The sequence below is a fragment of the Perissodus microlepis genome, chromosome 18 (assembly GCF_051167445.1).
Source record: "Perissodus microlepis isolate ML-2025 ecotype Zambia chromosome 18, ASM5116744v1, whole genome shotgun sequence".
Classification (NCBI taxonomy): domain Eukaryota; kingdom Metazoa; phylum Chordata; class Actinopteri; order Cichliformes; family Cichlidae; genus Perissodus; species Perissodus microlepis.
In genome coordinates this window covers 11,092,557-11,206,100 of record NC_140478.1, presented here as the reverse complement: position 1 = coordinate 11,206,100, position 113,544 = coordinate 11,092,557, and the positions used below count along the sequence as shown (strand labels likewise).

Below are 113,544 nucleotides of genomic sequence, written 5' to 3'. Positions count from 1 at the left end.
GATGTTTTAGTATCTGTTTGTCTTTAGTGTAAGTCTGTAAAACAGCTTATCAGGAGATAGGTGGTTAGAGCTTAACACAATCGCAACAGTGAAGCAATTATTACAGCTCATGTGTGATGTAAAATATGATTAACAGGGTTGTGGATCACCCCCAGTGACTACAACTACCAGCTTCTGCTTAATATTATTCATCGAACAGAAACTGACCAACTGCTTTACCTGGTTTAACACAGTCTTAATGCAGTTCTAAACATACATATATAGGCAGTCCCTCTGAAAACATTTATTTTTCCCAATTCAGAGTACAAATCAACCAATCAAACAAAAACAGTCCCACTTAATGAAGCAGATATTCTGTGGAATAACTGTCCAAGTGTGAGAACTAATGAAAAATACAAAACCTGACTGTTTTGGAAAGGGGGGAGGGGACAAGTCTATAACTTCAGCATGTTGGTCCTATGTTATGCATGTCCACTGTATTTAAACTGAAACGATTTTTCTTACAAAAGAGTAACAAATTAGCATCATCACCACCCTCCCCCTTCTCTAAATACTTTTTTTACTCTATTTACATGGAATAAGGAGTAATACAGGGACTTTTATAGTTTTTTTTTAATCAATCCATGATTGAAATATCTGCGCTGACACTTTAATATTTAAATGTGGTCATCTAAGCCTGAGTCTCTAAACGACCTCTTCTTCTTTCTGTGCGCAAACTTTCCCCCTCCTGCCCATGCGTCTTTATGTGTATCCAGTCTGTCACACACTGGAGCTGGGTGAAGCGTACGAGTCCATGCCGCTCTTGGTCATCCCTCCAGGAAAGAGGATATATGCCACCTGGGGTTGTAAACTAGCTGCAGACCAGGCGCCACAGTTACACGGCATCATGTATCCCGGGCCGGAAGGCGATGGGTGAGTGTGGGTGTGCTGTGCGGGGCAGGGCAGACCCCCAAACCCTCCAGTCTGGTATCCAAAGGTGTGCGCGCTGTAGGGCACGGCGCCTGCGGTCAGAGAGTGCGGTATCTCCGCCATCCGCTGGACAGCTCCGGTGCTGAAATGTGCCACCGGCTCCAGGAGAGAGAATGAGGAAGCAGCGGAGGCGGGAGCCAGGAGAGCTCTGGCTTTATCCCCGGGGACGAGAAAAGAGTCGATGGAAAATCCTTTCAAGTGTTCCGCTGCGTCCCCGAGTAAAGACGGCAGCGGGAAAACGAACCGGTCCCTCTTCAGGAGACTCTTAGGTTTGCGCCGGGGTCTGTACTTGTAATCCGGGTGCTCCTTCATGTGCTGAGCCCGCAGTCTCTTGGCCTCGTCGATGTAGGGACGCTTCTCAGAGTCAGAGAGCATTTTCCACTCCGCTCCGAGTCTCTTGCTGATTTCAGAGTTGTGCATCTTCGGGTTTTCCCGGGCCATCTTCCTCCTCTGACCTCTGGACCAAACCATGAAGGCGTTCATAGGTCTCTTGATGTGATCTAAAGGTTTTGCCATCGCAGGGACAGACGCATTAATTAAAACACCTACTGACCGCACTTTAAATTCACCTACTCCTTCAAAAAGCTCATGTTTCTCTAGTGAGTAAAATGGAAAAGTGCGAAGAACTCTCGGGAATAGCCAGAGAAATATTTTAAGCTAACACTAAGTCCAAATTGACTGAAGCGTTTACACAAAGTGGAGCTGAAAACTACATAAAGCCAAAAGCCTGGGCGTATGAATGGAACCAAGAGGAAGCTTGTTATGGAAGATGCTGGGCATGTCATCCTCCTCATCATCACACCACTGTCACGGCGAGCCAAGCCAATGGGAATGAGAGAGCGCACTGTAATCCTCTCACAAAAAAACTGACTGTAAAGGCCTACAACATTTGAGGGGCACCCCCTCTTCTCGCTCTCCAACAGTTTTTAGTCTCTTCAAATCTCAACTGAGAGAAGCAGGGATGAAAACCAGCGAAGAAGCTGGACTGCAGAAAACTAGAAGCTAAAAGGATTTGTATGAGGGGGTTGAAAGGTGCGGCTGCTTGTGGCCCTGAATGCCTCATTTGCACAATAATAATCCTCATTTCAAAGGAAGTCAGCTACCCTTATCCTATTTTTATTTTATTTTATTTTATTTTATTTTATTTTATTTTATTTTATTTTATTTTATTTTATTTTATTTTATTTTATTTTGACAGGTTTTCTGAAACTGTGCCACAGTTAGCACCACAGTTGTTCTTGGCCGAGCATCCATGTAAATTCTGTGAAATGGCTACAGTGTTTTCTTTTTCTACTCTCAGTTCTGTTCTAAATTTTGTGCTGTCCATTCAAAGTATTCTTGCATACCTCTTTTGTTAATCCACGTTGAACCAGCTCCTATTGTTTTTAAATGCATGGTGGAAAAAACACAGTGTCTAAAACCAATGTAATCAGCCCAAAAAATCCAACTGCAACTAGTTAATTCCCCTCAAACTGCAAAAACTTCCAGATTCCCCTCCAACACGGATGACACTGCTCTTGAAATATGGCCCTGCGTTAAACTAAATTAAATGGGAATGCCTGCAGGTCTTGGCTGGTGGGCCAAACCCCAACAAGCCCTTGCATAATAAGCTGACACCTTTAAAACGCTTCCACTGGCTTTAGTGAGGAAGTACTAGTACATTTCCAAACAGGTGATGAATAGCCTGAGATGACTCGAGAAAAATAAGTGCTATTTCATTAGTATGCCTTAAAGATTTTCCCATATTCAGCTTGGCTGACTGTCTTTAGAAAGAAACTTGTCAGCAAGGGTCTTTGCCTCAAAATCTTACTTTTGCATGCCATGGTTGTAAAACTGACAATGATTCAGACCTCAGTCCGATCTTAACAAAACACTCCCAAACTCTCACCCTCCCTTTTTCCTGCAGTTTTCCCACTTTGCGATGCCACCCACCGTGGCCCGATCTCTGTTCTCTCCAAACTCGCTTCCACATGTGCCGCAAAATCAGTTTTTACTCTTACTTTTTACATCGCTCATTTGAATTCTGTCCAATGACACAATGCAGGTTTATTATATATCAATATGTGCGTGAGTGGCTCACCCCTCCCTCCTTCGTACTCTGTGGGATCAATATTAATCAGAGCTGTAATTCACAGGTCCTGGGTGACTCCATTGATTGTTACAGGTTTTATCATTAATACCTTATCTGATCAAATGTATGCTTCAGCTTTCTCATCTGTTATTGAAATGACATTGTTAGAAACTGAGCAGCAACTTAACTATGAATTATATGTAGTTTATGTGCATATAATTTATTATTGCCTAATATAAAAGGTAACACTAATGGTTTAATGTATAGAATACATGTACTGTAGAGGCTCAACATATAACAGGGTTTCCAGGCCCAAAAATGACTTCTGCAAAACGGATTATACCCACGACAGAAGCAGGATGTGTTTGTCTGTGAGCAGACCTGCGGTGGTCAGCTGAAGCTCAGGGTTTAGGTTTCAGTTGCAGCGATGAATTCAGATATCAGGGTACCAGCTAGAAGGGGGGGCTTTATTTCATTTACCTCCCACAATCACAGGCACCGCAGGCATCTTCAAAGGCAAAATAAATGGACATAAAAGATCCGGTAGGGCACAATGCGTCAGTGGTGGAGATGATAAGACGTTTTCGGGGAGTGTTTTTTTCCCCTGTGGGTTCCCTCGCAGCAGACGGGCTGGAGGGATAAAGTGATTGGCAGCAGGGGTCAGACAGCTGATCTGTCTCCTCATAGCTGTGCTGTTATCTCCCGTGCGGTAGGTTCAGACGGGCCTCGCACGCAGGAGGCACCCGCTGCCACACAGAGACAATTATTGCTTCTGCAGAGGGACCATGTTTTAGAGAGTTTGCCACTGTTTGAGAACAACAACGTGCAAGGTAGACTGCACAAAGGGCAGCGCGGGGAAACTATCTTTGTCACTGGTATATGTCTTTTTTCTTTATCCTGCAGAAAGCTCTCTCTGTTGTTTTAGTTGGGGGGGAAATAAAAATAAATAAAAGAAAAATGTGTATTGTGTCTGTGTTTGGAGTGACTTCTAAGAAAGGGCAGTGTTTCAACTCTGGAGAGATGATGGGGGGGAAATGGGTAATAAGAAAAACTGCCAGCAGCACAAAATGGCTGTCGTAATCCGGTTATCCCCAAGGCTCTAAAGATACCGGTCCTCTCCTTAGGAGTCTATCTTTTCTTCTTATGTCAAAACTGTCCTCTATGCACTCAGGTGGATTAAGGAGTCACACTGTAGAAAGAAATTGACAGGTACAAAAAGACCTGGGGGTGAAAAGGAAATGAAAGACGACATGGAGAGGCAGGCCAGGCACTCGAGCCGGGGAGTGTGCTGGCGTCTGACAAGAAAAGAATCCATCAAGTCAACTTAATGTTGAGGGAAGAGCAGTTTCCTGCTTATTTACCACATTAATTGATTGCATATTTATTGGCAGAGCTGATTAGTAATCACATAAGTCTTTAATCTTATGAAATAGCTTTTTAAAAAGATGAAACACTCATGGGTTTGACAGGTATATTGTTCACTGATGTTCCAGCATAGTTTGTGTTGGGCTTAATAGAAGCTCCTCCAGGCTGTCCCTAAGAGAAGATTACATCCCGGATAGGTCACGTCACGGTGCATTGTTAAAATAAAGGCCCCACTTCGAATTCACTGTTTTAACTGGGAGTCAGTTGGCTAAAATCAGCCTGTTTTAATTGTTTAATCATGGTTCAGAGGAACCTTCTTACAGTCATTGTTGGGATGTTCTGGTGATTTTTCCTTTGGGGAAAAGGGTTTATTGGAAAATTGCATGAATGGCTTTAAAATCCTTACTACAATCTGCCCAACCTTGTCTGCTGGGAGGTGGATCAAAGCTGCTGTAAAGGCTTATTAATAGGAGAGTTTGGGCTGCTCTGACAAGGCTTGGAACTACAGCACGGCCTGATTTTACTGACTGGGTAAAGCTCGTGACGTGTAAACAACGGCTCCTTTTGAGCTCATGAGAGCAAATGAAAAGTTGAGCTGGGGATCATTTTCTTAATGATATGAAAGGTAGTTACAGGAGCCTAAAATATGAAGGGAGAAACATTGTTACTTGAATTTATCCATCATCCCCTCCAATCAGCCAATCAGACGGCAGCCCCTCGATGCATTTAGGCATGTAGACATTGTCAAGATGACCTGGTAAAGTTCAAACTGAGTATCAGAATGTGGAAGAAAGGTGATTTAAATCTCAATCTCTGCCATGACATTCAGATGGTAGTGTCATAATTTGGTGTAAACAACATGAATGCATGGAGTATCAACAGCTCAGGCTGGTGGTGGTGTAATGGTGCGGGGAATGTTTTCTTGGCACATTTTGGCTTCCTGTAGTACAAACAGAGTATTGTTAAAACGCCACAGCCTACCTAAGTATTGCTGTTGACCATGTCCATTCTTTTATGACCACTGTGTAACCATTTTCTGATGGCTCCTTCTATCAGTGCACCATGTCACAAAGTTCAAATCATCTCAGTCTGGCTTCTTGAACAAGACAGCGAGTTCACTGCACTTAAATGTCCTCCACAGTCACCACATCTCCTTTGGGGTTTGGTAGAAAAGGAGATTAATGTCATGGATGTGCAGTCCAGCCTAGTACTAGTGTAGCCAGTAAAGTGACTAGTACATGCATTTGGGCAGATGTATGTTTTTCAGGACTCTCAGCCCAAATCCACAAATGAATTAAATAGATTAAGCTGTGTGAACTCCCCACCCCCGACCTAATTACTTAAATAGTTTGAGTTTCAGTGACATTTCTACCCTTTCTCTCTCTCTTTTTTTTTTTTTTTTTTTTTTTTTTTTGCTGATGAACAATTTTAATCGATTTTTTGTCAGTTAATGTTGTAGCTTTCTAAGTGCATGCACCAGGGAAGTACCATTGTTCTCTGTTTGTTGAATTGATTTACAGGTCAGTTCCTCAGCCTGTGATTTTTTTTAAAAATACATTAATGTAATGAAAGCTGAGACACCATAAGTGCAGTGGGTTGCTGGGTTAATGTGTATCATTGTGTCAGTATAGATGGGTCTGTCTAATGTAATGTTATGTTCACTGTAAACAGATAAGAAGACATCTTAAAGTGATTTACCAATGCTGTTAATACTAATGCAGCCTAAAGAGTTTATGCATGAGAAGTAATGAGCAATGGTGTCATTTCAGTAGTGGAAATAATTATTTCTGCCTAACATGGTGGAATTACAGCACTCCACTTTGATGTAATAACTATTTCAAAACCAAAATAAATCTTGGATCAATATCTTAATATTTATGAACATCTACCACAGATATTCTACTTTATGCCCAAGATACAGTAATCGTGGCATCAAATGGATTCAGACTGCAAAACAAATCAAATAAACCTGTCATGAACTTTTCTCTTTTCTATAGACCAAACAATGAATAAACTCAAAAATACATTAGCAGTTTAATTGATGGTCAAAATGAAATTCTTGGTTGTACGCCAGTATAAAAATGGGGAAAGTTTGCATAATAAATCAAAATGCTGAGCTTGTAATCTCAGTCATCACTTCTATCAACGAACAAACTCAGCAGAGAAGAGTGGGAAAATTACTGATTTATTGACAAAAAAGTCCCCTGTTTACTTATTTATTTTTAAGGTCTCAGTGAAGGGTCGAAGAAGCAGATAAAGATCATCATATGGAGAAACTGCTCGGGTGCTTTACCACACTGATCTGCCGTGCTTTGCTGCACATCAGTGTGCGTGATCTGAGTGTGCACTGATGGTGTTTGAGAAAAGGTAAGCTGAGTTTATCTAAGGTTCTGTTTTTTTTTCTGCTGGTGAATTTGTTTCCATCTGATGATGTGGAAAGCTCTGACGCGCTCAGACTTAAAAATTTGTCATTTCAGCTGCAAATAAATACACTGAAATCCCGAAACATTCAAGTCTAACAAGAGTTTCTGACACTTCTGAGTGGCCCATTAGGAAACGTTTCAGCGGGAAAATCCCCAAGATTTTCAGTGCTCCAGGGAGGATTTCACTAAATCTTGTGCTTATTCTCATGATACTTAGGAAAAGTAAAGCGGTTTTAATAGCTTTCCCCTGACACATTGATGGTAGAATATGCTTTGGCTCTGTGGCAGATAGCTTCAATCCGAGGTCGACGGAGAGGGGGGTGGGGGATTGGCTCGTGTCTGCCTGCCAGTACGCTCTCATAAGGCCCCATCTAAACCAAATTAATACACTTCCTCCAACATCTGAGGATAAACCTGAAGGCCACATTACTGTGGCAGCTCCTATCAGCCAGCTTGTAATACAACCGAGTCAGCAGTCAATGAGATACATTTGCAACCAGGCATTTGTCAGCGACTCAGTGCCATGGAGGCAAGAGATTTAAAATGTCCTCCAGTAAATTAAGTGCTGCTTGAAAAGTGAAAGGTGCCGGCTAAGCAGGCAGCTGCTTACTTTAAATAACACTCTGGTTAAAGGGCTGTGGCGACGGTGGAGAGAGGAGAGGAGTGCTTGCCTGGGTTAATATTGTTGACAGAAAATGTTAAACATCTGTAAAATATCTACATATCTGCTACTGTAAATGTGACCAAAAACCAGTGAAGAATTTGTTTCCCTGTTTGTCTCAGATTCTGCTATGAAGTTTGTTTTCCACTGAAAAAACATGATGCTGAGAAAAGAGAAGTTGTGGCTCTTTACATGGATCTCTCTTGTTTGCAATCTCTCACAGGAACTTTTATTCTTATCCAAAGCAGAACTTTAGCTTTTTGCCATGTTGTCGAGTCGAGGAAACAAGCACATGCAATATATTTTTTTAAAAACTTCATAAGACGCCTCATCTTATGAAGCCAATACATATGACAGACTGAGCTGCCACTAAGGAGCTTATAGAAATAATGGAAATAGTGTAGTTTCTGTAGCGATGATGTGAGTGCTGTTACAGAAAGGGAAACAGGCTGGTATTTCCCAAGATGTCTTCTGGACTCAGCCTAAGCAGAGGAGTGGCTTTCTTGGATTACATTAAAACGGGGAGAGCAGAGGTGTTGGCAAGATGTAAGGTTTGATAAGCTACTACTGGCTGAAGACAGAAAGACAGCCTTCAATCCACATGAATGTTTTCGAAACTACCTTTATTTATTTATTTATTTTAACCAGGAAGGCATTTAAAATATGTTTTATCTAAATTTGGTTCAAATGTGTATTCATGACATTAAATTTTCTAAATGATGTTTGAGAAATGTTTTCAAAAACAGTATTCGGCACACCTACCTGCAGTACTCGCAGTAATCCACAAGAGATCAGTATATCGCTGAGTGATAGGAGACTCAGGAACGTACACACACATAGCCCAAGTCTTTTGAGAAAAAGCCTTATTACTAATATCAGTTACTTTAGAACATTATTAAAAACCAAAAGTTAAACGTAATACACGTCTGTAAGAAACTGTGGAATGGTGCGTCAAAAATAATTGTGATTTACGGCACAAAAACAGTGGGCTCGTCCGGGATTTGAACCCGGGACCTCTCGCACCCAAAGCGAGAATCATACCCCTAGACCAACGAGCCGCATGTGAAAGACGGAAGAAGTATAATTTATAAACTTGAAACTTGGTTTTTACCAAACGTTCTATAAATTCACTATCTAGCATATAACATGTAACCTTTGCTTAACATTCATGTAAGAACTAGTTCCTGTTAGGTAACGTTACTTTAGCTCGGTGACCCACAAGCATTTGATGTCCAGCTACCAAAGTCATAATTAATTGGATTTGACACATCATTGATTAGGTATGACTTAATTGAACTTCATTATGGAAGCCATCAGTGCATTTTTATTCTACATTTAACATGAACTGGTGTAGCTGTAGCTGTGTGCTGGAATGGGCAATATGACTTTGACATGATCCTGGACATTTGCAGAAATGTGCAATTAGAGCTATCACATCATTTTCATCAAATCATGATCTCTCTTTTTTCTTTTTCTCAAAGGTTCCATAAATGAGATGTAATATTGAGTCATCCATTAAAGATATCAGTGTGTAACTGCATCAGGCTGTAAAATTCTGTCAAAAAAATGTAACAAATCCCCATTTGTAAGCAGGATATGCAGGATATGATTCTCGCATATTTCATGATAGCCTTACATGTGCTGCAAAGACTTTATGTTGTGACTAGTGAGAAGCCGCCTTTTAAAGCAAACTGACACAAGATAATCAGCGATGTTTTCCTCTTGAACCTATGATCGGTGTGCTTCACTGTTTATAGGTGTCATGGTCCGGGTGAGTACGGGGTTTTTCCACTCCGCTGGGCTCCACCTTCAGGCAGAGACTCCAATCAGCTTCCACACCTTGTTCCAATCAAGTCACCAGCATATAAGACCAGCATTCACAACAGACCTCTGGCAGATCTTCTGCTAACCCATGTTAGTGCTAGGCCGCCAAGCCCTTGTGTGAACCCTTAACTACTGCTTTTCTCCTCACCGTGTTTTCTTTGTCACAGGACCCACCTGGCAGTCGCGATTCCCAACCTAGACTACTTACATCTCCGCCTGGACGCTGGTTCTGTCATCTGGTTGCTTCCTTTCCATCGTCGGACTACACCTGCCTGCCTCCCTGCCAAGCCCCTCACTCCAAGCATATCCTGGATCCTCTCTGGACACTCCTCACCCGGAACCCCCTGGACACCCCCTCCTCGCATGACACTTTAAACCTGCAACGCTGACTGCGCACCTCCATCCAAGCCGCTGCCCCCTTTTCCCATTTCCCCGGATCCATCCGTGAAATCTAGCACTCAGAGTTTCATGTTCACAGTTTTGCCTCACAGTTCTCTGTTCATAGCTTCCATAGTTCATAGCATTCATAGTTTATAGCATTCTTAGTTTCCTGCTCTGTAAGTCCACTAGGCTCTGTAATTAAAGCACTGTGTTCACGTCCGTTTTGCCTCCCTCTGTGTCTGCATTTGAGTCCACACCCACAGCCTGGCCCTCTCGGCCGTAACAATAGGAACAGTTTAGGAATCATCGGTATAGAAATGTGACCCTTCCCCCTGAGATATGTCTTCCCCCTGAGAGTGCACCCAGGCTTTACCCAAACACCCAAAGTGCTATCAGATCCTCTCAGCCTGTAACCGTAGATAGAGAAGTTAGACAACTCAGATAGATAAATAATAATAATAATAATGGATTGGATTTATATAGCGCTTTTCAAGGCACCCAAAGCGCTTTACAATGCCACTATTCATTCACTCTCGCATTCACACACTGGTGGAGGCAGCTACAGTTGTAGCCACAGCTGCAGACTGACAGAAGCGAGGCTGCCATATCGCGCCATCGGCCCCTCTGGCCAACACCAGTAGGCGGTAGGGTAAAGTGTCTTGCCCAAGGACACAACGACCAGGACAGAGAGCCCGGGGATTGAACCGGTGACCTTCCGGTTACAGATACACTTCCCAACCCCCTGAGCCATGGTCGCCCCAAATCAGACAACAGTTAGTTATGTGAAAGCCATTTTGTTCAGAAGAAAAAAATCAGGATTGCCCCAGCCTGACTGTGATTGTTTACATTTTTAAGCTACATTCCAGTGTTATTCAGACAGCTCTGCAAGCAGGGACTGGTATTAATGAGTAATAGATTCTAGTGCCATATCAAGTCTGCTTATAACTTACATTATTTACTGATTCCCTTACAAGGACAATCAGCATTGTTTAACATGATCTCCCTCAACACTATCTAATAACAGGAGTTTCTGACTCAGTTGTGCAACAGCTGCATTGCATTAGTTTGGCATCATTGAGGAAAACATACCAGCAATGACAAGTATCTGAAACAGGCTGACACATGGAAATGTTTCTCAGTTTACACCCCTATCTTCAATATAACCTACATTACCCAGTCTCCTCAGTCTAGAGGGTCTGCTGTTAGGTAACATAACTGAGATAAGGAGATGGGCAGACAATAGCGGCATATTAATTCCATTATTAACATCGGTGGGAATAACTAGAAGTTATGCTAATTCCTTGAAGCTGCTCCCCATTAAGGGAGAACTAGAGTGTGAAAGAATAAATATCTGAAAACATCACAAAAATATATCTTGCTACAAAGCCTGTCTCTCACAAGATCTTCCACCTTCATGAAACCTCAGCTAATGAAATTGTAGATGTTTCACAAAATGTAAAATATTTTATAATTTATTTATGTTGGCTTTGTTAACTTTGGATGGTTTGGACAAGTGGAGAGGAGGAATAGTAGGTATAGCGGACAAAAGGCCTCAGTTCATGAGTGTAGTGAAGGAGGACCTGCAGACATTGGTGTGACATAAGTGAAGTCTAGAGATAGGGTGAGCTGGAGGCAGATGATCAGCTGTGGTGACACCCAATATGTGCAGGTGGAAGAAGAAAAAGACTTCCCTATGTTGAACTTCCCATAAAGGCTCAATCTGAGCTGCATCACAGACTGGACTATATTAATAATTCAGGGTAGCTCCTACTTATTATATCCCCTTTGGGAGTCTAGCCTGTTAATAACCCCCATGCTCTGTCTGATGGGCTTTTATCTTTTATAATGCACTTCTAATGGCCGATCTTGTACATGACACAGGCTCCTGCTGACTCACAGGGGCAAAGTCTTTTTTTTCTTTTTTTGTCAGTTTCAGGCTTCAGTGTTTTCGGTTCAATTAAGTTTTCGTTAGAATCTGTTTGTTTTTTCCAGTTTAGTTTCTATAAGTCTGAACATGTTAAACATTCACCTTACTTTTCATTGATACGAATGTTAGTTTAATCCTGTTATTATATCATAGAGGACATTTTTCAAGGGCAAAATTAAAATTTTTTAGATCAGGTATTACAGCTAAGTCTTTTATTAACCTATTCTTACTGAACATCTGCAGCAATGACTTAACTATATTGACAAACACAAAATAATCTTCCTCTCTGTTTTTATTATTTTTATTTATCTATATTTTCTAAAGTCTAGTTTTTATTTGATTTACCTTTTTGGCACCCAGTTTTAGTTAGTTAGCAGTTTCAGTGGCTCGGCTGAGGGCTGAGCCTGCTGCGCTCCTCTCGCCCAGTGCATTGTGGTCTGTGTGCTAAAGGAAGCTGCTGCAGCGGAATCTGAAGAATTTGAGGTGTCCGCCAAGTCTGCTGCTCATCGCTCCCTGTACTTCCATCTATTCTGCAAGGTAACCGTGTACTTTTCAGCATTTAACCAGTTATTTATCACCGAGTGTGTCGGCGCCGTCGCTGTTAAAACGACGATGCTAACATTAGCTTGTTTGATTTCCTGCCCGGCTAGTTAATAGTAATTAAAGCTTAGCTTAACAGTGTACTGAGCTGCTAGCTCGGGCTGCTAGCTTGTTAAACAGCGTTCAATTGACCGTTGATAACCCGGAGGTTTGTTACCGCTATAGCAAAATTTTAAAATACCCGAAGCTGGTTTATTAAGTAATATCAGTCACATTTAGAAAATCTGAAAATCAGCTGACTTGTAATGCTAACTCAACTAAACTACCTCGGAAACATATTTAGTTAATTAACCGGAAAAGAAATGCTCGGTTATATGCAGAGAAAACGTCTTCTCCCTCGTACTGTGGGTGTGTTTCTCACAGTTTCAGTTCATTCAGGGGGTTTCGAATAAGATACAACAGCCTACAACACAACTAGCAAAAGAGACCGATATGATGGTAATTACAGAAAGGTTGGGTTTGAAGGCTTAAGCTTCATCTCTTCCCTCAGATCATAGAGCTGTAGTGGGATGCAGCTGTAATGCAGACACCTAGAGCAGGAAAGCAGTTTTTTCTGTGGTGAGACACATCACTCTCACAAGCCACTCCGAGCAAAAAACAGACTTCCTGTCTCTCATACTCTGATGCCTCTGAGTATGTGACTGCATGAGTCCAACCCCCATTTTAGAAGAAGGGTGAGAAAAGATTTTTTGTGTTGGTTGGTTTATATCTCTCTGTTTTTGTCTTCTCTTTCAGCCTAAACAAGGAGGAAAACATGTCTCAAGCTGACAAAATGAAGGTAAATCATATCAAACAAACAAACCAACCAGTTTTTCTATCTGAACCAATAGGCATGCTGTAATACTAGATTCCTGCCTGTACTTCAGTGACTGCCTACTCCATTGCAGTAGCTTTAATGGTAGTGAAAAGGAAACACAATATGCCCACTGAGTTGAAACTTCTTGTGTTTAGGCATTGATATTACCGTCTTGTTAATGGGTACATTGTCTGCGTGCTGCTCATTATCCTCATGACTCACTCATGCAGTTTTCTTTGTACTGAAAGGGCTAAGGGCAGTGTAAAAACACACTGCTTATCAAGCTCAATCATCTTGACCTTCTTCCTGAAAGGACAAGGAATGGAGGCTTTGTCCACCTTATAAACTGAATAAAGAAGGTGCTGCTTTGTATTACATTTGAATTTTATGGTATACAGCCTGGCTAGCTGCAGGGATTGGTAAATGGCTTCCTTTTAATGAGCTGCGTGTAGAAAATGCTGGATGAATGGGGTGGTGCGAGGTCTTTTGGAAATAGCCTCTTAAATAACCCTGTCACACTCAAGCCTGCTCAGTGATTTAAGCTCGCTGCATATAATTAGCTGTCGCCTCACATTTATCCTGCTCAGTTTAATCGGAAGTAATAATCATTTTACACTCCTTCCTTTTTATTTTTCCTCCCTTTTCTCCTCTACAGCAGGGGCAGTTCTCAAACCCCGAGACCCCGGGGTATGTTGGATTCGCCAACCTGCCTAATCAGGTTCATCGGAAATCTGTAAAAAAGGGGTTTGAGTTCACCCTTATGGTTGTAGGTGAGTGCGCTAATGCTTTTCCCACCACATTTTTCTTCTTGCTGTGACGTGACGCTGTTTTTTATTTAGTCTGGAAAATGATAATGTATCTCAGTGATAAGAATGTTAAAGCTAGAGTAAACACGGCCACTTTGAGGAATGTATTTTGTCTTTTTTCGCTCATGTTATTGGGTTAAATTCATGTTGGGATCTTGGATGCTCGCTTGAACAATATGCAGTTTTTGCAGTCTGAGCTCTTTTTGACTTCCGTAGATTTTTTTCGTTTGTGTGTCGCGAGCACACCGGTTGTTTTGTGTTCTATAATTCGTAGGCGTGCACTTGACTGTCTTACTGTGCATGAAGTTTTTTTTTATGCGCAGACATAGTCATCAGTAAAGCTGCTCAGCTGATGTTGGCAGCAGTGTAAACTCTTGCTCTGGTTCCTGTGACTGGGTGAACCCCTGTGCTTGCTGGGAATGGGGGAGGGTCGAAGCTCCCCTCAACACTGCTCATCCTTCTTCTTTAAAATAAACCAGAGAGGAATGTAGCCTGTGTGCCTCCAGGGACCCATTCAAACAGTGGACAGCGAGGCCTGCTGGTTCTTGTAATGCAATAATATACCCTCTGTTTAACCCCTCCGTTATTAAATTAAATCAGTGTTTACCTGGGTGAGCGGCTAGATGCTGCTCTTCTCCACGTATAGAAATAATAATGTTGCAATGAAAATTAAAAGCATTGATCTCTGTAGTCTCTTCCTTTCCCACATGCACTTGAACTTGCAGTGTGCATAATAAATATGTCAGTTTGCTCCCTTACAAGACCTCCTGGCAAATTGCCACTAAAGAAGACCTCAGTAAATCTTTTGTCACAGCCTGGCGGGAGCAGCAGTAGCAGCTGTTTAAGACTCTGTGTCTGTGCTCGACTTCTGCTTTTAGCTGGATGTAACCAAGAAACTAAACAGTAGTTTCTTGTCTTTACGGTTGCTTTGAATCTTTTTTCCAGACAGCAGGCAGAGTGTTAGACTGAAGCGATGCGGCAGATCAGATCAGATGTTTGTGTGGTGTGCAGGAGTTTTTCTTGGCCTGATTATCAGACTGAGTTACTATTGTCTTTCACTTGAGGAACACCTACTATTGGTATTTGGATGCATGGTTAAAATTTTGTCCTGTAAAGACATTGATACTGATGTGTAGTTCATTCATAAATTATATCGACTGAAGCATTCAAATAACGTCATTCTCATTAAATACAGTTTGTTTACCCTTTGTTTATTTTATTAAAGAGCTGGAGTAATATAGTTTTAGAATCACATCAGTCCTTTCCCCTGTGATAGACTGGATACCTGTCCAGGGTATACCTTGCCTGTTCCCCATAACAGCTGGGATAGGCTCCAGCTTCCACCTGACCCTGAATTTGAAAAGTCATAAAGAAAATGGAAAAAAGGAAATTTCACCACACAATTGGTGTTATGTTTCCTGTTTAACCTGCTAAATTTGGAATTCTGTAGATTTCTATTTGGCTTTTGAATGTCAGGTCTCTTTTGTGTAACCTCTCTGGTCAAATTAAGGTTCTTACCCTTAACTCATGAACAAACTCGTATCCTTCCCAGCTTCTGACAAGGTTTCAGCCACCTGACGGCTGGGGAAAGATTAATGCTGAAGTCAGATTTAGAGTTTGGTTGATGTGTATTTTCTTGTGTGAGATGCAGTGTGTGTTACACACTGCGTTTCCTGCGGTGCACTGAGGACGTCTTCGTTCTTTTGGTTGAAACTGAGCTCTGCAGTAGAAGAGCCCTTGCACTAACCAGAGCCTGACTGTGCATTTGTAATTATTAGCATTGTGTTAATGCTAATAATTACGGGTGGTCAGAGGGCCGGTGGCGCCAGTGTCCGGCAGCCTCGCCTCTGTCAGTGCGTCCCAGGGTGGCTGTGGCTACAATGTAGCTTGCCATCACCAGTGTGTGAATGTGTGTGTGAATGGGTGGATGACTGGTTGTGTAAAGCGCTTTGGGGTCCTTAGGGACTAGTAAAGCGCTATACAAATACAGGCCATTAACCATTTAACCATTATGCAGCCCTCATTTACTTGTGACAACTTTACCTTTCTGTTATCTAAAGGTGAATCTGGACTTGGAAAATCCACCTTGATCAACAGCCTCTTCCTCACTGACCTGTACCCTGAGAGAGTCATTCCTGGAGCAGCAGGTAAAACACACACACATTTACACGCTGAAAACACAGATGATTCATTTTTTGTGAAGCAGTTTGAGAAACCTGCATTTGATCTTTCCTCCTTATAGAAAAAATAGAAAGGACAGTTCAGATTGAGGCATCCACTGTAGAAATCGAGGAGCGAGGAGTGAAGCTCCGCCTCACTGTGGTTGATACACCAGGATACGGAGACGCCATCAACAGCCAAGACTGGTGAGAAATCATTGTAGGGTGGAGGCTGATGACTAGATGAGGTATTTTTGGATTTGAATTGCTATCTTATTCTTGTGATCTGTGAGTGGTGATGACCCACTAACGTTGGATGGCTCAAAATAACACTTAAGGATAGGGGAGAAGGGGGAGGGGGAGAATCTATTATTAGCCAGGCTTTGTGGTTGCTTTTGTTCAGTATAATTTCTAACTTTTTCTTTTTTTGTCCATCCAGTTTCAGCACCATTATCAGCTACATTGATGACCAGTTTGAGCGCTACCTCCACGACGAGAGCGGCCTAAATCGTAGACACATTGTTGACAATAGAGTTCACTGCTGCTTCTATTTCATCTCCCCACTTGGCCACGGGTGCGTCCTGCTATGCCCACTTGCACAAATACTGTATAGGCCTAAGTCATTACAGTGAAGGTCCTCTGTTCACGCAGATTCTTTGTCTCTCGTTGACCCTCTGTTTCCTTTCCCTCCCAGCCTGAAACCACTTGACGTCCAGTTCATGAAGGCCATTCACAACAAGGTCAATGTGGTTCCTGTCATCGCTAAGGCCGACACACTCACCCTCAGAGAGAGGGAGAGGCTCAAGCGCAGGGTGAGGACACCAGAGTTACCCATTGTTCGGGGACTTTTTCCATTTCCTGACTTGAAGAGTAGTTACAGTATCATGTTATCATACTCACTGCTTTATCCATCGGGTGCATCAGAATATTGCAGGTACTACTGTATCAGCAGATCCTGAGAAATGATTCTGAGGATTGTTATCTCGTGTCTGGAATCAAAAGAAAGCAGAAGATCATCATCAGTTTAACATAACTGCCAATAACTGTTGTTTTACACTCTCGTGTTATCAAGATTCTCGACGAGATCGACGAGCATGGCATCAAGATCTACCATCTTCCCGATGCTGAGTCAGATGAAGATGAAGATTTCAAAGAGCAGACGAGGATCCTCAAGGTACTGACTTCATTATCTGTGCACAATTTCAACCTTGAAAAAAGGTTTCTTTCTGTCTTCTTCCTACACAAATAGCGATGGGAGATTTGAACAAAACACATAGCAAAACACGGTTTCTATCTCAGTGTTTTCTGTGAATCAACTTGTGAGATGGCACGTGTGCTTACAAACAAATGCATCAAAATAAACACTGGGTCAAGGTTCAGTGTGTTACCCGGTGCAGACCACAAAAGCAAAGAGGAAAGCCATCAGGCAGCCCTTTCCAACAAATATAAATTTTTTGTAAAAACAGTAAGTTTATATGTCATAAATGCAGGATTTGCTGGTTTAGTTGGTTGGTTAGTTAGGGTGAGGTGGTAGACAACCCAATCCTACTCTCCTGGTCATCTTGTGAAGCTTTGATTATTCACTTTAGAAGCTTTGGTACTCGTTTGGGACAGCTCTGCTTTTGTTAAACTTCCAACTATCAATTTAGGGATTGGTTTTAAGTATCATAATTATGCATGGTGTGTGGTTGAAACATGACAGCACAAATATGAGCTACTGCTCCTCTTCTCCAGGCTAGCATCCCATTTGCAGTGGTAGGTTCCAACCAGCAGATTGAGGCCAAAGGGAAAAAGGTCAGAGGTCGTCTGTACCCTTGGGGAGTGGTGGAGGTGGAGAACCCGGAGCACAATGATTTCCTCAAACTGCGGATCATGCTGATGTGAGTGTTGAAGTTTGTGAGTTGACAAAACTGTGTACATAAAGTAGTCTCATTTTGAAACTGCTGTAACCAGACGGCCTCCGCCTGCCTGTGGAGGGAGTATGGCGGTGCCTGAGCTCTCTGCAAATCTGTTTATTGTTTGACTTTTCCTCAATCCCACAGAACCCACATGCAGGATCTCCAGGAAGTAACCCAGGACCTGCACTATGAGAACTTCCGTTCGGAGCGCCTCAAACGGGGTGGCAGGTTGTCCTCCCATGGTTACATTCTGCCTATGTCTCCTGCGTACGTACTTCCCTGTCTGCTTGCTTTTCTGCACCTCCCCCTCCTCAAACAGCAAATCTCTGAGCTGTGTGTACATTTACATCCAGTAAAGTATTGTGGAAAAAACACACACACACGAGGTGAAACTTAACAAAACCCAGCTAAACCAACCAGAAAAGGAAAAATAAAGAGTTATTCCTGTTCATTGGGTAGTCCGGTCATTCATTTCCTTTTTTCCAGTATCAGTTCTGTAGTACAGTAGCTCTAACCCGTGATTTTTGCATGTGAACTGTAATAGACTGTAGCAGAGGTAGTTGGAGGTGAATTTAGTGCTGTTTGCTTTAGTGGGTTGTTTTATCTTGTGTGTAGCAAATCTATGCAGGTTAGAAACAAGATTACTGTGTGTGTATAGCATTTAACATAGTGTTGGTAGCTCATTATTTAACCCCTAATGTAGACCCAAAGGACTGCTTTTAGACTTTCTTCTAAAGGCAACACAGAATAAGGGAGTGGTTTTACTGTCTTCATATTTGCCGTGCCATCTGTCCAAAGATGGTGTTTGGTGTTGAATTGCCTTATTCCCAGTGAGTGGACTGATGGAGGTACTGTTTTATTTTTGGATTTTCTTAGTTTGGGGGAGGTCCTGCTCTTCCCCTGACCTTTGCACCCACTGCTTCTCTCTTGAATCTTCATGCTTTCACCTCTGTGTAGTTATTTGTTGTAGCTGTCAACTCTTCTCTGAGAAACCTTGTCCCTGCAAACAAAACTAACCCACTGACCCGCTTTTCTACTTCCTCAGTGTGGCTTTTGTCGTGTTTGCTTAACGCTGCTTAAAATGGCAACATTCTCTCATGCAGAGAAAACACAATTTCTCTGCTGACTAAATAATCATGCTTCAAAAATCACTACAAGAGCATTTATAACCTCTCCAGTTGTGTATTTGCTTTAATGATTATCTTTTTAATTGTGTCCTGCATAATTAAGTCATTGATCTTTGCAGCGCACAGCATTGCAGTAACTATAGTTGTGTCTGTAAAGCAGAAAGGGACCCGAGCCGGAGGAAATGGACAAGGATATGATCCTGCAGGAGAAGGAGGCTGAGGTGAGATATTTTAGACACTAGACTACAAGCGTTGTTTTCAAAGAAATGTGTTGTTTAGGTTTCCTAAAGAAAGTTTTTGGGCCAAGATAAAGATAAGGCACATTTATTGCTTGTGTTTGCGACGGGCAGCCAGTCAGAAGATTTGTTGACTGTTGCAAACAAGGAGGCAGGTTTTAAAGGGAGAGGAGATGAAACGGCATATTTCAGACAGGGGATGGAGTGAGGGTGTGCACCAAGGTCCAGTTTAAAACAAATAAGTAGACAACCTTGCAGAAACAACAAACAATATTATATGATAGACTCTATAGAAAACCCCCCCAAAATGCCTTATGTCACTTCAAAGTCGCAGCCATGAGAGTGTCCTGATTCTCACACCTTTTGATGTTCTGTGTCATTCAGCTGAGGCGAATGCAGGAGATGATTGCCAAGATGCAGGCCCAGATGCAGAAACAAGGAGACGGAGAGGGAGAAGGCCAACATGTGTGAAACTGATGGTAAGAGGCAGACCTGTGGGGAGACCCAAGGCCGATTCTGCTGCAAACGCATCATCAGTTATTTTACAGCGTGCTAGATTTCTGAACTTGGTTATCTTCAGATGTCCAAATATTAATATTCTTACTTTTCTTTTTTTTTCTGGATTAGGTATTTGAGCCACTGCTCGAGTTTGACCAGAGAGATGGAAACGGTGTAAAGCTGCCTGGTCATGACACCTCTTGCTTGCCACTATTTTATTATTATTATTTTTGTAATTTCAGCTCCACATGGGATCTGGAGTCTTTTTTTTTAAATGCATACAGTAAAGTATATTCAACAGTGTTACATTTATATATTCACACACGGTTCCATTTTTTCTTTTTTTAAAAATTGTACCACTTTAGAAGAAATCGTTTACTGAAATGAAGTCATATGACCAATATTTTAAAATGCTTGCATATTTTATATTGGGAGATAGTTAATTTTTTTTCCTTTTGTTTGCTGTTCAGAAAACCAAAGTATTGCTGCTTCTATGCGAAGACTTTAGTGCTGAAGCGTCTGTCGGAGCACATGCTAACACATGCTCTGTGAAGGAGTGTCATTGAGAGAGAGAACTGTAGTAGCAGACGTAGCTGAAAAACCTCTTTTATTCCATTGTTACATGACTGTGTCAATGTTATTCCTGTCAGGAGAAAACATTATTTAACAATTTATGAGTTCACCATACATGCTTGCCATTAAATGGGGCCTGTCCTGCTCAGTATTGATGTTAACCCGCTCATGTGCATGCGATTCTCAACCCATAAAGAAATTACGATAAATTTTAGGGCAGTGTTTCATCCATTTGTGCTTTTCTCAGATCGGTGTCAGTATGTTCAACTGCCTTCGAGTGTGGTTAAGCTCCTTTTGATATGAATTAAACTGTGATCCATAACCTTTTATAGTCTTCCCCATACGCCAGACAAATGAGGCGCGAGGCCTCTTTGGTGCTTTCACTTAACTAAATGCATTTAGTCCTTCACGTGTGTCGTCCTCGGTGTAAAGTGAAGTCACGTGACAGGAGCAGTGAGCGAGTTTATTGGTACAGTGAGATTTAAGAAGTTGAAACTTCTACCTGTCCCTACTGCTGAACGCTTTGTGGTTTTAGCGACCGCAGAGTTTAAAGGCGACCTGATGAGGTCAGTGTAGCCAACGATCCCCTCACCAGCCGAGATGTGAGTTCTGACATTCCTTTGTGCTGTTTGTACCTGACAGATTTTGTTCTTGATACATATATTGTAATAAAAGTTTTATTAAGTATCAAACATTTTTTTTCAGTCTTTTTTTTTTTTTTTTTTTTACATTTCCCCCCTACTTTTTTTTTTGTTTTTTTGTTTTATTTCTAAGGGAGAACTGTTCAAATAATAAGATTTAAATAACAGAAAGAAATGTAGGTGTTTGTATTCACTACGTTTGTGTCTATACGGAAAGACAATGGACACAGTTTCAATCATTTTTGTGCAAGATTTAACGATTTTGCAGTGTCAAAATATGATATTTTGACGCGCTATGGATTTTTCTTGGACACGCGTTGAGGCGCGTATGTGCACGCGTCAAATTAGGGGTGTTTGGGGCGTTTTGTTCGCGTCCATCGCGTTCGGTGTGAACACACCGTTATATATCAATAATTTATCTCAATTACATCGCTGGAAGCCAAACTTGTTGTTTCAATTAAAATTGAAACGCACTAGACTGACGCACGTTTCAGGCGTTTTGGCGTTTTAGCGACGCAAATCTGCTTCTGAATTTTCGCGGGAGCCGCAATCGCGGGTCATCGCGCTTTTCCATTGACTTTACATGTAAACCTGACGCTCTATTCGCGTCCATCGCGTTCGGTGTGAACACACCGTTATTGTCATATTCTCTGTTCAGCACTTCTCTGTCCTGTGGCAGCTCTCGTTCGGTTCACATTGATTCATTTCTTTTAGTTTTGTCGGCTGAATTATGAGTAAAGTTCATAAATACACCATTTTTCCAGATTCTTTGATAAACATGAGCTAAATGTAGCTAAATGTAGCTGAATGTAGTTACATTGTAGCCACATTTAGCTACAATGTAGCCACATTTAGCTACATTTAGCTACAATGTAGCTACAATGTAGCTACACAATGTAGCTACAATGTAGCCACATTTAGCTACATTTAGCTACAATGTAGCTACAATGTAGCTACACAATGTAGCTACAATGTAGCTACACAATGTAGCTACATTTAGCTACACAATGTAGCTACATTTAGCTACACAATGTAGCTACATTTAGCTACACAATGTAGCTATATTGTAGCTAAATGTGGCTACAATGTAACTACATTCAGCTACATTTAGCTACATTTAGCTCATGTTTATCAAAGAATCTGGAAAAATGGTGTATTTATGAACTTTACTCATAATTCAGCCGACAAAACTAAAAGAAATGAATCAATGTGAACCGAACGAGAGCTGCCACAGGACAGAGAAGTGCTGAACAGAGAATATGACAATAACGGTGTGTTCACACCAAACGCGATGGACGCGAATAGAGCGTCAGGTTTACATGTAAAGTCAATGGAAAAGCGCGATGACCCGCGATTGCGGCTCCCGCGAAAATTCGGAAGCAGATTTGCGTCGCCAAAACGCCTGAAACGTGCGTCAGTCTAGTGCGTTTGGAGCGTTTGACTCGCGAAAAAACCACGCGCGTGAGTTTTTGTGTTGCATTTTGTGCATACGCGTGTTACGCGTCTACCGCTCGAGTTGGAAAAATCTGAACTCCAGCGTCAAATCGCGCCGCGACAACCAATCAGGAGCCTGGTGACGTGGCTCTGACCTAGGTCAAAGGGGCAGATCCAGCCAAAGCCCTTCATACTTCAATGGAGGGAAGGCTAATCAACGCCGTAGCAAACAACCCGGAGCTGTACAACACCAGCTGCTTTCTGTACCGAGACAGGAATATAAAGGACGAGCTTGGAGGAAGATATGTAAAAAGATCGGGCAACCTGGTAAGTTCATTCATTTCTCTTTTGAAAGTTTTCGCTGACCCGGGGAAGCCGCACAAAAGCTAGCAAGCCACCGCTATTTTCCCACTGACGTACAAATACCGTTCTGCTTTTATGCATGTTGTCATATAGGAATATATTTTGTTTATTAATAAACAGCACACAGTGGTCCCGCTGTTCATCCGTCACTGCTTCGCTTTTTCGCTGATTTTCTTTTTCTTTTCTTTTTTTTTGCACAGTACAGCATTGCATTCTGCAGCCTGATTGACAAATCTCCTCCGTGTGGTGTCTCCTGCGCTTGCCAAATTTATCATGTTTGGTTTTGATAACCATCACGTCCAATAGAAAAAACAGCACAAAAATAGCCATAACTACGAGCCTCATTCGGAAATAAACACCTGCACCGCGAGGGAAAAAGGCGCACGAAAGTGGCAGGCAGATGAAGACAAACCGCGGCATAATAATACTTTTACGTTTTGCAATCTACAAAGGTTTGCACTTTGAGAATCAATTGTGAGAACTGTGACCAATGTTCATGTGTGTGGGGGAAAACAGTGTATAAAGTGCGTGACCAGGGGCTAGTTATTCTGAGAACCCCTGCTGCAATAAATGAGGGACCACTGTATATACTTTCTCTGATTATATTCAACATGTTAACATTTAATACTGTATTGATAGAGCCAACTGATTCTGCAGCAGAGCATCCCCTGTTGCTTCTCCTGGCTCCCCAGTCCCTGAGCTCCTGCTGCTGCACCCACAGGTATGTACAGCAAGCACTGATACCTTTTTAGTCGGTGGGATTGCCTTGTGATCACCTTTACTAAATATCTACAACCAATCTGATTATATCCTGTTTTTGTTTTGTTTTTTTCAATGTTGAAATTAAAATCTAGCAGCAGCCTTCTCATTTCTTTGTGTTTTGTGCTGTTTTACAGGCCCACAGAGGAGGACGGCTCCGAGGCAGATGAGGGACGGGTCCCAGGACGGTCCATCGGTGGTGGAGCTGGCCATCCTGGTGTCCCTGAAGAGGACACACCAGTCTCCAATGGAGCATTTCCTCCTCAGCCTTGTTCCTGCTCTGGAGAGCAGCTGGGTCATTTTTATTCCTGTCTCTCTGTAAATACTTATATTTTATAGATTTATGTTTAATGTTTTTCTGTTTGAGAATTTTAATATTATTTCAAATAAATTTTTATAATGACTAATGTCTCAGCTCTACTACACAGCAAATGTTGGCACACGACTTGACACATGTAGAATTTATTTCATATTATACTAATGACAAAATATACTAATACAGTGGGATGCAAAAGTTTGGGAAACCTTGTTAATAGACATTATTTTCCTGTATAAATCGTTGGTTGTTACAATAAAAAATGTCAGTTAAATATATCATACAGGAGACACACACTGTGATATTTGAGAAGTGAAAAGAAGTTTACTGGATTTAAAAAAAAAAAAGTGTGCAATAATTGTTTAAACAAAATCAAGCAGGTGCATAAATTTGGGAACCACAAAAAAAAAAATGAAATAAATATGTAGTGTATATCAATGTGTGTGTCTCCTATATGATATATGGGGTGCCTTTGTCTGGACGTGCTTCCCATCCAGAGCTCCACAGCAGAGTGGGAAGTTCCAGCGCTCCTGGAATCCCTCTGTGATGGACCGCCAGTCTCCAGGTGAAGGCACAGCCATGGAGTCGTCCACTACACAGTCCCAGATGGCCGTCGCTACCTGGCGGGTGATCTGGCTCACCGTGGACACACCGACTCTGTAACTGAACGCTTGGTCGTGAAGGAGTCCCCGGTGACAAGGAACCTGGACAAAATTGTTCAAAATTAGTATTATGTGTACTGCAGTTACAAAATACATGATTCAAATTCCAAAATACTTTTGTGATGTCAGATTTAAATCACAAAACATTAATCTTACATAAAAAATTTTGTAATTATAAGGATAATTACAAAATGTATATTAGATAATATCTAAAACAGTTGTGTTTTGTTTTAACTTTAACATATCATAATTTGATTGGTAGCAACTTTTGCCACTACAGTGTGCCAATCACTCATAATTCCTAAACATGTCAATCAGGTAGGAATGAAGTAAGACATTAATAGAAATAAAGAGTTGTATGTTGACATGTAGCCCTTTCCTTGCTTAAATCATTAATATTTTTGAAAAATTAATCTGTGATAAGACATAGCTTATCAAGATAGAACCATGTAACTAAAGATGAACCAAACTGTTCAGTTTTATCTAACTCTGTTTTAATAAAGGCTGGTGACCCCTGTTATAGAGTCTGACAGCTGCAGGGATTATATACAAATATTCAACTATCCCAGAATTAAACCAGGTCTAAATAAAAAGGAGTGAGTATCACTACAAAGGTTAACTCAGTGGTCCTAATGCTACAGTTTGATATCAGCAAACACCGAGCGCATACATTGACGTGACACCACAGCCATGCTATCATTGCAAACACCGATAACAGCATAAATCGAATTAAATCGGGACTTGATGAGACCTTCTGAGTATCACTAGAAATATTATAAACAGTCGTCTCCGTACCACAGTTTGCTATCAGTAAACACCGAGAGCATTCACTGTTAGCATAGCACATCCATGTTAGCAGTGTATAAATGGATGGTTTAGCATATATTAGCACAGGTATCAATAAAGGACTACCGTATTAAATACTTTTACTAACCTCAGGCAGATGGACAGGTGGGATTGAGCGCCTGTAATTGGTGTCTAGGCAGGCGATGCTGGGACCGACGAGAGAAAGCAGGTCCTCAAACTGGCCGGTGATATCGCTGGAATCGGCCGTCATCCAGGCGAAGCTCCTGGAGCAAATGGTGAAACTCACCAAACTGCTCACGCCTCTGGAGGACCTGATGGACCCAGGTACGGCGAGGACGTCTTTTACGCCGCTGCTCTGCTCTCCTCAGTACATAGAGAAGGGAGACTCTCTCTTCAAGCCCTAGCTCGACAGCTGCCATCTTGCAAAGATACCGGTCTGGCACAACTTCCTCCCACATTCCTCCCACATTTCCGGTTCACGCGCGTCAAAATATGATATTTTGACGCACTATGGATTTTTCTTGGACACGCGTTGAGGCGCGAATGTGCACGTGTCAAATTAGGGGCGTTTGGGGCGTTTTGTTCGCGTCCATCGCGTTCGGTGTGAACACACCGTTATATATCAATAATTTATCTCAATTACATCGCTGGAAGCCAAACTTGTTGTTTCAATTAAAATTCTAAACTCAAAGTAACAAAACGTCCAATTTACAGTGAACACCTCATCTGTATCTGACACAGGGCTGAAGATATACCACGGGCCTTGAATGCAGCAGAGCTCTCATCAGGTAAGCACAGGAAGACACCTGGACTGTGTTTAATGTGGCGTCTGTATCGATGCTGCAGGAAGCAGAGAAGAATCTGAAAGGGTCACAACAAACTCAGAAAAGGTTTCAATTTTTTGTTCAACATCAGGAACCAGGAAGAGCAAGTTCTAGTTCTGGGAAGCTCTTCCTCTGAGCAGGAGGCGCTAGTATCAAACAGATGCTCCAAGTTTCTCAGCTCAGTGAACCGACACAGATCTGCTCACCTCACAGGTTAACATGACGTCGACAAACAGATGCTGCGTTTGATGTTATTGATGCTTTTGGACCAACAAAACAGCTTTTTACACCTGCACTCGGAGCGATCTGATTGGTCAGTAGGTGATTTTGTTGATGCCTGGTCTTGAACGCGACCGTCTTCAGCGCAGGTTAGGCCTCGACAGCGAGTCGGCACAACGGTCTCCTGATAGGCGGGACTTCAGGACTTCTCAGCCTCTGTACGCCGCGCTGATGAGCCCACGCTCTGACGGCGGTTTCAGCAGAAACACTGAAACCTTAATAAATAGACTGTACGATGTGATGGCCGACCTGGTGCAGACATGAACTCCACCTGGTTCCTGTGAGCTGCAGGTAAACACGGTGGACAGGTGAGTGTGCTGTGCAGGTGCTAGCACTGATCATTATTAGGGAGCTTCAGCATAATTCAGATAAAAATTCACTCGCTTGTATTTCCTGTTTTTCATCAGCCTTTCCGTTCGTCCTGTTGGGAATAACTGAGGAAACAAGGAGCATGCACACTTTCACTTTCACAGATTGTGGAATGAAATATTTGAATAAAGGCTTTAAAATCTGATCCTAAAGCAGAGCAGCTGTTTGTACTCGCTGACTTACATGGTATTTGTCATGAACTCAGTTACTTTCCTCTCAGAGTTAAAAGCTGCGTCCTGAAATCTGTCAGATCTGATAGTTTAACAGAGTCTCACAGGTGGAGGCAGTTTTTTATACTTTTACATACATTTGAAGAGCTCAGGTGGGTCTCAGGAGTTTTACCAGGATCGCTGATTTGAGAGACTTGACCTGAGAAAATGAGCTTAGCTGATCTGAGCTCAATGAACTATCTGAATAATAAACCAGGGGCGGAGACCTGTCAATCACAGACAGGCCCGCCTACTTCCAAAAGTGGGCGGGCCTGTAGCTAAATGTAGCTACATTGTAGCTACAACAATGTAGCTACATTGTAGCTACAATGTGGCTAAATGTAGTTACATTGTAGCTGAATGTAGTTACAGTGTAGCTGAATGTAGTTTCATTGTAGCTAAATGTAGCTACAATGTAGTTTCATTGTAGCTACATTTAGCTACATTGTTGTAGCTAAATGTAGTTACATTGTAGCTACATTTAGCTACATTGTTGTAGCTACATTCAGCTACATTGTTGTAGCTACATTCAGCTACATTGTTGTAGCTACATTCAGCTACATTGTTGTAGCTACATTTAGCTACATTGTTGTAGCTAAATGTAGCTACATTGTAGCTACAATGAAGCTAAATGTAGCTACAATGTAGCTGAATGTAGTTACATTGTAGCTGAATGTAGTTACATTGTAGCTATATGTAGCTTCATTGTAGCTAAAATGTAGCTAAATGTAGTTACATTGTAGCTAAATGTAGTTACGTTATAGCTAAATGTAGCTACAATGTAGCTAAATGTAGCTACAATGTAGCTAAATGTAGTTACATTGTAACTGAATGTAGTTACATTGTAGCTGAATGTAGTTACATTGTAGCCACAATGAAGCTAAATGTAGCTACATTGTAGCTACATTTTATAGCGCATGAATGTTGCTACATTGTAGCTACAATGTAGCTGAATGTAGCTACAATGTAGCTGAATGTAGCTACATTTAGCTACTTGGAGTAAATGTAGCTACATTTAGCTACAGGCCCGCCCACGTCTGTGATTGACAGGTCTCCGCCCCTGGTTTATTATTCAGACAGTTCACTGAGCTCAGATCAGCTAAGCTCATTTTCTCAGGTCAAGTCTCTCAAATCAGCGATCCTGGTAAAACTCCTGAGACCCACCTGAGCTCTTCAAATGTATGTAAAAGTATAAAAAACTGCCTCCACCTGTGAGACTCTGTTAAACTATCAGATCTGACAGATTTCAGGACGCAGCTTTTAACTCTGAGAGGAAAGTAACTGAGTTCATGACAAATACCATGTAAGTCAGCGAGTACAAACAGCTGCTCTGCTTTAGGATCAGATTTTAAAGCCTTTATTCAAATATTTCATTCCACAATCTGTGAAAGTGAAAGTGTGCATGCTCCTTGTTTCCTCAGTTATTCCCAACAGGACGAACGGAAAGGCTGATGAAAAACAGGAAATACAAGCGAGTGAATTTTTATCTGAATTATGCTGAAGCTCCCTAATAATGATCAGTGCTAGCACCTGCACAGCACACTCACCTGTCCACCGTGTTTACCTGCAGCTCACAGGAACCAGGTGGAGTTCATGTCTGCACCAGGTCGGCCATCACATCGTACAGTCTATTTATTAAGGTTTCAGTGTTTCTGCTGAAACCGCCGTCAGAGCGTGGGCTCATCAGCGCGGCGTACAGAGGCTGAGAAGTCCTGAAGTCCCGCCTATCAGGAGACCGTTGTGCCGACTCGCTGTCGAGGCCTAACCTGCGCTGAAGACGGTCGCGTTCAAGACCAGGCATCAACAAAATCACCTACTGACCAATCAGATCGCTCCGAGTGCAGGTGTAAAAAGCTGTTTTGTTGGTCCAAAAGCATCAATAACATCAAACGCAGCATCTGTTTGTCGACGTCATGTTAACCTGTGAGGTGAGCAGATCTGTGTCGGTTCACTGAGCTGAGAAACTTGGAGCATCTGTTTGATACTAGCTCCTCCTGCTCAGAGGAAGAGCTTCCCAGAACTAGAACTTGCTCTTCCTGGACTTCCTGGTTCCTGATGTTGAACAAAAAATTGAAACCTTTTCTGAGTTTGTTGTGACCCTTTCAGATTCTTCTCTGCTTCCTGCAGCATCGATACAGACGCCACATTAAACACAGTCCAGGTGTCTTCCTGTGCTTACCTGATGAGAGCTCTGCTGCATTCAAGGCCCGTGGTATATCTTCAGCCCTGTGTCAGATACAGATGAGGTGTTCACTGTAAATTGGACGTTTTGTTACTTTGAGTTTAGAATTTTAATTGAAACAACAAGTTTGGCTTCCAGCGATGTAATTGAGATAAATTATTGATATATTAGACGAAAGCAGCCATGAGCCACAGGGCGATTGGTCATGCAACACTTTGTAAAATTAATTTTTCTAAATCCATAAAGAGAGGTATGCCTCAGAAGCAACACAACTCTGCTGATTACTGATTCTGGGTGTATGATACACTGGATCTTAGACAGGCAACACTTCCCACTGTAACCTAATCAGTGCCTGCTGGTGTTCAGTTAGACCATAAACTTTATAAAATTAGAGGAGCCTGAAGCTGCTCGTCATACACATCAGGTGATGCTTTGCTACGTGTTTTATTTCAGTGAGATTAATTACCTCTGAAAGAACCACCATGATTCTGCCCTCGCATTAACAGGGTGTCACTAATTACTGAGATACTGTGAGATATAGAGGTTAATTACCAAACCTCCAAGCTTATATTCCCATGTGCAGCAAGAGGCCTGGAAACGGAATCAAATGATAGTGTAACAACATTTCTTTTTTTAAATAGAAGATTACCTTTTAAAACATTAATGAAGCATCTGCAGCACTGGACTAATGTGAACCTATAGGCTAGGTTAAAGCTGATACTGATACTTGGCAGAAGTCTTGAGCCACCCCTCATTTCTTCATGGTTTTCTAGGAAAACTAGAAAAAGGTGCAACACATTTTTATTAACACAATACGGCAAAAAAAAACCCAAACAGTTCTAGCAAGTCTGAAAGATGAAATGTAATATGTACCTTTATTCTTCTATATGCTTTTTAAATAGGATTACATGTTGGAACAAAATCTGACTTTTCCTGGTTTATAATTCCATCATTTATGACACAATCCCATCGCTGCTGGTTGAAATGCAGCCCTTGAATGGTTCATTGGTGCTGGTCATTAAAAAAAGAAAAAGGAAACGTTCCACTGGAAATGAACAGGTGCAAGGACTGGACTGAAAAAGCAGCCAAGGTCCAAAATATGTTTTTGAAAGACGTCCTTGAGAACTACTGCTCAATAGCACTTTTGAAATTACAAAAGTCTGGCTCCTTGGAAGCAAAATATAAAGAAAAGAGGGGTGACTCAAGACTTTTGCACTGTATTTAAAATTAACCTATTATGTTTCTAGGTCCATACTTTCATCTTAGACCATTATTCCAATATCTTTGGAAATCATTGTTACAAATAATCCTCAACCATCTTGTATTTGTACCCCTTTAGTTAATTGTTCTCTCTGAAACAACCTCTTCGTTTCCTTCACCCTCCCCTAAAACCAGCTTTCCTCTCAATATCGTTCTCATACACAGGCTTGTATGGCGCATGGGTGGGGCTTCTGTGCTGACAGCTAAATGTATGTACCTGAAAAGACCATAATAAGGATATCGCAACGCACCACACAGAATCAAGAGTAGGAAAAAAACGTCTGAAACTGATAGCAGTCTTAAGTCTGGGCTCTTTTTAGCTCACTGACGTAATTACACTGCTCAAAACAATGAAGGTAACCTTTAATGATCCCAGTATAACACAGAATAGTACAGGGATGAAATCCCCAGAGCCACTGTTGGACTTTATGCTGGTGAAGCAGCCAAATACTCAAATACTGCCCAGAAGCTCAGCATCACGCTATCATTTTCATTTCTAAAAGCACACAAAATGAATTCACAGTGGTTTGAGGTTCCAGCCTGGCCAGGTTGATACTCCTGAAGTGAGTTGGTGTTATACTGTGAGGACTAAGTGTTCCTTTTTGAGCAGTAAACTTAAACTTTGCCCAAGTGTAATCTGAGCATCAAGCATGTAACAGCATATACATGACAGAAAATAAAGGAAAGTATTATAGGTCCTCTATAAAAAAAAAACACGAGCCAGTAGTTAAATTAATGACATATGACAGCAAAGATAATGGAACATTTTTCATAGAATTTATTATAGTTGTTTTTTTTTCCACTAACATGGATACACAACGCTCTAACTGTCATGGCTTTTTTGTCTTAAATACTCTCCGCTCATAAAGAAAAACTGTAAAAATATTTAATTATAACTAATTAAAAGATCTCTTCAGGGGCTGGACTTGGAAGGGTGTACAGGTATGAGGGGATGGAAGTGGGTGGGTATTCGTCTGTGGTCCTTATCTGAGAATCTGTGTGGATTTGGGGGGGACTGAAAAAGGGTCAAAGGGTCACGTTACATCCAGCGAGGCTTTCACCGCGAAGATGGGGTGGTGTTGCCATTTAAAGAAAACCTAAAAGAACGACATGAAGCAGCAGGTCAGAATAAGATAAGTGTGTATTTGCTGTTTAATATTAAACAGCCCGGCTGAGACGGCGGTACATCACCTGCACACTCTCTCCATCACATGTGTAACGAGACGGTCAGAGATGCCCGGACAGGACTCCTCTGCCAGGTTGAAGGCATTCTCCAGTTCCTCAATGGCTCCTACTCCGCCGCCACTTGCCCGCCGCTTCTCCTTCAACTGGTGGTAAAGGAAAAATCAAACAGGAACGATTTAGTATGCCGTGCAGTGAGAAACTTAAAAAAAAAAAAAAAAAAATTCCTTCTGTTTAGAGTAAATATAATGAAACAGGTTATGTGGGTGCAAGCTTTTTATTAATATCATAACAAGACCCACTTCACTCTTACCTGTTAATGGTAAAAAACAAGGCAGAGATTCACGGTGTCATGATGTTGGCCCTTTGTCTAAATCAGAAGTCAGCAACCTGTGGCTCACGTTAGCCACAGGTTACAATTACTATATATATATTGATTTATCCTCTCCCAATTTCATCCGCCTGTTTGTGCCCCGTTACCCACGTGTGCTTCTTTTTTTATCCAACTGTTTGCTAGCAGGAGCTAAAATGCCTCTTGATGCTGAAGGTTGCCGACGCCCAGTCTAAATGAATCTAAACGCTGCTGTCGGCTGCTTAATTGCCACAAGGGGTCGCCACACTAGGTAATGCTGCGTGTTTGATTTGGCAGTCTTACATTGGATGCCCTTCTTTTTGGACCCCAGTGACCTTTCAATTGTCAAGCAAATATTCCGACTACTACATTTTGTCTAAATGAATCTGAGATTGTATAAAAAGCAACAGTATGGCCTACCTCTCTGAAGGTGGGTGTTACCAAAGCAGACAAGCACTGTGACTTTGGTTGCCTTTTCACAGAATCTCCTGACTGCAAAGAGAAAACAGAGCGTAAGAAGAAAGGAAAAAAGATTCGACCTGGTGTTTCCGTCTCTCTGCTCAGTCTGCCTTACCTCTGAATCTGTGTGCGTGTAGCCCTTCTGTAACTTGTTCATAGAAGTGGGCCTGACTGTGGGGAAGGTCCACATGGGACACTGATCTACATCACCATCAGCATCCCTGAAAGAAGCGGGGACAGAAAGAGGAAGAAGATTGAAAGGACGAGTTAAACATACCCCTGACGGATACACCCTGATTGTTAATGCAAATAAGTGTGATGTTCTTGAGACTAACATGTCCGAGTCGTCAGAGCTGGACTCCTCCCCGTGCCCCTCTGATTTCCAGCGGCGGTAGCGGTCAATCAGCTCTGTCAGATAAGCTGTCTTCTTGGTATAACGTGTGATAAACTTGTGTTTCAGAAGCTCTTTGGCTGTTGGTCTCTGTGCAGAGAAGAAATTCAGTTCGATTCAATTCCATTTATACAGCGTCAAATCACAACAACTGTTGCCTCAAGGTGCTTTATATTGTAGTGAATAAAAACATGAGGAGCATAAAAATGTACAACCAGGGGTAATATCACTCAGCCCATACAAGTTGGAGTGCTGTTGTCTACAAACACATGCTAAAGCAAGCTTCAGTGTCAAATTACTTGGAAAGGTTTTGGCGCCTTTCAAGAGCGCACTTTGGATCATGTTGGAATATTTGAGAAACAACCAGAACAATCTCTAATTCCTATTAAGGACCGGACATGCTAATCCAAAATACTTGGTAGGATAAAGAATTCATGTTCAGTTTCTCTCTGCAGCAGTTATTACCAGATGTATGATACTGATGTATGTTGGTGTTTTACTCACAAAACGGGGGTCTTTATTTAGACAAGCCTCTACAAATTCTTTAAAGGGTTTGCTGTAAGGGCCTTCCAATGTGGGTGGAGTGTTTTTGGGGATTAGGAAGAGGACTCTCATGGGGTGTAGATCAGAGTTGGGGGGTTCCCCTTTGGCCAACTCAATGGCGGTGATTCCCAGAGACCAGATATCAGCCTGAGTGGGTAAAGACATAAAGAGGTGTTTAAGGCATCAAAATTCAGTTCCCGTTGGTTAACAACAAAATGATGTCTCTTCATGCTCTCAGTGTACACACAGCTTGTTCACAAACGTTTGCCTCACCTTAAAGTCGTAGGCTGACTGCTTAATGACCTCCGGGGCCATCCAGAAAGGCGTGCCGACAAATGTGTTCCTCTTGATCTGAGTGTCTGTCAGCTGCCCCGCCACCCCAAAATCTGCCAGCTTCACATCACCCTGCTCTGACAAGAGCACATTGGCAGCTGGGAGAAAGGCAGAAAAGACAGACCGTTAAAATACAACCTAAAGTATCTGGGTCTGCTTTTTGTATCTGTTACAGCAGTCTGGTTAATATAACGTGCTAAAAATAAGATGAGGCCAGAACATCTGAGATAATGAGTAACAATGTTGTTACAGCTTATTCAGGCCAACTCTCACTTTTGAAATCCAAAATGAATTAATAATTAATTTTGGATTTTGGAGACTGGAGTGCTGCATTTAATTTCACAAGCAACTGTAGATAAAAGGAGCACAAGAACACAAATAATACGGAGAATAAATCCACCCCACCGAGTAATACACCAAAGTTTTAAACTCCTTATTTGTGCGATTACTTAATTACAAAGTGTTACATTCTTTCATAACAAGGAAAGAACAGAGCAGAAAAGGCTCCACACACAAAAATATGTAAAAGTGTATACAAGTCGCACACGCAGCATGTTGTGAGATTTCGAGCTCACAGATGGTGTTAAAAATGTACACAGCTCGTTGGCATATTTCAGTGTGTGCACTTCTTCTCTGCAGCATCTGGTTAAGGCCGGCTGTGCAGCAGCTCTCTTATCACAGCGTTCAGTTGTTGACATAAAACGTTGGATCACAGCATTGAGTCTTGTACTCACAAGAGCGTACGCCACAAAACAGCTCTGAATTATACCCGAGTTTGTACCAGCGCAGAACTTGACAACTATGTTAGCTGTTAGCTGACACCTATGAGACTCTTTGGGTGTGTTCACACCTATAGTTTGTTTTCTCTGGTATAGTTGGTGAGTTTGTAAACTTGGAGTTCTTCCCTATGATTTGGTATCTTTTCACAAAGAGAAAAAAAACACGTCAGGATGTTCAGTCCGCTCACTGGACAGATGTGTAAATATAGAAAGAAGGTGCTGTGTCCTGGACTATTAGAGAATACATAGAATTTACTTTCATTTCACGGATAGCTGCTAGCCCATACAGACCTTTGCACATCTCTAGCACCTTGCTGTATCTCTGAAAACAAAGCATACGTGCCTACAGGAAGGTTTTTTTTTTAAATCTCAAACTTGTAACCTGGTAGTTTAACCTGGGTCAACTACCAGGAACATATTCACATCATAAATAAACTATTCTGGAGTTCATTTAGAACTGCACCAAGACAACCTCTTCCAAAGGGTCTCTGTGTGGCTGTTTTGGTCTGTGCCCGAGTGTGATAACTGGGTTCACATCTGCACAAACAAACAGCACCAAGGGGGAAAATGAACCAGAGTTTGATTTAAAAGGACCGAACACCGTAAAGATTGAAGTGAGTGCTCATTACCTTTGATATCTCTGTGAATCTTCCTTTCAGAGTGCAGATACTCCAGCCCCTTTAGTATTTCCCTCAGTATAGTAGCAATGTAAGTTTCTTCAAGAGTTCCTGGACGGAGCTAGGATGGTGACAGTGCGACAAAAGGATTCGTTTTCCTTCTCGAGTATGAAAAGTGCACTATTGTAGGAGTTGTCTAAAACTTTGTAAGCTGCATAAAAATAGAAATCTACTTACTAGATCCAGAGCAGATCCTCCACCTAAATACTCCATGATAATCCACAGCTTTGTTCCCTGTGGGAGGAGGAAACAATTGAAGGAACAAACCACTGTATGTGTTTGTATATTTAAGCATCTGGGCAAGTGTCACTTCAGTATTTACATTATCTCACCTTCAGATATGAGCCATAATACTTTGTAACATAAGGACTGTCGCACTGGCTCAGCACCGTGATCTCCTGCTGAATGTCCTCTATCTCGTCCTCTGCCTCCTCCAGGTCTATAATTTTAATGGCCACCACCTCCTTTGTGCGGTTGTTGATGCCTTTGTAGACCTCTCCAAACGAACCCTTGCCGATCCGCTCCTGCTTGGTGAAGTACTCCTCAGGGTCCAACCGAGTATTCTGGCCCAGTGAGAGCAAAAGAGGGATTTAAGTACAGATTATATACCACGGTGACAGCCCCCCGTAGTTTAATGTGTGTGCTTATGAGTGGGCGAGTCTCAACACAGAAGGCATGTTCACAGTTGTCCCTTATCTCCATATTATAGTGTTTGCATGCGCTGCCCAAATATAAAATATGATTTATAATTAACCTTCTTATCTATGTCAGTGCCCATCTATTCAGTCACATCCCTATATAATTAACTAGACTCTAGACCGAGCTTTGTGCCAGGATGTAATTTAAGAAGTGTGACTCCTGAAAGTTCAGTGGTTTTGTCTCTCCATAACAGCAGGAAATGAGCAATGATTTGCGAACAAAGACGCCTTCAAAGAAGTCACTAAGTGCAAAAAATATTATCTTAATAAAGACTTAACTCTAAACGCCCAACTCTGAAAAAATAAAATGTTATTACACACTCATACAAGATCAGAGATTATTATTACATATTTGTCATTTGTTGATGGCAGTCAGTTGTACACCTGACTGTGACACCGACAAGAACATTATATATACATAAATTCACATCTGCGCATATTAACACTTGCTTTTATGGCCTAGCCCACCACCCGGGTTATTCATGGAAAGCCTGAAAAGCCATGGGGGTTCGGCTGGTCTTGGATAAGAAGCAGGGAGGTGACAGTTGAAGAAAAGATCATTTCTCTACCTGGTTCTGCATGTCTCGAAGGTGTGCCATCCCCTCGGCTGGTTGGACGGGACAGGGACGGCCACAGTCCTGTCTTTCAAAAGTCAATAAATTGTCCTTTCGGTTTTTTTCTCCCCTCGTAGCTGTCTAGGAAGCTAGCTTGGCTGGCTAGCCAACTAGATAAACACCCAGTCTGCAGGCTTTAACGGGGCTGTCACTCCGCACACTGTTTTCGGCCTCCGGGTAAAACGGAGGACTGAGCAGCCGAGCTACTGACCGAGAGACTCCATGAGTGTCGGTGGTCCGAAATAGAGGGGGGAAATAGCTCTTTCCGTGAATTAATAATTAATTCATTTCAAGGAGCGCTTAGCCCGTTGTTCAATTGAAGCTTGAGGAGGACAAAATAATGGCCCAGATCGAGAACGCATGCGCGTTTTTTTCTTAAATTCGTTGGAATTGTGGGAGTTGTATTTCTACAGGCTTCAGAGACACGCTTCTTCAAACCTTTCAAGTTTTTTTTCTTAACACGGTACACGGAAAAAATTAAAATAAAATAAAACTACATTCACAATTTTAATTTAAAAAAAAACAACAACACGTGATCTCTTGGAAAATGGTTTTACCTACGCTCAGATCTAACCAAAGTCCCATATATATATATGCATATATCTCACATAATACCATACAAGCTGCCAGACAGCATTGGAACACCACTGAGGATTCATTACATACAAAAATAGAAAATGAACAAGTTCAATTCAATTTAAAGCTGAAATAAGTTTAAATTACATTTTATGGAAATGATTGTGTGTGTTTTCTGCGTATGATTGATAGCAGAGGAACTGGAAATTCAAATTAGGGCAAATCAAATTAACCATATGCAGACAAATGATGGTTAGATTTACCCAAAGTGTTATGTGGGAGTAAATCTTTGTGTTTGTCTCTGTGATGAAGATATAATAGTATAAATTTGAGCACAGTGGATAGTGTGGACAAAGACGACAACACACATATTAACAAGACTGAGTAATATCTTTTGAATGGATGAATGTTTATATTTTGTTTTGCTTTTATTTATTTAATCAAACCTTTATGCACGAGCTGTCATACATAGACATCATACCTAAAGACATCATCCAGAAACTGCTGACAATCTACAATATCTATCTACAATACAAAATTTCCAGCTTCATTAAAATGCAAGTTTCATTTCCATCAGACTTTAAACCTGCACTCGAAGTAAACCATCTAGCCACCAAAACACCCCAGTAACAACTGACGGGTGGTGCATTTTTAACCCAGACATTGAAGCAAAGTCCCGCATCTTAATCGGCCCTAGTGTGACCCACACACTTTGTTGGGATGTGGTCACCCTGACCACCCTGTTTTCTTTTTTTCCCGTGACGTTGGCTACTTTTATTTGAAATAAATTTTATTTTTGCAGTTCAGACAAATTAACTTATGTGACAATAAAAATAAATAAGAGACGACCAACTTACGTAAATAAAGCAGGTTAAACTGCTAATTTTAAATGTCCGTTGGTTTTCACCAACTCCTGCGGCTCTCGGTGCACTTCATAGTAACCGCCCCGGCGGTCACGCGGGGTAGCGTTAACAGCTACACCCACACTAACTAGAAGCGTTGAGAGCTTTCGTTGAGTTCGTCTCGGTTGGTCCTTTGAGGAGCCCCTGATGCTATTTGTATGACAGCCCGAACAGCGTGTTGGCGCATGTCAGTTTAAACCCAGGTGGTAAAACCATAACGGTGAGTATTGACAGGACAGACCTCTGGCTAACCAGCATGTCAGTGCAGACAGTCAGCGGCTTACAGCGCACCGTTTAATAAGTTAAAATCGATAGCGTCGTCTGTTAACGCTTTTCAAGCATAGCGACAAGCTAGATTGCTAACATACAAGCTAGACATGGCGTCTTATGTGGATTTTCACTCAGTGACATTGAAGCGACGTGCCAGCAACAGCTTCACCTCATGTCGCTGTTATGTAACGACGTAACATGAAATGCTATTTCTCGTAGTGTACTCATTAGCTTGGACCTAAACCCACTACCTTACACCGTCTGGAGCAGATGCTTTTTGCACGGGCTAATGATCGTGTTTAAAGTTTAGGTAGCACCATTTGCTACTGAGCTAATTGGCTAAATTCAGGGTTAACTGCAGCATGTGTTTTATTGTAAATTGGCATGTAATAAAAAAGTCAGGCAAGATATGAGCCTTGATGTGTTATTTAAAATGGGGCATTAAGTTGAGCTTATATTCTTGAACTCTTAGCTGCAGTCACACTCACACCCACACTTTGTTTGGTTAGTATCTGTATGTGCGTTTCATTTGTTTCTCATTTTGTGGGTCATCAGCTGGATGAGTGGGGCAACTTTCAATACCCCCTCTGCAGAGGTGGCTGAGATGAATCGCATCCATTTTGAGCTGGAGTATACAGAGGGCATCAGCCAGCGCATGCGAATCCCAGAGACCCTCAAAGTGGCCCCAGAGAGCCAAGCGGGATCCATACCACTTCAGCAGCCTTTGCCCACTCACACAGCTCTGATGCAGGTTCCTGAGAGGATTGTTGTTGCAGGTGAGGATGACAGTTGGCAGTCATGTTTGAGGTATTATGTTTAAAACATGTATATGCTGTATAAAAATTTCATGGCCAATTTTTCTGTAGGTGATGAAGGGGATCCTCGATTTGCATGTCCAAGAGACTTGGATCTGATTCAGTCCATTCCTCCTGTGGACCTCCTGAACATGAAGGCCCCTCCACGTGTCCTCACCCTTACCGAGCAGCCTCTGGATTCGCTTGAAACAGACCAAACTGTCAACTCACAGCGCAATCCCAGCCAAGCGGTACGTTTTCTTTCAAAGTAATCTCAGCTTCCTTCTCAGAATATTGAATTTTCTTCTCTCATTATATTGAAAACTTTAAGTGGATCTATAATGTAGTGGTATACTATATTTGCCTTATGCTGAAATTATGGTTCAGCAGTGTTAGTGCATTGGGACTATGCTGGCACTCCATTGGCTTGTCTACTTGCAGAGAGTGTCTGTTGTCGATTGAGGCACTGTACAAAATATGTGGTACAACCGGTCTGCGGGCTACTTTTGCTTGTGCTGTTGTTGGTATGTCAGCCAGCTGCTGAGAAGAGTGAAGTTATAATCTACAAAGAGCTGAAGCGGTACTGAGTGTTAAACAATGTAAAGTATTCACTGCACCCACTGTCTGTACTTCTCATGCGCTATCTTTTGGTCTGTGATTTTTTTTTTTTTTTTTTTTTTTTTTTTCCCTCACAATCCTCCCATTCCTAGTGAACTCCATTGCCGCTCCCTTCCCTGTTCCAGCCCACTTGTCAGTCAATCAGTATTTGACTAATGCAATTGGGATTTTGGAAGACTGCACATAAACATGTTTGCACACTATTTATAGCGTAGGGATAGTCCTGGTAACTAATTTCTTAGTCAAATGAACAGGGGATAAAAATGTGATTAACTGACTCGTCTAAAACTCAGAAACACTCAGATATCAAGTTATATTTGAGAACTGTATAAGATCTAAAACTCTAAACAAAAGAGTTTTAAATCATAAATCCCATTCTTGATTTATGAATCATGCTGCTTAATTGTACGGCACCTCGCATCGTGCATTATCAACATTACATGTTACACTCCAGACTATGAAGAAGGAAAAACACTTAAACCGATGTTAAATATAATATATAAATGCGTTACTACAAAAGCAAGTTCACGTATTATTAAAATGTGACAAATTAACAGCAGAAAAACCAATGAGTTAAACAGAAATGTGGTGCATTTTGTCGACCATTATGAATGATGCACACTGTTCAAAAATTCATGACAACCACTTCAATAAAAGTTAAAATCTAAAATAACAAAACAACAAATAATCCAGCCACCCCCCTCCCAGGCCAGGTGATTAAATATAGTCTGTACAGCAGGTCCTGGTTCTACCCCAGGGCCTCCTCCCATTAGGAAATGACCAGCAGAGCACCTTACCCAGGAGGCGTCCTCCTCAGCTGGATGCTTTTGATGTGGAGGAGCAGCGGCTCTACTCTGAGCCCCTCACAAATGACTGAACTCCTCACTCTATTGCTAAGGAAGTGTCCACTGACCTTTTGGAGAAGGCACATTTCCACTGCTTGTATCAGCAATCTCATTCTTTTGCCTTTAAAAGAACAGTAATACTGTTAACAAAGAGATCAGGCCGAGATGAGCAGATTTATGGCCTTTCTCAACAACGATGCGCCATCTGATGGCAGGTGGCTGCATAGCAATTTACCTGCATTTGGCTTCAATCAAAATTTAAAACAATAGCGGAGATTAGTTGTCTAGTCAAATAGTCCTGCAAATCCTAACTTTAGGGAAATGTTTATGCAAATGGACATGGTTTCAGTACCATATATTACACATCTAAAGTGAAAGATTTATTTATTTTTTAGCTTTAAGGACTGTCTTTGTGCTATGCTGCACTTCTTCCCATTTTGATTTCTCCATGGAGTATGGTTTGTGGTTCTTAAGACACAATAGAAAAATAATGCATTGGTAATTGGTGAAGAGTCATTAATAATCGCACATTCTTCTGTAGGAAAAACGTCAATCAAGTGGCCAAAATCACAGATTTATTTTTCCAGTCAGTTTGGCTGAACTAAGTGTGGTTCATCAATCAGCAATCATGCGTTGCTGCAAACTGAGCTTGATGTTATTTCAAATTTGTATTTAACAACAGGCCAGCTTTCATGGTCGGCCTCGAAGGGAGCGCAGCGCGAGTGAGAACGTATCCGGCCGTCACAGCAGTCAGATCAGCAGAGGCGATGTAAGGTACGGGCACAGCCACGTTTGAAACGCTGCTTCCCCACCGCTGCCTTTCCAATGCAAAGCTTTCTTTCACTCTTGGTTGATTTATAAAAATGTCTTCTTTCTTTTAATGTTTCTCCCCACCTATCTCCCTGCCAGTGTAACCCCTTCCCCTTCTGCCCCCCCAGTCCGTTTGTGTCCTCCCCTCTGTTCCCCCGAGGATGCAAACATCAACCTGTTTACAGCTGCTGGGCTCCTGTCGTACATCCAGTCAACGACGCGCCGTGCTTACCAGCAGGTCCTTGAGGTCCTTGATGACAGCCATCGCAGGTATGTTTTTTCTTTCTTCATTTCTTTTTGGCTGAATTTATTACAAATCTTTGCACTAAGAAAGATTGTTAAAGAAACAGATGATTGTTGTGGGGAAATTTGGGAAAAAGTCATGAGCATGAGTTTCTTATTAAAAGAAGTGACATTTAAAACTCTCATACGTCACAGTCCTGACGTCCTGACTTGTGTACATCCCCTTTGTTCAATGTGTAACTTACACGTTTGACGACTTTAGTTCACAAGAAAGAAATCATAGATTATTTTTCCTTAACGTGACTTCAGCAAATAGCAAATACAAGCCCAATTCCAAAAAAGTTGGGTCACTGCTAAATAAATAAATAAATCGAATGCAATGACTTGAAAATCTCAAACATGTGTGTTTAAGTGTGGCACCAGTATTCAATTCAATTCAATTCAATTTTATTTATATAGCGCCAAATCACAACAAAAGTCGCCTCAAGGCGCTTCATAGATACAGAGAAAAACCCAACAATCATATGACCCCCTATGAGCAAGCACTTTGGCGACAGTGGGAGGAAAAACTTCCTTTTAACAGGAAGAAACCTCCGGCAGAACCAGGCTCAGGGAGGGGCGGCCATCTGCTGCGACCGGTTGGGGTGAGAGAAGGAAGACAGGATAAAAGACATGCTGTGGAAGAGAGACAGAGGTTAATAACAGATATGATTCAATGCAGAGAGGTCTATTAATACATAGTGAGTGAGAAAGGTGACTGGAAAGGAAAAACTCAATGCATCTTGGGAATCCCCCGGCAGCCTACGTCTATTGCAGCATAACTAAGGGAGGATTCAGGGTCACCTGGTCCAGCCCTAACTATATGCTTTAGCAAAAAGGAAAGTTTTAAGCCTAATCTTAAAAGTAGAGATAGTTTCTGTCTCCCGAATCCAAACTGGAAGCTGGTTCCACAGAAGAGGGGCCTGAAAACTGAAGGCTCTGCCTCCCATTCTACTTTTAAATACTCTAGGAACAACAAGTAGGCCTGCAGAGCGAGAGCGAAGTGCTCTAATAGGGTGATATGGTACTACAAGGTCATTAAGATAAGATGGGGCCTGATTATTTAAGACCTTGTATGTGAGGAGCAGGATTTTGAATTCAATTCTGGATTTAACAGGAAGCCAATGAAGGGAAGCCAAAACAGGAGAAATATGCTCTCTCCTTCTAGTCCCTGTCAGTACTCTTGCTGCAGAATTTTGGATTAGCTGAAGGCTTTTCAGTGAGTTTTTTGGACATCCTAATAATAATGAATTACAGTAGTCCAGCCTGGAAGTAATAAATGCATGAACTAGTTTTTCAGCGTCACTCTGAGACAGGATATTTCTAATTTTAGAGATGTTGCGCAAATGGAAGAAAGCAGTCTTACATATTTGTTTAATATGTGCGTTGAAGGACATGTCCTGGTCAAAAATGACTCCAAGGTTCCTCACAGCGTTACTGGAGGCCAAGGTAATGCCATCCAGAGTATGAATCTGGTTAGATACCATATTTCTAAGATTTTCAGGGCCGAGTACAATGACCTCAGTTTTATCTGAATTAAGAAGCAGAAAGTTATCAGAAAGTATCTCAGCACGGTCAGCTTTTCACCTGACCTCACACACGTGTCTCTCCTTCTGGTCTTCGACATCACTATAAAGAAGGGAAGACCTCATTAGATTAATGACCTTTACCTGTCCCTCCAACCTCTCTGGTACTGCCCCTTGAGCTCACTGCACCATGCCTTCCCTGCAGCTGAGGCAGGGGGACCACACCTCCGCCACAATTAGTTCATTTTGAATTTGATGGCAGCAACACGTTAAAAAAAACAAACAGTTGAGACAGGGTCATGTTTATCACTGTGTAGCATCCCCTCTTGTCTTAATAACAGCATGTAAATTTCTGGTGATTGAGGACAGCAGTTACTGCACTTTTGGGAGAGGAAAGTTGTCCCATTCTTGTCTGATAGAGGATTCTAGTTGCTCAGCAATCCTGGGTCTCCTGTGTCATATTTTTCATTTCATGATGCTCCAAATGTTTCCGGTCAGTTCAACACTGGTTTAGAATCGTCTTGCTGAAGTAAACATGGCCTTCTCTGAAAAAGATATTATCTGGATGGGAGCATATGTTGCCCAAATACCTGTATATACCTTTTAGCTGTAACTGTGCCTTTCCACATGTGCAAGCTGCCAGTTCCATAGGCACTGATGCAACTCCATACCATCAGAGATGCAGGCTTGTAAACTGAAAGTTGATAATAAGCCAGTTGGTCCCTCTCCTCTTTAGTCCAGTGGAGGTGGCATCCTTGTTTTCCAAGTGGAATTTCAAGTTTTTCACCTGATCACAGGTTTGCACTTCTGCCTTAAGTTAGTTTTGTGGATGTAATGATGAATTACACACAGTGATTTTAAGTGTTCCTGAGCCCAAGCTGTGATTCCCATGACATGTCTGTTTTTAATGCAATGCTGCCTGAAATTCTGTATTGATTTTTAGCTGTTTGACTTGATTGGAGATTTTTGTCAGAATGTCAGATTTTTTAAAATGATATTATGTATTGGAGATAATGAGTGGTTCCTCCAACGGTTTCTGTTTAGTACCACTTACATTTCCAGCCTTTTGTTGACGCTGTCTCAACTTTATTAGGATGTGTTGCTGCCGTCGAACACAAACTGAGCCAGTTTTTTTTTTTTTAAATGAGTTTGTTGGAACATTTGACATGTTTTCTATGTTCTGTTGTGAATAAAAAATGGTTTTCTGGGATTTGCAAATCATTGCATTTTTCTTTATATTTTACACAGCGTCCCAGCCTTTTGGAATTGGGGTTAAAGTTTTAATACAAGAACATCTTTGTAATGTGTTCAGTTTCTGAGCTGAGAAATATAAATATAAATGTTATTACCAGGGATGAACCAACTTTTAAAAGAACAATTTGATCATAGCTGTTTGTTGTTGTTGTTGTGTGTCATTGTTTCAAAGTCTGTGAGCCCTTTACCACACTGCTTTAAGCACAAATTCAATCATATTAACATATGAAGCTGAGCACATTCACCTATGGCTGAGGCCAGCAGTCATAGGTGAATGTGATCTGCAGGTATATAGTGAGTAGGCATCAAGTTGAATACTGGTCACAAAATCATCGAATCCCTCATTAAGGGCCTGAATGAAGATGTGTTCATCTCCACAGGACACACCTGGATCTGGCCCTGGATTTAAACCCTGATGAGTCCGGCTTAGTGGATGCCTCCTCACTGAGACGACAGGTAATGTCTCATATGCTTGCTTTCTGCATGAATGAAAAGGGGCAGGTGATGCATAATTTATGTATTGTCCCAAAGTATTTATCTTACTTTCAGGTTTATGGTAAACTATGATATGATGTATAGATATGGCTCCTTTTGAAGGATGCAGACAGAGCTGCATGCAGCAAGTGTTCAGTTACAGTTATTAGACACTCAACTCTAAATAAACAAAAATAAGGAACACAAATACTAACTGAAGAAGTAAGAAGGTATACAGAGATTTTATTTGAGAGTGGGAGTATTGTTTAATTGTTAGTGGCTATATTTCTCTGTGCACTGCAATGAAACACAGCCAGATGTGGAGATTTCTCTGCACATGTTTCAGTAAATCTTAGTTAGGCCCAGCACAGGAAGTGTTTCGCCTTTTTTTAAAATGTTTTAAAAAAAATGTTTTTTTCAGATTGTGAAGTTGAATCGGCGTCTGCAGCTGTTGGAAGAAGAAAACAAAGAACGCTCAAAGCGAGAGGTGATCCTGTATTCTGCCACCGTGGCTTTCTGGCTCATTAACACCTGGATCTGGTTCCGTCGCTAGATGGATTCTCCCAAAACACTGGAAACCAAAGCAGTTCCCTGTTAAAGACATGATCACTGATTTATAGCAAATTCTATATGGAGGTTTATCCTAAACAGGTCAGTCTCGGCACTCATGAGGTAAAACATGAGGCAGAAAAACATTGTTTTCTGTTTGTCAAGTCGATGTGACAGGATTTCACAGTAATCGTGGGCCTAGTGTCTCGCAGCACTAAAATTAGAAGTAAATAATTTTTTAGAAACTGGCAAATGACTGGCAAGCCAAAGCACAATGACAATGCAGCTGAATGATTTAGTAGCACCAACAACCACTTCAGTTAAGGTAATGCTATCTCCAGCATGTGTCCTATTTGAGAAGCTTACTCCACTGTCAAACCTATATTTTTGGTTTGGATCAGCCGTAAATGAAATACGGTACAAATTACACAAACAACTGTCAGCTCCTACTGATACAAATAGTTTATGCAAATATTACTGTTTGCACCTCTAAACTTGACAAATCCATTGCACATAACGAACTGGTGTTACGGTTGTGTAAATGAAATCTTTTAACCTGAACAAATTATTAGATGTTACTTAAGTGACAAATGTTTTGGGAACCGTAGTTGCAAAACTGAACCTGACTTTTCTGTTGAAAGCAGGTCATAAACTACCATTCTTCCAGAAGTGTCAAACTGAACCGATTGACTCTAAAGATGCCATAACGCTGACCCTTCGTTACTGGAAAAACTTCTTGTGTACATTACAGCATTTGAAAAGCCTGTCTAATCTGTCTTTAATGTTATTTATTTTAACGTTTTTGTCTAGGGGTTGTGTCATCTTGATTATTTGCTAACCTAAGTAACAAGGGTAGGGTACTGTGAAGTGCTGTTTTTCCATGCTGTTATCTCATCTTTGTTCCCACTAAGTCACCTGCAATATTAAAGCATGGAATATGACATTTTATACATAATTTAGTGTGATACAAAGAGCCAGTGTGTGTATGATTGTCCAATGAGAAGAGGTCGATCTTGTTGAAATTATTTAAAAAAAAAACAACAACATCATTTTATTTTGATAATAATATAAATATGTATTTAACGCAGGTTTATTTATCACATATAGTACTGAGGTGTCAGCAAAGAGTTGCTGTTAGTTTTTCTTTGAAGTCTGTACCTACATGTCTCACTTAAAGCTGGATGTTGGAGTTAAAACTTTAAATTATTTTGTAATATAAGAATACACTTGATGTTTGTAAATATGTTTGCTGTAATAAAAGATGGATGTCAGTTTCAGCCGTGTGTGTGTTCAGCGCTGACTCCGACACTCTCCATTAGGTGGCAGGCATGCAGCACCAGGAAGAAGAAGATGATGATGTGTTTTTAACTTGAAAGGCATAACTTGAGAGACGTCTTCAATTAAAACTTTATCGACAATCTACTATCCAAGGGATCCTGCTCTAATTATCTGGGAAACTCGACTTAAGTCACTTTAAATCACTTTTTCGCTTTTTTCCTGGAACAGTAACACGAAGAGGAAACTGTCGGTGGTGACGGCACAATGGGGATCACTAAACTGGCTGATTTAATACGATCAGATGCTCCTGATGCCATATCGTATAAGGATATCACTGACTACACAGGTACAGACACGATCGGTGATGGTTTCAGCAGCAGGTCTGACTCTGTTAAGGAGGTCAGCTGCAGCTGCTAGCCGCTAATGTTAGCACTCTCCCCCTAGCTACTAGCATCGCTAGCTGTAATTATAGCGCCTGACATTAAAGAAACGTTTTTAAAAAAAAGTATTACCAGTCCACGTACCAGGAATTAAAAGCTACTGCTATAATAATCAGGCTTTCCGAGGTAGTAATTAATAATAACTTACCCGCGTCCGCACTATTTCTCTTATGTTGATCAGCTAACTCGACAGTCCAATCAAAACATCTGTCTCTTAGTATTTATTTTAATTCAATGTAACTTTATTAGTGCCGAAAACACACACACGGCATTGCGTGATAACTGTTATTAATACTATTCGCCTCACACTTTGAGCACCATGACACAAGGAATCAAATGTTATCTGAACTCTATATGAAGTGGTCCACAGTCCAGCTCTGTTTACTGCTGAGAAAAGCCATAAAAGAAAAGGCAAAGCTACCAGCAATTTATACAGTACAAATCAGCGCTGCATGTTATTATTATTATCAATACTGCTATTGCTGGAAATTTTTTTCCATCATAAATTCCTGACAAGTAAATGGAGTACAGTATTTGACTTGGCTTAATGGTGTAGATCATTTCAAGTGCGTTTAGGTGAATTTAATCAAGTGTAATTTGAGTGGATGTTACTGAAAAGTAATTAATGTCTAAGGGCAAATTTAAACTGTTGTGTATTCACGCTGCTGTTGTTGTATTACTATACTCCACAGGAAAAGTAATCGCACTCGATACCTCTATTGTTGTAAATCAGTTCCGTGCAGCAACGCCTTCACTGAGGTAAGCATGTTGTGATGCTGTTCTGTCCTGTTAAACTGAAGTAAACGTTATTTTTTCTATCTCTTTACTGTTTATCATGGTGTATTAATTCCTTATATCAAACCTAGTACACTGGGTGCCTAGAAAAATACAAACACTTGTAGAATAGTAGACATTTGAATTAAAATAATCCTGCAATAACATTTCTAAAGATTTTAATTTTTTTCTTTCATTCATTTCACTTAATTTGTTCTTTTAAAGGTTGCACTGTGTTATCAGTGCATGAGATTAAAAATATTAGAAAGGGCTTACAAAAATCACCACATCCTACAACTATACAGCCAATTAGTGTAAACAAGACCTCACTGACACCAGTAAAATACACTCACTGGTCACATTGTTAGGTACACCTTGCCAGTTTTGGGTTGAACCCATGTTTATCTTCAGAAAAACCTTAATTCTTTGTTGCATAGATTAAAGAAGGGGCTTGAAACATTCCTCAGAGGCTTGCTGACAGGAGCGGCACCTTGTGTGGTCTTCTGCCTATTTGCTTTAAGGTTCAGCGTGTCATATGCTCAGATATGCTCTTCTGCATACCTTGGTTTTAACAAATGATTATTTAAGTTAATGTTGCTTTTCTATCGGCTTGAAGCAGTCTGGCCATCCTTCTCTGACCTCTGGCATAAACAAGGCGTTTTCACCCAGAGAGCTACTGCTTTTTGGATATTTTCTCTTTTTCAGACCATTCTCTATAAACCCTCGAGGTAGCTGTGCAGGAAAAATTCTTTCTATTTTCTTTTTTTGTCTGTGTATATTTGTGAAATGCTCTTGATTTCTCTTCTCCAGCCCCCTCACAGGTCTCTTCTTTCGCACACTCACTTTCCTGGAACATGGCATAAAACCGGTCTTTGTGTTTGATGGAAAGCCTCCTGGGGAAAAGAAGGCTGTTGTAAGACACAACCTGCATGTATAGTTTTTGACTTAACATGATACTAAACATTTCCTGGCATGTTTAAGAACACTTTAGGTCAGAGAGACTAGTCTACAGTAAATATTTTGAACGTGTAGGTAAATTTGATAACTGCCAGATAACAGAGACAGCAGGTTCCTGCAGTACAGACGACTGTGACTGATTGAAAATTGTTGTTTCTGCAGCTTGAGAAGCGAGCCCAGACAGCAGGTAGGAATTACTCAAACTGGACGGGCACAGGTATGTCTGTGCAGAAAATGCACAAAGACTTGAGTTTTCAGTGGTTGTAGAACAGGGGTGATCTACTGGGAATATTATTTTGATGTGTTTTTCCTCTGTGCTCACTGCAGCGTCATTACAGACTAAAGAATGTCTTCAGCTCCTGAAGTATCTTGGTGTACCTGTTATCCAGGTACGACCTGCTAAGTAATGAATATGTTTGTTCTTCCTCCTCTGCAGATTTCTCTTCATGCATGTCACTTTTGTCTCTCAGGCTCCAGGGGACGCTGAGGCACTGTGCGCTCAGCTGGTGAGAGAGGGAACTGTGCACGCTGTGGCGTCAGAGGACATGGACACGCTGCCGTTTGGAGCCAATATTCTTATTCGTCAGCTGAATGCAAAGAAGGACAGGTAGAAACTGTGCAGCTCACTTTACTAAATTTGTTTATATTTAAAAAGAAGAAATATTTCAAATGTTTGCAATGGTTGTTGCATTAATTTAGTGTTCATGATCAGATCCAAAGCTTTATGAGGTTCTCATATGTGTTTTTATGTAAATTATTATGTCAAATGATTAGAATCTCAGGTTATTGTAATAACCTGCTCACTTGCACTGATTTTCTGTATTTATAGTAGATGAGACGGAGCTCCATAATGACTGTACTTTCTGGCAGCAGGTGGTGAACTATTTTAAACCACAGCCACAAGTCTCATAAGAAAAGAAAAGGAAATCTGCTCCTTACTTTTTCTTGCAGACAGCAGTGGACTGTCAGACAGAAAAGGGCTGCTTGCAGCTCATTAGCAGGTAGTTTACACTCAGTTTCTAAACCAAGTTGAGATGTGGTGTAAAATATAAATAAAAATAGAAAGAAAACAATTGAAATTCTTATAAGTATGATATTAATCGTGATATTAATCGTGATATGAATCGCGATCGTGGCTCAAGAGTTGGGTGTTTGTCTTGTAATCGGAAGGTTGCCGGTTCGAGCCCCGGCTCGGACAGTCTCGGTCGTTGTGTCCTTGGGCAAGACACTTCACCTACCGCCTACTGGTGTTGGCCAGAGGGGCCGATGGCGCAATATGGCAGCCTCGCCTCTGTCAGTCTGCCCCAGGGCAGCTGTGGCTACAACTGTAGCTTGCCTTCACCAGTGTATGAATGTGAGAGTGAATGAATAGTGGAATTGTAAAGCGCTTTGAGGGGTCCCGAAAAGCGCTATATAAATGCAATCCATTATTATTATTATTATTATTATTATTAATTTCAAAATGGATAAATATATAATGTTGAAACTTCATGCTAGCAAAATCTTTTAGAAAAATTAGCACTGCTGCAGCAGAAGACTGGTTAAAAACAGCTGGTGTAGATACATAAAACATTATGTAGGAGTAGCCAGTGGATAATGGATTGTTGAAATGACTCCACTCTACACCCCTACAAAGTTTTATTCATTCTAAACATTTTGAGTTATCGTTTTTACAGACAAAATATCGCACACGCAAATGCTATCAAAAACATGACCTTGGCTGAGATAACAAACATTAATCCTCTGAATTTGCTACACAAGAAAGCTGAAAGCTTTATAAATGGATGAACTACTACACGTCTTAAGGTTTTCTGATATCGTTGATCACGCACTTTGCTGATAACATACAAAGCACAAAATAATTTACTTTTAAACTGTACTCAGAGAGATACAGTATCAACTGAGAACAAACGGCATGTTTGATAAAAGCAAATTTTTTTTATTTTTTTTTAAATCTATATATGTCACATGTATGGAATAGTTGTGTTATAGTTGTGTATTTCTTTAAAATGTTTAAAAATATAGGGGTAAAAAAATATAAGAGACGTTTGATTATCGTTGTATTTGAAACATTCATTTTCATGTCTTTTGTTTGGTTACTTATTCTTAATGTATTATTTCTGCTTGTCTTTGTTTTGGTTTTAGATTTTGACATCTAGTTGTGAACTAGTTGATCTAGTTGAACTTAATGTTTTATTTACGCTCTTTTTTTACAGTGAAGTCATTGAATACTCCTTACCTAAACTATTAGAAAAACTCCAAATTGGTCGTAAGGAGGTAAGATTGAAACATTTAGATTTCTCTGAAAGTATGTAATTTATTATAATATATCTGTATTGGACATACTGCTATAGAAATGCACTTTAGCTGTCTTATTCTCTTATTTTGTATTTGTCTGCCAGTTTGTTGACTTGTGTATTTTGCTCGGCTGCGACTACTGTGAAAAGATACCCGGTTTGGGTCCTAAGAGAGCTCTGACCCTCATCCAGAAGCACCGTACCATAGAGGATGTGGTTTTGCATATCAACAGAAAGGTATCAGATGGTCTTTGTAGCTTTGGCTTTACCTCTCTTACAAAAGAACATGTGACGTCTAACAAGCCAGTGATATCTGGCCTTTAGACCCATCCTGTTCCAAATAATTGGAAATACAGAGAAGCAAGGAAGATTTTCTTGGATGGACCACAAAGCTCAGCTCCCGAGCTCATCTGGACCGAGCCAAATGAGGAGGCCTTGGTTGAGTTCCTCTGTCACACCAAACGGATTAAGTACGTTTTTTATTGAGCTTTTCTATTGTGCTTCTTTTAGTGTGTGTATATATATGTATGTGTATGTATATATAGAATGAATGAAACTATACATATGAAAATTGAAAGTCATCTTTGTTTGATTTTAGGGAGGAGAGGATCCGTAATCGAATGGTGAAGTTCCGTATGACGCGGGAAAATAAACGGGAGGAGAGGGAAAAGGAAAAGGCAGAGGGTGGTGGGAAGCAGACTTGCATTAAGGACTTCTTTAGGGTTACCAGAAAGCGAGTGCAGGTGAGCTCAGAAAACAGTGATGCAAATATAAATCAAAACGTGTGCGTTTTTAGGAATAAAATGGTAAAAATAACTTTGATAAAATTAGCTTTTCGTACTTTTCCTCTAGCCTGTGGACAATGCAAGCTCCCCAACCAGCAACAGAAAGAGACCAAAGTCAAAATAAGCATGTGCCAGTTGTCTACGCCACAAGGATGGGAGTGTTCTTCTCTCAGTTCATCTCTGTCTGGACATCTCAAAAAATTATGGACCATTTCAACATGCAGCTTATCTGTCATCCCAATCTTGAATATGCACCATAAGAGAAATGTTATTCTGTTCATTTGATCTTGGGTTACGGTAATATTTTTAAAAATGTAAATATTTTTATAGGAAAAAAATCTTTTTTTTTACAGGATTTATCTGATCAAAGTGCCTTTTACTTTTTAAGAAGAACTCAAAATAGGCATCACACAAGACAGCTCCTCTGACAGTACAGTAAAGTGATCTCATGTGAACAGTATGGTCGACAACAATGGTAATCACTGGGTAGTTCTTCAGTGTGTCCAGCAGTTTCCTGCAAAGCCACCAAGAAAAGCAGAGCAGGAGGTGGATGGCTATGAAAGGGAACAGTGTGATCACTGTCAGGGAGGCCAAAACTGGAGACAGCGGATGTCTCATCTCTAGATATTCAATGAGCACCTGTTGTGTAAAGTGTGCCAAGGCAGGGACCAAAGACTTGAATATTAAAACATGTACAAGCGGTATCATGTCTAAAAGAGACACTGAAGTGTTTAAATAAATGCAAAAATGTGTAGAATTTATGTTCATGCTCTTTATGTTTTGTATTTTTATATCAGTTTCAGTTTGCCTTTTTAAATTAAAGCAATCTTTGACTGTGTTTTGTTGCGCGATGTGCTTATGAGCGGATGGACACTGTAAAAGTGCTGTGTTTTCATAGCACATTATTTTCTGAAGCACTTCCAAAGGCAAGTGTTAATTTTAAACCACAATACGAGGCGTCATTCCAAACCAACAGATGGCGCCGGTGGATGAGGAGCTGCTGGGGCTCACTTTTTTCGCGTGTAGGAGAAGAAGTGTGCCAGTCGGTCCGTAGACCTCTCACAGCAAGGTGTCTCTCAGACCACAGTTACCGCCGTCGTACGCGGCAAGTTTGTCCTGAAGACACCCGTCCTGCCCCGCGTCCCTTGACCACACTCCCCCCACCCCTAGGTAAAACAAGCCGTTTTAGTTTTTCGGTCATGGCGACGAGTGCGAAGCGTAAGCAGGAGGAGACTCATCTGAAGATGCTCCGGGAAATGACTAGCCTGCCCGCGAATAGGAAATGCTTCGACTGCGACCAACGCGGCCCGACCTATGTCAACATGACAGTGGGCTCCTTCGTCTGTACCACCTGCTCCGGGATCTTGTGAGTGTCCTTTTGGGCCAAAGTGTTGTATTTATTCTTTAGTGTCCCGCGGTTGGACGGCGGTGGGGACACCGGCGGTGGGGACACCGGCGCTGACTTGGCGGTACCGTTAGCTAGTTAGCTAGTGTTAAAGTGAGGACAGGTAACGCAGACGTTACCTTCGGTTCAGCCCGGAGCTGTCGGGCTGGGATGGGCGGTGTTAGCAGATTGGATTGTTTACATCGCTGCTTTAGTGTGATAACATGTTATTACAAAACACACAGGGTGAGTGAGGGGGCTGTGTCAGTGGCTTGATTGTCTGTGTGAGTGTGTGTGTGTCTAGGGTAGCACGCCTAACGCTGGGTTCGTAACTTTGGCTGACAGTCAAATATTTGACCACCGGGTTCAAAAACGGCACGTCATGGGGGGGAACCTCCTCTAGTTGAACTTTAGCTGGACCTCTGAGAAGGCTTGTCGCAAGAACACACACACATCCAGATAAGCAGAAGCAGGGTGGGTCTCTGAAGTTGGGAAGTAACTGAAGAGCAGCTGGGCCAGTGGGTCGCCTGCAACTGCGACTGAACCACATCTTCCTCATAATGTCAAATCATTGTGAAATCGCAATTCAGGCAATAAACCGGATCAGCGCAATATGCTGTCCGCCCACACCCATTAAGTTGCTGATACTGAGAAACATTTCTGCGTATCCTGCTATCAGTATACAGCATGGTAATTACTTAAGACAAGGTGTTGCCAGCCACTGCTTACCCTTTAAATTGGACATTATGATAGTTTTTAGCCCTGTATTCAATTCTTAAATTCTATTAGAGTAGCTCTGCATGATTGACAGTTCAGCATAAAGCTTGTCTGTCTTATGCCAGGCTTCAGTTTATAACAAGTCTGTCTAAAGCAAGTTTAAAACTAATTTTCTTCTAATTGGCAGCTCCTCACAAACAGAAGGTTTGGACAGCAGGTGGGTGGGGCTTCTATACTCACAGATGGAACATTGTCCTGACCATATTACCGTATATCTGGTTTCTCTGACATCATATGCAGCCCAAAATGGAAAAAACAAGCAAACAAACAAACAAAATGCGAATGGGATTTTAAATATGTTAAAGTATTAGCACACCAACTAAAAAAAGTGATATCAAAAGACTGGGGACTTGTATAGGGTGTACGGCCACATTTTGCCCTATGGTAGTTGTGTTAGGGTTAGGGTTAAGCAGCTACAGGAAATGTTCGTTGGAAGTTGTTGCTGCTCGTTATAGAGTTTGTCATGTAATTTTTTTTGTACAGTCTGCACTTCAAGTGATGAATCATTGTGTTGAGTAAATGTGTGTTCGTGAGTTAACAGTTTAGTCAGATTGTGAGTGTAGATGATTGTGACTCAGAAGAACACAATTTATGAGGAGTCGCTGCAAGAAATCTTGGTATTCACATTTTTTTTCTGGCAACTGGAAATAATTAGATGAATAATCAGTTTCTCAAAGTGAGCTGTGTTCTATGTGGACAGGTCTGTACAATGATTTGGTATGTGCAGACCAAATACTAACTACTGTACTTTTCCCCATGTTTAGACAAAGTGTTGAAGGTCTGTCAAGTTGCAGTTTACATAAATTTTTACATCAATCCTGGTTTCCAATGACAATGTCTCTTTGTTGACCTGAATTCAGTTTGTTTTAAATGAGTTTTGTTTTTCTTCAGCAATAGTTTGGGTTTGAGGACGTTCTGCTTGAGGCAGATTTGGATGTATTTTTTTTTTAATGTAGCCTTGTTTTACTCCTTTTATGTTGATATTGTGTGTGCATGCATATATTCTCTCTTAGCATTTAAACGTGTGATCTTTGTCCTACATAATCAATCAATAAATCACAACATTTTTTTTGGTCATGTTTACTCTTTATGCTAAAGTTCACAAACCAGTTTGTACAAACTTACATTTGGATTTATATGTGTCGCAATCCCTGAATACTCACTAGTGTTACTACACAGTTATTTTGCACTGATTTTTGCACTTGATTCAGATCAGCTGATCGAGATTTGTTTTAACTTTTTTTTCCATGTGTCCATGGTAAATATGGACAGGGACTTTCTTGTTTCAAAACATTAAACCAAAAGTAAGTTTGGGTTTACAGATTATCCATCCATCAGTTCAACGGGCTGGAGCCAGTTCCAGCTGTCATGGGGCGAAAGGTGTGGTCCAACCTAGACAAGTCACCAGTCTGCAACAGAGCTAATACAGAGAGACAAGCAACCGTTCACACTCACATTCACACCTATGGACGGTGTAACATTGCTGATTAACAAACTCCTGCATCACTTCTGACTGTGGGGGGAAGCTGGAGTGATTTCAGAGAGGGAGAACGTGCCGACTACACACAGATTATTTGTTGATATGTTGATATTATGGCATCTGCTAGAAATCCCTAATAAATATATGTCACATGTAATTAAACTATGTCAGTAATGTTTGGGATATCAGTGAATTTACAATTACAATCCTAATATTTGAACCTAAAACTATACTAAGTGCAAACATACTTTTTTTGTTGTTGTTCTGTATTTTAGAAACATCTGTCCGATGTGCTTGGCAGGTCCCAAACAAAGCTGCTTTCTAAAGTTGTCCTTACATGTACCACACTGCAGGAGAAACTCATTTTCAGATGCGTTGGAAATGCTCTTCTTAGAGACAGGAGACATGATGACCACTCTGTCTCCCTGTGATTTCACCGGACATTTCCGCGCAGCTTTTTTCACGCTGGTGTAAATCAGCACTGTGAGAAATCACACAGACTTTGCACAGGGAGCTGACGGGTTAAAAGGCATTTAATGTCTGGCTCCACGGGACATGTGTGTTCTGCATCTATTAATGATATGAAAAGCTCAGGGCTGCTGTTGTGCATGTGTGAAAATGGCTATAAAGTACTCAAGGGTGCGTTCACTCTGACAAGAAGATGTAATGAGGCATCTGTGGTTTGGGTTTCTGTTTGCTTTTTCTTTGTAAACGAACAGCACTGGTTGGCATCCTGCTTCTTTTGTTCTTTAGCTAACAACATATACCTCCTCCACCCACAGGCGAGGACTGAATCCCCCACACAGAGTGAAGTCCATCTCTATGACCACATTCACACAGCAGGAAATCGAGTTCCTACAGAAACACAGCAACGAGGTATCGCGCACACTTTACAGCAAAGCGCTCAGCACTGTCATTTACACTGTCGAGCATTATTTTGATAATCATGTCCTAATTTAGCAGTAGCCTTCTTTATTTGAGTTATTGGCATTCCTTTCTCCTTTTTATATACTCCCATTTCTCTCCACCCCTTCCCCCCTTTTCCCTTTACTCTCCCTCACCTCGTTCATGGCTGTGCCACCACCCCCACCACTATCCTCTCCTTGCCTCCCACTCCCTTCATTCCTGTGCCCCCCTGTAGGTCTGTAAACACATCTGGTTGGGCCTCTATGACGACAGAACATCAGTCGTTCCAGATTTCAGAGAACCACAGAAAGTAAAAGAGTTCCTCCAGGAAAAATATGAAAAGAAGAGATGGTAACATAACCTTGTTGTTTTATTTGTTTTATCAGGTTTGAGCAGTGATATTTGCATACTTTATTTCACTTTTATATATATCTTTTTTTTTAACTGTGTGCAAACATTGGGTTATGTTATAAAGGTAGTAAATACTTTAGAGTGCTAAGAATTCACAAAGTTCTTGTTCAGTCCTTGCTTGTTACTGTCAGCAAAGAAAATGATTGCTGAGCTTTACCTTTGCCAAAAACCATTTTGTTGCTGTGGACTTGGTTAACCATATGTTTGAGTTTGGCAGCACATTCTTCATTGTCTAAGGCTTTCTTTTTCTGTATCATTTTGCTGCTTCTTCTGCAGAATTTTTGGATTTCAAGCACAACTCTCAAATACTCATGTACAAAGCGCGGGGCCAATTTTATCTTCTTTTGAAATACTGTCCTTCTGCCTTTGTCTCAAACACTTATCCAACTTAGTGTCACAAGGGTCATCAACCCTACCATTTATCCAGCACTATAACTAAGTAAATTAAGGTAACAGAAACCATATATGTGAAAATCTTCAGACCATATGCTTCGTTTGAGACCTAAAATGATATGTTCCAATAGCACTTCAGTATGACCATCATGTTATCAAAGCTGTGTGCTGGGACTAAATATGGCTTTTGTTTCGTGCTGGTGCTCTTCCCTGGATTTTTAGGTATGTTCCTCCTGACCAGGCAAGGGTAGTAGCAAATGTTCAGGCTTCTGTGTCCGGCTCCTCAGCAAGCAGCACTGGCAGCACACCAGAAGTCCAACCCCTCAAAACCCTGCAGCTCAATAAGACCCCTCTGCGCCAGGTGAGACGAATGCACACAGAGCCTCTTTCAACCCATCGGCCACTCTTTTCCTTTCTCATTCAATTTTCAGCTGAAGAAAAGTCTTGTTTTTTTTTTGTGTGTGTGATTTTTTTTTTTTTTTTTTTTTTTTTTACAATTTTTTCCTGACTGCACCACCCAGTCTCCGGGGCTAGCTCGTTCCCAAGCTCAGAGCGCTGCTCAGGAGAAGAAATTTGACTTGCTCTCAGACCTGGGTGACATTTTTGCTGCTCCACCCACTCAAACTGCCACCCCTACCAACTTTGCCAACTTTGCACATTTTCCAAACCAGTCAGGTAAGATGTCTTTCATGATTCTCATAACATGTACTGTTGGTGTTTTTTTTAATTGACATCCAACTAGTAAATACAGATATGCGAACACTGTGTTTTGTCATTGTCCCTTACATTTTTCTCTTACCATTGTTTTTATTCCCACATTCATTGTCTGTTGTTAATTTTCCCTTGTGTATGGCAGCAGCACCTCAGGGTAATTCAAATACCAACTTTGCCAACTTTGATGCATTTGGAAACACTGCAATTCCATCCCATCAGAGCACATCACCTCCCTCAAAGTCCTTTTCATCAGGTACCACCCTCCCTGCCATTTTTCCCCTCCATCTTATCCACATGTATGCACCCTTACTACAGTTTTTCTTTATTCATCTCTCACCTGCTGTGTCCTTTGGCCCAGCCCGCTGTATCCAGGAATGCACTCTGGATGCTCGAGGTTTTTGTTGGTCTTTGTCACTGTTGCTATGGTTATCTCGGATGAGCAGTTGTATTTATTGTACTGCTTGGAGGCCATTTAGAGGATGCGTGCACAGGCAGTGCCCTATAGTGTAACGGTCAGCCTAAACTGGAGGGTACATGACATCTGCACAGAGCTTGCATCCATCCTTTGCTGACAATATTGCACATCGTGTGGACGCTAGCAGACCATTGCCAGTGTGTAAAGTATAACGCTGGGCTCAGACTGCACAATATTTTTCTCTCCTACCATGGCCATCGTTTTAGCTTAGGGAGTTACAAACTCATAAAATCCTACCTTTCCTTAACCCTTTCTCGTGTCGTGCTTGCTGGACACACTTCACCAAGTGTGTGATATCATCAGGAACCAGGCTGCAGGCTGGCGGGATTCAGAGAATGTAAACAGACGGGCGGGTATGTAAAATACCGTCTGTCTGCTCCATGTGAGCGTTCCAGCCAGAAAAACTGGCAACATCACAGCTGAGGGGCAGAAAAAACTAAACAGTTTGTGGAGAGCTTGTGTTGTTTAACCTCACAGAAGACACAGAACTGTTGTTGAAGACCTTCTAACATCTTAGTGGTCAGGTTGGTATAACGCGAGGTGTCCCAGAAACAACCTCAGTTTTTATTCAAGATGACATGTTATTAGACAAGAATATAGCCCGTTTTTCCCCCAGACTTAAAACGATGTCCCTTATTGTCCACTTGGACCAAAGTCTCATATCCCAATATGAGACATTTCTCATCCCGATAATGATATATATCACAAAATAGTGCTTTTTCTGTAAATTCTCTGAATCTCGGGCAACTTGACTTGTGTGAAGTGTTTTCAGCTGAGTGTGGTGTACCTGGAGTCGAGTGTTTTGACTGATGCATGAAACTATATATTTTTAGATATAAGTTGTAACGGACGCCTTTTCTTTGTGAGAATTTATTACATGGTGTGCTGTAGGGCTGTTCGATATATCGGATGACGATATAAAAATGTCTATCGTTTCATTTTACGCTATCGTTTGTTTCATGGTGTTGCAAAATAAACTGTTTACGGCAATATTTTTTCATCGTTTTGATGGTCACTGTAGTGGCTATATTAATTTCTTTAAGTTCTCTCTTTCTCTTATATTTAATATAACCACATTACGGACGGACAAGCGCCTGTTTTTATGCGTTGTCGTTAGCAACAACGATGGTAAAACCATCACGTGTCCGCTTGTTTATTTTCCACATAAACCTTTCACAATAAAGCTCAAGATCCTGTTGAGACTTTTCAAAATAAACTGAATCACGTGAAATAGTATGCAGAGTATTTACCGATGAGAAGCAAAAAAGAGCCGTCAGGTGCTAAAAAATAAACCTTAGACTCAAACGTTAGAACAGGCTTTTCCCTGCAGCACGCCGCAAAGAAAACGGCGGCCGTTACAACCTATGTCTAAAAATGTGTAGTTTCATGCATCGGTAAAACACTGGACTCCAGATACACGACGCCCAGCTGGAAAGACTTCAACTACCCGAGATTCACAGAATTTACAGAAAATGTTAAATTTTTGTCATTTATATCGTTATCGGACATAGATGTTTTATATCGGGAAATGAGATTTTGGTCATATCGCACAGCCCTAGTGTGCTGCGGGGAAAAGGCTGTTCTAACGTTTGAATCTAAGGTTTATTTTGAGCACATGACGGCTCTTTTTTTGCTTCTCATCTGTAAACTCTGTCCATACTCTTTCACGTGATTCTTGCGTAGGTGGTAGTAGGACTGGGCGATATATCGATATATTTTCATACGAGATATAAGATGTGACAATATCGTTTATATCGATATAGTATATGTTACGTTATAATTATACTTGTGGAGCCGCAAGTTTGCCTCTCTTTCGTCCACTTTTGTCTCTATGCAACGTTATTGGGCCTCGCCTCTCCTTCACTGAACACAACTCCCCTTCCTCCCCCATCGCTTCACCTGCAGGCAACGACAAGATGGACACGGCAAATCTCCGTTAACGAGTTACCGCGGATCGCCCCGTGCGTGGGGCTGGACGGCGTCAACGTGTTAACGAGCTAACCGCGCTAACGACATGACGGCCTAAAATCCTTTCATTTTCTCAAAAATCGACAGCGCGCCTTATGTATGAATTCTGGTTGTGTTTACTGACCGCGAACCGATTTTATGTGGAACACGGCGCTCAGCAATCTGTCAAAAATGTTTTAGTTCGACTTTGGTAAGCTACGGAGCTGCACCTTGATGGATTGTCGGAGCATTACGGCTACCGTAGTCCGGAGCCTCGCGGAGTAAAACGTACTGTGCTTCAACGTAATATTACCGTATTGTGTGTGTATAAGGACCATAAATGGCACCTGTTAAGAGACACGGTTACTAAGTGGATTTCAAACTCCAGCCTGTCAGTCACGCAGTAGAACTTGGGAACAGAGCAGCTGTGAAATCTGTCTTTGTTATTATGCTCAGCATCTTTTAGTTTACATTTTGACTGCACAATTGTGAGCTTTTTGTTATGCACAAAAACAACATTGTTTTCTTTTATTTATGGAGCATTATTATTTAATAATATTATTTTTGAGTAATTTCTTCATGTACATCTATGCTGTATGTTAATAAAAGTGCCCGTGTGACATCTGGGACACAGCTTTGACTAAGAACTCTCTTTTTGTTCTTACCTTATGGCTTAAAAAAATATATATCGAGATATATATCGTATATCACCATCCAGCTAAAAAATATCGATATGAATTTTGGGTCATATCGGCCAGCCCTAGGTGGTAGAAGACGTTTGTCATGTTTGAGTCTGTGGTGGGGACCAGTTTGCGGCATAATTTGCATAGTACGGTTTTCTGGTCAGTGTCAGACTTTTCATAACCAAACCAAGGTAGCCCCTCGTTTAGGAATAAGATCCTCGATTTTTTTTGACTGGTCCTTCTGTTTGGAGCTACCTGGTTCTGCCTCATCTTCACAAATATTGCTGTAAACCGTGTATTTTGCAACACCACGAAACAAACGATAGTGTCGTTTCGTCATCAGATATATTTGGTCATATCGCACAGCCCTATTGTCCACGTAAGGCCATTTGACAAGTGTTGTGAATACGCATGCATGTCTTTTTAATTTGTGCTCATTTGAAAAAGACATCCCTAAAGGACAGCGAAGGGAGGTTCCCAGCGAGAGAATTGCTCTTGATCCTTTTAATTATTTGGGTGTGTATATGTGTGTGTGTTTGTGCATGTGGCACTTGATGTTTGACTAGTTCTTTTATTGATGTTAATATTTGTTGAAAGGGGGGGGAGTGCCAATTCCATCAGTGTCTAGTGCTGCCACTGCCCAGTGTCAGACAGGGAGCCAAAGAGAGGACCGCTATGCTGCTCTGGCTGAGTTAGACAACGAGCTCAGCTTCTCTGCCTCCACAAGCAGCAATGTGCAAGGGTGAGAAAGTGACACACACACACACACACACACACACACACACACACACACACACACACACACACACACACACACACACACACACACACACACACACACACAGTGAGGTTTACCAGGAACAGTGAATTTGTTCATGTGGCCTCTCTGCTAAGCTGAAAACAGTATTAGAAGAGTATACATTAATTTGATAAGTGTATTTATCAGTGTGATGAACACTTGATGCGGATGCACAAGTGTATGTTAAAAAGGCTGGTAATGCCTTTCGTATCCCTTATTAAACATTCAGTGGCATCATGTTTTTTACAGGAACATATTTGGACCAGCACTGGGTTCATCGCCAGCTCAAAACCCACCTGTGTTACCCAGTATGCAACCTGGCTTTGGAGGTGCTCATGGTGCTCACTACTACAATGATGCATACAGAAATAAAAAAACATTTACCTCTTGTTCATTTAGCTTAAACACTCATTTTATGGCTGTTTTCCATCTAGCCGTCCCATCCACAAATCCATTCGTTGCTGGAGCCATTCCTCCAGAAATGGCCACCAACCCTTTCCAGACCAATGGCAGAGCTCCAGCTGCAGGTGTGTACGCACTTAGAGTTTAACGTACTTCACTATAAATGTTTCTATTTTACTTAGACATTTGTGTTACTTTGATGTAACTCAGTTACATTGGCAAATCACAAAGCTAATAGGCAAAGTATCTAGAATTTACTCCTTGTGTTTGTGTGTGTTGTGGGTATGTGTGTACACTGACCGTGCACACATGCTGTGTGTGTCTTGTAGCCTCGTTTGGTACTGGCTCTATGAGCATGCCTGCAGGCTTTGGGAATGCGTCTTCCTACTGCCTCCCCACCAGTTTCAGCGGAAACTTCCAGCAGCAATTCCCTGGTCAGGCCCCCATCCCTTACTCTCAGCCAGGGGCCTATCACCCTCAGTCTAATGGTTAGTGGTCTTCCACATCCCTCCGTCCTCTTACCCTAAGTGTCTGTGCAGTGGCGGCCATTAATTTAAATTTTTTTTTTGCATGCTTTTCTTTTTTTGTTCTTATTTACATAACAGCTCTCTGCATTAAGAATTAAGTTGAAGCCTTGCTGCCTCAAATTAAAGTGCAGCCTAGCAGTGGCAGCTACTGCACAGTGATAAAAGATTGCATTTAGTATACAAAGCTTTAAGGTCTGCTGTAGTTCAGAATGATGACAATAAATAAATCTCATAAGGCTCTGTTTACACCTGAATGCAATCCAGCATGCCAGGCCGCGGCTTTCTTTGCAATTTAATTTTTTTAGACTCCCGTAGAATTTTTAAAGGTTTGACTCTTGTCATTAAATCATTGTAAAGTGGTTGTCTTTATGTCTTTATGGCCTTATCTTTATGGCATGATGATATAACTGTTGTAATAAAATAAAAGGAAAATACTGGCTCTGCAGAGTGCTGGACAGAGCAGTCCCAAACACATTTAAACCCCTTTACCTTTTGTCTTCCCCCAGGCCCTGGATACCCAGTCTATGGTCAGAACAAGCCCTCGATCACACCATTTGGGCAGCCCATAGCTGTCCCTGGCATGTCCAATAACCCATTTGTGGTGAGCATGCATTACGTTCTCAAAAAGCTGTCACACTAATTAAAAAATGGACTGATTGGTTTTTCTGAAAGACTCATTTTTCTCAAATCAGCGATGTTTTTGGACTCTCTCTTATTTCAGGCAGGAGCACCAGCCGGGCCATTCCCTTCAGGGGGTTCATCCACCAACCCTTTCCTGTAGCACAGCTCCTGGTCCTCTCCACCAGAGGGCAGCATGCAGCACATATTCAAGGCACCCATTCAGTCACAACAAGTGGCAGTACATTTCTAAAAAAGACTTACATTTTTTTTCTTTCTTTTTTTTTCTTTATAAAAAAAAGTTTACAACACTATGAAGGACTGCAAAGGACTTTATTGAAGACCAAGGGACTGTTATGAGGGCAAATGTACTGTTTGATTATATACATTATATGATTTTATTTTTTTTGTTTATAACTGTACGCTCTGTGCATATCACCATTTGTAATCACAATTAAGTACATGTATATGTATAACAAGGACTGAATTAACAAAGGTGAGTATACAGACACCTTGTGGAAAAAAACAAAAAAAGCCCCACTACACACTATCTATGTAGGGTAAGGGTATACATTTTAAGACTATTAACAGGGTTCCATTTAAGTCCATGATCTGTATTTGATGCAGGTGCTTCTTTTTCAAAAGGGATATCTCTTTATTCTAGCTTACTGCTACTATACTGGCACTAAGGTGTTTCCTTTTAACATGCAGATCCAGAGTGCAGTCCGTAAGAAACAAATGTTGCCTGTATACCCAGAGCAGCAGCATCTTTTTCATTTAAAGTAACATCTCACACAGGTTAATGGGGCACAGCAGTGATCCTACACTATTAGTCAAAAGTATGGCCTAAATTTTAGTTTGAAACTAAGTGCAAGTCTTTAGTTAATTGGGCCGGCAGACAACTCAAGATGTTTACAGCTGAAAGGATAAAAAGACAGGCATGTCTGCTAGAGCACAAAAGGCCTTTAATTAAGTACTTCTTGTTTCTGTTACTTTACCTAATTGATAAAATATTTAGTATACTCTAGCAACCTCACTACCGCCGGTTGAATATGTCAGAGGAGATGCTTCAGATATTATATTTTAGGAATATTGTAAAGAGAAAAGGAAAGACTGTTAATGAAAGCTTCGGCGTGTGATCCAGAATGGTTACCTCAAAAAACAAAACAGAGTTGTTCACATGAACATAGATGACTTGTCCTTTTGACAGGGAATGACAGGTTTACCAGAGCCTGCCTAGGCAAACATATACAATATATAAAGTTAAAAAAAAACCCTGTAAGCTATTCAGCGCACTCCCTCAATATCTGTCCTCTTCTTTGCCTTGTTTTTTGAAAAGCTTTTGGAGAGAAGGACAGAGTAAGGAGAATAATAAGGATATAAATGACCAAGTTTGCTTTGGAATGAGGCAAAAGAAAAGAACATTAAATCAGGGACTACTACATTACTGGATCATTACTGCGACTCTGGAGGGTCTCAGCTGTACTGCTTATGACTAACAATGAATTTGACAATGTGTTTCTTGTCTTTACAAGACTAGGTAAGTATATGTGTACATATATAAATATATGTATAAATAAATTAAAAAGATTTTTAACTAGAAATTGTGTCTTATTTATTTGATACTAAAACATGTAGGACTGTTTTAATAAGTCTCTGAAACCTTTGATGATTTACTAATTTCTTGTTTGTAGAGTGTAATAAAGTCCAGTTTTTAGTTGTTGTTTTGTTTTTGTTTCTTTTGAGCAAAAATGTTTAAGCAGCTAAGTTTATACTAAGGTTTCTTTAAGTCATTTAAATTTTGTTTAACATGCAGCGAAATGCATTTTTGCTCTCGGGAAGACCGTTTGACAAAGTTCCGTTGCCATGCCAACATATAAACTGACATGGCGTCCCTTCTAACAGACCCCTTGTTTGAAGTCTCTGGACGGGGACCTGCACCCATTCAGAGCTTTTATCATTTTTCTGTCACTAAGTCAGATGTAAGTAATGTCAGCTTTGATAAGGGCTAATGCTCATTAAAATTTTTTTATTTTCTAAGAAGCCGTTTGCGCCCATGTAGCGACTTCGTGGCAAGAATAAACGTTCAGTTAAGGTTATAACGACGGTTAGCTAACTTAGCTGTAGCCAATAGCAACTCTATCGGTTTAGCATCCTCACCTGTTTGCTACTTATTAACTGCAAGTTACAACCTACAAGGTAAAACAGGGATGTCAAACATAAGGACCGGAGACCAGAATCGGCCAAGACGAAAACTCAAATTAGGCCCACTGGACAGCTTTGGAATAAGTGAAGGGACACATACATTTTGGACTTTTAACTTAATTTGCATACGTTTACAACTTCTTCTATTTCTCCTGATAAAGCCCTTCTAGTCCAACAGCAATGTTCCCGTTTTTTGTTTTTTTTATAAGTTATTTAATTAATTTCTGAAAAAATCTTGTCTTAACCGAGATGTACTGTTGAAATTGCACTTATTCTTCTTATATTAACGTATCCCAGGGATTAAATATGAAGTTAAATTTATTTACAATGACTGAAAGGGGAGTTTCACTGGTCCGGCCGCTCAAAATCAAAGTGCACTGTATGTGGCTCACAATGTAAAATATGACACTCCTGCATTAAAATGTACAGATGTCTGAATAGGTGTTGTTTTTACTGCATTGCTTTGCTTTTCTACTCAGGACATAATAGTATACAGTACAATAGAAAAAGGATTATCCCTCTTTACAGCAGAACTGGCCCATGGGCCCCTCACCTAACTGTTCAGTATGTGTTTCTGAATTGTTTTACTCAAATGTTCTTTATTATATATAAATACCGTAGAGTTGTATGTCTATAAAAATGGAAAAATGGTGGTTGTAAATATCATGATCATAAGTCATACTTTGACCTGCTATTCCCAGGTGGTATGGAGATGGTGGAAGATATCTCCAAGAATTGTAGACAGGTACTCCAAGCCAGGGGAGCTGAAGCAATCCCATGAGGACTTCTTGGATGACACTTGGCTGCACAGTAAGGCCTGATCACATAAATCATAAAGTACATCACATAAATATAGCTAACCTCTTAGCTTTTTCCTTAAGTAAAGAAAGGTAAACACAATGGAAAATATGCATCTTATGACTGAACTTGGTCATGTTCATTAAAGACTTTTAACAGTGGAAAAAAAAGACACACACACACACACACACACAGGTCTAAAAAAAATTGTTGCCATACTGACAGGTTAGAACTTAAACACAACAGATGGTAATGGTGCTTTTCCTACAGGGAGTTTTTGTAGTTAGGGTTATTAGAGATTTTTTGCGTGTTTGAATTATCATTGCAAGAACAGCACAGGCCAAGCAAATTTGTTAACAATGGCTCAGTCAGTCAGCAACACCAGGATGATGGTGTTGTGCCACAAAAGCGATTGTCTGCCAAAAGAAAAAAAAAGAAAAAAGTCTTGTTTTTTTCAAGAGGGCAGAAGAAATTGCTCATAACAAATAACAGAACAGTTCTAAAAAGATATTTGTGTGAGTGTCCCAAAAGAACTGGATTGATTATAATGTGGAACGCAGAGTAGTTCTAAAAACAGGTAATTTCTCTATTTTATATGTAGCCCTTTTGTAAATCCTGTTGTCTATAGCCTGTTTACCAACATAAGCAAATATATATCATACACTGTATTTACTGTATGTGAAAACAACCTTAATGCTTGTATATGGATGACAAATAGAGGCTTCTTTCTAGGTGAGGTCCGCATGGTTTTCGGCCTTCGAATCTTAGAGTACACCACAGCTTTGTGCCGAGGCCATTATGATTATCTGGAGCACTTGTCTGATTCCTTACTTCTGCGGATAATAAATTATCTGGAGCTTGAGGATGTGGGTCAGCTGGGACGAACATCACGCAGGTTCAGAAAGGTGAGTTTAATAAACATGCAAATAAACTTGCTGCCAAAAATAAAGTGCATCATTGGATATTAAATGTGACATCTGTTTACCCTTGCACATTTTGTCTTCTGCCGTGCCGTAATAAATCATCAGGTCTTAAACTGAAGTTGCATTTTATTCCTATATTCAGGGGTGCACATAAGTGGTCCGCAGGTGCGCATTCGCTGTCAAAATAAAAGACGCGCACCAGATAAGAAGTTGCAACGCGCGTTCGTGTACATATAAAAGGCACTGTTTTTGTCTGCTAGAGTGGGATTTTCACGCCATATTCTGCACCACATCTCTGCGCGTTCATCATTTGTTTGAAGCCAGCTCACCTCCTGCAACCACTTTTCCGAGAATACACGCTTCTTTTCCGGTTCGGACTCCTTCTGACATTTCTTTGGAGGTGGAGGAACACCAAAGTAATTGCTTAAAGGAGCTTGCTTCTTCGACATCTTTAAGAGTTCTAAACAAATGTCTGTCCTCCTCCAGAAAATCTTATGTACGCAAACGCGCGTTGCAACTTCTTATCTGGTGCGCGTCTTTTATTTTGACAGGGAATGCGCACCTGCGGACCACTTATGTGCACCCCTGCCTCTATTGTTTTTACTGTCTCCTATGCTCAACACACATCATATTTTGTTATGCCTGGTCTTCAGCTGTGTGGATCAGAGGAGTTTTGGGAACAGGCGGTGCATCGGCATTGCAACACCGTTTCGGCTGAGGTGGCATCTCTGGCAGTAGAAGTGGGGTGGCGTACTATTTTCTTCACCAACAAGTTACAGTTGCAGAAGTTGATCAGCCGCAGGAGGCTCAAGACCGAGGGGCAGACTCCTGACTCAGACACGAAAGAAGAAGAATCTCCTGGCGAAAGCTTGGAGACAAATCAGGCGTTCTGTTCTGAGGAGTCTGACCTTGACATCTGCAGTCTTAAACTTGGCACTGACACTGGCAGTGGCTTGGATTCCAGCTCTCGCTGTGATGTTGACCCTGATCCTGGTTCTGAACCACAGTTTGGCTCTGATTCAAGCAACTCTGTGACTGACCAGTTCTTGGAGGGCACAAGGTATCAGGTTGAAACCCTTACTCAGAGCAGAGTACTGAGCAGTGGAGTAGGAGACTACAGTACAGATCCAGACAAGATACTGAGTTAATCCTTTTATCAGATGTCCCCTAGTCATGTGGTTTAGGTTTACTGTTAAATTAATATGCTGTTTCTGCATATTCAGCTTCCATAAAATTAGTTGTGTGTAGTTTATCTAAAGATGTTTTCTTTCATTGATAAAATGTAAACTAATTTGTGCTTGTTTTATCTTCTGCAGTTTGTTGTTCCATAACTTTTCTCACTTAGCAATTGAGCATAGTCCAAAATTTCTGTAAAATACATTGTGGGAGTGTGTAGCTAATGTAAAACATTGTAGGTTGAAAATATAAATAAATTTAATCTAAAACATGCAGTTCAATTGTCTGACTGTCATTTAATTTTCAGTCTCAGAATAAACTTGCTGCTTTGTTAGGATAAGGATCAGCTTTGCTCAGAGAGACGTATTAAGTAATGATGAGGTAATTACACGATTATTCATATCCGGTAACAAAGCAATATGAGTTTTAACTTTAACTGGGGTAGATGCTGTCACTGAGAAAAACTAACACCTTATTTTGTACCATTTTGCAGGTGATTCAAACACTTGTTTGACAATGCAGTTAAGTTAGCAATTATCATAGGTTAGCAGTAATCTAGGAAATAAATGAGCCCGATTTTATCAGCTGACATCAACTGGATTCTGTTGTACTTCAGTTTTACTGTGAACATCACATTATATATTAATGTTTATCCTGTCAGTGTTACATTCTTAACAAGGAAGAGTTGCTTCAGCCCCTGTGAGGTCACGTGGTGTTATCCAGCTAACCAGGAGATGTTTACTTGTTGCTCTCCTATAGGTTGGGGCCTACAACACTGTAAAAGGGAGGAGCTATGAAATCCTTGTCAGGTACTCAAATATCTGTCCAATCATGCAAGTCCTTTTTTTCTTTTTTAATTAAAGGGACACAGGCTGCTAAAGCTAATGGTCCTTTTCATTTTGGGCATTGTTTTTCTCTACCTTGTCATGTAAGGTTGACTGGATTAGTCACACGACAAAACAGGATTGTTTCTGCAGCTTTTGGGTCAAGTTGCAAATGAACCAAAAGCAAGAGGGCAATAATTTAGCAACTTTCCCAAATGCATCTGTGCAGATGGATGCCTGTATTTGTAGCTAAAACTTGAATTGTTTTTGGGCAGGGATTAGCCAGAAGGAAGTATCAACCACCTGTGCTTCTGACCTGCAATGTGTCTTCTTAAAGGGACACTACTGTGTCTGTTCTCTTGTCTCTGCTGGTGATTTTCCAAGTCTCTGAGCCCTTTTGACTCTGACTTACAGCTTCTAGAAGTCACGTTCGTCATCTTATGGGGTTTTTCCAAGTGACTCTACTGTCTGATGGATGCGTGATTACAGAAGGGAATCTATAACTCATTTTGCTACAATCAAGGTTTCAGATCATAAAAGTTAGAACTCTTATTTAGTAATCTTCCCATTGAGTCTTGAGTTCATGATGTCATTCAGACAGTTTTGTTTTAAAATTCCTCGGTTTGCAGATGAGCGCTCCTCTGATTGTTTTGCTTTCTTTAGTCTTCCTGATAAAATCATGATAAACAATCAGAATCACAAAGTCACCCGTGTGAGCTGACACGCTGCCACATGGTAATCTGATGGTGAACTCATTTCCTCTCTTCAGCAGCAAATTCAAACCTTTGGTTCACATGAAGTGAGTGTGCCTGAGTAGGCAAAATTCTTTGTTAGCTGGTGACTGCCAGGGTCTTTGCAGATGTTTGCATGGCTGTCTGTTTTTGTGACTGCACAGACTTGTGTCAGAGACACTGCAATTCAATGCACTAAATATGGATGGTGGGCGCAGACATTTAATAGGAAAGACACCTCCTCTGTGATTTTTGCAGCTGTCTATCTGTGTCTTTGTTCACAACTGATGATGCAGTTTATGCTGCATTTTTGATAGGGTAGTTATTTGTTTCAGTCACACACATATATATCTATATATTTTGACTGGATCACAGTTGATGTTTTCAAATTTCTGTGAAATCAAAAGGCTTAAGCAAACTTCACCACCATCATCCAAAGTCAGTTCCCTCTTCTATAAGAAGTGGTCACTCTTCATAGGGGCTTTCATGTGCCATTACCTCTACATCAGGCTGCCTATAGAGTCTCCATCTAAAGCATCTACACCTCAGCTTTTGGTTTTTGGTCTTGAAGCTTTCTAAGAAGGAACAGAGAGGACAATAGACCATGAAGTCTTAATATTTTAGGGTTTTCTATATACTTCATGTGTAAGCTGTCCCAGAAAACCACATGTAACCACATAATTTCTTTAGGGATTAATAAAGTATTCTGATTCTGAAAATAAATTCCCTCCCCCTGTATAACATCTTTGTTTTACGGTATTCCAACCTGCTGCTCTGGGAATATTATCTATCCACTTCCTCTTTTTGTGGAGTGGTTTGAAAAGGCGGTAAGAGGATTGAGTCAGACCACGTAAAGACCACATAATGGACCATGTGGGAAACAGGATGAGAATGCTCTGCCTATCTTAACCTTTACTACCTGAGGCCAGGCTAATCATCCTGAGGTTCAAGGAGCAGGCTGCTCAGAGATTAATTATGTAAACCAGAGAATTTCAAAAGTAGAGCAATGAAAATAGTAAAAATTGTATGTTCAATACAATACAAAACATACAAAATAGAAGAATGTATGTTCTTCTGCTTTATTTTTAATCTCACTTGCATACTTGGTTATGGCTGGTGCCATACATATGTTTGTCTAAATGAGTTCATGAGCGCCGTAACAGTTGGCTGGATCAGGAGAGATCGTTTGTAAAGTAAGTGGGAACCTATAGAGTGGCCGTAGATCTTTCAGCTTACCTTACTCTGACTTCTCTGACCTAGTAAAAGATGAAACCTTTGGTCTCTTTTCATCCCCTCAGGAGGCTTAAAGTACTTCAGTGACACTGATCCATTTACAAGATGATTGACTTTTGACTTGCTGACTACTTTAAAGTTTTCTTCAGCAGGTGGATCCCAATATGATTATTTTTAGTTAGAGTTTAGTGAACAAGGTCTAAGTTTAATTAAGGTCTTTCCTCATTGTAACTGCATACAAATTTAGATGACAAATCTACAGCAAATTGAAATTTCGCTAAGGAAACTACTGTTTTTGCTGTGAGATTTCCTGCCCTGCCACACTGCTTGCTCTTTGTGGTCTTTTTGAAAAACAAAAGTTTAAAGATTGAAGATTTCAAAGACTAAGCAAAGCTCTTGATCTTCTGTGGGGCGCTGAGAGCTTGAGGCCATTTGAGAAAGGATTAGCTAATATTATCCAAGGTTTATTGTACTGAATTAGCCTGCATTATCATAGCTGGATGGTAGGACTCCTGCCAACAGTAACAAAAGGAAAATACAAAACTTTTCTTTAATTTCAAGAAAAAGTTGCAACAATTAAATTAAAATGTTGACTTAATACATTTATTATACCATTTATAACATATGCATATTATTTTATGGTATAAATTATATATTCATCTGTGTTGTATATACATATCTATGTGTGTGCACTGGAATGTACCCTAATATAGCAAATTTATCGCAATTAGAAAAATATCAGCGGTTGGCTAATATACATATTTGGCCTTTCCTTTGTTGTCTCTCTGTTAGGCAGTAGCCAAGTCGCTCACACGATTAAGGTCGTATTTGTCAGGCTTTTATAAATTGATCACTACCGAGCTACTGGAGCCACACTAATCCAATCCTGTATGTTTCTTTGACACATGTACACTTCCAAAGATGGGACCACTGCTGATGTGTGTTTTTCTCTCTGTTGACTTTTACTCATACAGAAAGTAATTTGCATTTTACATTATATATAGCAAATAATGTATATGCTATAATTTTCAAGATTCAAAACTCTAGCCTTCACATGCAACAGATTAATTTATGATGGTCTGCTCCACATGTCTGTTCAACAGCTACTCAGATCAGTGAGCTATACAATCGTATTGTGGATAAATGATAACACCCTAAACATGAACTAAGTAAACATTTGGCTGTTGTCTAAGAAAATAGAGTCTTGTGATAAGCGTTCTCTTGAATGTCCTCAGTAGGTGTCATTGTGACGTGCTGATCAGTGATGAATGAGGTGAATCATGAGAATGAAAGTGTGATGGCAAAAAAAGAAGCAGACAGATTAGCAGCAAGCTCTCTGATGTATCTGCTCTGTTGAGTCTGGATGAGGGGAAGAGAAAAAAGTAGGATGCTGATGAACTACATTGCTTGATCATGACTCACTCTTCCCAGAGTACTTTATGCTTATTTCTGATCTTTTACTACCTCAACATTAAATGCATAGTCAACAGAACTCACTGAACTACTCAAAGACTACTCAACACCATGAATAAATATATAGGGCTACAAAGCCTCTTACGACAGAGCCCGCTTACGATTCCCTTTCCGTGCTCAGCATCCTTGAATAGACCACACAAAGATCCTTAAGCCAAAATCCCTCCCTGGTATTTAATTCTAAATGAGTAATTACTGGGTGTGTCAGTGTGTCTTAGGTTTGCAGGTAGACTGGGTAAGGAAGCTCATTTGCACGGTGGCTTTTGAGCAAATTGCACCGTCACACAGACACACATTCTGAAAGTGTCAGGGTATCCACCGGCACCCACTGAAGAACCCAGTTTCTTAGAGGGGACAGACAACATACAGCTGTCAAGATGTGTGACATGGGGGGACTGGATAACCTGGTGGCCAACACGGCCTACCTAAAAGCTCAGGGTGGCGATGACAAGGAGATGAAAAAGCGGCGTCGCAGCTTGTCTCTCCCCAAGCCTGAGGCGTGCACGTCAGTACGAGCTACCATTGAAAAGGACTTTACATTGCTTTGTGAAAAGCAGCCTATTGGCAAAAAGTTTTTCCGCGATTTCCTTGCAAATAAGAATGAGTTTAAGCTTGCCGCAGAGTTCTTGGATGAGTTGTATGACTGGGATCTGGCTGAAGGAGCAACAAAAGACAAAGCATGCCAAAACATCATGACCAAGTATTGCAAGGCTGACTCCAAGAGCTTTCTGACATTTCTTACTGAAGAGGCTGCTGACAAATGCAAATCTGTCACCAATGCCAATTTCGAGGAGGTGATGAAAGGCAAGGTCCAGGACGGTGTAAGAGAATTTCTGAAAGGAAAACCCTTCACAGATTATCAGGCCAGCCCGTTCTTTGACAAATTCCTCCAGTGGAAGGAGTACGAGAAACAGCCCGTCAGTGACAAATACTTCTATGAGTTCAGAACTCTAGGAAAAGGAGGCTTTGGAGAGGTAAGCATGCAAATACATCTCAATTAATTTATTTGAGTTGCAAGAGTCATCCCATTATGACCATAGAGTATGGATAAAGCTAAACTAAGCTGTAGAGGTGTGCTCTACACAAAATTACACATATAAGTATATCACATAATTATCTTTAAGTTTTAACATGTCTGAGACTGACCATGAAGACTGACCAGGCATTACAGCTTAAATTTTGTCTTGCGTTTCACAAGGTATTACTTTGTTTAATTGGTTTAGGGATTTTGTCTTTTCAAAACACCTGAGGATTAAAGAAGATATGAAAGCTTTCAACCCAGTAACTGAAAGTGCACTTTAATTTAAAATATTATATTTTTAAAGAAAAAAACTGCTGTGTAAGCATATTAACTGAGCAGTAATTATATTAGTGGATTAGTGGAGAGCAGTATGAAATTATGTAAACGGCAAAAATAAAATGTATTGAGAGGCACCAAAAATATATGTGTGTAAAAATGCTTTTATCTCATCATGGCTTAGGCTGACAGTGTCTAATGCACTGATAGAGGACCCACAATTGAACCCTGAGGAACTTTTTTACTGTCAAGTCAAGCTCTGACAAACAGGCTTAAATAAACAAACATATAACAATGCAACTTGCTCAGAAAATTAATACAATAGAAGTCCAAAGAGCAATTTAGTCACCAAAAAATTATACTATATCTGTTTAATGTAAATGTGGAGATTTTGGCGATAACCTGGTGAAGATTTGCTGTGACTGTTATTGCTTTGTGCTAAATCAGCATACACAGTGGTCGAGAGTTAAGCAACGAGTCCAGTCTTTTCATTTAGCTAGTAAAGTAGAAATCACCTTTGAATTATAAACAATGATAAGTGAAGTGACTTTTCAGATAGTGGGCCTTGACTGCAAGAGAGGTTTCAGATTTGTCAAGGCATCACTGGCAAGGGTCAAGCTAGATTATCATCTTAAACATTAAGTCCTGCACCACTCTCTGGATTTTAAAATTATTTATGATCATATTTAGTGTAAAATTCTGAAATAGGAACATTTAAATTTTAAAGGATAAGTCACATCTATTTTCTTGTGTACATTTTGTTAATACTAAAGTAGAGAGTGGGAGCTATCCGATCAGTCAGTAAGCTACCAGGAGACCAGGCTTTTTTTGTAGTAAAATGAATTAAAATGATTTGATTAACATCTAGAAGCTAACATTCCTAACAAGTAACGTGTTTTCCTCCAGGTATGTGCTGTTCAGGTCAAGAACACGGGCCAGATGTATGCCTGCAAGAAGTTGTGTAAAAAGCGTCTGAAGAAGAAGGGAGGTGAGAAGATGGCCCTGTTGGAGAAGAAAATCTTAGAGAAGGTTAACAGCCTGTTCCTGGTCAACTTGGCGTATGCTTATGACAACAAGACCCACCTGTGCCTTGTCATGACCCTGATGAATGGAGGAGACCTCAAGTACCACATTTACAACATAGGCTACGATGGCAAGGGTGTGGACAAGGGCATTGAGATGAAACGCATCATCCACTACACAGCGCAGATCACCACTGGCATTCTGCACCTGCATGAGATGAATATAATATATCGTGACATGAAACCAGAGAACGTGTTGCTTGATAGCCAAGGCCAGTGCCGACTTTCAGATTTGGGTCTGGCCATAGAAATCATTCCAGAGAAGACTGTCACCCAGATGGTGAGTAGATGTCCCACACGACAGTGATGTTATAAATTTAGATGGCAGGGTTTTCTTTTCCACTTTTAACAAGATGCAGAACAACAAGTACACTGAGTTTCACTCTTAAGCTCTTAGAAATCTGTTAGCATTAGAGCCACAGCTATATGATGCCAGGACTGATTATAGGATTTCATATTAGCTCCACAGTGTAGAGGTTTACACATTTCCCTAACAAGCAAAAGACCCCTGGTTTAATTCCAGGAGGACTGCATCAGGAGCGGCATCCGGTGTAAAAACTCAAACATGTGGAACTACCCACTGTGGTGACTCCTTGTGAATGAGTGGGCAGCCAAAGTACGGTAGAAAATATCTACCATAAATGGGCTGTTAGTCAATGCATAAGGCATATTTTGCTGCTCAGAAAATATCCTGTGCTGACTCATGCTCTTATAGACATATTTTTGTCAACTCATCATAAACCACACATATACATACACAAGCTTTGATTTCCACCACGTCTTTTTAAATTATCTGAAGACAGGTGGAGGTAAGATACTGGGCAGATGTCAGTCCTGGTTTGGCGTTTACTTTAAATCCGGACAGGGATTACTGGATTCCTTAAGGATCTGTGCGATGAGAGTCTCTGAATCGATTATATAAATCATTTGATCCTTTAGCGGTCAGATTATAGCTGGGCTATTTATAGGCCACCATTTTGTGCTGTGGTTTTGTTAGAGATCTTGCAGGTGCAGTGCTTTTAAAAGTACTGCTTGCTAAGTGTAAGAAGGTCTCCCTGAAGAATCTGGTCACAGGGATTTGGTTATTTCTGGCACCTTGCCTTAGCTGTGCTGCACTGTCTTTCAACAGCACATACATAGCATATCAGTCTCTTGCTTTACTCCCAAGAAAAGAAAATAGAGATACAATGTTCTCACTGAGTTCACGATGTCACACCAGTAGTTGCATAGTTAATTAAAATGATAATAATAATAATTGTGATTTCCTGACAAAAACATGTTTTTGACAAACGGTAGGTAATGCTAACACTAAATTATACCCCACTGTACACATCTAAGGACCAGGCTTTCTTTAGGACTTACTTGCTGCAGCAAAGAGTAAGCTCTTGGCTACATGAAAGTCCAGTAAGCTCATTATCACGTACTCTGATGCTCCTCAGCCAGCCAAAGTGACTAGGCTAACCTTTACAGGCAAGGCTGGCTTTGGACCCCTAATCCTCTTAGTGGAATTACACAAGTCTGTCCCAGATTAGATTGACAGATCCAGGTAAAACGTACGCTGAATATGTTTAGATGTGCTAGTTTGCAAACACGTCTGGAACGGTTCTTTAAAAACACTAAAAACACACTAAAATCAGATGAACTTTGATTTAAATTTATGACATGAGTGTTCATACATGTTTTTTGTTTGTTTTTTTATAGTTGCACAGGGAGTAAATTGGAAAATGAATGCATTTCACTAGTTTTGCATGCTTGGTGTCTTGTAATATAAAATACATAATTAATGTTTAAACAGTAAAGTCAGTCACAGGGCCGACATGTAACAGGCAATACTTTAGTTTCCATTCACCTAGTCTTTCTATCTTTGGACTGTAGGTGGAGCACCTGGGTATAAATGGAGGACATCCTAGCTCCACACAGAATACTTTCAGTACATAGTAAATGCATTTTTGGTCCTATAGCAGGACAGTGAATCCTGTAGTTCCTACTGTTTGCTTGCAGTAGCTTTTTAAGTTTTATATCAGTTTACTGTATATGTCCATTAGTAATTCATGGCTATGTGCTGTCTGGTATTATTTCTGCTGGTAGCTATAGTATCCAGAAATGGCTGTCCCTTATATAAGAGGCCGGACAGCTCTGTCAGTGCGTAGACATACACAACTCTTGACAGGTAGTAGGCTTAGCAATAGGATTAAGCTCCTGGTCCGAGGCTACATGTGGGGTCATATAGAGAAAGCAAGGATGACATGGGAGCAGAAGGGCAGGAAGAAAGTAGGGAATAGAGTGACAGGTGAAAGTTAAAGAGACAAGATGTGAAGACTTTATAAAGATTTTTAGCTCTCTTCTTCTGTTGAGGGGTATGGCCACATGCTATATAATACTATACCTACTTTTTGCTTGGTGTTAAGTGCTTCCTCCTTAAATGGTCTTACAAGTTTCAAGTTTTGTAATAAATATGAAGCACCTTCATTAGGTCAGAATATCTAATGAAGTGTTTTTTGTATTTGAATCTCATATTCGTCCTTTATCCAGGCTGGTACTGGAGCCTACATGGCCCCTGAGCTCCTGACCAAAACCCCATACAGGACATCAGTGGACTGGTGGGCCCTGGGCTGCAGTATCTATGAGATGGTGGCTGGCTACACACCTTTTAAAGGCCCTGAGAGCAAAAAGGAGAAGGTTGAGAAGGAAGAGGTGCAGAGGCGCATCCAAAATGAGGAGCCAAAGTGGGAGCACAAGTGCTTTGATGCACCAACCAAGGACATCATCCAGCTGTTCCTCAAGAAGAAAATGGATGAGCGTCTGGGCATGAGGTAAGTGGCTCTTTTACTGTAGAAGTTTACTGCCATTTGTGAACTTAATGCTAGTATAATGGATGTCTAAACGCTGCCCTTGAGTTGCCAAATGGATTGGACATTGCAATTCACAAACTCTGATGGAGAAGTGTATTTTTTGTCTTTTCATTAGGAACAACATGGAGGATCCCAGGAAACACGAGTGGTTCAAGACCATCAACTTTCCCCGCCTGGAGGCAGGGCTGGTTGACCCTCCATGGGTCCCCAAGCCCAACGTTGTCTATGCCAAGGACACTGATGACATCGCCGAGTTCTCTGAGATCAAGGGCATCGAGTTCGACGCCAATGACGAGAAATTCTTCAGGGAGTTTAGCACAGGCGCTGTACCCATCCCATGGCAGCAGGAGATGATCGAGACTGGACTATTTGATGAGCTCAATGATCCCAACAGGAAAGAAGGTGGAGGAGGTCTCGATGATGACAAGAAGTCTGGCACGTGTACATTGCTGTGAGCAGCCACATTTGATATGAAACAACAGTGTTAACATTCAGTATTTTGTTTTCTAAACTCATGTAAAAAAGAAAAAAGGTTTTACGAGAGGCGAACACGAGTGTCTCTGTTGAGAAAGACGCACCGTCCCTCTCTTGTAAGGATGTCCATGGCATAGGGAAGCAGTAAAATATGAAGGATTTGACAATGTGTTTCGAGCACTGTCGCTCAGGTTCACAGCTTCTTTTTCTTTTCTAATGTTGTAGCTTTGCAACGACTTTGACCATAAATGACTGCTAGGAGAAAGCGTTACTAAAGTTTTCATTAATGACACACATTAGAGGAGTAAGAGGAGCAAGTTAAAGCAATATGTTTGTGCCAGAACTACCTTATTACTTTATAAAGTTCCTGTCTAAGAGGTTCAGTGAGTGTGGTTTTACCAGCTGAAGCAGTGTTGTGTTACAAGCAAACAGGAACAACCACACATGTAGACGTTCAACAGAATTGGAGGAGGTTCATTTGTAGCGAACTGTAGAATTTCAGAGCACTTTCCTTGCTGTCATCAGATCACGCTGTTTCTACGACGAAAGTGCTTTTTATCTAACACCATGTGGCGGACATAATTGTGTTTTTTTTAGTCACCTGTTGTGATCCTAAATCTGACAATTAGGATTGCATTTACACTGAATGTTTTAGTTTTATAAGACCAACTGTTACAATTGTATGTATTGTATATAAAGAAATATATATATATATATATATATATATCTATGCACAGAGAGAAAGGAAAATATTGTATGTAAGTAATTTATAATATAGAATTAAATGAAAGAACCAAAAACCTCTGCTGTTGGTGCTGTGAGCCTCTGCTTGTAGTGAGAAATGGAGACTCTCGCTCTGGGATTTTGGGGGAGAGATGAGCGCTGAAAAAGCAGCTCATTGCTGCACATAAAAGATTAAAATTTAGACAGATTGAGCAATAAATTCCTGAACCAGGAATGCACAGGTTGCTTTATAACGCTAACTCGGGGCTCCTTTCTTAGTTTGAGATGATGCGGTTTTGGTTGTTGGGCTGAGTCTAGAGACTCTAGAGACTCTAGAGAGTTTTTAAATTTCCAGATCTTGCGCAGAGGTCAGTTTATACAGGTAATTTTAATAAGTACACGATGCATGTAAATATAAAATGAGAGGAATTGCTACACTAGATGAAGTACAGTACAGCAGACATTTCCTTGAATCGTGACTCATTTGAATAAATTTAAATGTCTTTTAAAAAGTGTCTTTCTTCACTCATGAATATTCATGTGTTTGTCATTTGTTGTCACCTTGAAGCTTGAACATTTCCACCACCAGCGTCAGAGAGCGGTCCAAATCGAGTCATGCCGCGCATGTTCTCTGGGCTAAATATAACCACAGGGAAAGTGCTGCGGAGAACTCTGGAGTAAAACCTAAAAATATCAGTCGCATTAATCCCTTTAGGATGCTGACTACATTCAGGCTGTGCTCCAAACTGGCATGTTTAGCTCATAGCTGATAAGGTGATAACCAGTGTTATCCTTGCGCCTTCTTTGCTCAAATCAGCTTCAAATCCCTTCAAGTTCTGTAGCAGCTCAGCTTTACTGCAAAGAATCTGAGCAAAACTCAAAAGTTAAATGTGATGCAGCTGTAAAACATTTCACAGCTTCATCACGTTTGGTCTCTCCTTTTTTAGTGAAATATGAATGAAATTAAAAGTCAACCTTTAAACGTATCCTGGTGGCTGTGATGGCTAGAAGGGGAAAATATGAAATGATCATGGAAGACACTAACAGGTGAAACACTCATTTATGTGTGAGTTCTTCATGTCCGAGCGGTTTATTTTACATGTTTGCCCACCTCCTTCATCCATACAGCTGAAGAAGTGTACTTTCTTTTGTCTCCAGTACCAGTTGTTCAGCCCAACTCAAGGACGGTAAGAGCTTAGCAGAACTTAAGGTGGATTCTTGCTGCAGCTAAACCCCGACAGATTATCTCATGTAGCAGGACTTGGGTTCAAACTGCTGTTGACAACGAAAGGACTGAGCTGCTGCAGCCCAGGGGCGCTGCAGGAGCCGGGCAGATGAAGGTGCTGTGAAATTAGAGTGGACAGGTGTGATCCGAATGCCTCTACTGATGTATTCTGACCTCTACAGCCATTTCAGACTCAGTTACAGGTCTGGCCTTTTGCACAAATACCAGGCTAGACTAGGTTTCTGAGAAATGAGGAAAAGACTGTTGAGGTTATAAAGATGAACAAATCTTTACAGACTAATGATTGTTTAGATTTTATTTAAGCATGTACCTGCTAAGTTCAAATGCCACACCAAGACCTGCTCCCTTGCAGTTCGTCATCCAACAAGCAGCACTGTGTTAGTGCCACGCTCACGCCTAAACTATTCTTGCTTCTGGCTCCCTCGTGTGCCAGCAAATATGTGCTGCAACTGTGGTGAGAGTACTTAGAGGCTGAAGATAAACAATCCCAGGCTTCAATAAACAACTGCGGTCCCTCATTAGCTCTCTTTCCAGTCCCAGAGGTATGAAGCAGAATTGGGAATTTAAACAAGTACAATTATGTAATTTTATGATGCATCCAAAAATACAATTAAACATTCCTTTGTTCAGTCACAGGATGGGCGAAATTAAGATGTGCCCTAAAAATGAATTGATACATGTATGAAAACATGTCCTTGTTAAAGATTAAATAAGTGTTTCGAGGCCAAACCCAGACACTATTACAACAATAGTGTCTGGGTTTGGCTCTGGGCATCAGGTGTCTGAGTTGTTATCAGTTCCTCCAAAGACAGAATGCCCCTCCATCTTTACACATGGCTTCATTTATGTAACTGTCCCTGGACAAAAGAGGTCAGATCATTGTTATTTCACAAGAGGAAGAAAAGCTGCTTCTGTTTTCAAAAATCTCCCGTTTCACCGCATCCCAAAGGTGCTCTGTTGAACTGAGATCTGGTGACTATGGCGGTTTGAGTACAGTGAACTCATTGTCATGTTCAAGAGCCCAGTTTGACATCATTTGTGCTTTGTGACATGGTACACTATCATGCTGGGTGCAGTCACAAACACAAACTGTGGTCAGCAACAATGCTCGGGTAGGCTGCGGTGTTTAAACGATACTCAGCTGGTAATTTTGACGATCAAAGTGTGGCATTAAGTGCAGCAAGAAAATGCGGCAGGTGGCTGAACTGTTGATACAAGGAAGGATGGATCCATGATTTCATCTCATTTAAATTCTGGCCCTACCATCTGAATGTGACTCAGCAGATTGGACAGCGTTTATCCAAATCTTCTGTTTCTCCAGTTTTGGTCACTCTGTGCAAATATTAGCTTCAGTCTCCTGTTCTCAGGTCTTCTGCTTCAAGGTTTGACATGTTGCACATTCAGAGATGGTCTTCTGCATACACTGGTTGTAATGAGTTATTTAAATAGCTGTTACCTTCTTATTACCTTTAGGAATCTGACGATTCTCTTCTGTCCTCTGGCATCAAAAAGGCATTTTCTTCCAAAGAACTGCTGTTCTCTTATATTTTCTCTTTTTCAGACTATTCTCTGTAAAGAGATGATTCAGCGTAATCAGCTCAAACGAGCACATCTGGCACCAACAACCATGCCTTTCTTCTCCATTCTGACGCTCGGTAATCAGAACTTCAGCAGGTCATCCTCCATGTCTGCACAGTGTGTTTACTATATTAGATATTGGTGCAAAAAAGCAAGTTGTTGTAAAGAATCAGAATCAGTGAAGTTTGACTTTGATGCTGACAGAATTTAAGGTAGAATTTGAATGAAGGAAAACAAAACACAACACAGGACTCTATTTTTTCTTCAAAATCACTTATCCCACAATTTATTTCATCAGGTCTTAAGGCACCCTGAAGAGATGTTACAAGTTGTTTGTTCAAATGCGGGTTCCTTTTAAGACTGTGTAAACATAGCTTTGAATAAGATATTTTCCTGTAAATCTTTGTTTAAATTATTTCTTTACAGTGCACAGACATTGTGTTTTTGTGACAAAAATACAGTGTGAATTAAGTAAATATGGTAAGATAGTTTATATATATATACATTGAAGAGTAATAGATCGGCAGACAATCAGATCAACAGGCTGAAGAAGAGAGAAAAACTAACAATCTTTGAGACCCAGATAGATATACAGATCACGTATAGATATACAGTACATAGTTACAGTGAACTTTTGAGTTTTGCAACAACGCTTTTTCCAGCGCCTCTCCGCCTTAAAAGCTAATTTTTACACCGTACCTTCTCGCGAGTGAGTGCGCGCCCGTGTCGACAGTCGACACGACGGCACCCCCCGCCCCCCGCCCCCTGCCCCGCGAGGTGGTCTCAAGTCCCGGAGGGCTCACCCACGTGTTTGCTATTGCAGTGGAGAGGTGAGTAAACAGGAAGACGGGCAGACAGACAGACGGACATGCAGACAGACGGACACACAGCACAAGACTGGGTTGTGGCTACGCGGACCACAAGACAAAGATCTATCTATAATTCCCCTAAATATGATATAGGATCACAATGTATTTATAGTAGAAAGGGACTTTGTAATTGGCATTTCATATACAGGGATACAGTGGCTATACTTGATTATCACGGTATGTTTCCATGAAGTCTTTGTGATGTGCGACGAATAATACTCTGGAGATGTTCTACTTTCTCAGTTATACTATACAGCAAGATAAAAATCCTCTCCACACTGATGATAATACTGAATCCATACAGTTTAAGAGATGAAAGCAACACTCTCTTCCCTGGCAGCGGGAAGCTCTAAAAACAAATTTAAACAAAATTGTTTCATCAACAATTACACAACAGCTCCAAATGGCTTGGTTGCAATGGCTATAAGTTATCGAATCACGTCAATACAAATAAAGAAAAAAAAAACCAAACGTAACTGAGCGGAGGATGAACAGTGCAATAGGTGAATGGGGAAGGGAGGGGAAGAGGGGGAAAGGGGAGGGAGGGCGTGTGGATGGACGGACTCAGGAGCGGAGCCTGTGCTTTGTTATGAGGGTCTTTGAGGAGGTCAGCGAGGAATCGTTAAGAAAAGAAAAGTCAGAAATGTCATGAAAGCAGCATGTGGTACCACTGTCTCGCTGACTGTGTTGTGCCACATCCCAAAATGCCGCCTTTGTGACGTTTTGACGATTCCTTCCTTTTCTTAAAAAAAATAATAAAATAAAGATAAATCCTTAGTGGGCAGCTTCAATTAGATTTCCTTTCACAGGCTGTATATTTGCCTTTTACTCCACCACCTTAACCCTGAACGTTACGCGGCCCAGGAATTTATCCCGCTCGTCGTTGTTGCGCAGGTTGGTGCCCTCTACCCTGCACTCCACGGCCAGCTCCTTGTTGTAGTCCTCCTTGGTGAGCAGCAGCTTCACAGCCACCAGGGGCTGCATGTAGTTCTCCTGCATCAGGACCGAGGCGATCATTTATTAGTAACACATCACTTATTGGGCAGGTTAGTGGACATTGTCCGGCTGTAGTTAAATACTTACATGGGCTTTCTTGCCGTAGTAGGGGAAATACATCTTATCAATGCGGCCCTCACTTGGGAAGTAGTGCATTTGGACCGGGTGGTCTTTCTGCAAGGCAGGACACGTCTCAGAGTAAAGATTTTACAATGAAGGAATTCATTTAATGTCGAATTAATGAGACATATTCCGAGACCACATGAAACGGGACGGAACAAGACAGAAAAGTGAGGACTCTCTGCTGTCAGCGAGGAGGTTTAAATGAAGTGGAAAACACGATGCGTTCCGCTCAATCCAAAAAAGTGACATTTCTGGCAGAAAACTTACACCGATTAGATTAAAATAGACTTTAGAATGGCACTAAGACTGGTTTAGAGTCACCTGCATAACGGCATGTTACATAATGAAAATGTGTTAACACCCCTACTGGCCTTATCCTGTAAAATTTACATGTTTATCTTACCCTAAAGCCATCAGTGACAGCATGCAGGAAGATATCAGACACAACACAAACAAAAAGAAGGAAGAAATGAAAGCGAGATCAACAGAAAGAAAACAGTGAAACTGTTATGTTTTTGTATGAAAGAAATAAAAAATACAAAAAATACACATACAAGCCAGCAGGACAAGTGTAATGTAGAGAAAATGCTTTACTTTGACCGTGCAGTTGATGTAGGGATCCCCAATTGGCTTCAGGCCAATAATCTACGAAAGGAGAGAAACAGGAAGAGAGGTTGAAACTGTGCACGGCTGCTGCTTGCGTGGGTCCAGAATTAGAAATCATTTATTTTTGGGAATTCTCAGCACAGGGACAAATAAGTGGAGAATAGAGGCTGTGCGGAAAACAGGAAAAGGACGCGCGTTTCCCTGGATCTGTGAGAAATAGCGAGTGTTACCCTGTTCATCTTCAGCAGCACACAGGGCTTTCCTTCTTGATATCCAAAGTCGGTGTCGGAAAGGCCAGAGCACAAACTCAGGGAGGTCCTCCTGAAGGGACAAACTTTCTTTGTCATCTCACCGCTGTCCTGCATGTAATACTCTCCCGGAATGCACTCCTCGTTGTTCTCCTGCATCGAATCGTTGTATCCTGATGCAGAGACAGAGATGGATTGAGGTACAGCGTATTCAGATATTTGGCAAGAGTCAGTGGAAAAAGATCGGAGAGAGGGAGAGTGGTATTCACTTTATTACAGCTCGCTTTCAATCTGTTTAATTTATCCGTGCATTAGAGCAAAGTGCACTTACTTTGCAGGAAGGATTCCAGATGGTTGACATAGGTTTTGTAGTTTTTTGAGTCAGATTTGTTGAAAGTAATGTCCAGTGAATTTGGACGAATCACCAACCCTGTAACGAGACATAAGGTAAACGAAGGAAAGAGGTGAACACATACTCACACACGCCCTGAATGCGTTTCAGGTAGGTGGTGCTGTGGGGATGGCACTGTGAGTTGGACAGGCCCTCTCAGCACTTGAGCCAAATAAAAAGCCACTTTCAGCTGCTCCCTTATTCACACGGGGTCGCCACAGCGGGTAGCTCCGCTTATTTGATTTGGCAGATTTTTTACGCTTGATGCCCTTCCTGACACAACCCCAAAGGGATTTGTGTCCCTCCCGGGATCAAGCTGGGAAGCTTTCACTCGTTAGGCCAATGTGTAAACCACCATACTACGGAGCACTGAAGCCAAAACGAAAATAATATTTGCTGCAAAATTGAGATCATTTATGAATGTTTTATAATCTAATATGATTGTGAGCTTTTAAATAAAGAATAATGTTGGTCTCTGAAAGCTCTGTTAACTCCTCCAATCCAAGATGAATCACCAGAATACAATCAATCATCTAATAAAAATGACTGGAAACACAAACCAGACACAGCCATCAACTCAGAGGAAGCCAGATTTACACATTGAACATCAACACAAAAATCGCAACTATCAACAGCAATCAGCATTGATTACTGTCAGAGATGACACCAAAAACACGGCGCCTGCACCTCGATTTTTATCTTTCAAACACTGTTATGTCCTGCCAAAGCCATCGATGATCTCGTAACAAGTATGCCACATTTTATACAACCACACTGTCCAGCAGCAGGTCTGCATCAGCGGTTATGAATAACAATTACCCTGTTATTAAGTGTCATTTATGCTGACGGTATGTTGGCAGAGCATAAAAAAATTGGTTCTGCATACAGCTGAGAGTTTAAAAAGTATGTTTTCAGGATTCACCCTGAAGCCCTTCATCATGGCATTGATGTCCTTCTGGTAATAAATGTTAGCCTTCTGTTTGTCAGCTAAGAAATAACAAGCAGCATAGTTGGGCTGTCACCACGTGTACTGTAGGAGAACCTCGCTGATTCTGATAATCTATTAAAAGGATTCATTTGGAAATCTGAAATTCACTTCTGCACGGCCATCTTCATGCTGCACTCCTGCTTAGAGGTGTGGTGACTGCACTGTGGGCAGGGAGATCAACTGAACCCAAGTAACCTTAGATCCATTACATCTGCTGTTAACTCTTTACCCCAAGAAAGCCTACCAGGATTAACCTTTAAAGCTCAGAAATTACTGAGGGTGGTCTCTTCCTGTCTACCCTTGGAAAAACCTGGAAACTATTCTAATGGTCATCAAACCACGCCTATGCAGAGTTATCAAAACTCGTCATTAAAGGTGGAGGTGAATGATGTCCTAATACGCAGATATAGAAATAATCATGGTGAATTTATGCTACAAGGTTGTGTCTGTTTGGGCTGGTATTTAGTGTGGAACCATGGGTTCCTGCCAAGCAGTCCTCCAAAAACCAACAACACCTAGTTCAAAGTAGATGAAGATGCTGATTGGTTGTGGGCGGGAACAGGGCAGGGAGTTCACTGTGAACGAGAAAAGGGAGGAAAAACATTGCGACTTATGGCTATCTTTGATTGTCTGTGGGCTGTAGAACCTCTTTCCCCTCTTTATACACTCGGAAAGAAAACACTCAGCCAACAGCATCCACTGGTGATATCACACAGGAAGAGTCTTCAAAATAGATCAATGTAAAAAGCAGCTGTTATGCAGCGCTTTATTGTGACAGCACCTTATTGGTGCAGGCATTAATAATGAATGCCTGGATGAGTGATGCTGCCAGGAACAGAAAAGGAAAAGTCCAGTTACTCATGTGTATTTTAATCTTGAGAGATACTAACCTGGCTCTGGAACGCGGTCTCTGTACCTCGGCACATAGTCATCCAGAGTGAGCAGCATCACCCACATGGTCAGAGCGAACATGCCGGCCAAGAAGCAGTAGAAGACCAAGTAGAACAAGAGGATGAGTGCTGGAGGATGTCACAGGAGGAAACACATAAGAGAAAGAGAAAGATGACGGTGATGAGATAAAGAGGGATTTACTGCGATTAACTGCACATTTTAGCCATAGCCTTACGCTTGATTTCTTTACACTTCCCCTCGTCTTCAGGTCATTTGAATGAACTGTGCCTTTGAGGGAAACCATTTTGAATATGGGAGGAAATTTCACCGGCTGCTAACAAATGTGAGGCCTCATTTCACTTCTTTTCAGCCCAAACGTGATTCAAAGATTGCTGCAGTTTCTCGGGGCATCTGCTGTCTCATTTATATAACTGCAGGGAGAGAAAAAGCTGCATTTATGGGAACATCTGACTCAAAATGGTTCACCATCATCCAGCCTGCACAGCACGGATGCCCTCTAAGTTGCCAAAAACGGGGGGTGGGGGGGTGGACCCCTCAGCTTCCCGCTGTACACCCCCCCCCCCCCCCCCTCCCTCATTCCACTCCAACAGTATCCCACAATGCACCTGCCTGGTGCATAAAAGAGAGAGAAAGAGGAGAGAGGGAATCCCATTTGACCTTGACAGGCATGCTAATGTGGGCGGCCATGCAACTGCAATGGAGCATCCCACTGCACAGCAGCACAGGGGCGCAGGCAGCCTGACAATCTGCGCTAGCCTATAGGAGCCGGCTGCTGGAGGGAGGGTACCCCTGTTACTACCTTACTCTGGAAATAACTGGGGGATTATTACATAAAATGTATGGCCTGATCAGATATTGATTGTGCCTGTGGCACATTCCTCAGCTATGATGAGCATCTTTCTCAGCTGGGCTCTGCTGTGTCAGTGCAGGTCCCGGATAACTCTGTTAATGCAGATGCTGATCATTCATTAAAATATATATATATATTTAAAAAAAAAATGTACAAGGCTGCTGTGACTGATTATCGCCTGCTTGGCTGTTTTCCCCTATGCAGCAGAGACAGACTGCTGCACACCTCTGATAGCATCATTTATCTTGGCGAGCCTCTTGGTACAGGCTTCTCCTTTAACACCTTCACACAGGCCTGTGATGGCTTCTCAGCCATCTATGTGGCACTCATTTAAATCCATCCACACAAAGAAATTTATAAGAGGCTTTATACCGAAGAGACACGTGGCTATAAATGCTTTGAAAACGAATATAAGATTAGGTATAAGCTCCGTGAATGTCAAAGCGCGGCCACTAATTGACTGCTGTGTAACGGGGATCCTTACCCCAGCTGCTGGCAGTACGACCCAACAGCTCCCCGGTTCTCGGGTTGTAGATGGAGTCCTTCCAGCTGGACACGTTCTCCTTGTTGGCCGCTTTATCCTCGGTGCTCGCCATGGTGATGTGTTTTTTCTTTTTCTTTTTTCTTGGTCCCAAAATGTGCCGTTTCTCCTCCCTAAAAAAATGCAGAAAGCGCAGCGGGCGATGTAATGAGGCAAAAGAAGCCGGCGAGGCGGCAGTGAGTGGTCGGATCAATGATTGGGGAAGGAGTGGGCGGTGTAGAAAGAGAGGTAGAGCAGAAGGAGAGAGAGAGAGATGCTCTGGTGGAACAGGAAAAAAAGGTGAGGAAAGAGGGGAAAAAAATCTGTGACGTCCACACTGGGCCTAACGTGGCAGCTGATGCAGTGCGAGCAGATGGATGCAGATTGGCTAATCACGGGGAGACGCACGGAGACGCAGCGTTACGCGCACTAATTATAAATGGAGCACGCGCCATCATGCTTAATCTCTCGTTTTTATTATGCACCTTAATGGCAGTGCCAACTAAGGAAGAGCCTGGGATCTCCATTTATTAAGTGAGAGATCTTTTATTATTATTATTATTATTATTATTATTATCATTATTATTATTATAGCTAACACGAGAAAAGCGCAAAAATGGCGCACTGATTACGGATTGTTGGGCACAAAGTGCGTCTGTGGAAACCCTAAAATCACAGTACTGTTAAAAATAACGTGCATCTTTTGCTTTATTACGAAAGTATTCGGACCTATTATAGATGAATTACCGCTCTTCTGCACACAAGTCGTACGTGGTGAGTCACCAAACCAATAACCAATCGGGCTGAGGTGTGTTCGAGCAGCACGGGGCGCGCTGCTAATCACTCCACAGAAAGCTCTGGACGATCACGCTCGTTCGCATAAATATGTAGGAGCGTGAGAGCGAGTGATCAAAAGACCAGAAAGCGATCGGGATGCGATTTGCGACCAATTCCCCCCCCCACAGATATTTGCCTCATTTGCTAACCCTTGTTGCTATGGCAAATAGACTGCGTGTGTGCTTGTATGTGTGAAAAAGCGAAGGAGGAGGACAAGAAGATTCAGAGTGCGTGATTGTAAACAGATGTGCCCTATTTAACAAAGAAACGCTTTTTTCCACCGCAGACTGAGGCAAGGATGCCATCCTATCATAGCTTCAACCAGTCTCTGTGTCATTAAAAGGAAAATCCTCGCGCCCTGTGGGAGTCCGTGCTTTGCTAGAAGATGACTGAAAGGAGGTTAAATGCCTGTGCATAAGGGGAGAAGTGGGGCTCAAACAAAAATCCGAAAGCTTAACTTCCAGCCCCCCCCCCCCCCACACACACACTCTGCTGAACACTCCCAGTGTGTCACAGGGAGGGAGAGAAAAAGGCAGTTATATAATGACCCTCGATGCAGGGTTCAGTTCATGTGGGGGGAGGGGGACTGGAGTAGTGGTCGCACTGCATACAGTTCCTGCTGTCAGCTTGAATTTGTTACAAGGCAAAGGGTGCACCAGGATTCAGGCACAATACACACACACACACACACACACACACTTTACTGATTAGCGTGAGAGCCACCAGCAGCACTGATTGATGGGCTAGTCCTCTGTCACACACACACACACACACATTTGATTGCAAGAAAAGCACAGTGGCAATTAAATTAAAAGAATTGAGTGAGAAAGCTGAGCTCGAGTTACAGTAGAAGAAGCATTTGTAGTGCTGTGGTGTTATGCAGACCATGGATCCGCATGATGCACACAAAAACTCACGACTGCTCTTCCTCCTGGCAAACACACACATACACACACACATACACACACACACAATCCTCCCATTGTTTAGGAAATCCCTCTTGTGCTCACTCAATTAGCACCCCCTTCGCCATACCAGCACCATGAGCACACACACACTCCATTTGTTCTCTCAGTCACTCCATCCCCAAGCTGCCATAGCAACCCTCACAGCGAGGTTGCCCACATCAATGGGACTCAATCCCCAGACTCATCCGGCGGCCTGCGTTTCTGATAACCCCCCCCCATCTCAGGCATGAGGCAGCAGCATTTCCCCAGAGTCCTTGTGGAGGTAAACACTTTCAGGCAGCATCTGCTCACTCGCTCACCGTGTGTCACAGACACCTGTGCAGCTAGAGTGCGCGAGGCACCCAAATCACCACGACCACAACAGCTGATAATTCAGGTTTTTAATAGAAGCCCCTCCCCAGCAACAAAAATACTAGACCTTCTCATCCAAATCTTTTTACAATTACACACATTGTATTCATCTGCTAGGCCCTAGCATGTTGGAATGACACGTGCCATTCAGAAACTGAATGAAGTACAAGTGATGTCACACACACGAACTGGGGTTAACTTTAGGGTTAGGCACAGTATTACACTTTGCAAGAGAACAGATCATCACACGGGGAGCAGAACAAGTCAGGAAAGACATTCACAGTTTAGATCTAGTTAGTCATTTGGGCTTCATCATAATGCAATCAGAATTTTAAACTATGTCATCAGAGTTCATCAAGTTGAGATCAAGACTCGAGTCAAAACATTATCATATGACATCCCCATGGTTGTACTCCACACTAACAAAGAATAATCATGAGACATGGACTGGTTTGAACCCCTTACGACCTCACTCACAACAACAAAATAACAGATCAAAGCATCAAACAGTACAAAATTAGACATTTTTGTGTTTATTACAGTTAAATCTAATACTTTTTCCAGCTCTTGTTGCCAATCGAGAGGTATATAATCGACTAATTGGAAGCATAGAATTAACATTAAACACTTAACTCCAGTCAAATTCCCACATACAGAAAAACAAACACATACAATTAGTTTTTTGTTCTAGTCATATTTAAATCTCTGAATACAGCCACTGAATATAATTTATTGATCACACAGTAATTAATTAAAAAAAAAAAAAAGGCATCATGTATGACTATACGAGGTCAACGTTCAGATTAAAAATTGAGAGGCAGCTGCTACAAAAGTGAAACATTAAGCTGCACATATCGGATCTGGGCTTCCTTTTGTGCAGTCTGAGGTGTCATGAACAGAGGCTCATGTGTGAATCTGGGATGAACGCTTTTAACTCTATAGCTGCTGATGAACATTTGGCATGCGGTTGCTATGGCGACCTCATGATTTTTAAAAAGCTGTAAAAGGTGGTCATCAGCACCCCCATGTGGGAAAATGTAAAAATCGTATTTCCGCTGCGCAAAAAAAAAAAAAAAAAAAAAATACTGACTGAAATATGAAGCAGCACCAGTGACGTCCAGCCTGGAATGAATGAAATGTGCTTGTAAACCAGCTGCTGTGTGCAAGAAGAGGAAATCAAGTCAGGGAACAGCAACTCCTGTTTGTGGACAGCAATTCAAGGCTGTGGCTGGGGAATCCTTTGGCTTGGATCTGACCTGCACTGCTGTGTGAAGTTAGTACAAGCGTGCCTTCAACTGTATTAATCAGTGTTGCAGCATCATGTCAGTGCATTTCTCCTTTAGCTTTACATTAGAGGGGCACTTGGAGAGTGTATCCTATGACAAGATCAATGCCCTGCTGTGGTCCAGAACGGTTTCCTTCCTTAACTGTGCTACACCTCTTCAACAAGTTTCTAAAAACTAAGCTAGGTAGATTATGTGCAAACTTGCAGACAAACAAGTGGCAGTGAAAACAGATCTCGGAAAAATAAAAAATCTGCTGTCATGTTCCCTAGGACGACTAAGTAACTGCTGGCAACGATGTTTTCCTTACATAAGTAGCCCAGGATTTATTTTTGCCCGTTAAAATTTGACTCACAGCTAATGGTTGTTATTTTGTAAACAGTAATTTTTCTTTAAAAAAAAAATTAACAAAAATCATCGGTCTACTTTCAAATGTCATCAGATCTGACATCTCCATCCTTCATGGTCACCCCATGGACTCTCCGTGTGTGTGCTTCAAGTGTCAAGGCTTGTTGTACCAATTCATGGAGCGCCGCAGAGCTCTCTCCCAGCTCTGGAGGATGGGGACGTACTCCCCGTTTGGGCTGCCGGTGCACTCCTTGTCTGCACACCGGGGCAAAAACTCATCGTCGGCACTCTGCAGCTTTTTCAGCTCCTCACGCGTCCTCCAGAAACCTGCGTACAACACCGACACAAATATAAATGCAGAATCTAGCACCACACAAGGTACGCTGTGGTGCAAAAAGAGCAATAAATGCTGGACAAATGATCTAATTATCTACATCACTGTGGACTGATCCACTTAAAAGCCATGTTCCTCATGATTCATTTTATTGTTCAGTCGTCAGCACCACCTGCTTCTGGCCTGTTATGAAACAGCCACAACAAATCAGCCATATTTTCTGGTTGATTTGATTAAATACTGACTAATATATAACAATCTAATTACATAATGTGAATAATTAAATGGAAAACAGGTTATGTAACAAACAGCAAGGCTTTTTGCCTCTCCTGCCAGAGTCAGCAGGAATAAAAATAGGACTTTTGATCAAAACTTTTCAAATGGGCCTGTCAGGAGCTGTAATATTTTTAGAGAAAAACCACAGTGAAAGTAAGACCAGAGTGTCAGAGCATGATAGATCGCTCCGTTTGTGCTCAACGTCATTTCTAAGACATCTTATCTTCACACAGCCGCGAATCAAATGCTCCTTCAAAACATTCGACTACAGTGCAAATATTTGTTCTGTTTAAATATTTATTTCCATACCGACTTCAAGTCCAGCGACAAAAGCAGCCCCGAGACATGACATCTCATGGTGCTGGGGTCTGGCTATCTTTTTACCAAACAAGTCTGAGGTCAGCTGCATGACGAAGTCATTGGAGGAAACACCACCGTCCACCCTGAGAGAGAAAGGAGCCGAGCACTCAATTAGATTTTCCTTCACTTTACTGTAACAGTATCAGGGAAACATAAAGCCATAATGCAAAGTCAATAAAGAAATGAACTGCATGAGTGGAGGCAGAGAACACAAGAGTCTATTCTGTTACGCCCAGTTTGTTGGCTAAAAGACAAACACTAAAATAAAATATCAAACGGGTGTCTGGTCTCTGTATGAGTTAAATGCCAACACGCAGAGTTTTTATTGCATGTACAGTTACTACCTTCAGACTGACAAGTTTAAAGAAGTACTGTACCTTATCTTTGTGATGGGAATACAGGTTTCTCTTAACATTGTCTCATACAGCTGCTTATTTCTGGAACAGAATGTAAATAAGCATGAATGAGAATAAACAGTAAAGCAATAAGGAAACTAGAGTGCTGTGCAATAGTCTTGAGCCACCCTCATTTCACTATGTTGGACTCGAAAACTATGAAATTGGTGCAATCATACATGAGAATACAGCTCTTAAGGCAAAAGAAGAGTTTGTACAATCCCAGCGTGATTGCAAGTCTGACCACCGTTAATCTTCAACACAATTTTTAATCTCTTTAAACACTCTTCAGGAACAGTTCTCCACAAGTGTTAAGGATCATTATCAGGTTAGAAAATGAAGCCACTGAGGCTTTCCAGATTTTTAAAGATCTCTAATTCCACCATCTGAAATTCAGCCCCAAACCATGACACAGTCTCTCCTGTGTTTTACAGATGGCTGTGGACACTCACCTCTCTCCTGAACTTCTTCATACATTTGGAACCAAAAATGCCAAATTTGCATTCATCACTCCATCGGACCTGTTGTGGCTGATTTTTACTCCAGTACTTGTGTAATTTGGCATCCCTCAGCCTTTCTTCCTTTTTGAAAATACATTTTTTTCTTATGTCTTCAGGACATGACTTTCAGATACAGTGTATCTGCTAGATAGTTGTTAGGTCGAACATTTCTTATTCTGTCCTCCACTTATCCAGTTTCCTCAACATTTCTAAGGATGTACTTGCACACTCTTCCAAAATATGCCAAGGTTTCAGCTAATAGCTCTTTAGGAGTTATTGTGTGGTGCAAAAATATTTGATGCCAATATAAGAAGTGTGTTATTTAACATTTTCATAGATTATTCTACAGAAATTGAAAAAGACTACGCGTTTTTGTGACCAGCTGCTAGTAACAAAGTTGTCTGCTATGAGTAGACACAACACTGGTTCCTCCCTTGAGTTAGGTGCCTTTTTCATACTTGAATGATTTACGGATCAGTTTTAAGCAGCTTACCAAAAATTCCAAACACTGCTGAAAATGGTCGGGTACAAGGACAGGACTGAAAAGGAGTTGAAAAACAAAGTTTTTCAATAAAAAAAACTTTGAAACTTGCTCTTTGCTCTTGGAAGCAAAAATATTTACCAAATGAGTGATAGCTCAAGACTTTTGCACAGTATTTAATCTTTTGAAAATGCCTCACCTGAAGGCGACTGACTCCAGAATGGCCCGGACCAGGTGGCGTTTAGTAGTAGATGGTTTTAGGCCCATGAAGGAAGCGCATGCTTTTGGATCATTCAGAGGAGCCTTTAATAAAACATTTACACCAACAGTTAATAAACTGCAGTCGTTAAAGAAATTATGAAAGAAAAAAAAAAAGGTCTCTAAACGGTCTTTGTGTCTTAAAGTCAAGCTCAAAAATTGTTGGTCAGCAGACGTGCTGTTACGCAGCTCTGCAGGGTTACTGTCGAAAAGTAGCTTTTGCGTGTCTAACTATAAGCATTTAGCATCCAGCATAAACACTTACAAGGGCGAGTTCACAATGGAGGGCAGCAAAAAAAAAAAGAGACACCATGTTACAGAGAGATAAATGAAATAAAGAAATGAATGAGTGTTGAGTTAAAAGAAACTACACGTAATAAGAAATACACGCTTACAGCAGAAAAACAAAAAGTGCACAGACCTGCAGGCCGCTGAAGGAAGGAACAAAACACACTCCATCTGAATCACTGACACTGTAAGCCATGGTGCTGGTCTCTCTGACATCAGAGAAGAGCTCTGAAACAGCACACACACAGGTGTCACACACAATCCCCGGTTCTGTCCGTCACTGCCACGCTCAGTGTTCAGTGTGGAAGAGTAAAACCGACTATGATTTAAAGATGGATGAATTAGTCGTGCATGGTGTTTTCACACTATACGCCTCACTGCTCACCCAGCTTCTGTGCCCATTTGATGGCGGTCCCTGTGTCGGCTGCATTTCCCTCTGCTAGGTACACCACCTCTGAGCCGATCTTCCACCCCACAAGAGGATACAGACCTGTAAAGAGAGGTCAGAGGTTATGATTAGCCTGAATGGGTGAATATGAATGTATTTGTAATGTATGTGTGGACTCTTTACCTGCTACAGATGTATGTGGTTTGCTCCCAGTGTTTATGTCCATGAAGGTGCCTGTTCCCATGGTGATCTTCACATCACCAACATCAAAGCAGCACTCTCCAAACATGGCTGCCTGTTGGTCTGCCATCTAAGGCACATGGACAGAGGAGATAATTGAAAGTTTTGATGACAATGAATGTTGAAAACTTGCAATTAAGGGAAGTGGAGTGCAGGGATGACGTGCAATCAGCTGCTGATTAGCTAACTTTGCAAGACATCTTTGTTACAACATAATGGTGGCGAAATGCCAGGTTTAAGCAGTTAGAGGTTTGCAATGCAGACAACAGATTGTGTGACGGTCAGATGTTGACTCACCACTGACATGATAGGAATGGGCACGCCAAAGATGGATGGGTCTGTGGAACCAAAGTCATGGCTGTGGTGTCAAGACAAGAAACCGGAGAAATCAGACACAATGCATCACGATGCTTCCTTCTCTCACCCCAACCGGTCGTGGCTGGGGCCGCCCCTCCCTGAGCCTGGCTCTGCTGGAGGTTTCTTCTCGTTAGAAAGGAGTTTTCCCTTCCCACTGTCTCTAAAATGCTTGCTCATGGGGGGGGGGGGGGGGGGTCATGATTGCTGGGGTTTTCTCTGTATGTATTATTGTAGGGTCTACCTTACAATATAAATCACCCTGAGGTGACTGTTGTTGTGATTTGGTGCTGTATACATCAAATTGAATTGAATCGTCTCACAGTCTCTTTCAGAGCTTTACTCTAAAGGCAAACTGAGGGCAAAGGACATAACGAGACGCTCCGCTTTATGCTTACTGTATATTGCAAAGGTTGGGTTTAATTAATCTTTAATTATAACTCTCTAACTAACATATTGAAGTGACTGTTGACAGTGTACATTTTCAGTCAGTGCATTTGAACTTTAATGTATACATTTTTCTTATGCACACAGATGTTTGCTTCCACCAGCTGCAAGAAAGCAAACATGTGAGTCACATTAAATGTGATCATGTGGGATTGTGGCACACACTCAGTGTTTCTCAAGAAAAATCTTTTAGAGAAAAAACAGAAAAACATTAACACAATCTCTTTTCCCCCACTTCCTAGCATATTATAACACTGTGCATGGATAAAAGTTGGGATCCATTGATCTATATATAAATAGGTATAAAAAGAAGGGCTCTTGGATTCTCTGCCAAAGTCAGCGTCTCATATAGAACCGCATTAAACATTGATAGGTTCTTCCTTTATTCATACTCACTGTCTCCACAAAGTTTCATTAAATTTAGATAGATAGACTTTGAATCAAACAAAAAGACAAACAATAACAAAAACAAGCATGTCTCTGACTCAGCAGGGAGATAAAAAAAACATAGAATACAAAGACAAATGTGATCATGTTTATTAATATGAGCGACTTTTGCTAAAACATGAACAAAGTGTCAGATGTAACTGGAAGCGAATGGTCCACTCACCCTGTATTTTCTACTTTGGGGAAAATAGAGAGCGGCAGGGACACAAGAGAGGACAGAAACCCACTCCAGCACATCTATGAAGCGAGTCACATTACAGGGATATAAAAAGACAAACTCAAACCAACCACAGAATAAACAGTAAATAATTATGACTGACACCAGACCTGATAAGAGTCGAAAATCCCTGTTGAACTGGCATTAGAGTAATCGGTGGCATGCAGGTGTCCTGAAACAGATTAGGAGATGCATATAATCAGTCTCTAAAAGAAAGGTTAATTAACAAAAAACTCGAGCTGCTTGTCACTTTTCCAAATCTCCTCCCCAGGAGTGAGCCGAAACATTCCTGAGGAATTTCAGCCAATCAGTGACTCAGTAGGATTGATAAGACAAAGGACATTCTGTCTGGGGATTATTATCCTGTTAGGAACTGTACAAAATCACAGTTCACTGCACAAATCTTATATTACTGAACTTGTTTTAGATGTCACTGAGTTCAAGAGGCTAAACGAGAATAGCTAGAAAAAGTTCTCCCCTGAAAGGAAAGAAAAAAAGAAAAAGTGTTTTTAGTCTAGGCTTACTCGATGTCCGGGAAACCAAGCTAAACAATGCAAACCCACCTTTTGTGAGTTTAAACAGGAGCCAGCTGTCTATTGTCCCAAAGCAGCAGTAACCTTCATCTATTGCTTGACAAACCTGAAAGAAGAAAGAAACATGACGAGGCTGAAAACAGAAGAATGCTGTGGGCCATCTAATACTGCTTCTCCTTTCCTTTTTTATTAATCAACTCTTTGGTTCATAAGGGCATCAACACAAGTTTATTTTTACATAAATAAAAACCTCCCTCCTGGGGCGTAGCATGTTTGTGTTTCTTAAGAGGGAAAACCTGGGAGCGAGGGTTCTGCGCAGCATCTCAAGCGTAATTTATGTTCCTGTAAATGTGTCAGTCTGCGTACACGTTTCTGTTCGGACAGCGAGACCTGAGGGCTTTTCTCCCATCACAGCCGTGCTCCCATGCAGTCCTCCAAAATCCTAACTGCATGTCGCTGGATGCTGAATGCTGATTGGTTGATAAGTGGGCCAGAGCAGGAAAGCGGAGTACACCGGGAATGGGAGAAGCATAAAAAACCACCAAACGAACAAACACACAAAAAAACGTAAAAAAAATAATAATACAGAAGCTTTGAGAGTGGCTGCAGTGGACTCTTTGTTTGACTTCAGCGCTTTGTATATTTGAACCTTGCTCTTCCCTGCAGGTGGCTGAAGGACCACAAACAGCACACAGCAATCAGCCCACAAACCAGTTATACCACGTACTTTGTACTCTGCCTCCATTAACAACAGAGTTCTCTGTAGGTAGACGGGCCATCCCCTGATTGGCGGTGGACTGTGAACATGCAAAGCATAAATTCCGCTTTAGCCGAGCTCTCCTCGGACTTTACTCTTCTGGACAGAAATCTCTGATGCGTCCTCAATCTGCTGGAGCCACTCATCCACTTTTAGGGTTATAGCTCCTGATGCTGGTGTTACCACTGGGACCATTTTGAACTGTATCTTCCACATCTGGTCCAGTTGTTCCTTCAACCACTGGCACTTCTCTGTTTATCTCAGAATCTGGTGCTTAGGGTTTGCTCTTCTGCCACCATTATCAGACATTCTGTGCTGTCCTTAGAGCCAACATTTTTCTAGCCCCTGCTGGGATTTCTTGATGTCAGCCACTTCCTCTACCTGTCGATGGTACATCCCAATGCAGGCTTTTGGTCTTTTACAATGCCTCCTCCTCCTTTCCCTCACCATCATCTTTCTTCAACTGCCTGAAGTATTCTTCATCTCAAGTGGAACCATCTTCCTAACCTACTCATGCATCCTCCGTCACCGTCTAATCCTTGCCTCACCTCTTTCCGCTACTTGCACAGCCTCAGGGTGTCAGATTTTGGGTGGAGACCTCCGTCCATTGTGAGCAGTTTTTTTTGTGTCTTGACATATCAGTGTATCTCCTCCTGTTTAATATTACAGTTGAGTATTAAATGACTTGTCTTAGATCTTCATTGTGGAACCCAAAGGACTGTGGGAACTTGTAGCTGTTCTATGTGCTTGTCATCCTGCATTCTCGAAAACCTTTTGGTGTGGATCACCTTCCCACACTCTGACATCACTGAGTCACACTTATTCAGGCTGAGGATCAATGAGTCAATGTCTCACTCGTGCCGGTTGTACAGCTTGATGTTATCCATGCACAGGAGATAGCCGATGATTACTCCACAAATCTACTTTGAATATGTATTAAAAATACATACAGACTAGTGGTTGGAAAATCCTTTACAAATGGTAAATAGTTATTTATTCTCTTATACTGATGGTAACAACTGTAAGAGTCTAACCCTAACCCTTAATAGTAATGCAGGGCTCTAGAGTGCGACCAATTTGGTCGCAAATGCGACCAAATTTTTCAGTGGTGCGACTAAAAAAAATATTTGGTTGCACCTGTGCGACCAACTGTTCGGGTAGCAAAAAAAAAAAAAAAAATCTGCAACCTTCCCTGTGGTCAACAACAGACACACATTATGCCCCTATCGTGGACTAAACCAATCAGAGATAGTAAGGGGCGGGACCTCTCTGATTGGCCGTGGTCCAGTTGAAAGTGCAGGTGGAAGTGGGAGGTGAGTAGCTTGAATAAAGCGATATCAATTCATTAAATCCTGAATCGACTTTTAAATATAACTGTGTTTTGCCAGAAACACCAGATTCTCAGATTAAAGCTCACAAAACCATTTCAACAACAACCAAACAGCAGATGAGAGCAGGTACACGGATTCCACACAAAGACGTAAACACAGAACGGACCCGACGCATCAGAATCAACTTTATCTTTCTCGGCTTTCTCACCCGACGGCCCGTAGACGGACACGCTGTCGGAGCTTAGTGATTCTGATGCGTCCGGTCCGCGCTGTGTTTACGTCTTTTTGCGCTGATTCTGAGCTGCAGGTTTTGTCTCTCTCCAACCAAAATTCACCGAGCCAGCAGCAAAAGAAGCAGCAAAAGAAGCAGCAAAAGAAGCAGCAAACTGCGCTTCACATTTGATCAATGTCGTCATGAATTTTGCTGTTTTGCTTCCACGACTATTAAAATCACACTTCATGCACAGCTAGCTCTCTCTCTATCTCTCTCTGTACTTCAAGAACAGTTTCCCGTCTCCAATCTCTGTTTTCTGTATTATTCATTCGCTTATTACCCACCAGTCTACCGTTGTTTACAGCGCTGTCGGCTGCTGTCTTTTTCTTTTCTTTTTCTTTTTTCACTTAAATGACCTCGGACAAGAAAGCCTATTTTTTCTGTTGTTCAATACTGAAGAAATTTAAACTTTATATGCAGAACATTGTAGAATATTTTTAAGGTTATCTGCTATAAAAAGCCAGACCAGGAAAATCTCCTTCATGTTTTTCTGTGTTTTATTCTCAGTTACTTTCACACAAAGGCATCTGCTGTGATGTTCACAATTCTGATGAAGTCAGTACTGATAAATGATCAGAATTATAATATTTCTGACTGTCTGAGGCTAAGTTGAATCGAATCGGGACTTTGAAAACCGGAATCGAATGGATTATAGAAATCAGTGATGATACCCAGCCCTAGTGAGCAGCTTAGGCACGACAGAAGTGGATGTAGCTGTAATAGGAAAAGAACTATTGCTAACTTTTCTGTTAAGTTAAGGCCTGATCCTTCTGAAATTCATAGCCAGTGCTCTGACACGGTGTCATCAATCTTTGAATGCTGAAAAAGCACAGTGTATCCAGAAAAACACATTATATTATATAAATTATTATAAAATTTGTGTGCGCCTAACTTTTGTGCCGGTACGCCTAACTTTTTAAAGTTAGGCGTACCGGTATGCCCATGGCAAAAAGTTAGTCTAGAGCCCTGTAATGAATGATTTGTTATATTCCGTCAAATATGAGGGAACTTCAACTTTTCAGTGTACTCACTGTTCCTGAATTCATCGTTTAGTTGTGAGTTTTCACACATAAACGAATTGTTTGATTGCAATTAAACAGTGGCCCACATTGTTCCCAGTTGTTATGCATGCAAATGTGTGCAACTGTGTTACTCTACTTTTGAGCACAAGCCCGTTAGTTAACCCTTCCACGCACCTGTTTGTAATGTGTCAAGACCCAGACGAGGCGAAAAGTGAGATGCTGAGTGGAGAAGACGATGAGACTTGCTGCAAGCAACCGTTTCTGCCTGGTAACAAAGTAGAGGACCTTCATTGCACCATGGATTGCCTGAGATTTTTGTAAAAACAAACAAACAAATAAGTTGGATAAACAAAAAGCACACCCAGCACTGGTTGAAAAGAATTTTGAGTTTACATGGGAACATTATATTTATTTGAAATTTTTTCCTGCCTTTGCCTTTTAAAGTCCAATCTATTGACTAAAGATCATGAAAGATAGAAATGGGGAGCAGCCTCACTTTCATGGTGCAGGATCTGTTCCAGGACTTCACCAGGTCTGCAGCTCTCTGATCCTGCCAGCTGATGAAGTTGTGGAAAGGAACCCCAGTTCTCCTGTCAAAGCGGAAGAGGAGATGAGAAACAAACTAGAGGAAAAGCCAGCATAGGGCATGAATTATTCAAAGATGTGCTAAAGTAGGTATGTGAGCAAAGCTATTCACCTGTCCCATGTTGTGAAGGTACTGCGCAGAGTGGAGATCCCAAGGGCCTCTACCTGGTGCATTTGTATTCCTGCATCTATATGATCAGGACAGCAACACGAGCACAAAACGGTTTAGCGGCGAAAAAGAAGGACAAGGATCGTTTTTCTAAAAAAAATTCCAACATAAGACATTCACATTGCAGTAAATGATAAACAAAAAGAACAATTTAAAAAAAAATCTAAAAGCCAAGTGTGCTTAACTGGAATATCAGTATATGATCTTTCGCACACAATTTTCTCTTTGATAACAAAACTAAATGAACTATGTGAAACTTCGGTAGTGTTTTATCTATTATGCTTGCATTACGACATGCCTAGAAATGATTACAAAGCCATTTCTAAGGCTTTGGGACTCTGAACCACAGTAATAGCCATTATCCACGAAATTTCCAAGGTACCCTGACCTAGTGCAACAATGGCAAATAAAAATGTTTATCTTTAGATTCAAGTGTGACCAATATACAAAAAACCTTAGAAATCAGGAAGGGGACAAACACTTTTTCATGGCACATCTCCGGATTGACATAAAAGTAGGAATTGGAGAAGATGTACCTTGCACAGCTCCTTTAACCACAGAGATAAACCCTTTCCACAGGTCATCTGGGTCCATCTCCACATGTCCTACCTCTGGATAGAGGAGCACAACCTGGGGAAAGATCAAGTTTGTGTGGATGCTGCATTTAATTTATTTACCAAGTGGGTGGTTTATGTGAGGAATTAAAAAGGCAGACCAGATGAATACCTTTGTAGAGCATGATCCTCGGATCTTTGCCTCCTTGTCATAGACGTGACATCTGATTGACGTTGTGCCCACGTCCACCGACAAAATGTAGCTTTCCTTCTTGAAACCGTTCCTGTGGCTCCCCATTGTGGGAAAGTGTGTCCTATTTTGTCTCAGTGCCGTCCCACGCCATTTGTGATCAACTCATTGTGGTCTTGTGTACAACCTGAATGGCTCGTTTAATCCGACAGTAGCTTATCTGCACCGGGTTTCGTGTTGGGACTGTAACTCCACCTTTGGACTCGGGTTCCAGTTCAGCCTGTTTGAGTCAACGGATTGCTACGGCATGATTTTCCAGCAGAGCAAACATTCGCATCACAAATTTCAGTAGCTAAAAGTGAAAATGGGTCCAAAGTTTGGCTGGAGCCGAAATGCTTTTCACAAGTTCACCAAACTCAAAAGTTAAGCTAGGGCTAACTGGCTAGAAGACATTTAAATAGTAATTAGCTTCCAAAAACATCCCCAAATCTGTCTAACCGCTTTATTCGAACCTTCTCTGTTTCCGGGATCTACTCCCCTCACTGTGGGGTAGCGCACACGGTAGTCTAATTATCAGCAAGGAATAACGAAAGTAGTAGTCGTAAAACCGCGTAAACTTACCCGAAAGCGTGTTTCTGTGCGGGCATCCGTAGAGTACATCGTACGCATGCGCAGTACGGTACTCAAGTCCGGTAGCATGTGGATGTTTTCATCCGAGCACGCGTGTATGGTTTCTGACTGACGCTACAATTGTTTCAGCCTGTGATTTTGTGCTACTTAAACGTTTAATATGGCAAAAACAGACGTAAGAGTTATACCGCAAACTTACGCAAACAGGCTTTGATGTGATATAAATGCATTGTGTTAAGCGTTTATATCACGTTGTTTGTTGGGGTCAGTGCGAACTCACGAGCTAGCAGTCGGTTAACTTGTGAATTATCATAATTAAAATTGTACAAAACATGAGTCTGATTATAGTCGAGTACTCGGATATAATACCGTTATTACATTAGAAAGGGCAGCTATTTAGGGAAGAGTTAATTTTTTCTGTCTTTAATGATAAAAATGCTAAAAGTAACACGAACATCTCTGCCGTTAGCACAGTGTTTTGTCAGACATCGCAAAGGAATTTACAGACTTCAAGTTGGGTTTTTGGTAAACGTAAATGGTAAATCGTTCACTGAAGCTGTTGTGTTTGTTTCAGGCTACGAGACGGAGAAAAAAACAGAGCAAAGTTGTACAAGAGGACACAGCTGACACTGGCAAGTAAATCCCTATTAATATGTAGAAATTCACAGTAAACATGACTGTTTGAGCTGAATAATGTTAGTAACTATAAGTCCTTCAATCTATATGATCTCAGCGGACACTTTATAAGGTACAACTGGCGTATAGTTTTGCCTGCGCAACTAACTTACTGTTTTGTGGCACAGATCCAACAAGGTGATAGATACATTGCTCAGAGATTTTAGTCCATATTGATATGACAGCATCACGCAGTTGCTACAGATTTGTTAGTTGCACATCCATGATGTGAATCTCCTGTTCTACCACATCCCAAAGATGCTCTTTTAGATTGAGATCTGGTGACTGTGGAGGCTATTTTTGGAGTCCAATGAAATTACTGTCATGTTTAAGAAAGCAGTTTGAGATGATTTGAGCTTTGTGACATGGTTTGTTATGCTGCTGGAAGCAGCCATCAGAAGATGGATACACTGTGGTCATAAAGGGATGGACATGACCAGAAACAATGTTCAAGTAGGCTGTCCTCTGGTACTGGTACCAAAGTGTGCCAAGAAATTATCCCCAACAACATTAAACCACCATCCGCAGCCAGAAATTGTTGATACAAGGGAGGATGGAGCCATGCTTTCATGTTGTTTATGTCAAACTCTGTCCTTTCCACCTGACTGTTGCTGCAGAAATAGAGATTCATCAGACCAGGCAATGTTTTTCTTACTTATATTTTTCATTTTTGGTGAGCCTATAGCCTCAGTTTCCTGTTGTTAGCTGACAGGAGTGATACCCAGTGTGGTCTTCTGCTGTTGTAGTCCATCTGCTCCAAGTTTCAAGATGTTGTGCTTTCAGAGGTGCTCGTCAGCATTTTCCTGGTTATAACAACTGACTATTTGTGTTACTGTTGCCTTCTTATTATCTTAAATCAGCCTGGCCATTTTCCTCTGACCTCTGACCCCAACAAGGAATTTTGACGCAGAGAACTGCCGCCTACAGATATTTTCTTTTTCAGACCATTTTCTGTAATCATAGTGATGATTATGTGGGAAATTCCTAATTAATCAGCAGTTTTCACTCAGATCCACCCATCTGGCATGAGCAATCATGCGACATTCAAAGTCACTTAAACTTCAAGTTAAGATGACTTTACGTTTCCCAATTCTGGTGCTCGGTTTGAATTTCAGCAGGTCATCTGGATCATGTCTACCTGCCTAAATACACAGAGGTGCTGCCATGTAATATTTGATTAGATATTTAGTGGACAGTTGGACAGGTGTACCCACCGAGGTGGCCGGTGAGTTACTGTCACACAGGGTGTCTGCGCTTGAGCTGTGTGAGTAATTAAAATATCTTTTCAGATCGTGAGACGAACACTGTGATAAAAGTTAAAGGAAATGCCCCCACAGTAACTGTATCCTGGAAGAAGAAGAATGAGGAAGGAGAAGATGATGACACACAAACGACACATGATGCAAGCGATCAGATGACTGCCAAAAAGATGACTGGTTGTGGTAAGGATGTTCACTGGATGTTACTGCTGCATGACCAAAATCTTTCAATATCCTTTCTCCTCTGAAGTGTGCATGTGTAATAATATAAAATAATAAAGTCATAAAGTCTATCTGTTGCATTTCATACAAGATTTTTAGAGTGCTGCTTCCGATATGAAACATGCACCCCTTTCACTGATGTCACAAAAGATCCAGTCACAACAGTTAATTTACAGCATCTTTAAATGATGGCAGGTCTGCTTTTACTAGATGAAGAGACCCCAATCGTCTCTTGGACTCTCACTTCAGCTGGGCTCTAAATGTTTTCCATTTCCACCTTAAAGCTAGAATTACCCCAGCCTTTGTCAAAGTATTTTCAAAGACATAAATATTATTCTTCAAATGATAAAAGCTATTGCATGCTATAAAATTGTGATAACAGGTGTTTAAGACCAAACCCTCCAGAGACCACGAAGCCTCAGCTGGCAGAAGTAGGTGTGTTTTATTGGCTGTGGCTCAGGAGGCAAAGCGGGTCGTCTGCTAATCATAAAGTTGGCGGTTCACTCCCTGCCTCCTCTGGTTTTCATGTCGGAAGTGTCCTTGGGTTGGATACTGAATCCTAAGTTGCCCACACTGCATCCATTCACCCAGTAACCGTGTGTGTGTTACTGGGTGAATGAGGCTTTTGGTAAAAAAAAAAAGTTCTTAGAGTGCAGTTAAAGTAGAAAAGTCCATTAAACATCTGTAATACTTTCTGTCCTGTGCAGTAAATGGGAAACAAAAAGCAGTTAAGAATCGCCCATCCAAGAAATCTAAGGTCAACAATGATGGTGAGAACTCATCTTTTTCTTGTACATTACCTCGTATTCCTGGAGAGGCTTTGCCTTCACATATTTCATCCCTTTATTCTTCTTTAGGATTTCGTATTTGTGTTGGCAACCTGAACAAAACTAAAACCTATCAAGAAGTCAACGAGTCACTAGAAAAATACTTCATGTCGCAAAGCCTTCTGTTTCAAGACATTCAATTAGACCAATCCAGGTGAGTGTTTCTGTTTGTTTCTTTGTTTATGTGATTTGTTTTTTTCATGTTAAGTCCTCTAAAAGGTGTGATGAAAAACCTCTTTGCCTGTGAAAGCAACAAATGTGCCTGATCTGAATTTAACGGTCTTCTCCTGCACTGTGGGACAAATTCCAGTGTTATTTTTAGGTTGCTGTGAAAGTCCTGTGTGACTTCTTGGAAACGTATTTGCATTCTTAAAACTGACCTGAAATTTGCATAATATTCAACTTTTGTGTTAACATAACTTAACAGTTGTGCTGACGGTCATTGCTCATAAAGGGACCCGACTTTTTGATTAAATCACAAAGACAAAAATGTTCAGCATGTCGCTGCTGTGTTAAATCTAAGCTGTAAGTTCATGGATAAGGAGAAAGGCGGTTCGTCCTGATGACATACCTATGGAGGTATGAAGATGTTGGAGAGAAGGCAGCGGACGGTTGTTTATATTGTTTATCACAATTCTGGTGAGTGAGAGGATACCTGAGGAATGGAGAAGAAGTGCACTGTCAAGGAGAGAGGTGATGATCAGTGAGCAGCACTATGGCTTCATGCTGAGAGAGAGCACTGCAGATGTGGTGTTTGCTTTGAGAGTGTTGATCGAGGAGTTTGCAGTGGTGATGGACAGGCTGACAGTTGAGAGTGCATTATAACTTGTCAAGTTAACAAGTTGCATATTTAACACTTCATAAAAGCCCCCAAAAATTAGCAATGTGGAAAATGAAAGTATGCACAAGAAAAACTTTTTAGAGTTGCAAAACCTTTTCTTTGCCCCTCTTAAAAAATATATTCTGTGTTTTGTAAATTTTGCTTCTAGATGAAATAACTGATATGAATGTGTGCTGTTGTAGGAAACATGCTTTTCTAGATTTGGCCACCGAAATGGACTTGACGAAAGCGTTGGCGTTAAATGGAGAGATCCTTCTCGATAAACCAATGAAAATCACCAAAGTAAAGATCACAAGTGAGGACAAGGCGAAGGTGAACGCACGCTCACTGGACAAAAAAGGTAAAATAGTACTGTTAATTGATATCAGACATGAAGTTTCAGACATGAGTTTTTCAGGGTTGTTTATTCTTAAATAATCTTCATTTGGTTCTTATTTAGTTTGTTATTTAATTTTTCTTGCAATATTTCCTTAGTTGTTAGTTTAATTTGCTGTTGGTATTAAGAGTTTTATTGTCTCATAATTTCCTCTTTGCCTGACTTCTGCATCTTTCCTTTATGTCAAGTTTACTGTTGTCTTTGTTTTGCTGTTTAGTTACAGTTCTCACTTCCTGTTTCTTTTTGATAGTCACTTCTTTTGTTTAGCATCTACGTCCTTTGAAAAATTCCTGATAATTTGCAGCTGTGTTTAGTTGCCTTCTTGTTCTCCTTTCCCTCATTACTGTCTGTGTTTTTATAGTTTCTCTCTCTCCCCTTGGTTGCTTGTTGTCTCATTGTGCCATATAGCGTTAAATGAGGACTCAAATACACTCTCTGCAGACAGACTTGGGCTACGTCCACACGTACACGGGTATTTTTGAAAACGGAGATTTTCTGTTTTCGTTTTAAAAAATAATCCCGTCCACATGTAAACGCAGAAATGAAGGAAAACGCTGCTAGGAACATGCCAAAGCAACAGGTGCCGATATATTCCTAACCGTGTAGAAATGTTGGCCAATCAGAAGTCTAGAAGCCTCGGTGGGAAATAGTAAACAAAGATGGGGCATAGAAGCAGAACCGAGTCGTATGTGTGGAGGGACAGTAACTGTGAGTGTATATGTAAGCATTTAAACACTGCACAGAGTACAATTAACAGTAACAGTATTGTAGAAATTCATTTCACCGAAACAATAACGTGGCGCACAGTGTGACGTCAAAAAAGACGCACACCTTTGACGCTGCGTTTTCTGCGTTTTCTCCGTTTTTCTCGTCCACACGTAAATGCAAAAACGAAGTTTTCAAAAATATCCACCCTGGCCGGAGTTTTTAAAAATCTCAGTTTTCAGTGACCAAAAACGCCGTTTACGTGTGGACGAAAGGTGCAAACGCATAGAAAAATCTGCGTTTTCAAAAATACCCGGGTACGTGTGGACGTAGCCTTAGTAAACAGAAAGCACCGCTGTATTGGTGAGGTGGGTTGTCCAAAGAAAATGACAACATCCTCACAAATTCCATCAAAGAAAAAAGTAAACATAATCCAAAAATCAGGACTCAAATTACTAAAGGAATAGAAGATGAAAAAATAAATAAACAAACAAGAATACAAAGTCCATAAGCTGAAAAACCTTGACCAAAACCCAGGACGATGGCAGTTACCACATTTTCTATCTCCTGCAGTAAATGGTAAAAGGAAGGCAGAACCTGTCATTGAGGATTCCCCATCAAAGAAAGCAAAGCGCATCAATGAAGGTATGAACTCATTACTGTTTGTCTTGTAAGATATCCGGTGATCCTGAAGACGCCTTTACACATCTCGCTGCTTTATTCCTCTTTAGGATTTTGTCTTTTCGTTGGTAACCTCAACAGCTCTAAAAATTCTGAAGAACTGAAAGAGTCACTAGAAAAATATCTCATGTCACAAAATCTTCTGTTCAAAGACATCAGATTGGACCGATCCAGGTGAGTATGTTTTCTTTATTTATGCTTTATTTTTTTATTTTCATTTTATTTATTTATTTATTGCTGCTACATAAAGTACATAAAGTGATTTTCTGCTGTTACAGGAAACATGCATTTGTAGATTTGCTCTCAGAAATGGACCTGACTAAAGCCTTGACATCAAATGGGGAGGTGCTGCTCGATAAACCAATGAAGATCGCCAAAGCAAAGATCAAAAGTGCAGAAAAAGTGAAGGTGAAATCTCCTGAACTAAAAAAGCAAGGTAAAAATGACCAAATAGATTTGTTTAATGTGTGTTGATTAAATTAATGAACTTATTATCGAACTTTAAGAACGTGCATTTGTCACATAGTATAAGAGATGGATCTGGCCTCTGGTAGTGAAAAACCAATGTGGAAGTTCCTTAAGCCTTCCAGTCCTATAGGAATCTGTGGCAATGGTCATTAGCAGGAACCTTTGTAAAAACATTGTGAGGATCTGTCTGTGAAGGTTCTCAGTCATCCAGGTCATCGTAGTCAAAGGAGCTTGCAAAGAAAAGCGTCTGGACTTCTTTAAGTTACTTGAAGACGTTTCACCTCTCATCCGAGAAGCTTCTTCAGTTCTGAGGATCAAAATAGTAATATAAGCTTTATATATTAAAAAAAAGTGGAACTTTCCTGTATTTTTGCAGCCAGAGATGCCAGATGTTTGTTTGTAAAGAACTTGCCTTACAACGCAACGAAGGAAGACATTCTGAAGATCTTCCACAAGGCCATCGCCATCCGGTTTCCTGGTGGAACTGAAGGCCCAACCAAAGGGTGAGAGTTTTGAACAGGAAGTTGTCAGATGAGGAAGTCATTCATTACTTGTTTATGCTTTGAAAGGGGGACCTATTATGCTTTCATGTTAGAATGGTGGAAGTTTATATTAAAGCTGAGATTCTAATGATGAGATCATAATGTGTACAAGTAATCCCTGTGAGCTAAAAGTTAAAACTTGAATCTGCTTTAAACTCGTAGTATGATGATGCCACCAAGAGGGGATATCCTTATATGGTCCTCTTGCAATGGCTATGGCAAAAGCCCCACCCACCTGCTGTTTAATCCTTTTGTTTATGACGAAGAGCCAATCAGAACCAGGTTAGCGTAAAGGCTGTTAGTGAATGCGCTAAGGCTTAGTATTAGATCATTAAGGGTATTTTTAAAAGGGAATCAGGCAAAGCTTTCTACGAGAGTTCAAAGAGATAACATTAACGATATTAAGCTTAAAATTAATATAATAGGTGCATTTTTAAAGATTGTTTATAACAAGTTCTAAGTGAAATGTCTTTATTTTTCAACAGAATTGCCTTTTTGGAGTTCAAAAACACAGGCATTGCTAGGAAGGTACAGAAGCAAAAACAAGGAGTGACGATCCAAAAGAGGGTTTTGATTTTGAACTGTGTAGGAGAAAAAGGTGTTTGTAGAGTCACTAAAGCTGATGTGGAAAACAAAAGGAAAAAAGGTAAATGAAATCAGTGAAGCAGTTTGAATATTCTTTTTTAGTAAATTTAATGTGGACTTTGCATGTTCTGACCTCCTTACAGATAAAAAGGCCTTGCGGTCATCCCAAAATATTGAGGCCGGCAAAAAAGAAGCCACAGAAGAATCGTGTGAAAAGCCAGAGAAAGCAAAGGGTATCATCTCATTATCTAGATGTTATCAGATTGGCTGCTTGATTACAGAAGTGTGGCGTTTGTGACGTCAGTTTGAGTAAAACAGCGGCGTTAAATTATTAAATGTTTCTTTTCTAGTCCTGTCAAAAACACTGATCGTCATGGGCCTCGCTGAGAAGACAAGTCCAGAGATGCTCAAAAGTGTCTTTGAAGGAGCCGTCAACGCAAGAGTCACTGTAAATAAGAAAGACGTTTCAAAGAGGTCTGTAGTGCGAAGCTGTCTCTTTACTGTGTTAACTGCTTAAACTGAGTTCACGATTCTCACTTGGATGCATTTTACATTTTATTTTCGTCAGGTTCGGCTTTGTGAACTTTGGCACCGATGAAAGTTGCAAAGCTGCCAAAGAGGCTATGGAGGACTGCGAGCTAGATGGCTGCAAAGTGACTATCGCTTATGCATATCCCAAGGGTAAAAAAAGTCGGCGAGCCTAAGGAGGCTTGGAGGGGGATCCCGATGGAAAGTCTGCAGGTCTGTAAGCTGGCAAAGAAGGAAGAAAGTTGACAGGTGGAAGAGCGAGGACAGGAGGAAAGACGTAACCTACTGCCTCATAAAATGCTCATTATGGAGAGGTCAGCAGAGACTATAGTGTAGACTGTGTGATCACACACAGAGGGATGAAGTCCCCTTTAGCTTCACTGTAGCGCTTTACTGTCTTTTACTTCATTGTTTTGTTTTTGTTTTGCTTCTTTGCTCAAACCTTGAATTAAATCCACTGTAGTCCACAGAGTTTTTCGTCTTGTTTGTTAGTGAGTACAACTTGATGATGCTATTTTCACTTTGGGTTTGATTTTCTACACCGACATGAAAAGTATGTAAAGAATAATGTACCTAATTCAAATCCAGTACCAAAAAAGTTGGGCCACTGTGTAAAATGTAAGCAAAAAAATAAAATCCAATGATTTTCAAATCTCGTAAATCTATATTTTATTCAGAGTCGAACAATTCAGTTCATTTTTATTTTTATATATCGCCAAATCACAACAACACAGAAAAAGAACATAGAAAACCTGTCAAAAATCAGTTTGAGTTTGACGGCAGCAACGCGACATGCTCGTGTTTACCACTGTGTAGCATCCCGTCTTCTTTAAGCAACAGCGCATAAACATCTGGGAACTGAGGAGACCAGCTGCTGAATTTGGGAGAAGAATGTCGTCCTATTGTTGTCTCAGTGGTTGTAGCTGCTCAACAGGCCAGTCCAGATCGTCACTATGGAGCTGCGCTGCTGTAATAGATGCAGCACGCGCTTTAACATTATCCTGCTTAAGGATGCAAGACTTTCCCTGAAAAACACGTCTTCTGGATTGGAGCATATGTTGCTCTAATACCTGTATATAGCTCTCAGCACTGATGGTGCTTTTCCTGATGTGCAATCTGGCAGTTCCAGAGCACTAATGCACCCCCATACCATCAGATTCAAGCTTTTAAACTAAGTCGGATGGTTCATTTCCGCTCTAGTCTGGAGTACAGCTTTCATATTTTCCCAACAGAGCTGAACTTAGCTGAGAGAAGACGACAGTAGTGCCGTCTGAGGTCCATTCACAGATGGTGTATTACAGTTTGCACACACACAGATTTCTCCAGATTATTTTGAAGATATTATGTACTGTAGATGATGAGATATTTAAAGAATAGAGAATTTCAGAACGGTGAACCTCTGCCCGTCTTTACGTCTGTGAACTTCTGCCTCTCTAAGATACTCTTTTTAAACCCAATCATGTTACTGACCTGCTGCTGATTAACACAATTCATTTTAAATTGTTCCAACAGGTGTTTCTTTTTAGTACCGCTTAATCTTTTAGCCTCTTGTTGCCCTGTTCCAACTCTTTTAAAACATGTTGCTCCCATAAAACTCAAAATGACATCATTTTGCACTCGGTGCTCACTATGGACCGACTTTGTTTTAGACCAGGGGTGTCAAACTCAAATACACAGTGGGCCAAAATTCAAAACTGGAACAAAGTCGCGGGCTAACATTAATATTTATTGAAAAAAAAATTCTTCCTCCAGATATAAGAATGAATCTTTTCTTATGGACTCAAATAAGTTTTGCTGGAAAACTGAATATGGAACAAGCAAAGCTTAATACTGAACAATATATATATTAGCTGTATAATACCAGTAGGCCAGCTCTAATAGTAATTTGGTATGGCTTCGCGGGGCCAGAGTTTGACACCTATGTTTTAGACAATCATTCTGTGCGTCCTTCTGATGATCTGATGACTTTTACAGGTTTTAATAAGCGCTGTGCTCGCTGCTGGGTTCGGCATTCTGAGGGAAGGATAGAGCAAAGCAGGCAGAGCTTTAGTAGATCTGCAGAGTTTTTTGGAGTAACACTAACAAATTTAAGCTGTTTACACACATTGCTGACCCGCAACAAGCTACATGACTGAGCTGTGCCCAGCTTGCACTTTGCTTGGTGCTGGGACAAACTGCTGTGGCACAGTGAAAAATGGCATTGCACAACATGTGCCAGACTACAAATGGAAAGCTTGCAGTACTACAAATCTGCAAATCATATATAGATATATTCAAGACAACAGACTAAGACTCTAAAAAGTTATTCAGCTATTATTAAACTTAAACTAAAACCTGTCCAGATAAAGATTTAATTTGGAGTTTACTTTTTTATCATTTTGTGCTTTGACCTAAATTTTAATTGGCTATTTAGCTTTGATTCAGATCAAAGTTTATGTATATGTTTGTTTCAGGAAAAGGATGCAGGATGCTGAACTTTGCATATATGACTTCTTTTCTCTTGATT

At 41.1% G+C, this 113,544-nt stretch overlaps 11 protein-coding genes, 3 long non-coding RNA genes and 1 other non-coding gene across 19 annotated transcripts; 8 read left to right on the top strand and 7 right to left on the bottom strand.

Moving 5' to 3' along the window:
• Positions 1–268: 268 nt before the first annotated feature.
• On the bottom strand, positions 269–1,725 carry LOC146367365 (transcription factor Sox-14-like). Its single transcript, XM_084913466.1, has one exon. The coding sequence runs from the start codon at positions 1,483–1,485 to the stop codon at positions 760–762; it is 726 nt and encodes a 241-aa protein (XP_084769592.1). The 5' UTR covers positions 1,486–1,725; the 3' UTR covers positions 269–759.
• A 6,750-nt stretch (positions 1,726–8,475) lies between these two features.
• On the bottom strand, positions 8,476–8,547 carry trnap-ugg (transfer RNA proline (anticodon UGG)). Its single transcript has one exon. It is a non-coding gene; the product is annotated as a tRNA-Pro (tRNA).
• A 3,479-nt stretch (positions 8,548–12,026) lies between these two features.
• septin2 (septin 2) lies at positions 12,027–21,006 on the top strand. 2 transcript variants are annotated; one of them, XM_084912801.1, is made up of 13 exons: positions 12,027–12,158; positions 12,957–12,999; positions 13,673–13,787; positions 15,884–15,970; positions 16,066–16,189; positions 16,422–16,556; positions 16,677–16,794; positions 17,055–17,156; positions 17,717–17,862; positions 18,025–18,108; positions 19,168–19,228; positions 19,628–19,722; positions 19,871–21,006. In XM_084912801.1, exons 2-12 carry the CDS (start codon positions 12,976–12,978, stop codon positions 19,712–19,714), a joined length of 1,083 nt encoding a protein of 360 aa, XP_084768927.1. In that variant the 5' UTR covers positions 12,027–12,158; positions 12,957–12,975; the 3' UTR covers positions 19,715–19,722; positions 19,871–21,006. The 2 variants fall into 2 exon arrangements, with proteins under 2 accessions (XP_084768927.1, XP_084768926.1); XM_084912800.1 differs by having other exon boundaries at positions 18,025–18,147.
• A 2,951-nt stretch (positions 21,007–23,957) lies between these two features.
• Positions 23,958–25,768, bottom strand: LOC146367362 (uncharacterized). Its single transcript, XR_014797645.1, has 2 exons — positions 25,424–25,768; positions 23,958–24,531 (listed from the first exon to the last, which is right to left on the bottom strand). It is a non-coding gene; the product is annotated as an uncharacterized LOC146367362 (long non-coding RNA).
• A 493-nt stretch (positions 25,769–26,261) lies between these two features.
• LOC146367361 (uncharacterized) lies at positions 26,262–26,913 on the top strand. The gene is made up of 2 exons (XR_014797646.1): positions 26,262–26,707; positions 26,807–26,913. It is a non-coding gene; the product is annotated as an uncharacterized LOC146367361 (long non-coding RNA).
• Positions 26,914–28,318: 1,405 nt separating this feature from the next.
• Positions 28,319–29,373, bottom strand: LOC146367360 (uncharacterized). The gene is made up of 2 exons (XR_014797488.1): positions 28,525–29,373; positions 28,319–28,425 (listed from the first exon to the last, which is right to left on the bottom strand). It is a non-coding gene; the product is annotated as an uncharacterized LOC146367360 (long non-coding RNA).
• A 1,801-nt stretch (positions 29,374–31,174) lies between these two features.
• On the bottom strand, positions 31,175–36,820 carry stk25b (serine/threonine kinase 25b). The gene is made up of 11 exons (XM_084911580.1): positions 36,403–36,820; positions 35,468–35,698; positions 35,313–35,369; positions 35,088–35,196; positions 33,620–33,777; positions 33,308–33,493; positions 32,748–32,893; positions 32,528–32,633; positions 32,374–32,445; positions 31,611–31,747; positions 31,175–31,516 (listed from the first exon to the last, which is right to left on the bottom strand). Exons 1-11 carry the CDS (start codon positions 36,430–36,432, stop codon positions 31,477–31,479), a joined length of 1,272 nt encoding a protein of 423 aa, XP_084767706.1. The 5' UTR covers positions 36,433–36,820; the 3' UTR covers positions 31,175–31,476.
• Positions 36,821–37,978: 1,158 nt separating this feature from the next.
• Positions 37,979–46,624, top strand: mffb (mitochondrial fission factor b). The gene is made up of 7 exons (XM_084911582.1): positions 37,979–38,145; positions 38,751–38,971; positions 39,062–39,240; positions 41,135–41,226; positions 41,362–41,532; positions 44,705–44,780; positions 45,220–46,624. The coding sequence occupies exons 2-7, from the start codon at positions 38,755–38,757 to the stop codon at positions 45,349–45,351; spliced, it is 867 nt and encodes a 288-aa protein (XP_084767708.1). The 5' UTR covers positions 37,979–38,145; positions 38,751–38,754; the 3' UTR covers positions 45,352–46,624.
• Positions 46,625–46,679: 55 nt separating this feature from the next.
• Positions 46,680–52,716, top strand: LOC146367357 (putative flap endonuclease 1 homolog). The gene is made up of 11 exons (XM_084911581.1): positions 46,680–46,971; positions 47,758–47,824; positions 48,650–48,752; positions 48,959–49,013; positions 49,124–49,185; positions 49,267–49,403; positions 51,013–51,073; positions 51,199–51,330; positions 51,418–51,563; positions 51,692–51,836; positions 51,946–52,716. Exons 1-11 carry the CDS (start codon positions 46,890–46,892, stop codon positions 52,000–52,002), a joined length of 1,047 nt encoding a protein of 348 aa, XP_084767707.1. The 5' UTR covers positions 46,680–46,889; the 3' UTR covers positions 52,003–52,716.
• Positions 52,717–52,852: 136 nt separating this feature from the next.
• On the top strand, positions 52,853–64,998 carry agfg1b (ArfGAP with FG repeats 1b). 3 transcript variants are annotated; one of them, XM_084911578.1, is made up of 12 exons: positions 52,853–53,244; positions 56,302–56,395; positions 56,661–56,776; positions 57,452–57,590; positions 57,751–57,904; positions 58,089–58,196; positions 61,646–61,790; positions 62,097–62,176; positions 62,282–62,374; positions 62,579–62,737; positions 63,283–63,377; positions 63,498–64,998. In XM_084911578.1, the coding sequence occupies exons 1-12, from the start codon at positions 52,868–52,870 to the stop codon at positions 63,555–63,557; spliced, it is 1,620 nt and encodes a 539-aa protein (XP_084767704.1). In that variant the 5' UTR covers positions 52,853–52,867; the 3' UTR covers positions 63,558–64,998. The 3 variants fall into 3 exon arrangements, with proteins under 3 accessions (XP_084767704.1, XP_084767703.1, XP_084767705.1); XM_084911577.1 differs by having other exon boundaries at positions 58,086–58,196; XM_084911579.1 differs by lacking the exon at positions 58,089–58,196.
• A 100-nt stretch (positions 64,999–65,098) lies between these two features.
• Positions 65,099–68,270, top strand: fbxo36b (F-box protein 36b). Its single transcript, XM_084911583.1, is given in 5 exon segments — positions 65,099–65,376; positions 66,301–66,409; positions 67,130–67,302; positions 67,974–68,097; positions 68,100–68,270. Coding segments are annotated over 5 exon segments (555 nt in total). The 5' UTR covers positions 65,099–65,280; the 3' UTR covers positions 68,153–68,270.
• A 4,706-nt stretch (positions 68,271–72,976) lies between these two features.
• grk7a (G protein-coupled receptor kinase 7a) lies at positions 72,977–79,659 on the top strand. Its single transcript, XM_084913329.1, has 4 exons — positions 72,977–73,731; positions 74,961–75,416; positions 77,669–77,949; positions 78,104–79,659. Exons 1-4 carry the CDS (start codon positions 73,135–73,137, stop codon positions 78,441–78,443), a joined length of 1,674 nt encoding a protein of 557 aa, XP_084769455.1. The 5' UTR covers positions 72,977–73,134; the 3' UTR covers positions 78,444–79,659.
• Positions 79,660–82,261: 2,602 nt separating this feature from the next.
• Positions 82,262–88,826, bottom strand: atp1b3a (ATPase Na+/K+ transporting subunit beta 3a). Its single transcript, XM_084913644.1, has 7 exons — positions 88,477–88,826; positions 87,121–87,249; positions 85,183–85,281; positions 84,834–85,024; positions 84,592–84,642; positions 83,962–84,048; positions 82,262–83,871 (listed from the first exon to the last, which is right to left on the bottom strand). Exons 1-7 carry the CDS (start codon positions 88,586–88,588, stop codon positions 83,704–83,706), a joined length of 837 nt encoding a protein of 278 aa, XP_084769770.1. The 5' UTR covers positions 88,589–88,826; the 3' UTR covers positions 82,262–83,703.
• A 1,856-nt stretch (positions 88,827–90,682) lies between these two features.
• gk5 (glycerol kinase 5) lies at positions 90,683–103,364 on the bottom strand. Of its 2 annotated transcripts, XM_084913642.1 has the most exons (17): positions 103,321–103,364; positions 102,682–102,979; positions 102,492–102,585; positions 101,899–101,974; positions 101,698–101,791; positions 101,376–101,507; positions 97,848–97,923; positions 97,395–97,456; positions 97,231–97,304; positions 96,117–96,177; positions 95,763–95,889; positions 95,577–95,681; positions 95,325–95,419; positions 94,845–94,948; positions 93,647–93,706; positions 93,219–93,352; positions 90,683–92,626 (listed from the first exon to the last, which is right to left on the bottom strand). In XM_084913642.1, exons 2-17 carry the CDS (start codon positions 102,805–102,807, stop codon positions 92,454–92,456), a joined length of 1,593 nt encoding a protein of 530 aa, XP_084769768.1. In that variant the 5' UTR covers positions 102,808–102,979; positions 103,321–103,364; the 3' UTR covers positions 90,683–92,453. The 2 variants fall into 2 exon arrangements, with proteins under 2 accessions (XP_084769768.1, XP_084769767.1); XM_084913641.1 differs by lacking the exon at positions 103,321–103,364 and having other exon boundaries at positions 102,682–103,312.
• LOC146367351 (nucleolin-like) lies at positions 103,363–111,510 on the top strand. Its single transcript, XM_084913643.1, has 14 exons — positions 103,363–103,504; positions 103,904–103,961; positions 105,294–105,446; positions 106,193–106,255; positions 106,343–106,466; positions 107,336–107,493; positions 108,808–108,879; positions 108,966–109,089; positions 109,194–109,351; positions 109,760–109,886; positions 110,411–110,571; positions 110,654–110,743; positions 110,861–110,984; positions 111,079–111,510. Exons 1-14 carry the CDS (start codon positions 103,490–103,492, stop codon positions 111,212–111,214), a joined length of 1,563 nt encoding a protein of 520 aa, XP_084769769.1. The 5' UTR covers positions 103,363–103,489; the 3' UTR covers positions 111,215–111,510.
• Positions 111,511–113,544: the final 2,034 nt, after the last annotated feature.

What these genes read in the sequence shown, in the direction of transcription:
- stk25b (XM_084911580.1), bottom strand. Translation starts at nt 36,432, where the DNA reads ATGGCACACCTTCGAGACATGCAGAACCAG. An exon ending in TTCGAGACATGCAGAACCAG is followed by an intron (nt 35,699 to 36,402) that starts GTAGAGAAATGA and finishes TCACTGGGCCAG; the next exon opens with AATACTCGGTTGGACCCTGA. An exon ending in ATTATGGCTCATATCTGAAG is followed by an intron (nt 35,370 to 35,467) that starts GTGAGATAATGT and finishes CTCCTCCCACAG; the next exon opens with GGAACAAAGCTGTGGATTAT.
- septin2 (XM_084912800.1), top strand. Translation starts at nt 12,976, where the DNA reads ATGTCTCAAGCTGACAAAATGAAG. An exon ending in AGTCATTCCTGGAGCAGCAG is followed by an intron (nt 15,971 to 16,065) that starts GTAAAACACACA and finishes TCCTCCTTATAG; the next exon opens with AAAAAATAGAAAGGACAGTT. An exon ending in ATTCTGCCTATGTCTCCTGC is followed by an intron (nt 18,148 to 19,167) that starts GTACGTACTTCC and finishes TCTGTAAAGCAG; the next exon opens with AAAGGGACCCGAGCCGGAGG.
- gk5 (XM_084913642.1), bottom strand. Translation starts at nt 102,807, where the DNA reads ATGGGGAGCCACAGGAACGGTTTCAAGAAGGAAAGCTACATTTTGTCG. An exon ending in ACCTTCACAACATGGGACAG is followed by an intron (nt 101,792 to 101,898) that starts GTGAATAGCTTT and finishes CCGCTTTGACAG; the next exon opens with GAGAACTGGGGTTCCTTTCC. An exon ending in CCATTCCTATCATGTCAGTG is followed by an intron (nt 95,890 to 96,116) that starts GTGAGTCAACAT and finishes CATGTGCCTTAG; the next exon opens with ATGGCAGACCAACAGGCAGC.
- LOC146367351 (XM_084913643.1), top strand. An exon ending in ATTCAATTAGACCAATCCAG is followed by an intron (nt 106,467 to 107,335) that starts GTGAGTGTTTCT and finishes GTGCTGTTGTAG; the next exon opens with GAAACATGCTTTTCTAGATT. An exon ending in AGCAAAGCGCATCAATGAAG is followed by an intron (nt 108,880 to 108,965) that starts GTATGAACTCAT and finishes ATTCCTCTTTAG; the next exon opens with GATTTTGTCTTTTCGTTGGT.
- LOC146367357 (XM_084911581.1), top strand. Translation starts at nt 46,890, where the DNA reads ATGGGGATCACTAAACTGGCTGATTTAATACGATCAGATGCTCCTGAT. An exon ending in GGATATCACTGACTACACAG is followed by an intron (nt 46,972 to 47,757) that starts GTACAGACACGA and finishes TATACTCCACAG; the next exon opens with GAAAAGTAATCGCACTCGAT. An exon ending in TTTTGCATATCAACAGAAAG is followed by an intron (nt 51,331 to 51,417) that starts GTATCAGATGGT and finishes TCTGGCCTTTAG; the next exon opens with ACCCATCCTGTTCCAAATAA.
- agfg1b (XM_084911577.1), top strand. Translation starts at nt 52,868, where the DNA reads ATGAGGAGCTGCTGGGGCTCACTTTTTTCGCGTGTAGGAGAAGAAGTG. An exon ending in TACAGAAACACAGCAACGAG is followed by an intron (nt 56,396 to 56,660) that starts GTATCGCGCACA and finishes GCCCCCCTGTAG; the next exon opens with GTCTGTAAACACATCTGGTT. An exon ending in ACAAGCAGCAATGTGCAAGG is followed by an intron (nt 61,791 to 62,096) that starts GTGAGAAAGTGA and finishes TGTTTTTTACAG; the next exon opens with GAACATATTTGGACCAGCAC.
- atp1b3a (XM_084913644.1), bottom strand. Translation starts at nt 88,588, where the DNA reads ATGGCGAGCACCGAGGATAAAGCGGCCAACAAGGAGAACGTGTCCAGC. An exon ending in TCGTACTGCCAGCAGCTGGG is followed by an intron (nt 87,250 to 88,476) that starts GTAAGGATCCCC and finishes GACATCCTCCAG; the next exon opens with CACTCATCCTCTTGTTCTAC. An exon ending in ACTACGGCAAGAAAGCCCAT is followed by an intron (nt 83,872 to 83,961) that starts GTAAGTATTTAA and finishes GTCCTGATGCAG; the next exon opens with GAGAACTACATGCAGCCCCT.
- LOC146367365 (XM_084913466.1), bottom strand. Translation starts at nt 1,485, where the DNA reads ATGGCAAAACCTTTAGATCACATCAAGAGACCTATGAACGCCTTCATG.
- mffb (XM_084911582.1), top strand. Translation starts at nt 38,755, where the DNA reads ATGAGTGGGGCAACTTTCAATACCCCCTCTGCAGAGGTGGCTGAGATG. An exon ending in TGAGAGGATTGTTGTTGCAG is followed by an intron (nt 38,972 to 39,061) that starts GTGAGGATGACA and finishes ATTTTTCTGTAG; the next exon opens with GTGATGAAGGGGATCCTCGA. An exon ending in AGCGCAATCCCAGCCAAGCG is followed by an intron (nt 39,241 to 41,134) that starts GTACGTTTTCTT and finishes ATTTAACAACAG; the next exon opens with GCCAGCTTTCATGGTCGGCC.
- grk7a (XM_084913329.1), top strand. Translation starts at nt 73,135, where the DNA reads ATGTGTGACATGGGGGGACTGGATAACCTGGTGGCCAACACGGCCTAC. An exon ending in GAAAAGGAGGCTTTGGAGAG is followed by an intron (nt 73,732 to 74,960) that starts GTAAGCATGCAA and finishes GTTTTCCTCCAG; the next exon opens with GTATGTGCTGTTCAGGTCAA. An exon ending in AGAAGACTGTCACCCAGATG is followed by an intron (nt 75,417 to 77,668) that starts GTGAGTAGATGT and finishes TCCTTTATCCAG; the next exon opens with GCTGGTACTGGAGCCTACAT.